We start from the raw sequence: 134,269 nt of genomic DNA, 5'->3' as shown, positions 1-134,269 counted from the left end.
TTCTCAGAAATAATAAATCATCTTTAGATAATTCTGTTTTTGTAAATGGTGAAATTTCTAAATTATTAGGTAAGAAGTGTATTTCAGAAGTACACGAAATACCGTATGTAGTAAATCCGCTAACGGTAGCATATAACAGATCAGCAAAACCTAGATTGGTTCTAGATTGCAGACATATCAACGAGTGCATACATCAGTTTAAATTTAAGTTTGAAGATGGGTCAGTTGCCAAGCAACTATTTAATAAAGGAAATTATCTGTTTCGCTTTGATTTAAAAAGTGCTTATCATCACATAGAGATATTGCCAGATCACAGAAAGTATTTAGGTTTTAGTTGGCAATTTGAAGGGACAACCAGATATTATGTATTTAATGTTCTTCCTTTTGGAATTGCTAGCGCTGGTCATATATTTACCAAACTTACAAAAGAAGTTGTTAAGTACTGGAGGAGTCAAGGTTTTAGAATCCTAATGTACTTAGATGATGGTTTGGGCGGAGACAGTAATTTCGATTGTGCACACCGTGTTAGCACTTTTGTAAGAGAAAGTTTGACAGAGTTTGGTTTTTTAATAGCAGAAGAGAAATGTATTATGGTTGCCTGTACAGAATATTACTTGGATAGGGTTATTTTGGGAAATGCAATTTGGAAAATTGAGTATTACCGAGGAGAGAGTCGAAAGACTTCTTTCTGTTATTGACAAAACATTGATAAGTGTAGGTAAAGGCAAGCTTTTGTATAATGCTAGATTTGTGGCTGGTATTGTTGGACAGATAATATCAATGATGTCTGTAATGGGAAACGTTTGTAGACTTAGAACTCGAGAATTGTACAATTGTCTTATAATGAAAGCAAGTTGGAACTCGCTTGTAGTATTGAATTCTGTAGCTATTGAAGAGCTATATTTTTGGTTTGAGAACTTAAGAAAGTTCAATAGAAAGGGTTTTAATCTGCATGAGTCAGATTTTTGTGATTTTGTGGCGTATACTGACGCATCAGATGTCGGCTTTGGGGGATATGTAGTCCCAGCTGATACAGAGTCTGTCTGTGACTATGATTGTATTATGAAAATGACTGATTGTGGTCTAGAAGTTCCTTATAACAGTTTGATAACTGTGACTAGTAACTGGTCGGTATCTGAAAGTGTTAAAAGCTCTACATGGAGAGAGCTTGAAGCAGTAAGTAGAGTAGTTAAAAGTTCTGTTACAATGCTGAAAAATCATACAGTTCAACTGAATACTGATAATAAAAACGTTACAAGCATAATTAAGAACGGTAGTAGAAAGTTAGATCTTCAAGAGATTGCTTGCGATTTAAATGAATTGTGCACAGAAAACAATATAAGTATTAAGACACAATGGGTTCCTCGGGAACAAAACACAATAGCTGATACTTTAAGTAGATATTCAGATTGTGATGATTGGGGAATTCATTTTGATGTGTTTGACATGCTTGATGAGCTTTGGGGAAAGCATTCTATAGATAGATTTGCTACTGATTATAACAGTAAATGTTTTAGGTTTAATTCAAAATGTTGGTGCAAAGGTACTGAAGCTATTGACGCTTTCACGCAAAATTGGCAAGGAGAAAATAACTGGTTGGCGCCACCGCCAAATTTGATAGCCAAGGTCATTAGAAAAGTATGCAACGATAGCGCGGACAGTACTCTTGTTGTTCCATTTTGGAAATCAGCTCCATTCTGGGCATTATTACACAATTCGAATTGCACTTTTGTTGAGAGTAAAATGCGGCTTACAAATAAAAACTTAATTGTAAGAGGTAGAGGTAATAATGGTATTTTTGGAGTAAATCCTTTGAATTTTGCAATGATTGCTTTTAAAATCAGATTTTGATTGTAGTATTTCTTTTGCACAGGAATAAAGCAAGAACAGTTTGTGCGTGACGCCGTGGAACATAGTGGAATTGATGAAACTCACCCTTTGTACAGTTCGGTTGCCAGTTTATCAACACGTTTATTGGGATCCAGAAGTGACAGTACTGTGAAAAAATATTACTATGGTTTTTTAAAGTGGGAAAAATTTGTTAGTAAACATTGTTTAATTTCTATGCCTGCCTCGCCTATACATATTGCTTTATATTTGTCTAATTTGTTAGATTCCGGATCAACGTACAGTACGGTATCATCTGCTGTTTATTCAATTAAATGGGCACATGAAATGTGTGGTCAAATTGACCCTACAAATAACTCTTTTGTTGAAAGTTTAGTTGAATCAGCTAAAAGAACTGCTAAACCTGTTGTTAATAAGAAATACCCAGTCACTACTGATATCTTAATTCGGTTATGTTCTATGTTTCATTTTTCTACAGATTTACTGGTAGTTAGGGATCTTTTGATGACTTTGCTAGGTTTCAGTGGTTTTTTACGTTTTAATGAGTTAAGCCAGCTTAGATGTAACGATTTTTTTCGTAAAAGAAGAGCATTTAGTTATTAAGATTAGGCGAAGTAAGACTGATCAGTACAGATCAGGTGATGAAATTTTAATTTGTAAAGGTCATACTTTGGCTTGTCCTTATGCTATGTTTTTTAGATATGTAAGTTTAGCTGAATTAGTTTTGGATAGTGATATGTTTTTATTTCGACCTTTGTACAGAAGTAAGAAAAAATGTGCATTAATTAGTATTAACAAACCTATTAGTTACACTACTGCTAGGGAGTGTGTTATTAAGAGATTAAGACTAGTTGCACCTGAATTGAATCTTGGGTTGCATTCTCTTAGGTCTGGTGGTGCCACTATGGCGGCAAATTCAGGTGTCAATGAAAGGTGCTGGAAGCGCCATGGTAGGTGGAAAAGTGATTCAAGCAAAGACGGCTACGTAGCCGACTCTGTAGAAAGTAGGTTAGCCGTATCTAAAACTTTAGGCTTGTAGTATATTTATTTTCTTATTTTTCTATCTTTGTTGCTCTATGCAGTACTCGAGCTAGTCAACAACATAAGTTTGTGTTGTGTTTTTCTTTATATAGTTAAGATGTATTAAGTGGAAAGAAGACTAAAAAATTCCCGAGGCACATAAGTATAACGGGAATTGATTGTCTTCTTGCGCATGTGTAATACATGTACGTGTAGGCGTAGGAATTTTTGGCGCCAAAAAAAATTAGGTTGTAAAGTGACTGTTTTATATAGTTAATTCTAGCCTGTACTTCGTACTGTGAACATCGTATTTTTAAGGGTTTTTTAAGGAAAAAAGATTTGCATAATTTTGTATTTGATAAATATATTGATATTTATGTAGGTTGATTGGCTATACAAACGTAATCGTATTTAGACTTTTGTACAAAAACTTTTCATAGCCCTTGAGTCCTAATGACTCGCTTTCTTTTCTATTTCGATATTTACAAACAAAATTATGTTTTTCTTTTTCTCATTTGATAAGTGAGGTCCAACACTTAGAGTTTCGTTGGCATGGACAAAAGGACACAGGTTTCCTAAAAGGGTTTTTCCTGGGCGGCCACGAAACATTCATTTATTCAGTTATTCTAATACAAAAGGTCAACATTGATGAGTATATATTTTTGTTTAACAATGATGTTATTGTTTTCACATTGTATAGTGTATAATATGTTTATATTGATCATTTGTCTTATTAAATCGGCAGCTCACAATATGCAGTACTCGAGCTAGTCAACAACATAAGTTTGTGTTGTGTTTTTCTTTATATAGTTAAGATGTATTAAGTGGAAAGAAGACATAATAAATCGTTTAAATATTGTTATTTATCCCGTTTTAAAGCAAAAAATGGTTCGACCGGTTGATTTTATATTTCCTGTAAATGTACTTATTAAAATCTAAAATGATTTAAAACGTATCACAAGCCCAGTAGTTTGCATTCTTGTGTTGACATAAATTTATTGGGTGAATTCACCAACCCAGTAGTCAGCACTTCTGTGTTGATTTGAGTTATCATTGATATGTTCCTTATTTAAAATGAACTGTAAACAAAACTTTAATTTTTTTTTAATAAGGTTTTGCTACCTCAGGAATAAATAACCTTTGCTGTATTCGGCAAAATATTAAGGAATTTCTGGTCCTCAAAGCTCTTTACCGTTGTACTCTATTTGGACTTTTAAACATTTTTTGATTCGCGTGTCACTTATGAGTCTTTTTTAGACGAAACGCGCGTCTGGCGTAAATATAAAATTTTGATCCTGGTATCTATGATGAGTTTATGGGCAATCACTGGATCGATGCCACCGCTGGTGTAGATTTAGTTCCCGGAGGGTATCACCAGCCCAGTAGTCAGCACTTCTGTGTTGATTTGAGTTATATTTTGCTGCCTCAGGAATAGATAACCTTAGCTGTATTTGTCAATTTTTTTAGGAATTTCTGGTCCTGAACGCTCTTCAACTTTGTACCTGTTTGGCCCTTTAAACATTTTTTTATACAAGCGTCACTGATGAGACTGTTTTAGACGAAACGCGCGTCTGGGGTAAATATAAAATTTTGATCCTGGTATTTATGATGGAGTTTATTTACTTCACAGATTTAGCAACCGCCAGCAATAGTATGGCTAAGCCGTGCTTAATACAACCTTCCGAGAGTTTGATTCGAATCGAATTATCCTCAACTTCATATTGATTAGATTCCAGTGCCACTGGTGAATATTGCTTAGACAATATCAGCTGGTATTTTGTAAGACTTCGGAAGGTTCCAAGACCTTGTTGATAAATATTCCGTATCAACTTCACAAATAATACACGATGGTCTTGATGTATAGATTCTGCGTACTGATAATGTTTATCATCTTAACAACGTGTTATATTGTTGCATCATTTGTCTTTGTTCTATTATTAATATAACTTTTACTGTTGGTTGCTTAAAGTGATATCCATTTAACGTGGTTCGGTACTTAAACATCCCGTCAATGTGTTTGTATTTTTGTGTTTCTTTGGTTCATATTACGTGACTCTGTACTTTAAAAGATCCCATCGGTATGACATTGTTCTATTATATGCCATTATGATATATTTCTATTACATAAGAAAGTACGTTAAACCACCAACGTCAAAATTATTCAATTGCGTAGTGGAATGAAATATGTGTGGATTCTTATAAATTCTATATAACTTTTGGACTATTTTAAATCTTGGTCTATTTCTGAAATTACTTCTTACATACTTTTGAATTTTTAACCTTGTCTGCTAACACTGCTCACGTGAAATTTTAAAATTGTTTGCATAAACATTGAACGACAAAAATATATGACGTATATAATTTTTTGACGCCAGACACGCGTGTAGATATGTTTTTGTGTTTTTTAAATTGTTTCTTTTAAAATTGTAACATCATGATGACTGATGTACCCATAATTTAACTATTATTCATTAGGTCTTTTTAGTTCACGCATCATTGTAAATATAACATAATTTGATGAGACACTCAACAAAGGGAGGGGTTTCGAGCTTTAAAATCAGTTTTAAAAGCGCTAAACCAGATATTTCTTGTCTATCTGATGAGTTTAGCCTTTTTTAACTGATTTTTATAGTTCGCTCTTATGTTGTACTGTTATACCACTGTCCAAGATTAGGGGGAGGGTTGGGATCCCGCTAACATGTTTAACCCCGCCACATTATTTATGTAAGTGCCTGTCCCAAGTCAGGAGCCTGTAATTCAGTGGTTGTCGTTTGTTTATGTGTTACATATTTGTTTTCGTTCATTTTTTACATAAATTCGGCCGTTAGTTTTCTCGTTTGAATTGTTTTACATTGTCTAATCGGGGCCTTTTATAGCTGACTATGTGGTGTGGGCTTTGTTCATTGTTGAAGGCCGTACAGTGACCTATAGTTGTTAATGTTTGTGTCATTTTGGTCTTTTGATGATAGTTTTCTCATTGGCAACCCATACCACATCTTCCTTTCTATATTAATCCATTATTTGAAAATGTCTGTGTTACGTCAGGAATATGACAGTTCTTGTCCATTCGTTTTTGATGTGTTTTGTCATTTGATTTTGCTATGTGATTATGGACTTTCAAATTGGATTTTCCTCTAATTTCAGTATTTTTGTGATTTTACTTTGTTTTTACATATACCATGTATACAGCTAGAAAGGTTGCCATGACTTCTGCAGACACAGACAGGTTCTTTCTTCGAAAAGATTTCAGCTATTCTTCATCAGAAAATTTAGGGTAATGACCAAGAGATGCCCTGGTTGGATGGCGATGGAAGAAATGTAGAAATTTGATTAAAAGATACCGTTTATAATTAGTAACATAGTGTCGTAAGATTTTTAATTTCAATGTCTTGTGTATATTTCGGAGTTTAGTATGACGTCCATTATCACTGAACTAGTAAACATTTTCTTTTACGGGCCATCTAAAGCACGACTCCGGGTGCGGGAGTTACTCGCTGCATTCAAGACCGATTGGTAGCCTTCGTCTGTTATGTAAATTAGTAAAACATTTTTTCATTTAATTCAAACAAGCACTTTTAATATTTTCGCAAGTCATAATTTTAATGATTTTGTTTAGTGTTCAAAATCTCACGGTTTTATCTACCAGAGTGCTATTAATAATTTCCCCGCAAAACAGATCGATTCGCTATCGTGTCTACATTGTCGATATCGACATATGTTTATGTGATAGATGTATAAAGCAAACGTCGATATCGTTCGACAATGTTAATATCGACATCTCGAGTATATTTTGGTGTCTCATGGATGTTTAGATCAATCATCGAAATCGAGTCGACATTGCCGATATGGACATCTGGGCACATCTTGGACATGATTTCAAAGTTCAGGCAACTGTAGACAAGAACTCAAAGACAAAACATTCAGTGTCAAACACTACCTAAACTTGTATTTTGACTGCAATGATTTGTATATTTGACATAATTCTCAAATTGAAATGTTTCTTCGATTGTATTTCTAATATTTTAAATTTTGATTAAATGTTAAAGATTATCTACTTTTAATTCAATTTTTGGTGGATTTCGTTGACATTTAATTTCGTGGTTTTGTAAACAAAGTAAACTCTGGAATTATCGACCTATCGTTTGTTAACTTAACTGACTTCCGAATAGACAATCACGCATTTTATGAAGTGTTTTTTTCCATTTCTCTACTTCTCGACAAAAAGAAAATGTCCCGAGTCGGGGCAGTCTGCACCTAAAATTAAGAAGAATTGACAGCTTTATAGGACGGAATATTCGATTGAATACCCTTGCCTGTTCAAGTCATCAAGGGAAAGCTACGTGAACAGAAATTATTGCAAACAAGATGTCAGTGTGTTGCACGGGGGTCGTGACGACTGTAAGCGGCATTTTGAGTAAAAACATGACAGCAATGCAAAGTTACAAAGTGAACATTCTAAACTTTCATAATTGTTTTAAAAGAAACAATGCCCAATGGAACTTCAAGTGACAAATGCTGAAACCTTGTTTAAATTTTTTTTTTTACAAATCATGTTATTGCACATCCCTTTGTAACCATTCGTTAATAAATATTTTGGTGAATAGGTATAGGAAGATGTGGTATGAGTGCCAATGAGACAATCTTCCATCCAAATAATAATTTATAAAAGTAAACCCGAACGTTTTTCAATGATTACTGAAAAGTTTTCAAAATTATTGAAAATTTGATAGATTGTTACTGATTTTGTCATCTATGTGTTTTTAATAAAAATGGATTCCGTTTGACTGTCCCTCTGGTATCTTATGTCCATTTCTTTAATTTCTTCTCAGTCTTTGGCGGGGTTCCATCTTTTGTTTTTTATGTTGTGTTTTGTGTCCTATATTTTGTCTGTTTAATTTTTTTAGTCATGGGATTGTCAGATAATTTTCTACTTATGTGTTTGAATGTCCTTCGGGTCTTTCTTTTGTACTTTGTCAAGAATGTGTAGAATATTTAATAGTATAAACGATATGTACTATCTGTCAAGAATGTGTAGAATGTTTAATAGTATAAACGATATGTACTATCAACTTTAAGACTATTTGTGAGCGTCTTTGTTAGATTTATATTGATGTTGAATTTTAAACTGTATGCCAACACAGTTTTTCAAGCTGGATCCCAAATATTGCATATTGAACTATTGCATCTGTTTGAGCTCTTGGTTTTGCCATTTGATAAAGGACCTTCCGATTTTAATTTTCATTTGAGTTTGAAAATTCACCCAATTGTGTCAATTTAATAGAAGGATGAACAACCGTCATACAATTGGAAGGTTGAAGTTAACTAAAAATCCAGGTCTTACCACTTTAACAGTCCATGTTTTATTTTAATTTAAATGTCTGTACCAAGAACGGACTTGACAAAAATACAAAATTTAATCCTGGTATCTAGGATGAGTTTATTGACAGTTTTTCACTCGTTTGGTTGATTAATAGTTATCAAAAGTACCAGGATTATAATTTTATACGGCAGTTACATGTAGTTAGTGATTGTTTCAGTAAATACATGTAATCATAGCTTATCTTTTGTAATTTTCAGAGCTATTTAATAAATTGATATTTGTTGTTTTAAAATATTATATATATTCCAGGAAAACAAATAAGAAAGAACAGAGGAAGGGATTGTAGGACTCACTTAAGGGTGAATTATTCAAAGGCCATTCAAAATTGCTTGCTTTTTATTTACAGTTTGTGTACTGAAACTGAAAAATGGTAGTTTTATATGACTATAAACATTCGTTGGAAACCGTTTACAACATGTTGATAAATCCTTGCAACGACAATGTACAATTCACAAATAATCTCAAACCAAGCATGCAAAATAATTGTCACCAATTTAAAATATCTATAGAATGATTGCCGTTTTAAACAATGCAAGTAAAGACAGTGTTTATAGAACAAATATTATCTTAATCAAACATACAAATTGTCACTCATAACATTTAACATAGAACGGAAGCCTATTAACACAATGAATGCAAAAACTTCACGAATCCCTGCCAATCTCCAAACTGTAATTACGCTCAATAAAACTAAGATATTTTTTTTTATCCCAGGCATATATGAACCTAGCCATATTTGGTTCAACTTTTTGGATTTTTGTGTCCTCAATGCTCATCTGTACTTGATCGGTTTTCTAACTATTTTGATCTGAGCGTCACTGATGAGTCTTATGTAGACGAAACGCGCGTCTGTCGTATTAACTTAAAAGCCTGGTACCTTTGATAACGAAATATCCCTAACTGTATTTGAATCTTAGAAAGCCAATGAAGTCGTTAGTAACTTATCGTATAAATTGCGATGTAGATGCTATCCGATTTTACAGTGAGTTTGTTACTGCTGAAAAATGAGATGTTAAATCTCCTGCTATATCCAGCAATTTTCCAAACAGACAATCCCTTAACAAATGACAAATTTGAATGCTCAAATATAAAAATATATCAAACGAATGGATAAAAACTGTCACAACCCTCACTTGGTAAGACATTTGGTAATGTAGATAATGGTGGATTGAACCTGTTTTTATAGCTAAATAAACCTCTCGTGTGACACTCGAATAAAACAAATTATATTCCGAACGATGTGTGAACAAAACAAAAACACACAATAGGTAAAGATATCAGAAATGTTAGTAAAGCAATTATACAATTAAAACACTAGCACAAGTAGAACAAAATAATACTATAATTCAATGACGGGATGTATAAGTACAGAACAACGTCATAATTATGTAACAGCAACTAAAAAAGGCATATAGACAAAGCACAAAAGCGAAAATGTGAGACGAGATTCAACCATTAATCACAATAACGGGATGTACAAGTACAGATCTAGGCACGTCACATGTAACAAAGAAGTATTAAGACAAAATACATTTGGAAAAATGTATTGTATCATTAAACACAAAAAAATCAAACTACAATTACGGGATGTGCAAGTACAGAGCCACGTCCATTTAATATCACCAAACATTTTTAAAGCAGTCAAAGTGATATTTACAAAGACAATTAATAGAATACTATAATACGTTATTCGGATGATAAACAACGCCAGTACACAGGAGTTAGCTATACATCATGACAATCGTGTATTATTTGTGAAGTTGATATCGAAAATCTTCCAACAAGGTCGTGCTATCTTTATATAAACTTATTTAGAATCGTTCTTTGACACATCCCAGGTTCTTCAACTTTCTTCTCAGACACTGGTGGCGTTTTATAAAGTCAAAGTAGAAGGTAGAAGCTCCAAGCTCCTGAATAAGTTGGGAAATATATATCCCATGTGCAGGTGAAGTTTGTAAAATGAAAACTATGCAACCGTACGACCCCATTATGACAGAAATAGGACGTTTAATCGGACGCCTCCTCCAAATAATTTTTTGGGTGTTTTCATTTGAAATAGCAAGTCATATGTTACAACATAAATCATTCAGGAGGGCGACACGAAGGCTCCTAGATAATTTTCAATCATTTTAGTTTCTTTGTGTATAAATAGCGGTTAACACCATCTGCCATAGAATCAGAGTTTTAAAAACTGTGTTTAAGCATTGCCACTTTTTCTCAATGTTATGGCGGCTATAGATAGAACTTAAACACCCGTCCAGAGCCTTTCGGAAGCGGAAGAGTCAAACTAGTAGAAACGGCAACTTTACAATTAATGTTCAGACAGTTTGTCGCTCATATGTTTAGGTATTTTAATTGATTTTATATAGAACAAACTATCAAATGTTGAGGTAAACTAAATAGTTATATATATATAGATAATAATTTATATGTAGGGCACTGACTATTGGACACTTTTAAAAGCAGATTTAACATAAACATGTGAACACCTAATTAACAACATATCACATACTTAGTAATTAATCGAAATAAAATTTAAAGCTCGTTTATTTAAACAGAATCCTTGGAATTATTAAATCAGTCATATTAATTCGAATATATATCTTTGGTTCTGACTGACAATTTGACACCTTTTAACGCTGTCTTTTTTTATAGTTAAAATCTAATCACATCCAATCACTTTAAGATATGGTTATTATTTTACAAAATCCCCGGAGATTTATCAATTACTTCAAGAAAAAAAGTAGCCGCACCGTACTTAATTTGCCTTACTTATTCTGTAAAATGTTCACCAGAGCCTGTATTCGTGTTTTATTATATTCCAAATCGGAAGATCGATGCTATGTCATTTGTGATATTGTCTAATCCTAGTCAGGAATCTGTAGTTCAGTGGTTGTCATTGTTATATTTTTAATTGTTACTGGTTTTACTCTCAGATGGAATCGCTGAGTATCGTACTTTGTGAGAATTAGAATAAGTAATAGTATCCTTATGATTGAAAAGGGCAGACACAGAAAGATTGATTGAGAAACAGAATATGCCCTCTATGTAAATTTGAAGTTGAGGATGAATTACACTTCACCATAAAATGTACCAAACTCAATGAGTTGAGAATTAAATTTTTTCAGAATATTTCAGATATTTTACCATCTTTCAATATTCTTTCAGACATAGAAAAATTTCACCTCATATTTCGAAGTAATGATTATGATGTCAGTAAATGTTGCATAAAAGGTATTAGTGAGATGTACAAGTTCAGACGTTCACTAACTTAAGCCTTTTTACGTTATTTAGTATATAAATTGTATAACTATGATGTAAAACTGTACCTCCTCAGTCAAATAGATAGATAAGAAAGAAAATATATATTACTATTTTATGTACATATAATTGATTGTAATGATTACTGTTTGTTTGTTCTTTGTGTATGTGTTGATGACAATCCAGATTTTGGATTTTTATATCAATAAAATCTTATATCTTGTATCGTTTCACAAACATTACCTTAGCCGTATTTGGTACAACGTTTTGTATTTTTTTGTCCTCAATCTCATTGATCTTCACCTTTGTACTTGTTTGGCTTCAAAACTATTTTGATCTGAGCGTCACTGATGAGTTTTTTTATTTAGACGAAACGCGCGTCTGTTGTATTGAATTATAAACTTAATATATTTGATACCTATTGAACAAGAAAGCGGGAGGTGATTTCAAATCTTCATTTTCTGCGGTAAAATAAAGCAGACCCTCGTCCCTTTGTCAAACTAAAATATTGTATAACGTCTATTATAATTCAATTTTAGTACTTCTGCAATTTTCTGTGGGAACTGGTGAAACATATCTTCTACGAAAAACTAAGTATAATTTTCTGTTTGTGGTAGCAATAGGTTTCTAAAGGAGCTACCATTTGATTGTCATGGGGGGGGGGGCTAGTATGAAAAATTATGTCCTGCCTTTTTTTTTAGTTGTAATCTCTGTCCTGCCTTTTTAGTTTTCAGTCTTTTCGGTCCTGCCTTTTTTTTCTTAGCTTATCCTGCCTTTTTTTTTTAAACTCAAGATCCTGTCCTGCCTTTTTTTCAAATTTCATCCTAGCCCCCCATAAAAATCAAATGGTAGCTCCCTAATAATAAAGTTGCTTTATATCTAATAATAAATAAATAAATAACACTTATACTGGACTGTCCATCTGGTTCCGTCCTTCTTTATACCAATTTCAGATTCACAAATTTTGTTAAAGGTGCCCGGGAGGAACACATTAGAAATGTAAGACCACAATAGGGAAGCTGAAATCATATCTTTTGTCATAAAGTTTTGTTTTCAACCCTTATTGTCAATTTCTAGATGTAAGTCAAAATTTGAGGCAGACTTAAACAAATGAAACTGCGAGCTACTGCTCACTGATGATACCCCCGCCGCAAGTGGATAATATTAATAGTGTAAAAATATGCAAGTGTTCGGTAAACAGGAAGTTGTCGAGTGATGAATCTGAAAACGCATCACACCGTATAGCTGCCTTATTTAAATCCTGACACCAAATTTCAGAAATCCTTGTATTGTAGTTCCTGAGAAAAATGTGACGAAAATTTTCAACTTGGCTATCATGTGTAAAATCATACAAGTGTTCGGTAAACAGGAAGTTGTCAAGTGATCAATCTGAAAACGCATCACACGGTATAGCTGACTTAGATAAACCCTGAAACCAAATTTCAGATATCCCTGTATTGTAGTTCCTGAGAAAAATGTGACGAAAGTTTCATGGGACGGACTGACTGACTGACGGACGGACTGATGGACGGATGGACAGACAGAGGTAAAACAGTATACCCCCCCCTTTTTGAAAGCGGGGGTATAATAAACTGATCATAGATATCAGGATTAAATTTTGTATTTACGCCAGACGCGCGTTTCGTCTACAAAAGACTTATCAGTGACGCTCTAATCCAAAAAAGTTAAAAGACCAAAAAAAAGTACGAACTGTATCGGTAGTATCCTTTACCTCCAATTCGATGGCATAGATTCGTTTAAAATAGTCACCAAATTTTGTAATAATTAGTGAGAAAAGATCGTCTATATACCGGAACGTAAAACTAAAGGATATTGCTAACTTCTTATATTTCTTTCTAAGAAGTTCCTGTATGAAACCAGCCTCACAATCATAGAGAAAAAAAGCCGGCAAGTAGAGGGGCACAATTGGTTCTCGTAAAAATTCCGAACAGTCGGTTAAAAACCGCTTCCTCCAAGCGTAACACATATGTTGTCAATCAAGAAATCAAGAATATTGATGTCAGTTTAAGAGATTTTTTTGTTTGAACCAGAGTGATTCTTTACAAAGTAGATTTGTCATTCCCCAAGACAAGAATCTTGTATCTTTAATTGACAATAAAATATATTTGATTTGATTTGATTTGTATCTACGTTCGCCGTTCTTTTCAATGAAACAAAGTAATACCAACTCTTTCAATTTGTCTTTTAGTTTAGAATTGTGTAAAGTGTAGAAAAGTCAAAAGTCAAATGTTTTAATACTTATGCAAGATGAGAGAGTCTTAGATTGTATGTATTCTAAAAGATCTCTGGATTTTTTAAGTATCCACATCTGATTCACGCCACCTGAAGAATATGATATTTCGCATTAAATTTGGAGCACGGCTTTGATTGGTGATAAAATAGATTTTAATAGTTTAGAAAGAAGTTTCTTGGAACACTTTGAAGAAACAGAAATATACCGTTGTTTATTAGGACACTTATGTAGTTTAGGTATCCATTACAGTAATAGAAGACCCAGTTCTTCCTCTTTCGTTGATATTCCAAAGGAACAGACCTATGATTATCTTAACTGTTTGCTCCATTGAAAAACCTTTCCAAACCACAAGAGCAAAGATTTAGTACTTCTCACTGTAAAACAAGAAAGATCGTGGAAAAACCTCAAACAGAGATTAAGGTATAACATGGTTACAAGTATGCAATAATAATGCCTACATTTAACTCTTTTAATTTTGAGGTTTAATTAAAATTGGGCTCATTATTGTGATTTTATTTCACATCATGAACAACTCGCAGTAAAACATAACTACTGTATTAAGATGGAATAGTTCATATTCGATATATATTTAAAAAAAGAGGCATACAAAGTGTTTAAACTGGAGAAGATTTGTTTAAAAAAAAATAATGCAATTAGAAAGTATTTCATATTTTCAATTATTAAAGATTTGGTAAGTACATTGCAGCACTTAGATTGAATGTGTGATTTACATCTTTTATGTGTCTATATTATATAAAACAAGAGTAGCACTTTCCTGTGAACATGAAAGAAGTAGTGATATAATTCAAACCAGATAATTTGGCAGGGGAGAAAATATGACATCGAACAGCCTTTTCAAACACGTGATACTAATCATATCAATCATCAACAAAACATTGCAGCAGAGGCACTTAGAAATCAATTAATTCAGAATTTGTAATCATTTGAAAACATCAGAAATATCTAAGGCGCTTCTGTATTATTTGAGAACCGCTATTCCCTATTGATAAATTTTCAGTTAATTGTTTATTTGCATAACGGGTATAGAAACAAGGGTTGTCCTGCGGCAATCCCTTGAGATAATGTTGGTCTACTTTATATGATATAATAAATCGTTTAAATATTGTTATTTATCCCGTTTTAAAGCAAAAAATGGTTCGACCGGTTGATTTTATATTTCCTGTAAATGTACTTAATCTAAAATGATTTAAAACGTATCACAAGCCCAGCAGTTTGCATTCTCGTGTTGACATAAATTTATTGGGTGAATTCACCAGCCCAGTAGTCAGCACTTCTGCGTTGATTTGAGTTATCATTGATATGTTCCTTATTTAAAATGAATTGTAAACAAAACTTTAATTTTTTTTGAATAAGGTTTTGCTACCTCAGGAATAAATAACCTTTGCTGTTTTCGGCAAAATATTAAGGAATTTCTGGTCCTCAAAGCTCTTTACCGTTGTACTCTATTTGGACTTTTAAACATTTTTTGATTCGCGTGTCACTGATGAGTCTTTTTAGACGAAACGCGCGTCTGGCGTAAATATAAAATTTTGATCCTGGTATCTATGATGAGTTTATGGGCAATCACTGGGTCGATGTCACCGCTGGTGTAGATTTAGTTCCCGGAGGGTATCACCAGCCCAGTAGTCAGCACTTCTTTGTTGATTTGAGTTATATTTTGCTGCCTCAGGAATAGATAACCTTAGCTGTATTTGTCAATTTTTTTAGGAATTTCTGGTCCTGAACGCTCTTCAACTTTGTACCTGTTTGGCCCTTTAAACATTTTTTATACAATCGTCACTGATGAGACTGTTTTAGACGAAACGCGCGTCTGGGGTAAATATAAAATTTTGATCCTGGTATTTATGATGGAGTTTATTTACTACACAGATTTAGCAACCGCCAGCAATAGTATGGCTAAGCCGTGCTTAATACAACCTTCCGACAGTTTGTTTCGAATCGAATTATCCTCAACTTCATATTGATTAGATTCCAGTGCCACTGGTGAATATTGCTTAGACAATATCAGCTGGTATTTTGTAAGACTTCGGAAGGTTCCAAGACCTTGTTGATAAATATTCCGTATGAACTTCACAAATAATACACGATGGTCTTGATGTATAGATTCTGCGTACTGATAATGTTTATCATCTTAACAACGTGTTATATTGTTGCATCATTTGTCTTTTTTCTATTATTAATATAACTTTTACTGTTGGTTGCTTAAAGTGATATCCATTTAACGTGGTTCGGTACTTAAACATCCCGTCAATGTGTTTGTATTATCTTTCATTTTTTATTGGTGTGTTTTGTATATGCGACTTTTTGTGTTTCTTTGGTTCATATTACGTGACTCTGTACTTTAAAAGATCCCATCGGTATGACATTGTTCTATTATATGCCATTATGATATATTTCTATTACATAAGAAATTACGTTAAACCACAAACGTCAAAATTATTCAATTGCGTAGTGGAATGAAATATATGTGGATTCTTATAAATTCTATATAACTTTTGGACTATTTTAAATCTTGGTCTATTTCTGAAATTAATTCTTACATACTTTTGAATTTTTAACCTTGTCTGCTAACACTGCTCACGTGAAATTTTAAAATTGTTTGCATAAACATTGAACGACAAAAATATATGACGTATATAATTTTTTGACGCCAGACACGCGAATCAATGAATCTGATTGTAGATATGTTTTTGTGTTTTGTAAAATTGTTTCTTTTAAAATTGTAACATCATGATGACTGATGTACCCATAATTTAACTATTATTCATTAGGTCTTTTTAGTTCACGCATCATTGTAAATATAACATAATTTGATGAGACTGTCAACAAAGGGAGGGGTTTCGAGCTTTAAAATCAGGTTTAAAAGCGCTAAAACAGATATTTTTTGTCTATCTGATGCGTTTAGCCTTTTTTAACTGATTTTTATAGTTCGCTCTTATGTTGCACTGTTATACCACTGTCCAAGATTAGGGGGAGGGTTGGGATCCCGCTAACATGTTTAACCCCGCCACATTATTTATGTATGTGCCTGTCCCAAGTCAGGAGCCTGTAATTCAGTGGTTGTCGTTTGTTTATGTGTAACATATTTGTTTTCGTTCATTTTTTACATAAATTCGGCCGTTAGTTTTCTCGTTTGAATTGTTTTACATTGTCTTATCGGGGCCTTTTATAGCTGACTATGTGGTGTGGGCTTTGTTCATTGTTGAAGGACGTACGGTGACCTATAGTTGTTAATGTTTGTGTCATTTTAGTCTTTTGATGATAGTTTTCTCATTGGCAACCATACCACATCTTCCTTTTTATATTAATCCATTATTTGAAAATGTCTGTATTACGTCAGGAATATGACAGTTCTTGTCCATTCGTTTTTGATGTGTTTTGTCATTTGATTTTGCTATGTGATTATGGACTTTCAAATTGGATTTTCCTCTAATTTCAGTATTTTTGTGATTTTACTTTGTTGTTTACATATACCATGTATACAGCTAGAAAGGTTGCCATGACTTCTGCAGACACAGACAGGTTCTTTCTTCGAAAAGATTTCAGCTATTCTTCATCAGAAAATTTAGGGTAATGACCAAGAGATGCCCTGGTTGGATGGCGATGGGAGAAATGTAGAAATTTGATTAAAAGATACCGTTTATAATAAGTAACATAGTGTCGTAAGATTTTTAATTTCAATGTCTTGTGTATATTTCGGAGTTTAGTATGACGTCCATTATCACTGAACTAGTAAACATTTTCTTTTACGGGCCATCTAAAGCACGACTCCGGGTGCGGGAGTTACTCGCTGCATTCAAGACCGATTGGTAGCCTTCGTCTGTTATGTAAATTAGTAAAACATTTTTTTCATTTAATCCAAACAAACACTTTTAATATTTTCGCAAGTCATAATGAACACTAGAGTGCAATTAATAATTTCCCCGCAAAACAGATCGATTCGCTATCGTGTCTACATTGTCGATATCGACATATGTTTATGTGATAGATGTATAAAGCAAACGTCGATATCGTTCGACAATGTTAATATCGACATCTCGAGTATATTTTGGTGTCTCATGGATGTTTAGATCAATCATCGAAATCGAGTCGACATTGCCGATATGGACATCTGGGTACATCTTGGACATGATTTCAAAGTTCAGGCAACTGTAGACAAGTACTTAAAGACAAAACATTCAGTGTCAAACACTAGATAAACTTGTATTTTGACTGCAATGGTTTGTATATTTGACATAATTCTCAAATTGAAATGTTTCTTCGATTGTATTTCTAATATTTTAAATTTTGATTAAATGTTAAAGATTATCTACTTTTAATTCAATTTTTGGTGGATTTCGTTGACATTTAATTTCGTGGTTTTGTAAACAAAGTAAACTCTGGAATTATCGACCTATCGTTTGGTAACTTAACTGACTTCCGAATAGACAATCACGCATTCTATGAAGTGTTTTTTTCCATTTCTCTACTTCTCCTCGACAAAAAGAAAATGTCCCGAGTCGGGGCAGTCTGCACGTAAAATAAAGAAGAATTGACAGCTTTATAGGACGGAATATTCGATTGAATACCCTTGCCTGTTCAAGTCATGAAGGGAAAGCTACGTGAACAGAAATTATTGCAAACAAGATGTCAGTGTGTTGCACGGGGGTCGTGACGACTGTAAGCGGCATTTTGAGTAAAAACATGACAGCAATGCAAAGTTACAAAGTGGACATTCTAAGCTTTCATAATTGTTTTAAAAGAAACAATGCCCAATGGAACTTCAAGTGACAAATGCTGAAACCTTGTTTACAATTTTTTTTTAACAAATCATGTTATTGCACATCCCTCTGTAACCATTCGTTAGTAAATATTTTGGTGAATAGGTATAGGAAGATGTGGTATGAGTGCCAATGAGACAATCTTCCATCCAAATAATAATTTATAAAAGTAAACCCGAACGTTTTTCAATGATTACTGAAAAGTTTTCAAAATTATTGAAAATTTGATAGATTGTTACTGATTGGGTCATCTATGTGTTTATAAAAATGAATTCCGTTTGACTGTCCCTCTGGTATCTTATGTCCATTTTTTAAATATCTTCTCAGTCTTTGGCGGTGTTCCATCTTTTGTTTTTTATGTTGTGTTTTGTGTCCTATATTTTGTCTCTTTGTTTATCTTTTTTCGTCATGGGATTGTCAGATAATTTTCTACTTATGTGTTTGAATGTCCTTCGGGTCTTTCTTTTGTACTTTGTCAAGAATGTGTAGAATATTTAATAGTATAAACGATATGTACTATCAACTTTAAGACTATTTGTGAGCGTCTTTGTTAGATTTATATTGATGTTGTATTTTAAACTGTATGCCAACACAGTTTTGCAAGCTGGATCCCAAATATTGCATATTGAACTATTGCATCTGTTTGAGCTCTTGGTTTTGCCATTTGATAAAGGACCTTCCGATTTTAATTTTCATTTGAGTTTGAAAATTCACCCAATTGTGTCAATTAAATAGAAGGATGAACAACCGTCATACAATTGGGAGGTTGAAGTTAACTAAAAATCCAGGTCTTACCACTTTAACAGACCATGTTTTATTTTGATTTAAAAGCCTGTACCAAGAACGGACTTGACAAAAATACAAAATGTTATCCTGGTATCTATGATGAGTTTATTGACAGTTGGTTTTTACTCGTTTGGTTGATTAATAACCTTTAATTATGCAATTTTTTTTAAATTTTTTTTTAAACAATTTTAAATCTACTTTGGAGTTTGATATTTTTGTACTTATGTCCATTTTTCGTTGTTGAATCATGTCATTCACCGAAAAAGCATCCACTTTCGACTAGCCTTTTGTTCGTTAATGTCATTGCATTATGGGTCAGTCATTTGAGAATTGTAGAACTGGTGTACATAAATAAATAAACTTCGAAAACCATCGCAACCAAACTGTGTGGTGTCACTGGATTGCCTGTTGCAAAGCAACATTTCTATCCCAATATAATATACCCTTTTTCTCCAATGAACTTTCAAATTTGCCTGTTCTGCATCCCGGAATGCTTCCATTACGGTGCCTACCTATTGCATTTATTGCTCTTTTCTTCATCTAGAACATTCAGGAAATATTAGCTATTGGATGTTTTAAAAGCAAGCCTTAATGGCATGGATATAGCAGCAATATAATTATATGCATTATCTGAATTTTTGAGAAGAAAATTCAATCTGGAAATTGATATTGAGACGTCAGTCTAATGCGCATATCGAACAGACTGATAATGATGCACTTTGTAAAGGGGAAACTATGGAATAACGCTAAATAAAATATGGAAAAGAACTTTGGTTTTCAGAATACAATGAGAAATGTCGAGTTCCGAAAATGTCAATAGTTTCTAAACGTTTAAGTAGAAATAGGTCTAAGTGGTAGTTGAATTTGTGCCGATTTATTTGAAACAATTCGGAAGACAAAATATTCATTCTTAAGGGGCAACAACTTTCAAAACTTAAACTTTACTTCTATTTCTTTCAATAAATGTTGGTTACTATTATGATTGATTGAGTTATTGTTGTTTGCTTCACGTCCAGTGGCAAGTATTTCATGCATGTTCAGGACCAGAACAAATTAACAATATTAGGTAGGTCTTATAATGGAGGCCATCCGGGATGATGGAAGTATCCATATTGTGCAGTAAATGTTTCAAACATGCTCATAAAAATGTTGGGGATTGCTGGTTGAAGCTGTACTTTATCGGTTTCAACCAGCAATCCCCAACATTTTTATGAGCATGTTTGAAACATTTCATGGCTTTTCTTAATAAGATTTAATCGTTCAGCATTAAATCAATTTAATAAATTGAGAGTATCGTCTGCTAAACTAGAGTTAACTTTTCTTTAATTTTGACGGACTTAAGCGTCTTTTGTTCACCTACATTTTTCATAAGCGGTTTTCCCGCTTTTATTTGGTATAAAATTGCATGCTTTTCGTGATTTGTTCATTGCGTGATTTGAACTCTGAAGGAACACAAAAAGGACAGGCGATTCGGACATAAGATAAGTACATTATGTTTTATTGATGTTAGATTAGTTACTGCAATTGTATTTTCTGGATTATTTTATTTCTGTAATTTGTAAAAGAAATTATTTGAGTTTTAATTAAAGTTATTTCTTGCAAACAGTTCGATTCATTAATTCAATTTTTCTCTCACTTGCATAGCATATATCACGGAACAAACTATAACTAATAATTATAGTTATGTTACACTGTGCACACGTATATTTCATTGACTAGCATTAAAAATTAAATGCTTTACTACAGTTGATATATTTTGTTTTAAAAGTATTAGCGATACACTTTGAACAGGTAATTACAATGTATGTTGTGTATGCCGTGTTATATTTAACATGACCGGAAACGTTTAATTATATTAAACGTTACATGATTAATACATGTGTGTTTAATTTGCGGAAACATAGTTTAATTAAGTTAAGCTTGGTAATAGAAGCTATCAAACGTTTTCAAAACGATATTTATTTTGTTAAGAAACCTGTTTTGAGTTATGTTTTTAATCAACTTCCATTGTTTTGATGCATAAAAATGTACCAAAAGTTTAGTTAAGATTACGCAGTGTAAACATTTTGGTATTTCAATTTATTTCAATTTATCTTATGTTAAATTCATACATGTTTAAATGTGATATGGACTTTAAAGCTTGATGTATGTATCTAATCTGTATTTATGATTATAATAGTTATAACAATGCCAAGAGGTAGAGAAAGACGTCGCCGACAGGACCAGGTTAGAGGTCCGGAGCTTCGGGTTAGGAGGGCTTCCAGGGAAGTACAACAGCCACAACCAGTTGTGAGAAATGTGGGAAGGCGTCCACCAGCTGATGTAGAACAAGAAGCACATATAGAAAGAAGACAGCGGGTTGATGAACCCGAAGTAGTTGCCATGCGACCTGTTGACATTCGAGTGAATGAGCCACAATTAGCTGAATTAGGTGAGGTAAATGAAGTTTATTTGAACCTCTAATGTTACCTGGCTTTAATGAAGTTGACATATTTATAAGCCAAAAACTGAAGGACAAAATTTGAAGTTTTGAATACATTGATTTGTCTCTTATGCACCGTAAGAATTTTAACAGCCAAACAAATACCGAAAATACAATTGGCATCAATGAGGGTATGCTAGTTATACAAAACAGAGTTAAAAAAAAAAAAACCATACTGTAAGTTCTGTTGAAGATTGGACTGATTCATGTATTGCCTATGCCCAGGACCTTGTCGAAAGGTATCCTGGAAAGGCAAGTGAACTTTTTTCGTATATGTCCATCATAAGGGGTGCAGCAGCTGATCATTCTTTTGAAAAATGCTATTCTTATGACCAACAATTCCGTTTAAGGGTATCAAGGGACCATACAAAGAAATGGTCATCCATAGATGGTTTTTTGTGGTTACGTATTTTAACAGCCAATACTTCAAAACAACAACACGCTGATGTTAGTAATAAATGCTACGATTTTAATTTCAAAGGTTTTTGCAATAAACGCAATTGCCAATAAAGACATGCATGTCTAAAATGTGGTTTAGATCACTCTTCCTTAAGATGTCGTCGATTTATGGACAATGAAATTGATACTGATCCATCTAGGTATAATAGGAATGACATTGCACCTTTCCTAAACAACTCTGGTAATAGACAAAACCCAAAAGGAAGTTTTAACAAAAGATAATTTACATATAATGTAAATGAACTCTTTTCTAATGCTGATTTACATTTGTATGCTGACAGTGCAGGTGGTTTTTTCTTGGGTTGTGCAGTTTATTCAAATGAGTCATGATCATTTTCAAAATAGCCATATAATTGGGACAAAGTTATTAGTTGACATTACTTATATAAAAATAATACCTATGCTTTAGTCATTTTTTTTATGCATTTAAATGAATTTCATTGTGTTAATTTGGCTATTGTTGCAAATTGAAATATAAAAATTATAAGCTTCAAACAGCATGTGCTGCATTTTTACGTGCGAATGAACTTGCCACTCCATCACATGATGAACATAGGCGAGATATATATATTGATCATGTAAAGTCAGCTTTTTATTAATATAGTTTTTTCTAAACTGTAAAAAAGGGAGATCCATTACTCTAAAAGTTTGTTGATAAAAATAAACAAATGAGATGTGTCCTCTACATTTACGTAGTTTGATAACTTTTTTGCAAATACGACCTGGAAATAATGGTCCACTTTTATACCTATTGATGAGAAATCCTTTATAAGAGTTCAGTTTCAAATTGGTTTTAACATAGGAACCCGGTCAAGTTAATGTTGAGTTGTACACGTTGCTTATATTTGTACTGTCGTATAGTATAGTTGTAAACTACCTTGAAATGTTGTATAGTATGGTTGATATATTACGTTGAACTGTTGTATAGTATGGTTGATATACTACGTTGAACTGTTCTATAGTATTGTTGATTATACTACGTTGAACTGTTGTATAGTATGGTTGATATACTACGTTGAACTGTTCTATAGTATGGTTTCATACTACGTTGAAATGTTGTATAGTATGGTTGATATATTACGTTGAACTGTTGTACAGTATGATTGATATTCTACGTTCAACTGTTTTATAGTATGGTTGATTACTACGTTGAACTGTTGTAAGTATGGTTGATTTACTAAGTTCAATTGAAATGGTTGAGTTGAAAACCTATGTAACTTCAGAATTTGTTTAAGTGTTGAATTTTTTGTCATGGATTGATAAATTTTGTTTGGCGATGCTCACAAACGAAGTTTGCTAGCATTTGGCTGAATTTATCACAGTTGACGTCTGGTAGCCCAGTCGCCATTTGGAGAAAACATATGATGGTTGCCCTTCAATGTTTTTATCTTGGACATTAATGAGAAATTGTCGATGAATGCAAATTCGTTGGCCGGTTGATACATAGTTGAACTGTCCTAATAAATCCATGACAAAAAATTGCCAAAAAATTCAAACTTACTATTTGTTGTTTTTTATATTATGATCATATATTAGTTTGTCCTACAATTTGTTCACATTTGTACAACGAAGGTAATCTGGAGTCGTTGGAAATATTACAAGGGATTTCAACGAATTTGTGTTATCTTTTATCTGGTATATCGTATTCCTAAATTGACTTCTGTTGGTTTCTTTCGAATATTTAATAAGGAGGGTATAATTCTTAGTATTTTTGATATGCTCATTTTTGCAATTTATATAATATGTTCATTTATAGCGTAAGACCTCTCAACAGTAGGAACATTAATAAAAGTGATATCAAACCTTTTTGTACTGATATAACAAAAATATTTCACATTGCGTAATTGAATACATTTAAGCCTTGTCGTTTTAATTTCTCTGGATAAACAAACTGATTGATGCATCAAATTAAAATATTGTTTGGATCATTATACATTTGGTATTTGCAGGGGATAATATGATTTAAAGATAGGATTTTAATAAAGCAAAAATGTTTCTTTTATTATAAACAGAAAATCTCTTATAATGATATTTTAAACAATAAAAAAAAATTAAAAACTAAATATTATTTTTTTTGTTACAGAGGAATATGAAAAAAGAACCTCAAAATTAATAAACTTTCAAAATTGGATTCTTCATCTAAGCTTTGTCTTAATGTGGAAATAAAAACTAATTGTCAGTCCGAGAAATACTTGAAAAGCAAATGTACACATTGAGGCAGTTACTCTCAAAATTTAGACTTAGTGCTCATTACCTTGATATTGCATTAGGAAGAAACAGAGACATTTCAAGAGCACAAAGACCATGTCCTAGATGACAAATTTCGTTTCTTTTTGTATTGGGACATTAAACTAGCCGGCATTGCTGTCATTTGATTATTTTTTTTTGTTTGTTTATCTCAAAGACTACCATTATTTCAACATTTTGATGTATTGGAAATACTACAACACATTCTAAACCAAACTCCTGATCTTGCTTGTCAATTTAAAGTCTTCAGAAAAACAGTTTTTATATAAACTAAGTAGGCCATAGCAATTGTCAGCCAACATTCACTTATACAAGTTTTTTACAGAAATTGCATTTTTACATAAAATATAACCGGAAGTGAAATATAAATAAACAAAAGACACAGCTTCCTCTGCCGCATATTTTAGACTTAAACCTAAAATTTGACATAAATTATTACACGTCTCAGTACCAGAATGTATGACAAACGAAACGTTTAATTTTGATATCATTTTCCCCCACCGTTTAAGCAATATACCAGCCTCACCTGCATATGGGATATACATTTGCCACCTTATTCAATATCCAAGAGCTTGCAGCTCCTACTTAGTCTTTGCAAAACGTCACTAGTGTCTGACTTTAAAGTTGAAACACCAGGGATGTGACAAAGAACGTATCGTCCTTTTTTTTTTAAATGAAAATAATACTTGTAATAATTTCATGCCTTCGAAGCGCTTTTCTGGATTTACCTTCATCAGGAACGCTCAAAGCCAAATAATTGAAATCCGAGGATGTATAAGTAGCGAAATCGTTGAAAAGTTATATTACAAAAATACCAAACATAAATAACAAAATAAAGTTCTTTTCGGAAGGTTCCAAGATGTTGCTGATAAATCTTCCGTATCAATTTTACAATTAATACATGATGGTCTTGAGTATAGATACTGGATACTGGCGTTGCTTATCGACTTAATAACTTGTTATATTATTCTCTTGTTTGTCTTTATGAATATTACTTCTACTGTTTAGTCTGTTTTAGTGATATCAATTAGACGTGACTCCTTATTTATTTATCCCGTTATTATGTTTATTTGTTGTAGTATATTTTTTTGTATTCTTGTCTTTCGTGTTTGCTAATATGCTTCGTCTACATACTTTTGTTGTTTCTTTGGTACAAATGACGTGGCTCTGTGTTACATTTTAATGTCGTAGTTCTCTTTTATTTGATGCGTTTCCCTCAATTTTCGTTTGTAACCATGATTTGTTTTTTTTCTCAATTGATTTATGAATTTCGATCAGCGGTATACTACTATTGCCTTTATTTATGTGTTTTAGCTTTTTGCTTTTGTCATTGTTTGAGGACTGTCCGTTTTCAATTTTCCTCGGAGTTAAGTATTTTTGTGAATTTACTATTTTTCCTTCATATCAATTCAATCCAATTCTGATATTTATTTTCATATAAACTCTAAACTTCTATATGTTTGTGATCATTTATATGAATGCAAACATTTGATAGAGCAATGCGTTTCTCCAAATGATGCAAATCAATACACGCATAAATTTGAAACAGTAACTGCAGTCTGATCGAATTTTAAAGACACAATAGAATTAGATACCGGGGATAATTATCGGTGCAAATGACGGTCCGTATGGATAACCTTCATTACTCCTATGACAAATTAATATTCGGTTACAAATCGAATCCTTTCTCGACAAAACCGATAATACGGGATCAGATATGTGACCAGTTCATTACTCGTAAAGAATTGTACAATTGGTTAAATAGCAAACAAAACATCGTCATAAAAGAGATAAGAAAATACGTGTACCAAGTCAAGAATATGACAGTCATCCATTCGTTAGATGGGTTTGAGCTTTTGATTTTTTACAATACGATTCGAAAGGTTATTTTGGAATTTACTCGGAGTTCAGTAAATTTGGAATCATATTTTATACCAAATAAAAAACAGAAATGTCGTCCCGTTTGACATTTCTTTTGTACGATATTTGGGTTACTTTTAATCGGTCTGTCAATGGTAAGTTCAGCACTCGCATTCAAAATGATTATCGCAACCTAACATGTCTGAAGTAAGCAGTATCTTGTCAAAGACACGACAAATATAGACACTATTATATCGCAAGATGTCTAATATCATCATTTAGCGTGTCTATCAAGTTCATCCAACAGGACTAATGCTTAAACGTGAATTGAATGTTAAATTTCCTTCGGGACGCTTATACATCACCTTCTTAAAATTAAGTGTAATATAATATTGTATAAAAGTGCAAATTGAATTCCGTAGAATTAACGAACTTCGTTCTACCTCAGATGGAACCATATCTGATCGTCTCGTTTGCTTCAACGTATCAAATTCCTATTAAAATTGATTGAACTGCATATTGCTTTCCAGTATCAGAATAAATTAAACTGTCTGTTAAACTAAATTGCCAAATATCGTTCATACGGAACTTTATATTAAATATTGTAATCATGTATCAGGTTGAGGGGCCTACATTTGAATTGATCCAGTGTATTATTGAACTAGTTTTTTCTCTTGCCCGATATTCATAAGACTGTAACCTAGATTGCAATTCGAGCACAGCGAGCAATAGCTATACTTGTTCAATTCAACACAAATTGACCTTTTGTACACAAACGGGAGTTTTCATCTCGGTAGCAACCTTTATTGAATTTTCAAAACAAGGTTTAATTTTTAATATATCAGTTCCATCCAATTTTACTGCCTGGCTTTTGGGATCAAAGTCCTTAACGTGGCTGGTACTCATATTAAGTAAGTAAGTTTTAACATCAATATCGTCTTAGTTATTCATGTTCGATAGAACCTTCAGTTTTGCTTTATAGTTTTGGGTTTTTTTTTAGTATCACTTATTAACGAAATAATACAATATATGATGTCTAATTCAGTTCTAGTATTAAAAATATGTCCGGTGAACCAGCAAACCAACCAAAATGGCCGCAATGGCTAAAAAAAAAACATAGGGGGTAAAATGTATATTTTTGCTTATAAACTGAACCAAATCATTTAGACCAAAACAAGAGGTTTCATTGTTTATCAAGTCAATATCTATCTACCCTGAAATTTTCAGATAAATTTGAAAACTGGTTGCATGTTGGTAGTTAAAATTTCATCGACTTTCATCCTTGGTGCCCTTTATTACAGGACCTACTTTTAATGATATATTTTGTTTATTTGTTTCAGTCTGAGCATGCATGAAATATATGCCACTGGATGTTAAGCAGCAATCATTCAATCAATACTTAAGATTATATTGCAAAAGTCTACACTATTCAAAACTATAATGCAATTTTTTGTAATCGTATCTTTCTCACTCCAGAGTACTCTCAAACAGACAATTAAAACAACTTAAATGGATTACTAGTGATCCTTTTCACATTTAAATTTAAATTCTATTAAATAACCATCTATCTGCTTGTGTTAATGTCATATCATTTAGTTTGGTCTTTGGTGTCGAATAACCATTCAATTGCACTATTGCATGTTTACACCAAAGAATTCCTATCTATTCTAACCATTCATGTTTACAAACTGTAAAACATCTATTTCAGAAATAAAATCCAAATTAATGTGATTATCTGATACTGACGTGACTTTAATTTCATCGTTTCAACTTCATACACTTGACAGTTTGTTCCTCCTGCATGTTATTTTCTTTCAAACAATTCTGCGGATGCTTGTATTCTCTTGAACTCCTCGAACTAATATTAATTGATTCCGATTTAATTTAGGAAAAAACAGGGTATAATGCATTTGCTATTGAACGTGTTTACTAATCGGTTAAACGGAAGTATTTAAGAAAAAAAATCAACTGGGTTTTTTAATATTATATTGTTCATGGAACTTTTAAAATCTGCCTTTTTTCTAACTGTTTCACAATAATGAAATTCTGCCTACAAATTTTAATTGCCTGTTAAAAGTTATCATACATATTTGAATACACGATTTTATCAATCAGATGATTAAAATAGTCAAATACCTAGATGGAATAACACGACAGTTATACAAGTAGAAACAGGGAACTACATTGATTATATCTCCCTGGTATCACTACTTTGAATAACGTCAACATCATGTGTATTATGTTATGTAAAGCCCGGCAGTGAATGTGGTAAAAAATTTCTGAAACGTTGTCGTGTATGATTCCATTGAATATCTGTCCATGGCATACTTTCGAAATTACCAAGGACAATTATTTATTTTCGGCTTATAATTTGGCTTGTAATCCTGAGAATACTAATTTAAACAACAATCAATCACTAACTAAAACATTAAAAGATAAACAATCAAGATATGATCATATTCTTCTCTATCAACTCTAAATAATAAAAATCATGTGCAAAACTCTTGTTAATTGATTTTTTTCTCCTAGGTAAACCATCACCAATCCTGTTTTCCTTATTAAAAGATGTCTAATTAATATATGAAATATGAATAAAATTATAATAGAGAAGTGACAAATTATCTAGATAACTACTCTTCTTTTTATCATTTGCAGTAATAACCATTGCTATACTTCTACAAGAAAACAGAAATGTGTAGGTAATTGTTTCGATGATGAACTTAATGTAAAAGGATGGTATATGCGTAAGCATGCTATATTATTAGTTACATGGTGTGTTGGTGACCTTATACGAAATATATGGTTACAGTAAATCTTGAATCCCTATATGGAATGTACTGACTCCATATGTATCGTATTAGGTCACTAGTATACCGTGTAAATGAATTTATCAAAGATACCAGGATTAAAGTATTGATGACAGACGCGAATTTATCATACCGAGTAGCTTAATATGTGATATTTAGACTATCGGCCTATCAAAGTGATTAACACTTCAATATTTGAAAATAATAACATCGTTTTAGCTTTCAATTTGTTTTATGAATGTATTTTATAGTTCATTATCAGCTTCTTCCTATGTTGAAACCTTTCATTTTTGTTCTGAAAGGGTAGTAACTCCTTACTAACCCCATATGATTGCTAACCCTATATGGTAACAAACCATATATATTTTAGGACACCCTACATCATATATGTATAGTCACAATTTACCAATCGTATCCACATAAATATATAGGAGGTCAGATAAATAAAATAACATAGAACGCTGGGCTAAAAAAAAATACTTCTAGGGAGGCTAGGTAGGGGAACAAAAGTACTTTTCATTTGTGTATTAAGCAATTTAATTGCATTTTCCTGCAATTAACCGTGCTCAGGTGGTTGCAACGTTTTTTAGTAATAGTATACAATTACATAACATATAGTTGATAGCTAAGATCATGTAAACATTTGCTGTAAAGCCAATTCTATATAACCTTTAAAGTAGTGCAATTATTGCAAGCAAAATGTTGCATAATCTGAACAAGCAATTGAAGCTTGGATGAATGTCAGCTGTTTCTTGGTTCTAAGATACATTCATTCTCAATTGTTTATATAACCAATGAAAAATTTGAAGATTGAGTTAGTGTTTTTCCTTCTAAAAGATATTATGCTGTAGTCATGTATATTGTTTCTCGTAAAGCATCAATAATTCAACTTTTAACACATACATGTTCGGTTCTATTAAGGGTTTCATTTCATTTCCTAATCTCAGCTGTACATTTATCATTATAAAAGTGTTATTGCTATTTTCTATGATGCATTTTGAACGTTTTAAATCACAGTGTCAGTTCTACTGGTGTCTATGATAATAGAACTGAGAAATTTATATCCGTTGATCTCACTAAATTACTATAAGGGATAAAAACAATCTATAATTATTTGTAACACAGAAAGTCTTTCATTATTAAACCAGAGAAATTTTTGCAGTTACGTGGTGGAAACCATAACTCCTGTATATTGTTTTAGAAGTGATAAATCTTGTGTTACGAATAATTGCATTGGATTATTGTAATAAGGTTTCATCGTATTGATAGGTGAAATAAATATATTTATAGTTGAAGGATTTCTCTGCTTCTTTTAGAAAAGAATCACAACAATACCGGTGTTAATCCGATCAGTTATTGTAAATTTGGTGAATGAAATTTTATATTGTAAGGGTAAAATGCATATTATGCAAAAGAACCAGAATACGAATTGTAAGTGCTGTTAGATGTTATATTAAAAGATCTGCATTAACAAAACAGGTCTAAAGACAAAACAAATCTACAATAATTCATCTAGAACACCGCCTCCTATAATTGTGGTGACCATACTAGATGAGAGAAAAATATATTACATCCACAAAGTTTGGTTCAGCTGTGAAAATTTAAAAAAAAAGGTGTCCATTGTTTTTAATTCTTTATTAGTTTCATGCGAACTCTTAGAGATGTTACGAAAAAGTCTGGGGAAAAATTACGTCCCTTTAACAAAAGTCCGGGAAAAGGTGACTTCCCTTGTAGTTTAGCAGTAAGCTTCCGGGCACGTAAATTTGAAAACATAAAAAAAATTAAAATCATTTTATTATATGCTTGAGATGGACTAAAAATGTTACGAACATTACCAATTTGATAAATATAAACGATGTTTGCGATCTGACGGCCTGGAAGGCACGTTTTCCAGAGAAATCGTTGGGGAATCCAGGTAGGTCAATTACGTTATTTATAGATAGCAGAAAAATGGCGTCGAGTTAGTTGCCTTTTTGTTTCTTAGTATAGATAGTAAAATTTGGTATTTTCACTAAATCGTTTAAATCAATCGAAACTAGGTGAGACATGCACAGAAGTGATAGATATGCATTATAAATATAGAAAATTGAATATGTTCCTAGGTTATTAGCTTTCTAAGGCTCTAAAATATGTTATATAGGAATTCAAAACTGTTACTACTGAAGTATACAAGGCTATTGGTTTAAGTAATGAATCAAAGAGATTTTTATTTGCGACTTTAACTGGTTTAGAAGTACTTAGTTGTCAGCTCTATGATTGGGCTATTGTCTTTTTGACATTCTCCATTTACATTATCAATTTTATTAAACAGTTATATGACATTTTCCCCCAAGGCAGCAACTATTTGATTGTCTGGGGGTGGGGTGTTTCACTCTCAGCTGCCACTATCTGTAATGCTAAAATTGAAAGAAAAAAATATTTTGCGACATGTCGCCAAAAAAATAGCCAAAGGCGAAAAAAAAAGTTTGTCGGGGGGAAAAAATCCATAGCCACCCCCCCTAGAAATTCAAATGCTGGCTGCCCTAAGAAATACAGAACAGCAACAATAAATATGTCGCATGTGTAATCAATAGAATAATAGCCGCTTTACAAATGGTATTTTCTTTCGTCGATACAAGTAAATAATCTGTCTTTTTTCCTTCTTCGTATGTGACATTTTTGGGTGTTTTTTTTTTTGTTCAGCATGTTTCTTAATCTTGTCTTGAAGGACATTTTATTCTATTATTGTTTTACAATTGAATGAACCAGCAGATTGGGAAAATAGTCTTAAAGGGTACTGCACTCGTTATTAGAGATTTCTATTTGACCATATCAATCTCAAAGTTGACTAGGGTTTAGTAATATGGTTATATGGGTCCTAAGACAGGTCGCACAATAAAACCCTTTTCAATACACCTAATCGCTATTTATTCCATTCCGGATAATTTCTAAAATTACACAACTTTTTCATCCAGTTGAAACTATCTGGGACCCTGTTTAAACAATTCACCATGCACGATACTTTTTAATGAGACATCTTTAATAAAATCAACGGTACCAATTTTGTTGCACCAGATGCGCATTTCGACAATACATGTCTCTTCAGTGATGCTCGTGGCCAAAATATTTGAAATCCAAAGCATATATAAAAGATGAAGAGCTATAATTAATAAGGTCCAAAAAGTTTAAACTACCGTAAATATTTCAAACAAAATATTTTTTACTTCAATTTTAATTTCGAAAAAAGTGGATCATACTCTATTAAAGTTTCTTGATGATTGCTTTCTAAAGTTTTTTCTCCCTCAGGTCTCCACTGAAAACCCTTTATTTTCGGCCGCTGCCTAAATCTGGACCAACAGGAGGTTGTATAAATGACTTTTTTTCCCGGATTGGACTAAATAGCGAAAAGGTGTATGGGAACGTCTACTGTGGGGTGTTAAAGTCGGCGGTCACATCATGTGATAATTACGACGTCGACTAAAAGTAAATTAACAGAAATAAAGGTACTAGAAAATAGGGGGAGGGTTGAGATCTCACAAACATGTTTAACCCCGCCGCATTTTTGCGCCTGTCCCAAGTCAGGAGCCTCTGGTCTTTGTTGGTCTTGTATTATTTTAATTTTAGTTTCTTGTGTACAATTTGGAAATTAGTATGGCGTTCATTATCACTGAACTAGTATATATTTGTTTAGGGGCCAGCTGAAGGACGCTTCCGGGTGCGGGAATTTCTCGCTACATTGAAGACCTGTTGGTGACCTTCTGCTGTTGTTTTTTTATTTGGTCGGGTTGTTGTCTCTTTGACACATTCCCCATTTCCATTCTCAATTTTACATCAGTACTTATTGTGATATATTAATCACTATTAAACAAATTAACATGTCACAAAGGAAAACTAAAAATACATAGCCAAAGCACATAAGCATAAACTAAAGAAAAAAACACGGAAATTTACCATTGCACAATTACGCAAATTCAGGATGAATAAGTACCGAGCCACGTGAAAGTAATAAAATAAGACTAAAAGTTAAAGTTAGATCATGTAAAACAAATATATATATATATATATCACTAAGTTGCATACATTTGTACTTATTACTTTTTCACTCTTGTGTGCAAGATTACATGACAGGAGTGTGACACATTTAAGCTGTCCTCTCAACTCTTTCGTTCTTCCTCAAAGCGCTTTCAGTAATTGATGTCGGGTTAGATTCTGCCAGAAATTTTTTAAGATGAGTATATCCCATCCCTGCATGATTATTCCTTCAACAAAATGTGAGGTTTTATCAAAAAAAGGGAGAAATAAATTAAGTATATTATGGAAACTACACATTTCAAGACAGCTACGTTTCAACTAAAGGGACTGAAAGTTTTTATATTGCAATTTTCATACAATGAAAATGCTTCAGCTAGAAAATTGCTATATGGGCAGTAAAAGTCGCAAAATTTTGAAATGATGGCGCAAATTGGTTACTGTTTTTTTTAGTCAACTTAAGTGTATTTACATTGTACTAAAATAAAAAATTAATTTCTTAATTTTGCTAAAATACGTTTTCTCAGAATGTGTAAAATTTGACAACGTCAATGCAATCATGTGGAAACTAAAACTCCTCAAATTAAAGTTTTCTACTTGCAATTCACCATCCCTGAACGTTTCGTCAAGTTTGGTCTCGCCTATGATACACATGCACTTGATTTTATCAATAAAAAGATCCACTATCAAAGCTTATTTACGAGAAGGTACCAAACTACTTTTTTCACCACCTCTCCGATTGAAACCCTTATTTCTCTGTCATTTCATTTTCAAATTTCTTGTTATATACACTATTCGATTCATGAAAAGTTTTTCTTTCGGGTAAAATGCATTGTATTTACCCTCAGCGTATCTAAAGTCTAAACAGTCACAAATGATTAAAGCAAAATCTAGAGAGTGGGATGACCTTTTACTTTTGAATGACCCAATGAACTATGAATCGACCAATCACAAGCGGTATTGAATTTTACTGCATTAAACCGGTTGTTGTATTTTGATAATAATAGATTACTAGTATGTGCTTACTTACTTACTTACTGCCCGGTATGCCATCGGCATGTAGGGCAGCAACAAAGGTTCTCCATTTCTGTCTGTCTTTGGCCATCTTTTCTACTGTTCCCCATGTTTTGTTCATGGTCTTCAGTTCTCCTTCTACAGTACGCCTCCATGTGTTTTTTGGTCTTCCTCGCTTACGCCTTCCTTCTGGGGTTCAATGTAATGCTGTTCTAGTGATGGAATTACTATCTCTTCTGATGACATGTCCAATCCATTTCCAACGCCTTCTCACTAATATTGTACCCATGCTATCTTGCTGACACTGGTTTAGAAGATCTTCATTAGATATTTTGTTTGGCCAGAAAATGCGCAGGATTCTTCTTAAGCTTTTGGTTTGGAAAACCGACAGTTTGTTTAGATCGACCTCTGTCATCCTCCAGCATTCTGATCCATATAGCAGAGTAGATAGTACACAACTCTGGTACAGTTTTAGTTTGGTCTTCTTACTATACTGGGATGATTTCCATACATTGTTAAGTGATCTAAATATATTCCTTGCTTTGTTCAATCTATTCATTATGTCATTTCCTGCACCTCCATCGTTTCTTATTGTACTTCCTAGGTATGTAAAAGTTTCTGTGATGGGGAGATCTTTTCCATCTACTAGGATAGGAGTTGGGTTATTGATGTTAAGCGTCATGACTTCAGTTTTGGTTTGGCTGATTTTTAGTCCAACTTGACTAGCAAAAGTGTTAAGGCGGTTTGTCTTCTCTTGTAAATGGTGGTGGGTATGAGATAAAAGAGCAAGATCATCAGCAAAATCAAGATCTTTTAATGTTGCTGAAAGGTTCCATCTTATTCCTCTTGGAGCATCTTCCGTTGTTTTTCTCATTACCCAGTCAATGACGAAATTGAAAAGAAGGGAAGACATCACACAGCCTTGTCTAACTCCTGTTTTTACCTCAAACCAGATGTTGCTTTGCCCTACACTGCAAGTGAAATTGTTGTAGAAACTTTTAATGAGCTCAATTATTTCTTTTGGAATTCCATATGATCTGAGTATTCCCCACAAGGTCTTTCTGTTGATACTGTCAAAAGCCTTCTTAAAATCCACAAAGTTGATGTAAAGCTGCCTTTGCCATTCTGTACATTGTTCAATGATGTTGCGTAAAGCAAAGATTTGATCTATGCATCCTCTACCTTTACGGAATCCTGCTTGTTCCTCTCTTAGCTGTTTGTCAACTGCATCTATTATTCTTTGGATAATAATTTTGGCCATGATCTTACTTGGGATTGACAATAGAGTTATACCTCGCCAGTTGTTGCAATCACTTAGAGCTCCTTTCTTGGCTAACTTTATTATTATGCCTTTTGTCCAATCGTCAGGTATAATTTTTCCTTTCCATATTGAAGTAAATAGAGATTGAAGAATTTCAGCTGCAAGTTCTGGGTCGACTTTGAAAAGTTCTGCATTTAGATTGTCCTGCCCTGGTGATTTCCCATTTTTTAATGCTTTTATTGCTGTTATTATTTCCTGTCTTTCTGGTAAGTTGGTATTTATTTCCAAATCTTGAAGTGCCTCAATTATAATTGCTTCTTCATCTGGAGCTGGTCTGTTGAGTACTTCTTGAAAGTGTTCTGCCCATCTGGCCTTTTTGCTCGTCTTCGGTTGTCAATAGCCTTCCATTTTTGTCTTTTATATGGACATCATTATTGCTTCGAAATTTACCACAGATTTCTCTTGTTATCTTGTAAATTTTTCCCTGTTCACCCTTTTCAGCTGCTTCTTCTGCTTGTTTAGCAAGGTCTTCTGTAAGCTCTTTGGTCTGCTCTAGCCATTCGCTTAACATTCTTGTCTAAAACTCTATAGGCTGCTTTGTGTCTTTCTTGTAGCCTTTCTGATTTTGTGTCCAGTATTTTTTTATTCATATGGCGTCTTTCTTCTATAACCTTCCAAGTACCTGGTGTTATCCATTTCTTCATCGTTTTGCCCTGCTTAAAACCAAGACAGTCCTGGCTAGTTGTTTCATATATTGTTCTTATTTGATCCCATTTTGTGTTGACTTCTGTTGTTTCTGATGGAACCATGTCAGGATTATCTGTCAAAGCTTGAAACTTATTCTTCAATTGAAGGATGAATGCATTCTTTACTTTATGATCTTGTAGTTTTTCAATATCATAACGTGTAGGAACAAGTGTTTTGCGTCCTGTACTTCTCAATTTCATTTTAATATTTGCAGTAACAAGGTGATGGTCACTGCCAACATCTGCTCCCCTCTTAACTTTGACATCTAGTAATGAACGTCTCCAAGTACCATTTATGATAAGGTGGTCGATCTGGTTCTTATCCCTTCCATTTGGAGAACACCATGTTAACTTATGAATATCTTGATGTGGAAAAAGTGTTCCTCCTACAACCAGGTTGTACGCTGCACACAATTCTACTAATCTTTCTCCATTATCATTTATAGTACCACATCCATGTTCACCTATTATTCTGTCCATATCAGTGTTGTTGTTTCCCACTTTGGCATTCAAATCACCCATCACCACTAGAAGATCATGACGTGGTACTAATCTCACTTCTGCTTGAAGTTGCTCGTAAAAGGTGTCTTTTGCAGCTTCATCACTGTCATTTGTTGGTGCATAGCATTGTATAAGGGTCATGTTGGTGTGTACTCCTTTCAATTTTGCTGTTATCAATCTACTATTAACAGGTTTCCATTCAATAAGTACCTTCTCAGTGCCTTTCTTGAGGATGATGGCTACTCCTTCAAAATGATGGTTGTCTTCTCTGCCTGAGTAAAGAACTGTTTCACCTGTGTCAGTTTTCATTTTACCAGAACCTGTCCATCTGCATTCACTAACTCCCAAAATGTGCAAGTTATACCGCATCATTTCTGATGTGACCTGTGCGAGTTTTCCAGTTTCATACATAGTACGTACATTCCAGAATCCTATTCTGGTTTTTGCTTTAGCGCTGAGCACTTCATTCCTGCCAGTAGCTTCCTTGCGGCTTTCACCACTGGCAATCATACTATTTACTTGAAGGCCTATTCGTAAAGCGGTTGTGTTTGATTCCTTTGTTGCTGTTTCCGTAACTTTAATCTTTTTATAGGATAGGGTTGTTGGCCCTATGCCAAACCCCCTGCTTGGAGGGCCAGGGATTTTTCGTCGAGGTTTCCTTCCTTTAGATAAATTGCCTACCAAGGCTGACGAACCATTATCTGCCCGTTTTTATTTTGGAGTTTCTTTCTCCTAGATAAATTACCTTCCTGGGTTAACGATTTTCATCTAACCGGCTATTTACCCATAGTTGGGGCAAGGTTAATGAGAGTAAGGGCGTGTCCACACGTCGGTGGGCCTACACTCTGCATCTTTAGGGCCCTTGCTGCTCCAAGATCCTCTACAGTAAAGCCTGAGATGCTAGACCCCAGTTACCATGTGCTGTCGCGGGGAGGCACTGTAGAAGTCTTGACAGTGTACTGGCAGGAGAGGCTTACTCACTCGGCTCTCTCTTCGCTTACATATGTAGGCTAGCCAGCGGAAGCTGCTTTTTATAAAAAAAAAACAGCCACACTAGACGCGTACTACTGCCCTGTGGAACAACCACCAGCAACTAGTATATGCAATAGGGGTGTAATTTGAAGTTGCAGAAGGCCATATAAGAACTCGTCAACTTATTTAACTCTCTTTAACTTTTGTCATATATGATAATTAAATATATTCAAAGGTTTGTGTTTTCTTATTATTTCAGAATAAAATGACTTTTCTATGGTTAAGTATTATAATCGCATGAAATCAGAACTGTTGACCGAAAAACTTTCTCATTGTAATTGATGATCTGATTTCTACTTTATTATTGACATTATTCATTCTTTTCAATTAGGTGTGAAATCAGATTTATTCATTTTTTTAATTGAATTTGAAAGGAAAGAATAGAAGAAACAGGCGATTTATGCTATTTTCATATAAATTAAATATTCTTGGAAATGAAAAAAACAGGAACTAATTGCTTTATTCGTAATTGAATTAATTAGTGTTTATAATTATTTAAAACAGTGCTGGAATATTGCTTTTTTTCACAGGTTCACTTTTAACTATGGTACCATTGTTCAGGGGAGCGCCTGTGATGACGAAAATCAGATGGATCAAATCAACCGTATTGCATAGAAAAATATTGACAAAAAACACAAAAATCAAGTTGAATGGTATCCTTAAATTAATCAACAAGAAATACACATGTTTTATTTTTAGTTCAATCAGTCCTGATAGGAGTTCATTTGACCCACCATATCCGTGCATTCGTCAATTGTAACATGAAAAAATTATGTTGGAAGACTGTAGAGTTGTCACTTTATCAAACGAGATTGATTATCAATCTAAAGCTAAAGCCATATAATGAACAGTATTAATAAGAAAGTCTCAAGTAACTATGTATATAATACTATTTAGAGACTGTCTTCTACATTGCTAATCAAATAATCCCCAACTTATTAGATTACACGTCTTACTTTACCACAGGTTCTTCTTCTAACATATATATTCTGAAATATCTTTGCACTTTTATTTTTGATGAAATCTGTCTTGTATACGAGCATACTGTGGAGAGTATTAGGTATCGACGGCACATTTAGTTCAAAGAAACAAATATAAATTCAGGGGTCTTGCGCTATTTTTCATTTACGTACGGTATATCCTTTCTCTCTATGACATTAGTTAAACAAACACTGCTCATCTTAAGGTTGTAAACTGAAATACTTAATATATAAGGACTTTTAGTGGTTGTTGCATGTTTTATGTAACAAGTAACATTGTGATATGCTACTGCTACTGCTTTGTTTTGTTTTGTTTTTCATTTTACTCGTGTTTTTGTATTAAATTTGCAGTACATATGTATGTGGAAAAACAGAGGGACGAAAGATACTAGAGGGACAGTCAAACTCATAAATCGAAATTAAACTGACAACGCCATGGCTAAAAATGAAATAGACAAACAATAGTACACATGACACAACATAGAAAACTAAAGAATAATTAACACGAACCCCCACCAAACCCTAGGGGTGCTCCGGAAGGGTATGCAGATCCTGCTCTACATGTGGCACCCGTCGTGTTGCTTATGTGATAACAAATCCGCTAAATAGTCTTATTTGGTAGGTTACATTCATGAAAGGGAAGGGGATTGTAGTTACGATGTCAAGAACATATCCGATATCTTTTGCGAAACGGAAATTCCATAACGGTCAACCAACTCGTGATGGCGTCCGTAAATTTACGAAAGGATTATTTCAACTTCACAATTTGGAACTCTTTGTTTAATAGCTTCCTTGTTAGCAGCAACCCTCTATCAAGAAAATTCATGATATGAAATGCAAGCACGGGAATATGGTATCAGTTGGGAGATATATTCCCCGAATGCAGGTGCTGCTGGAATGTTGCTACTTAGAATGGAAAGTTTACAATTGGAAAGCTGAAATCATCTCATACAACATGCATGCGAGTATTCTTAAATGATATTTTATAAGCCTTAACACAGGCCACCCAGCCCATGATCTGTAAACATTTCAGTCGAGGAAATTATCAAAAATGGTACAATTTAAAGAGAAAAACACATAACCATCTTGAGCTTAGTTGGAACATAACTGTCTTGATATGTGTACAGTTTCCATAAGAGATAAACTTTATTTCTCACTTTTGATAAAATCTCATATTTTGTTGAAGGAATGATCATGCAGGTATGGGATAAACTCATCTTAGTTAGTTTAAACAATTTTATTATTCAAAAATATCAATTGGATTAGAAACAAGTTTTTCAACTTAGTTTCGTCTTCTCGTCTTACTGAAATACTTTAAGGAAGAAAGAAAAAGATTTAATGGAAGCTAAAATGAATGTGTGACACTCCTGTCAAGTAAGTTTGCACTCAGAGTGAAAATGTCATTAAACACAAATGATAATGCAAGTTTAGATGTATGCAACTAAGTGGAATATATTGATAACATTGAACTGTTCAGTCTATTTTTAAGACTATCCCTTTGACGTGGCACAGTACTTTGTACACCCTGTTATTGTGCAATAGTAAATTTCTTATGCTAATGTGCTTTTGCTATGTCTCTAGTTTTCTTTGTTGACATGTTTTTTTAGTGTTTAACAACACAATATTGACTGCTGTACCCTTATTTCTGATAATTTACTCTTTGTCAACGTCGTAATTCTCACATGACGTGACTGTCGATTTTAACACCCCATTCAAGTAGACGTCCCTATTGACAAGTGATTAATTTGGGACCTGTCCTAAGACCAAAGTATCCATATTTAGACTTTTCTGCACTGATCTATTATTCATCTGTATTTACCTTTTGTCATCCGATTTGTTGTGATTAAAAGGATGAGAACTATTACAGGTGCATGCATTAACTAGATTAATCCTATTATATATGCTCGTGTGCTCAATTGTACCAACGTCATAAACATCATCAGTATATTGTAATGGATCTTATGATTTGTCATTCAGGGAATAAGTTGCTAATGACATATTTTAGTCCTAAAATATATTCACAGGACCTATTAAAAGATTGATATATTGTATTGACATTTTATCGTTGACCTTTTAAACATATATTCGTATTTAATGTCGTTTACTTGCGGTCTCATTATAGTATGCCAAACATTTACTGTAATTCACAACAAGAGTATACAAATTAAGGCGACAGTAGTTTACCCATGTTCAAATCTCGTAAATCGATTGCTAGAAAAATCATGGCAACAAACAAAAATGAAGGGAATCGCATGAACATCATGAGTAGTGTTATCGGTTGCATTATCAGGATAAGGCTCTATCTCTGCAAAGCACTTTTTTTTAGGAATTCGAGATTTAATTATGCGTGATGCAGAAACCGATACATTTTGTTAACGGAAATGGATCAGACCCCACATTACCACTTTTTAAAACGACCTATTGACATTGAAGGATCTCAGACATATAAATACTTATAAATGTTCTTCTCCTGGCTTGTAATTAACTCTCTCTCTCTCTCTCTCTTGATTTTTACATATTGTAAATATTTATTGTTGGTATTTGTTATCTCTGTACAATGTAATGCATTGGCTTTATGGGAATAAAGATAATGCAGCAAAAAGATATTGTTATTTAGTTGATATACTGACATGTCGTATTGGTCAATCTATTCGGAATGAGCTCATTTAACTTGAGTAGTGTCGAAGCCTTTGTGAAATAACCGAAATCATAAAGGCTTTCAGATTAAAACAATACAGAAATGACTTTCAAATGGAAATGTGATTTCAATCATATACAACTAAAGGGGCGTAAGTCATTATTGATATCTTGTTTATAGTTAAGTTTCAGGACAGTAAATATTCAAGATTGAATGAAGAAACATGTTAATCAATTGATCCTATTATATTTGATTTAAAAAGGCAGTTTGGATATTCAGAAGTTTTAAGACTGTTTTATAAAATAACCAGGACTCATAATAAACGCTCAGTATCGCCCAAAATACAGAATTTTTCCACTGCATATTAAGTATTCATAGGAACAACCATCTTATTAAATGGTTCAAGTTCCCTTATGGAAATATAAGCCCTCTGGCACATAGTTGTGGCAGCAGTATGGATATGCTGCGGCTTTGTTGCTGCAAACTGTTGCGGCTTCGATGCAGCGATAGCATATTTCGTATGCAAATTAGTTTTCTGGCACCATAATTGCGGCTATATTCTGGCACCGTTGCGGCAATATTCTGGCATCATGTTGCGGCACTGATGCGGCTATAGCGTATTTCGTATGCAAATTAGTTTTCTGGCGTTATGATTGTAGCGCTGTTGCGGCGCTAATACGGCTATATTCTTGCATCTTTTTAGTGACAAAACATGCGAATAGGCCGTGCTTTGTATAAAATGTATTGTGCCGGCAAAAACAAGTTGTCAATGCATATATATGACATGCATTCATGCATTATAAATTTGTATGCACAGGCACATAAATTAATGTCAGCGGTATCTGCATAAAAAATAATGAAAATTTTTAATGTGCCCTGAGTTTAGCAAATAATATTGTGTTATTTACCAACCTACAAGTATGCAATTAAACTGCTGCAAAAAAACCCAACACAAACTTCACCGATACATGCATGTATATAGTGAAGTCAGATGAGGCCATGTTATTGAAATACACAATGCAAGATTGATCTTTTCTATACATGCAATTACTTGATACGAGTTTTACTTACAACAATTATTAAGTCTTCAAATCTTACAAAAAACCCAGCTAGAACACCAAATTCTTCAATACAATTATAATCACAAGCAACATGGTGGATTTCTAACACACTAGTACAGGGAATGGCTAAAAACGCTGGAAATGACATCATCAAATTTTCTGGCTATATTGTGGTGCTAATTAATTTCAGTTTGAAAGGAATTAGTGTTGCAATGATGCCAGAACAATGCCGCTAGCAGCATCATCCGGCACTACTCCGGCAACAATCCTCTGGCAACCTGATTAGGTTGCAGCTTTAAAGCCGCAACGCTGCGGCAATGCTGCAGCAACATTTTAAATTTCATAAGGGTTATGACTTTGTTTGCATTTTGATTGTGAAAATTAAAATTAGAAAAATACTGAGCTCAGAGGAAAATCTAATCGGAAAGTCCATAATCACATGGCAAAATCAAATGACAAAACGCATCAAAAACGAATAAAAAAGAACTGTCATAATCCTGGTTTTATAACGCTAAACCTCTCACTTTGTTGACAGTCTCATCAAAATTCCATTATATTTACAATGATACGTGAACTAAATAGACATAATAAATAAAATAGTCAAAATATGGGTACAGCAGTCATCATCTTGTAACAATTTTTAAAAAGAACAATTTAACAGAACACAAAAACATTTATCTACAAACACATACATTGATTCGCGTGTTCGACGTCAGAAAATTTTGTCATTCAATGTTTATACATTATAAACTGGCAACTGCAATGGTTTTAAACATCGAAATAGTAGAGCACACTACAAATGTATTCCTTTGGGATACCATGCAGCATAGTATGTTGGAAGGGAACAAATAATGTATTAAAAGCAACACTGAGGAACAAGTGAATAATATAATGCGGGTTCGTATTAACATCATATATATTTGTCAAATTTTATCAAACTTATTGTCGGTATTCCTATGGAGAGAAAATAATTGTGCGCCTCTCCTTGCCGACCTCTTCTTATTTACGTATGATTTTCGTCAGACATTTGTCCAAAAAGAAATGCCAAAAAAGCCAGATCATGAAATTTATCCATTGCCAATTCAAATTTTGTTTAACTGTTGTCTATTTTTGGCTATATTCATATAACATGGCTCGGTACTACTGCATCTGTCAATGTGTTATTTTGCGTGCGATGGTATTTATTATTTTTTTATTCTTGACTTTCGTTTCTTTGTTTTATATCTGGGCGTCACTGGTGAGTCTTGTGTGGACAAGGCGCGTTTTGGCGTATTGAATTGTAAACCTGATGCTTTTTGTTATCTATTAATCATGTTTTTCTTTGTCTAATATGTTCTCCTATTTATTTGTATTGTAGTCCTGTAATATTATGTTGTCATTTCAATGTTATATTTAACTTTGCCATTCAAGTGCGAGGTTTGGCATGCCACAAAACCAGGTTCAACCCACCACTTTTATTCCCCTTAAAAAGTGTCCTGTACCAAGTCAGGAAGATGGCCATTGTTATATTATTGTTCGTTTCTGTGTGTGTTGTATTTTAACGTTGAGTCGTTTGTGTTTTCTCTTATGTTTGAGATATTGAGATAAGACGTGGCACGGTACTTGTCTATCCCAAATTCATGTATTTGGTTTTCATGTTATATTTGTTATTCTCGTGGTGTTATGTCTGATGCTTGGTCCGTTTCTGTGTGTGTTGCGTTTCGGTGTTGTGTTTCCTCTTATATTTAATGCGTTTCCCTCGGTTTTAGTTTGTTACCCCGATTTTGTTATTTGTCCATGGATTAATGAGTTTTGAACCGCGGTATACTACTGTTGCCTTTATTTGACAAAATTAATTGTTTTATAGTGACTTGAGATTATAACATAAAGTTCACTGCTGTATATTTGTTATTTTACAAATTGTGTCTATATGAAAAAAAGATATAGTATGATTTTCAATTAATTAACTTTTCACTAGAGACAAAATGACACAGAAATGAACAGCTATAGGTCACCGTACGGCTTTCTACAATGTGCCAACAATTCAAACGAAATAAACTAACGACCTTTTAGTTTACTTCACACATTGTTGTCAGTATAATGCGACTGTCATACAAATGAGGTTTATCTAGTTTTAAAACCAGGTTTAATCCATCAGTTTCTACATACGAAAATACCTGTACCAAGTCAGAAATATGACAGTTGTTATCCATCGGAATTTTATCTGCGTTTCAGATTGTTAACTTTATCTTTTTTTGTCTTGTATGGTGTAATTTCATTTCAAATGCAGTTTGCCTCAAATCGCGATTTTGTATATTCTTCCTGTCTTTTAATCTTCTCCTGCTGAAGTTCCTCTCATTTTTAGCTCACCTGGCCCGAAGGGCCAAGTGAGCTTATGCCATCACTTGGCGTCCGTCGTCGTCCGTCGTCTGTCGTCGTCCGTCGTCGTCATAAACTATTTCAAGAATTTTCTCCTCTGAAACTATTGGGCCAAATACTTCCAAACTTTAACTGAAGGTTCCTTAGTGTATCTAGTTTATAAATTGTATCCGAACTTTTGATCTATTAACAAACATGGTCGCCATTGCTAAAAATAGAACATAGGGGTCAAATGCAGTTTTTGGCTTATAACTCAAAAACCAAAGCATTTAGAGCAAATCTGACATGAAGTAATATTGTTTATCAGGTCAAGATCTATCTGCCCTGAAATTTTCAGATGAATCAGACAACCTGTTGTTGGGTTTCTGCCCCTGAATTGATAATTTTAGGGAAATTTTGCTGTTTTTGTTTATTATCTTGAATATTATTATAGATAGATATAAACTGTAAACAGCAATAATGTTCAGCAAAGTAAGATCTATAAATAAGTCAATTTGACCAAAATTGTCAATTTGACCAAAATTGTCAATTGACCCCTTAAGGAGTTATTGCCCTTTAAAGACTTTTTTTTCACAATTTGTTCATCATGTTGACTTACTTTAAAAAAAATCTTCTCCTTTGAAACTGCTGTATCAATTTCAGCCAAACTTAGGCTAAATGAGTTTCAGAGTATCTAGTATAAATTTTATATTTTATTTCCTTGTATGTCAAGAAACATAGCTCCTATTGCTAAAATAGAACATAGGAGAATTTTTTATTTTTTTTTGGCTTTTGAAGAAAATAGGACGATCCAAAGAACATTTAAATAAATTGAAAAGCCAAAATAATCATTGATGAGAGATTTAACCATAAGAATTAAGGTGAGCGATTCAGGCTCTTGAGAGCCTCTTGTTGCAATCTCCTTTCTTTGTTGTAATTTAAACTGTATCAAAATCTGTTGTGGCCTCATACATTAGCATTATACGTTCAAATTCTGGTTTATCCAGTAACTTTGTTATTCAAAAAAGCTTCGGCAGATAACGTACATGTACTTAAATTTGATTTACATCAAGTCAATGGTCTAATTGGCCAAATACACTTTCATCAATACAGCTAATTTTTAAGAGTAAATTTAAACTTATCTACAACAGAAGGGTCCATTCCCACAAGTTTACCACCTGGTAAATTATCTTTTGTTAATAGTGTGTTACTAAGTTTCCCATGGGAAAGAAACAACACTTGTAAATATGTTTTGGCAATGCCATCATCAGACGATTCCAATTAACATGTGGAAATATGTTCCTCTACGATAAAAGTAGCTTGACTAAACGGTAGTAATTGACCTTTCATAAAATTGTCAGTATTATCTAATTCATGGATAAAAAAACTTTGTAAGTTGAAGATATTTGGTGTTCATGCCTATTATGCTCATAGATTTGTCCTCCAGAATATGCCATAATGGACATGTAAATCATGTGCAAATTAAACATAGAGCCTTAACATCGTTGGTAAATTCTGGTGTTTTTAAATCAGATAAGATAGTTTTAAAAGGCGGTTTGACGCTTCTTATTGATTTTTGTAAAGTTTTCTTTTCAGATTATAGTTTAACATTGCTTCTATGGTTAGAACATCTCTTCCGGAATATTTCCCACTTGCTTATTCTCTTCATTTAAAATCCATTTTAAATTGCCATGCACTTTTACGAATACTATAACATCTGAATTTGATATATTCTCTTCTAAGGCAGCCATAATTTAATTGAACTTGACTTAACTATTTTAAGCATATTTTTATCCAAATATTGTCTATCCTTTGAATTTCAAGTTTTAGCTTTTCTATTTCTGATTTTAGCTCGTCATTTTCTCATGTTAATAGTTACTTTAGTTTCTGTGCTTGCATCTGCTGAGTTCAAATTCAAAGTTGGCACGTCAACAAACATTTAAGAGCTTAAAATCGGCCAAGATATTAAAATTTGAAATTATCTTTTCTTGGATATTTTAGAGTTAGTTGAGTTCAATGCATTATCATATTGATTCACACATCCTTTTCAATATAATAGTGTCTGTCCCTTCCGGGCACCCGAGATCACCCTAGTTTTTGGTGGGTTTCGTGTTGGTTAAGTCTCTATAGTTTGTCTTGTGAATAATTATTTGTCTATTTTACTTTTTTAGTCAAGGCGTTGTAAGTTTGTTTTCGATCTATGTGTTTGAATGTCCCTCTCTTTCGCCCCACTTTCATACAATTGCGAGGTTAAGTTAGCTATAAAACCAGGTTTGATCCACCATTTAGTATATAAGAAAATGCATGTACCGAGTTCATACATTTTATTGAGTCCTTCAGGCTCTATAGTTTTTATCCAAAGTCAAAGACTTCTTCAGTTTTTCTGTAATAAAATTAACGGTACCAATTTTCTTGCACCAGATGCGCATTTCGACAATACATGTCTCTTCAGTGATGCTGTAAATGTCTGTTCCAAATACTCTTTTTATGGCGGCAACTTTTAGTCTTTTCAAAGAATGATTATGTTGAATGAAGTGGTTGGTTGTCTGTTTTCTTTGTTCAAGTTTTTGAAAAGTTCAATAGTGAATCACCTGTTTTTCGCAATTTGAACAGTTAATTGCATTTACTACGTATACGTTTTTACAGCTAATTTGTCCCTGAAGGAAATATTCTTTCCCTCTGTTCCAAAATACCTTTTAAATTTTTTTACGTTTTTCCCTCGCCGTTATTCGAACTCATGCTACAATGATATCTTTCATATCAGACTTTCACACTTTTTAATGGAACATTGTGGTCTTCAAAAACATATTTGAATCCGTTGCAATCTCCTGAGGCAGCCAGTTTAAGATGAATATACCCTGCTTACTGCCTTGGTCTTCAAAATATTAGCGGAGGAATCTAGATATTGGTGGTTAAAAAGGCAGAAAAAGATATCATATTCGATGTGGCGTACCTATTTCATTGCATACAAATTATGCAAGGATTGAGCATCCACAATAGACTTTTGAGCCAAATATGTTTCTCCTAAAATATGCTTCACAAGAGTTTGATGTTTAAAATTAGGAATATCTGTATTCGAAATATATTTTTTGGCAACCTTCAAGGTTTTAATGAATACATTTGCAATAGAGGAAGATGTTGCAAAATGCTTACATTCTTTTAAATTATCAATAATGATTGGAATGTTAAAGTTGCAAAAGTTATTTTCAATAAGAATTGGGTGGTTAAATTCTTTTAAAAAAGAAATGAAATCGACAAGTGCTTTATCTAATGTAACCAGTTGAACCTTTTTACATCTGAAGTACATTGTGTTTATGGAATGGCTATATGTTATCCCAGTTACCTTACTTGCTTCCAAGATTTATTTCTACTCGGGGAATAACATATCTCTGGAACTTTTTAACGTTGGTCAGTGCTGCTATCTGAATGATGTCACTCTTTTTACCTAATCCGGTGGTTTCATGATCAAAGAACACATCAATTTCAGTTCCATCCAGTCAGAGGTGGTGGAATTTCTTTAGTTTTCTATGTTGTGTCATGTGTACTATTGTTTGTCCTTTTCATTTTTAGCCATGACGTTGTCAGTTTATTTTCGTTTTATGAGTTTGACTGTCCCTCTGGTATCTTTTGTCCCTCTTTCAGACAATCCAATTTCAAATTTGGGTCTGCAGCTTGTAAGAAGACCCTTGATACAGTGTAATTTCCATGTTTATCTTTATATCTTCTGTTAAAGTAGTGTTTTAGGCTTGAGTCATTAGGTCCAATCTGGTGTTTGTTCTTAAAGTTCTTTCTCCATCCATAACATTTCCTTTGATGAAATACTGTTTCAAATAAAATAACATCAAGCCTAAGAGGTAAGATATACCCAAAAATAAATATTTCTATGCTATGATGTATATCGTGTTCTCTTAATATTAGCGTGCAATGGTAGTAGCGATAACCAATTTATATAAGCAGGCGTTCAGAATGTCGATAGCTTATTACAATATTTACAACACCTCGCATTGTGAATTCTTATTTAAAAGAGTTTACCATTAATGTCTCGAAGAATTCCACTTTCGTTTCCTCTGTTAGGGTAGCCGTATTCTGTAGTATTGTATTTTGTTTCATTTTTTATTTTCAATTCTCACAGTATCCTCTAATTATGGCTGTTCTGTGTATTTTCATTCTGAAGAGGTGAATAATATCTTCATTAGAAAAAAATCAAAGTGCTACTGTATCAATAGTCCATGTAGGTATAGTACATCTTTCGATGTATAGTTTTTTTTACATATCCTTTTTTCTCAATGTATGTTTACAAATGTGACAGTTGTACGTACCATTGTATTATATATATATTTTATATCAATGTTCAGTTAGTCCCCAAAGTGACTTGGGAATATAAATATAGTCATTTTAATCTTCAGACCAGCAGTATAGTCCTCGTCAGAGTGGTTCTTCCATTTCAGATGCGAGGGATGTGCAAGTACGCTGACACGTCTGATCTGTACAATACTGGAAACGAGAAAACGGCATGAAATCTTTCTACAGTTTTTTAATGCATTGCAGTGTTTGGTAATCAATTCCAATCAATAATAGTTAGTGGGAAAAAATGAAAGTTTATTAATGTTAGAATTGGCTGATAAAAGTTTTAGTTGTATAATGTTTGAAGTTCTCTACAGTCTAGTTTTAAATTCGATGTGATGGCTACCAGGTCGTATACTATTTTGTACAGTTATACCAGACGCTGTTCTCGTCTTTCTACAAGCGGTAAACTTCTTTCTTCAAGGGCATTCTTTCATGGATGCGAAGTTAGATGTAGTTGTATGCTCTCTATACGGTTAAAGTCTTTCTGTAGATATATGTCACATACAGTGCCTGCGTAATACAAGACAACGAACAAAGAGATGTAGACAGTTTCCTATAAAGTCTTTGTTGAAGTGTTTTAAATTTTCCTCCTAATAAATTATAGTGTAGAAAGGTCCGTAATCTAATGGCAAAATCATTAGCTCACTAACAGCAAGCGAATAGATGACAACTGTCATTTTCCTGGTTGGTATATACAGGCATTTTTTTTTATTTAGAAAGTGGTGGATTGAATCTGGTTTAAATACTAGCTTAACCTCTCACTGATATAAATGTTGTCTAAATCAATGCATGTGTGAACTCCAAAATAGGTAAATAAAGGCAACAGTAGTTTCCCGCTGTTCGAAGTTCATAAATAGATTGAGAGAGAAAACTAATTCGGGTTACAAATTAAAACCGAGTGAAACGCATCAAATATAAGAGGAGAACTACGACACAACATTAAAATGTAACACACACCGAAACAAACTATAATATAACAATGGCCATTTTCCTGACTTGGTTGAACCTGGTGTTGTGGCATGCCAACCTCCCGCTTTTATGGCAATGTTAAAATGACAACATTACATGACAGGACTACAATACAAATAAATGGGAGAACATATAGGAAAGAGAAACAAACGAATAATAGCTACCAAAAGGTACCAGGTTTAAACATTAATACGCCAGGCGTGCGTTTCGACCACGAGACTAACCAGTGGCGCTCAGATTAAAAAAGTTAAAAAGCCAAAACAAGTACAAAGTTGAAGGCCACTGAGGACCAAAAGTTCCAAAAAGTAGTGACCAATCCGGTTAGGGTTTTCTGTCTGGGATAAGAACATTCTTATTGTTCAGGATAACTCATACTTTTGCGAACAGTCATTTTTATAAAATGACCATATAGTAGATATACATGATATCCGAAGTGGTAAAATGGTAAAAAAAAAAAAAAAAAAGAATAAGGGTAATGCATCCAACATAGTATTATAATCTAATCACTATAAGACCAAACAAAGAAGTTTACAAAGAAAAACAAAACGGCAAACAAAGTACATTAGTGAAAGACAAGATTACAAAAAGAAATACCATAGTACAATGACGTGATGTATAAGTACCGAGCCACGTCAAATGGTTGTTACCAAAAATATACTAAATCGTAAAGATAATATTTAACAAAGACAAGTGTAAAAAACTACCAGAACGTTTTTAAGGAGATAAACAACATCAGCACCTAGAATATATACTTCTAGTTCATCTTGTTTTATTTGTGAAGTTGATTATCTTCTTTTTTATAGGAATATATTTTAAAACGTTCTTAATTTCTTCCCATGAGCTTTTTTGAGAGAGAAAAAAATGACGAGACGTTCTGTGACATACCCCTGGTTCATCAATTTCGGCTCAGACACTGGTTTAAAAGTTTAGATTATTCACATGTGTGTGTAATATTATATTATTCTTCGATAACATGTACAAGTTTACAGCTGTCTCTAAAAGCGGGAACAAGAAGTAGGTGCTAAAAGCAGGTAAATAGTTATCAAAGGTGCCAGGATTATAATTTAGTACGCCAGACGCGCGTAAAGCATTAAAATATTTTGATATTGAATAATTCAAACAGCTAAAACTTCACGGTGTTGACAAGAATTATCATTGATATGGCCATAATTATTAATTAACTCTTTGCAATACTTTGATTTTCTTCCAAATACTAAGGGTTTTCTACAGAAAGGATAAATTACCATTCGTTAGGTGTGATTTGTCTTTTGATTTTGCCATTTAATTTGGGACTTTACGTTTTGAATTTTCCTCGGAGTTCAGTATTGTGTGAATTTTTTTTTTTATCCAACGTACCATTCAAAAATCTATGAAAATCGCATAGACTCCAATTACAGCGCGAACGGTTACCTGGACAGGGTAAGCGTCTATAGATACAGACGTATGCCAAGTTAAGCAAATCGGTGTTGACATTAAATTACAAATTTTGTGATTTATAAATTTGCTGTTACTAAATTTTGGAAATTGTTTTAAATTATGGAATATTTCTCCCTCGTGCATAGCTTTGATTCCTTGTCCGGTTTAGGCTTTTTTTTTTGTCTAGTTTTTATTTCTCATTTCTTTTTTCTTTTTCTTTTTTATTAATATCAAAATGAAGATGTGGTTTGATATTTTAATGTCGAGCATCACTAATTAGAGACATTTTGTCCGAATGCGCATCTTGTTCAGTAAAATATGTACCATTAGTGTAAAAAGTAAAATCACAAAATTACTGAACTCCGAGGAAAATTCAAAACGAAGAGTCCCTAATCAAATAGCAAAATCAAATGACAAAACACATCAAACGAATGGACAATAACTGCCATATTCCTGACTTGGTACACTCAGGCATCATTTTCAAATCTAAAAATTGGTGGATTGAACCTGGTTTTATAGCGCTAAACCTCTCACTTTACGACAGTCTCATCAATTTAGTTTACTGTTGTTAAACAGTCTATTGTATCATCATGCTGCATTGCTTCCATTGAAAGCATGTCACCTCTATATTGTCTGTCATTCTGTATTCTTCAATTGCGTATATAAGATATCTCCTTTAGTGGCCTGAATATAATATGTTTTCTGATTTTTTGGGTGATATGTATGCATCATTTTGCTTTTGTTCTTTTATTTTGGGTAATGCTTGTGTCTGTTTTCCGGGTTTTAGAACATATCAACAGTACGCAATAGACATTAACATCACAATCAACTTGCTGAATAAAAGTAGATTTTGATGTAATGTATGATGAAATGTATTTTAATTACTGTATAAATAATATTACCATTTGGGTTACTTTAACTTCGAACTTTTAAATTTCTTTTTACGTCAGGTACATTCGCATTGCGCGAAACTTTTACTCTCTCGTTTTTATCTTTATCTATCCTTTTTGGCTGTTCAAAGAGTAAAGTTCTAAATACATACAAAATTTCTTAAAAATTCGACACACCCCCAAATTACATATTATACTTCGCCTCAATCCAAACATGTATCTATTATAGATTTCACTTTCAAGTTGGTTTTCATGTACATGTATTTGTATTTAATAAAAGCTATCTGTGGGAATATACTGTTCCCTAAAGATGTCGTTTTTTACAAGTGTACATGTCCGATATTATTGTTTTTGTATTAATTATCAAATAAAACATATTATAGTTCTCCAATCAAATCATTTATGAGTATTAAAGGTAAGCGATAAACTACGTAATACAATGCCTTTAGGCCCAACATGACGAGTTTAGTGATTGATAGTATTTGACAGTTGTCTTATGGATCCCTGTTCATCTCGGCTATAGGCTACGACCATCATTCTTACTTCTTAAGAAAAATACAAAGCTACTCAACACATAATTATTTTATTTTATTGTTTATTTTCTGTTTCCTTTTATCAAATATGATATGGATGTTCTGTTGAATCAAAAGTGAAGATACATATACATACTCGTAAAAGGACATAACAGTTAAAACGTTCCGCTTTGATTCACACCTGGATAAAGCACGTGTTTACAGGTGAAAACTGTATACCTATGGTCATTTATAAACTTCTAAAGATTAAGAATAGTTTGTGATTATTGACAAATGATAATGAGAGAATAAGAATCATAAAAGGATCCGTTTAATGAATATATATCGACATTATGGATTACTCATCAAATTTGTTTAGAGTACAACTAGTTATTGTGATTGTATTGACAGTTATTTTACATAATACAAATGCTAAAAATTCTTCACAAGGTAAGACATTATGTCCTATTAAGTTGCGGTTTTATATTTGCATCATGCATGTTGAGGTGCTGGAGAAACTTTCTCTTTCCTGTATATCTCAAACGTCGTTCCTCAAATTGTCTTTATTGTATATGTAAACTTTGGTAATTCGGTTGAGGGGGTTATAGAAGTGGAGACAATAATATCAGAGGCTGATTAGGGGCGCCCCTCCTTGAGCTGCTTATAAAGTAATACATAGACTCTACTTGTTCCCCCACAAATATAAATTAGCTTTTCCCCATTTTGTGAAAATCCTGGATTCGCATCTGCATATGTTGGGTTTTTTTTACACAAAAGAGACATTAGGAATACTTCCATGGGAGGGCTACACTATGTTAATTACCAAAAGGTATTTATAGATGTAATGGAAACTTGATTCAAAGACGAAGAATATCCAATATGCTATATAAATATTCGTTTTTTCGTTGAATGTAGGTAAATACATATGTTCAGTGCACTCTTACACTGTTAAGGTTAGACAATTTAAACGGTAAAAAAATTAACAAAGTTATTTTAAAAAACACATTTGAATATCTTAAGCTTGTTTCATGCATTTAGTAGCAACTGTTTTAAATTTATGTGGAGCTGTTTAATGAAACGCATTAGATAACTGGATTTCGCATTAATAATTCTATGTTATTACTACTTCCGCTATCAGTTCTATGAATACGATTACTTTATCGTATGTTGCAAGTTAAGTTTACTGTCACACACAAAATCAACTTTAACGTTAATAGATATAGGAAGATGTGGTGTGAGTGCCAATGAGACAACTCTCCATCCAAATAACAATTTAAAAATTAAACCATTATAGGTTAAAGTACGGCCTTCAACACGGAGCCTTGGCTCACACCGAACAACAAGCTATAAAGGGCCCCAAAATTACTAGTGTAAAACCATTCAAACGGGAAAACCAACGGTCTAATCTATATAAACAAAACGAGAAACGAGAAACACGTATATATTACATAAACAAACGACAACTACTGTACATCAATACCCTTTTTGAAAATGTTGGCAAGGTTTCCCAAAACCTACTCCAGTCTGCATCTCTCTTTACAGTAAATATCTTTAGTGAACAAACAGAGTATGTTCTTAAAACTAAACGATTTAGTAATAGTTGTTTTCATAATACGAGTTTTGGACAAGCAAATTATTTTAGCGAGATGGATTCAATAAACACGTTTTCAGACAAATATATTCATAATGGTAATATACATTTATATATTATGATGGATTCCTTATAGTACTGACAGCTATTATTTTATAACATGTAAGCATTTGCCCTGTCGAAATATTGAATGTTACTTGCAAATTTTGAGAAAACATTGCAGACTGTTATTTATAACAAAGTTACATAATCCGAACCTTTAGAAGTCTAAACACCCGCTTTCCCAAATAATAATAATAATAAGTATGTATGAAAGCCAGGGATAAGTTTCAAATTTTTAGAGACTAATGCGATGCTGTTATTTAAGTTATCTCTTTGTGTTTTGTTTACCAAACCGTCGAATGGTCGAAAAACATTCAAAGTACGAAGCAAAACTTAAAAATGTTTAAAAGTTGTTTAAGGACACATTTCAACGGTTAATAGATGAATCTTTGCTTTAGGTGTTTCTCGGTTCATAAACTATAGAATTTTATAACTTGCTTCTTAAAAGATTTCCAATTGACGAATGTGTGGTCATTTTAAAATCAATTACGCACACAATGAAAAATGCAGAAACTTGCAGAAAAACCAATTGTTTTCATTTGATGGAAGAGGGTCAGATACATTTTAAATTTGGTACCTCCTTTCAACTTAAGAATATCTTTTGAAGTTTGTTAGAATTCAATTTCTTAGTCAATTCTTACAACAACTAGCGCATTACAAATTACGCTTTTACAACAATAAGTTCGTTACACTTGATTTTCCTTTATTATGTATTTGCACACATTCTAACCAAAGCAATACAAAGGAGTTATGTTATTAGATCTTTATATGATTGATGATTATTGATATCTATTGTTTCATATACGATTAATTGGTCTATTGTGGATAGATACATGACTCAAATATGTTGCACTCAACTTGTGGAATATATTAAAATAATTCCAGAGGATAACCCAAGCTGCAGGTTAAACACCTCAAGTTGAACTCCAATAGTTTGATCTTGAACAAGAAAGAAACTTCATATTCATGTAGCATATCCATATCCCAGATAAATGGCATATAAGCGAATGAGTTGGGGAAACAGTATTTGAAAGAAAATATTGCATTGTTCCAAAAACATTTTTTTTTAACTCATTCACACCTAAAACGCGTCAGTGTCGTGCGTTCTAAAGCAGTTTCAAATATTTGATTTCTCTTCTTTCTGTTCGCAAAATCTTTTACACCATTGGCTTTTATTGTATTTCTAGTATGTTTTATCACAAAATATCACAATAACCAGTGTTGATGATCGACTGTCGTTTGTTAATCGTTCATTTGCAAGTATTACACGTATGTTCGGGACAAGACAATCAAAAATAAATATCATAGGCAAGTAAGGTCGACCTAGAATTTGGGACTACCACTAGGAAATTAGGAAACGTTAGATAGAGCCAGCAAATGTGCCTTTCGGTACCTGGTTGTTCAACGTGCTCATAGCCCGCACATCCGAACAGACGCCCATTTTTGACAAGGATTTTAATGTCGGTTGGTATAATACCAAGGATTTTAATGTCGGTTGGTATAATACCAAGGTTTAACATTTCTATACATTAGTACTCTTGGTTTGACATTTATGAAATCGTTAAGAAATTATGTTCCTCTAGTTTAGTAAGCGAAGGACTTGATTGATATTGGTTTGGTTTGCAGAGTGGTCATAATGTAATATGTTGATTCAATTTATGATTTTTCAACAGCGTAAGACGACTAACACTATATGCCTACATTTATTGTTCACAGTTTGTACCTCTAGGACCCTCTAGTAATACTGTCAAAATTGTTCTTTGCCTTTGAACTGGTATTTAACTATTTTTTTTCCGTCTATTGCTAGTTGGAGACCATATTTCTCATTGTAGAAGCAAAGACTAAGTTTTGAGTATTAGTATTGTTAACCAATTAAACATTCTACATCCCAAACTCAAAGTCAGACTGATATACCCACGGAGGAGGTTCATAAAAGTAGAAGGTCGTGTCAGGTCAATACTTTAGATATATCAATAAGAAATAAAAATGATAATGTTCCTAAAACTCTTATATCGTTACTAGAATCATGTACGTTTTGTGTGTGTGAAGTATGGCGAGGGTGCGATTGTCCTCTTTATTTTGTAACTACTGTGCAATGAGTTTGGGACCAACAGGATTATCCGTCTAGAATTTGGCCTCGGGTTCAAATGTTCTTGGATGGTGGTTTTTTTTTTAAATCAGTTAACGACATTTAACTTTTAGGTTAAATCCTGTAGCTATGACTCTGGATGTATAAACAAGAAGAATGCATGTCATAAAATTTATTGTTTATCTTGTAATGTTGTGCATCCTGTATCAACTTGTGTTTAACGACGTTGATATTACAAAGCCTGTTTTTAGTATGTTTGACAGTGTGCCATTATACATAAAACATTTTTGGTAAACAAATACAGTTATTTTGTATTAAACATACAGCATCATTTATTTTACTGATTCATTTAAACTTAATTCATTTGTCATTTTAAAAACATTCTTATGTTTTCAAGGTGTTTAAAACTTTTATAAATTATTTCCTGAATTATGTATTATTTACGTTGAACCTAAAAAAAATATCACTGCGTTACCATAAAAATAAAATATAGACATACATAGAGACATGCTTTACCTTTGCAAATATATTCATTTTAAAAAGTTTATTTTACATTTTATAAAATAATGACCCATTTTAAGATTTAGGACCTGTTAAGTATTTTACTTTCTTGTATGAACTACTTTGTTATAGGCATTCTTTATATTCTTCAACTGTTGGACGAGGACACGCTTGTTAACGTCTGTTAAATCTGGTTTAAGCAATATAACTGATTGTAAAACATGTACTTTACCTTTACATATAAATTGTATGCCATTATACAACATTTGTTAAGTTGGCCAGTATTACTGTTAAATATGGCATGATATTTTCTTATCCTTATGGCAATATTTATGACGTCCTTGACACGTTTTGCCAGTAGATCTGTTGATTGTAATAATCTTATATAAGGACAGAGAGGACAGTTGAATAACGTCAGTGAACATGTCATACACAAGAAAACAGTTTTCTCTGTTACACCTGTTCTGTATACACAAATCTACTGGTGTTAGTAAAATTGTGTCCATTGATATTATTTTTGTAGACTGTAACTGTTGCATGGAGCTTTGTTTGTCATCTCGCCGTTTCTAGGGGGTCATGGCGTTGTCAGTTAGTCTTTGGTATTTTCCACCATTTTCCACCCCTCGTGCATTGCTATTAGATCTTTCCCTCGGTTAAGCATCCATATTAATAACATAATCAGGTGGGGTTATTTTTGTTTTATAGTCACATTATAGTCGCATTAAAGTCACATTTTATTTATTTATTTTTTTAAATGTTCAAAAAAAATTCAATAGTTCGCCCTTCTTGTAGTTGGTGACAGACAGACTATAGGAACTTTTCTTTCTTTTTATGTTGATAGATTATATATTTCATCAATTTCTTTTTTCTTTTTTTCACTATATATCAACCAAAGAGAGATTGAGTCTAAGAATCACTTGTTCTCAATCATTAATGACACCAAATTCTAGGTGTTCGTGACACTTTAACACAATTTTCTACTTATGTGTTGTAAGACGTGTTATTAACTTAGGATGATATTAGTAAAAGCCAAACTGTATTGTTGCCGATAATTCCCCTCTGCCGTTAGATTTTCTTAGTTTTGCGAAGACAGGATTAATTATGTTAGATATTGAGATAAATATAAATAAATAGAAGTACCAAAGTAGTCAACAAAACCCAGAAACACTTTAAATACAGACATCGCCATTGGCAAAATGAAAATAAGATGAAAAAACAAACTAATATTTAAGAGAGAACAAACGATTAAATAAAACTGGTCATAAACTCAATTAATCCTTAGGGTTGAACAGTTCTTTTTCCTCTGGCGATGGCGACACATGTCATTGCATTTAACTGATAATCTTATTCTGTAATTAAACAATCGGGAGGTAGAGGAAGGGATTGTGGCAACGAAAGGTCTAACATATCCGTAATAATCTTGCAATAACCCCTAGCCTGGGAATATCGTATCATCTGGGGGCACTATACCAATAAACATGTTCAGGTGTTGGAACAATATTTTTTTTCTACACAGGAGTGGAAAGCTTACAACGGGGATTGTTCAAATCATTTTTTAATAAGGGTTTCAATTGATTACTTAATATAAGTCGAGATGTAAACATAACTGTATCTTCTCCTCCGATATTTTAATTGGATAGATGCAATCACAACAATCACTAGACTGTCATCTATATAACAGAACATAACTTCGTTAAATGTTCTAGAAGCTCCTGTATAAATTCTGCCTCATAAGAACAAGACGACAAGCAGGACGTTTTATTTCAAATATGACCTTGACATTAATGTTATGCATACATGTGGAAAAAATAAGATTGGGTGCTGTCAATCACTGTAACACCGTTGTTTTAACTGTACAAAATTAGAATATATATAGCACTTACTTTTTATGAATAATTTGTCTATTTACAACTTTTATATTTGTGATAATGGTGTTGGGTGTTTGAAGTAATCAGTGATAGCGAGCTTAATTTGTCATATTATATGGCTGACTATCTTTATAAATCAAAGTGACTGACTGTTGTTCATAGTTTTGAGTAATGTTGTCTTTTCGTATACTTTAGTATGGTATACTATTTTATTAAACTGATTAACCCTGAAAAGGAAGAATAATTAAATGATATGTCGATTTTTTCTTTATGTTAAAACAGACATGTCGTTTCAGCATAGTTCGCATATTTACTGGTGATTGACTATAATGGTTTATAATATAAATTACAATACTGAATAAGAATTGATACTTCCAAAAGATGTATTCGTTTACTACTTTAAATAAATCGAAATCATAATTAGGCATTCACATCAGCTTTCAACTTTATTGAAACATCGGATTGGAATTTCGAAACGCTTATTAATGTAGACGGAATTTGAATTACTTGTACTCATTATTATTTTTGTATTATTTTTTTAAACAAATTTGTTTAACGAAGAACGGGTGCGGGAGTTTCTCGCTACATTGAAGACCCATCGGTGGCCTTCGGCTGTTGTCTGCTCTAAGGTCGGGTTGTTGTCGCTTTGACACATTTCGCATTTCCTTTCTCAATTTTATTGTGTCTTTTTTTTTAAGAACTATGATCTTCATTTGCTTATATATAAAATTCTTACAACTGTTGCTCTTTTTATCTGAAGGGACCTTTAAAAATTAGCCATATACCGTCACAAATCCAAAGCCCTGACACTGAACTCAAACTGCTATTGCTATGCTTATCTGAGTTTATTCGTAAAGTTAAATCTAGTCAAACATTACCACTCTCCAGTAAAAGAAGGTCGACAGAAATATAGAATGGTCATAGTAAGCGAGCAGTTCATCAACATTCGTAAATTTAAAAGGCCATGATAACAAAATTGGTTCTAGTTTGGAATTAATGACTTGTAAATTATTTTCTATTATTGGACAGATGTCAAAAATGTCCATATAAACTATACGATCATATGCTCATGGTTATGAAACACCTTAAACAGTACTCGAAGTACAAAACTTGTTTTCTAACTACTTGCACTTAGTTAGTAAAGTTTATAATCAAAGGAAAGAGAAACTGGACGCACATGTACAAATTAGTATGAATACGTTAATAATAGTTATCAAAATTACCAGGATTATAATTTTATAAAAGATTGCGATAAACGATTTTTAATGGAATCAATATGTTGCTTTTTTTTTTACATACATACGGAAATCTTTAAATCATTTTAAATTAACAATTGTAATGTAATGTTAATATTGGTTAAGGATTTATTAATTGGATGCGTCAGTTTATGTATTTGTAGTGCTGCGAACTTTCCAATTAAGACAAGACCTGAACTTCGAAAACTGTTTCTTTCAATAGACAAGAAGTGTGTTATTAGTATTAGTTAACATTTTTTATTAAGCCCACTGCTAATCAATGACATTACATTCTTATTAATTAAAAGTTTTATTGTAACATATCAAAACTATGTGCTATTTCCGTATCCCAAATTTACATTACAACCATCCCGGTGGTCTCGTGTGTATGCCTCGAGTGCGGGGGATCATAAGTTCGAACCATGACCGGGTTAACCTAAATACTTTAAAATTGGAATGTGCTGCTACTCCACTAAGTAAGCGGCATTAAGGAGTACGAGTAAAGACAACTCGGAGTCGTGTAGAATACTGTCTCGGGTTAGGGTGACAAGTATTCTTGTGAGCTGTCACCTTGCTCACACTAGCATGTTAAAATATCCGACTCAGCATGTCAGTACAAAGCAGGGTTAATATTCACATTACTTTAACATGTTACCAGCCTGACTATACGTGTAATTTGCCGCTGGACGCGTTATATAATCATCCATCACCATCATCTTTACATTAATCATTACGTCATACGTGCCCTCATGTTTGATGCATAGATTGCAGCAACAACATAAACTGCAGTTAATACTTGTGTCGTAACTCCCGTTTTGTTGGAAAACTTTCACATTTTTTCATTCATTTTGTTTTACCATTACGATACTAAAAAAATAGATTTAAAGCATACATAATAGTAAACAGGTCCTTTAATGGTCTTTCAATAACAACACATACATTTGTACAACCCTAATCTTCAATTTTGAATCTTACTAGTGGTATACAATGTTGCCACGAATAGCCGAAAATGCCCGATGAAGAACCGCAGTAAATTGACTTTTTTATGATATTATTTTAGTTTGATGTATGTCAATGATGATTTTAAGTTTTGTTGTATAGGAAATGGTACAGAGTATTCAAAACGCATGCAGTTATAGCGTGTTTAACTTTTTATTCATTTACTGTTCAACCATAAGGTTTCATGGTTTTGGCATTCTAACATATTTTTTCTTCTCTCTTTCAACCCTGCCATTTGACTATATATCGCAATAGTATATGCTTGGACCTAATCATTGTATAATACAAATATTCAAAATGTATTAATTTAAATGTAGTTTTAAATAACTAATACCTTAATCTTTCATTGGTTTTTTTTCGATGAAAATGTCAATAATATAAACCGATTGGTAGAAAAATTAAATATGTGGTTGAATGCGTTGTTTGGTGGGGATTTTACTGTCACCCAGAAAACACAAGTGATTATCATGAGTAATAATTTGTCTATATCTATGCAATCAGTCACTGTTATGACGGGGGAAACATGTTATCCTTTTAGGAAAAGAAATAATAATGAATCAAATCTGGTAAACAGCTGATAGCTATTCTTGTATGTACATGATATACCGCAACTGTTGTAAATGTTATTGATTGTTTCAAAGGAAAACACCGCAGTTGTTGTAGGAATGTATGTCTTGTTTTTTATGTAATATAATTTTTTTTAATTTTACTGTTATGTTTTACATCTTTTGCAGAGTATATATGGTTTTACTATGCACTGTATGTTCTCGCTTAATTGGTTATTATTATTTTTTTGAAACACCCTTACGTGGGATTTTCTGTATATATACCTACACTCCATTTGACTTTTCTATTGTCATATATCTTAAAGAAACCGAATCATTCAATTTATGATTTATTTTGTCAACGAAATACATATTGAGAGCTATTAAGGGAATCTGACCAATGTCCCCTGAATTTATCTGAAACAATTTTTCCAGCAATTGATTCTAACATCATTTCTTAAAAAAAATTTAGTAAAAAGAATGTCATTCGTCGATCAATTTAACCAAACAAATGAACGACAATGAATATGGTTAGATGTTTATTTTATTTTTATTTATTTTTTGAATGCATGATATTATGATTCTATACGATTGGACATTGCACTAAAGAGGTAAAATAATCCGGATGCTTCGAAAATCCTAATCGTTAGGTCCTGTAAAAGTGGTTGGTACTGACTGTCACGCATGGAAATACTAGAACATGAATTACGTACATTGGGATTGTGTCACTCATATTGAAAGAAAAAAAACCAGTCTGGTCAAATAAATAATTCTTCCGTAATTTATCGTCATTTATATGACTCAGTTGTGAATGATTGAGCTTTATTTTCATTGCTTATTACCAAAATTTTATATTTTATAACGATTCCGCATTGTTTAGATGCTTATTCATAAACAATCAATTGAAACTGGATTACACAGTTCCTAGTATAGACAAATGTCTTAGAATGGAAGCTAATCACTTTGATTTGTCAGTTATAGAAACTCAGTAGGGGGTAATATTGTTTGTATACAGACTTTCCGGTCAATAATGCTATGACATTGCAACTAATTAAGGTAGAATACACAAAACCATAATATTATGTCAAATATGTAAATTAACTAAAAAATTAGATATAAGCGACCGAGATCTTCCTTTTTTCTGTTTTGAAAATTGCATGTACTAAATCGATTGCGATTGAGTTTTCTTTATAAATATATTCAATATAAAGTTGAACCAACGCGAACTTAAATTATAGCAGGTTTGTCGTCCATCGTTGTTCTTTCGATATTGTATTCTACTTAAAAACATTAGTCTCTAAAACTCCTTTCAAATATTGAAACCGAAAAGACTGAAATTCGGAGTGTATAGTATTTGAAAGGTTGTATACATGCCTCCAATTCTTCAACGACACAAAGCTAATTTCACATTACTCTTACGTGAGAAAATACTCGTTTGTCATAAATATTTCAGTATAGATTAAGACCATTTTTTTTTTGGGGGGGGAGGGTTTATATTAGAGGAGCCCCCGATATTTGTATAATTTAGTTGCTGTTTCGATTTCTTGTAACCCACACCTCCTTTTATTTATACTTGTTTAGATTGAATCCTCAATTTAATGTAACAAGTCATCAGTAATATGTTTCACTTTTCTAACTTCATATACGCATTTGTTTTTCTCTGCTAGATATATGACAGGTCATCCGATTGAATATTACCACTGGTACGAAATAATAAGATGTAGACAAAACAATCACACATGTGATGAAAAGGCAAAGTTCAGTGAAACCACAAGTTACAATCGTGGTTATCAGAACATTGGCTTTGTGCTTTACAGCCGATTTTACCAAAACAGGAGGTTATATCGAACGTTTTGTTTTCTGTGGTAAAAGCAGTGGGTGCCGCATTAAAGTTAAAAGATAATGTATTTCATGGCTGATACATATCTCAGAATTTATGATACGTATATGTATAGCTACAAGCCATACAGGTCACCAGAATCACTTTAGCTGAACGGTTACATTAGACAAACGATGAGCAGTTTATGTGTATTTTTCTGCATACTTTGCAAAATACTTTTATTTAACAATGTGGGGACTCATTATGTACCCACTGTTGTAGTTGTTAAATTTATACAAACTGGAGTTCCAAAAATAGTATCTGACTACTTATATTTACCACTTTTATGGTTGTGTTGTCCCTATAATCGTCATATTTACTGTCAAAATGATGTGACAAATATAGGAGTTAGTTGAAAGGTCATTTGTACGTTTCAGATAAACTTAATTTATCAAACTGTTTAATTGTGATCGCCAATAAGTTGTGAAGCTGACGGTTTTATTGGTTGGTATGTTTGACTCTTAGATTTTAGTTCCTGTAGTTATTACGTAACACACACAATTATATAGGGTTTCGAGAGCATTTTTTCAGTTCAATTTGTTAAAACTGTATGTTTCACACCATTTGATTTCATGTATTGGTCAATTTCAAAATTTCTTTTTCTTCTCGAAACAGATGTGATGAGTACTTGTGTATTTATTTATATATTACTTTTAACACTATTATCTTTTGATTCTTTGTGAAATTTGTTACCAAAAGTTCCAGTTCTTAAAGTTTAGTCCCGTCATTATAAACTATAGATGAATTATTTGTAAAGATCTAAGAAGTACAGTTCTAATAATAACAGAGTAACATCAAAATGAAAAACAAATGTTGTTGTCAGTTTTGGATTTTCAATCTTATAACACATGAAATTTGACACGGCATCTACTTAAACATCGAAAATGCGATTGAAAGTTACATCTGCAATGGTTAATCTTTACAGTATTTTATATATTTTGAATATAAGATTGGCATATTGAAGCAATTCATCGTGTTGATTGATCAAAATAGAACAAATGAACTCTTACTTCCTATATTGAAACTAGACAATTACGGTAATGGTCTTCCCTGACTTTCTAATTCCAAACTTAGAAAAACAAGACGGGCAAAGAACTGTATCGGTTCAATAAATTAATACCGCTACAATTAGTTCGATCGCATTTAAATTGTCAATGCGAAGGTGTGATGCACTTTTGAATTGAACTGAAAATGAATTTAGGTTTTTTTAGTTCGTGGTTAAAACCACTTTGTCTTTTATCTTCAGTTTATTAGATCTTAATTTTCTTCTAAAATTTAGGCATCGCAATGACCATTGTCGATGTTTACGAAGGAATAGTTTATTTAATACTAAATGCGAATTATTTCATATTTGAGTTGACTGGTAAGTACCTAGTCCTGCTCTTTGGTCGAGTTGTCTCTTTGACACATTCCCCATTTACATTCTCAATGTTATACATTCACAACAAGGTTGTAGATTATGTACTTTCCAAAATCTTCCAAAAAAACGTGTAACCTATCGACTTGTCAACCTTTTTGTAAGGATGCAGCATTTCCTTGACTTAAAATTACGTGCTTATGGTTCAGATTGAATGATTATCTTTACTAATTGCAAAGCCATACCAAAGCACAACAACACGTAACCAGACACTCTTGGAATCTTCTACAGCACTGGCAGATCTAGAAATTTTCATAAGTGGGGGTCCACTGACTGCATAAGAGGGGGCCCGCTCCAGTCAAGCTTCAGTGATTCTCTATATAAGCAATCAAATGTTTTCCTTAAAAAAAAAGGTGACCGGGCCCCTGCCCCCTAAATCCGCTTATGTACAGCATGTCAATCTGGTGGTACTCAGAACTGAATGAGTACTCAACAAAAACGTGCATATTCAACTAATCCTACTTCGAATGATAATTGTGTGGCTGTTGACTGTATGCACCTGTTTCGGCAACATAAGCAAATAATGCCAGCTCCACCAGTCAACGATACCTAGATACAGTACTTTTCATCTGTACAAAAAAGATATGTTGGATGAAAAAACTACACTAGCTGTAATTGTCAATTTGATAATTGGTCTCAACTGTATTCAACAAAACATGTACGTGCATATAACATATATATGTGAAAACGCCTTGATTATATTGTGATGTTGGACCAGTTATAATGCTTCGAAACTTGCTATGCCCGGACCTATTTGCTCGTCCTTACTCCTGCATAGTGCATACTATGTGACTTTTAAGTTTTTTTGTCGATTTGTTGCTGTCTCCCATTCACTCGTTATATATCTTACAAATGGATACCATTTAGGCGAAACTTTACCGGCCTATAGTACACTTATTTAGTCTATCAAATGTTATGCAACCTCTTATCGCCAGCACAACCAGTTTTGAACACCAAGGCGTTCAAGGCGATACTTACTTATGTGGCCAATGTCATTAAACACTCCCATTATCCATGTTCAATTAATTACATTAACGATGTTCTGAATACTTAGTGAAACTTTCAACGTTAAGTTAAAGATTACATTCATCAAATGAATTATCTTAATTTCGGGGGTGAAAACATGCTTGTAGTTGCTTACATTGCCTTCATTTGGATTCTCTAGGATATGTAGTTGTCGCATTAGCAATCATACCACATCTTGTTTTATACTAGTTAGAAACTTAATTACTATCAATATGGTCCTCGAAACAACATAAACAAATGAATTAATAATTCATAAATCATAATGGCATAATTAGATCATTAATAAATATACATCACATTTATACAGGCACATGTAATAATACAAGTTACATGTAAACAGTATGTACATTGATATTTAATCAAAGCACATATCTTTTAATACAGAAATAGAACTTGGGGTTTTTATTGAACGTTGTACAGTATTCCATCTTTGATTTTCATAATAAAAGAACGGTTGTTTCGTTGAATTTTTTTTCTGCTTTAGAATATATATGTAACAAGTTATTAAACTCTTTGAAAATATATATATACAATGTACGAAACTATTTTTGTTTGAAGTACAGTAACTATTTTAAGTATCAATATCATGGATAATCACCAACTAAATTTCTTGATTACAATGTTATGGCAAGGTGATCAAATCAAGCATTGAATATTACTTAGTCACTATACTTTTTTTTATAAAAATATGTAAAAATAGTTATGAACAATGTTTTTAATGAATGTTTTAAGATACGATATAGACTCCTTGATATCTAATCATTATTCAATCAATTTATAACAACTTATGATATTGACCCTGCTCGTGAGTCAAATACAGCGGAAATTGACACTCAACCGCCTTGTGTATCTTTTTTTCAAAATACTGAGGTTACCAAAACTTAAGTTAAGTATATAAGAGCAAATAAATTTTAGTTAGCCTGATTTAACATTTGTCTAAAGAGCTAAGTGAGCCCTTTATGTCACTTGGCGTCCGTCGGTGTCTGTTAATTTTTACAAAAATATTCCCCTCTTATATATTTAAATTACAGGGCCAAAATTTTTAGCATGCTGTGTTCTACCTCTTTTGAATTTACGTTTAAAACTGTGAGAAGACTTTTTACGGGAGTAATTGTCCTTAAATAACCAATTTTAACCATATTTTTAAATGTTGGTCAATTATCTCGAAAAATATCAAAGAAAGACAGAAACTTCAAATATCAAAAATGACCAGCAAGGCCAGATCTACTAATGATTCAACATAACCCAAATCATCAACGACTCCTTATTAAAATGTGTGCCCTTTAATGAAGATTTTCCTATTATCCGAAGCGCGCTTGCATTTTATCCGTTTATAGCAAATTCATTCTTGTACTGCTTTTGTGTGTTCCCGTTGAGTGTATGAACGTGTGCAATAATTGCTGCTGTATGGTTTTTGGTATATATCATCAATGGCTCGTGTTCCTTGTATGCAATTACACATAGTTAGACTTTTAATGTAACAAGTTCGTCAATAACATGTATTACACTGTGCATGACTTTACATAATATATATATATTTACTTATTTCTATGATTATTAATGAACATTGCTTACATTTTCATTTATCTCTGAAAATATGTTACATTAAGGTTTATAAGTATCTTTTAAAGAGACAATTGCCTCTTGTTGCTTACTTTAATTATTGCAGTTTTTACTAAATTAAAATCTTTGGAAATTTTAGTTTTGACCTTTAATATATAAACATTACTAGACAATTTATTCATTCCATTGACGGAAACATTATACTTTGAACTCCTACCTCATAAACAAATTAGTTTTTCTTTTATAACTAATATGACATATGATAATGATAGTGAAATTGCATTTTCTATGAATATTGTATTTTATGGCAAAAAGATTTATTAAAGATTGCATTTGTACGCGAGTCGGTGTATTGTTTTGTAATACTAACACAAAGGCAATAAAATTAAAATTCAACTTGCATTCCGTTGACATTTTATTTAATGTATAAGTTAGTAATCAACATAATTGAACATGATCGATGGCTGCATTATCTTTATTATTTATAGCCGGGGAACATATATCATTCAAATATATATCCATGTTTTTCGGTACACATATCCCCATTCAAATTACATTGTGTATAGATATACGCCCTGTATATTCACAAATTATTGTAACTTTCTTGAATATGAATTTGTGCAACCTTCACCTTCGCGTATATCTAAATGTAGCTCGTTCAGATAATTCTGTCATTAGAATTATTTGTAACGAAATCTAGATCGTTCAGATCACAACGTTTCTTCAAAGTATCTCTTTTGCGATAACCTAGATTACAAAGGAATTATGTTATAATAATAAAATTGAGAATGGAAATGGGGAAATTGTGTCAATGAGACAACAACCCGACCATAGAAAAACACAACAGCAGAAGCTAGGTCACAAACCGAGTCACCAACAGGTCTTCAATGTAGCGAGAAATTCCCGCAGCCGGAGGTGTTCTTCACCTAGCCCCTAAACAAATATATACTAGTTCAGTGATAATGAACGCCATACTAATTTAATGTATTCATGAAAATCCTCCAAAAAAGTATTAACACGTATTTATAACATATTCACAATAAAATTGAGAACGGAAATGGGGAATATATATGTTTAAAGAGACAACAACGTGACCAAAGAGCAGATAAAAGCCAAAGACCACCAATGGGTTTCCAAGCTGCCCACATAATAAAGAATAGTACTTGTTCAGTAAAAATGGACGTCTAACTAAACTCCAAAACAAACACATGTGTATTTTTCTATTTTAGCATTTTATGTACGGTTAAAAGATGGAAAAACGACGAGTTCAGGGAGAGTAGAAATTTCCAAAGATAAAGCTAATTGGGGAACAATCTGTGATGACTTCTGGGATAATGATGCTGCTACAGTTGTATGTCGACAGCTTGGATTTACATGGGGTGTAAGTATACATGGTATCATATATGTAATACCCAACTATTACATCTATGATGGTATATAGTGTATCCCAAATGTTCCATTATACTCTTTATCAACAGCTACCATCGAATATCGACAGCTTGGATTTACATTTAGTGCAACCACCACGAACATCTAAAAGAAGACTTTTAATGCTTAGAAACGGTTAAATGAAAATACACAAAAACATAAACAAAATTATTAAGCATTCTTTTATTTATGTTATACTATATCCGTTGATATGCAAGTCCTGGAAAACAAGCTTTATTTGTTCGTTGACATTAGGCTTTGAACTCGCTTTCAGTAACTGTGAGTTCCCTTACATAGTAAGATAAAGATATTTTATTTCCTAATCATAGGGCTCATAACAAGCCTTTAATCACACAAAGTAAAAATAAAAAGCCTTTCTCTCCCACTTGATACACTCACACATACAACTATCATTCTGATTAACTTACATAGATAATCCTAGATACTTGGTGTATTTTGTGTTCTTGTTATAAAGTAGATCTCTTAGCACAGATCTGTTAATCAATTAAGCCCATTTAACTGATATTTACACTTTATTCTTACGATGTGGGGTTACACCACTTTCTCAATCTATGGGGAGGGTATATACATCATAACTGATGTTTACACTGTATTCTTACGATGTGGGGTTACACCACTTTCTCAATCTATGGGGAGGGTATATACATCATAACTGATGTTTACACTTTATTCTTACGATGTGGGGTTACACCACTTTCTCAATCTATGGGGAGGGTATATACATCATATAACTGATGTTTACACTGTATTCTTACGATGTGGGGTTACACCACTTTCTCAATCTATGGGGAGGGTATATACATCATAACTGATGTTTACACTGTATTCTTACGATGTGGGGTTACACCACTTTCTCAATCTATGGGGAGGGTATATACATCATAACTGATGTTTACACTGTATTCTTACGATGTGGGGTTACACCACTTTCTCAATCTATGGGGAGGGTATATACATCATAACTGATGTTTACACTGTATTCTTACGATGTGGGGTTACACCACTTTCTCAATCTATGGGGAGGGTATATACATCATAACTGATGTTTACACTGTATTCTTACGATGTGGGGTTACACCACTTTCTCAATCTATGGGGAGGGTATATACATCATAACTGATGTTTACACTGTATTCTTACGATGTGGGGTTACGCCACTTTCTCAATCTATGGGGAGGGTATATACATCATATAACTGATGTTTACACTGTATTCTTACGATGTGGGGTTACACCACTTTCTCAATCTATGGGGAGGGTATATACATCATAACTGATGTTTACACTGTATTCTTACGATGTGGGGTTACGCCACTTTCTCAATCTATGGGGAGGGTATATACATCATATAACTGATGTTTACACTGTATTCTTACGATGTGGGGTTACACCACTTTCTCAATCTATGGGGAGGGTATATACATCATAACTGATGTTTACACTGTATTCTTACGATGTGGGGTTACACCACTTTCTCAATCTATGGGGAGGGTATATACATCATAACTGATGTTTACACTGTATTCTTACGATGTGGGGTTACGCCACTTTCTCAATCTATGGGGAGGGTATATACATCATAACTGATGTTTACACTGTATTCTTACGATGTGGGGTTACACCACTTTCTCAATCTATGGGGAGGGTATATACATCATAACTGATGTTTACACTGTATTCTTACGATGTGGGGTTACACCACTTTCTCAACCTATGGGGAGGGTATATACATCATAACTGATGTTTACACTGTATTCTTACGATGTGGGGTTACATCACTTTCTCACTCTATGGGGAGGGTATATACATCATTCACAAACAAATGTGGGGTTACACCACTTTCTCAATCTATGGGGAGGGTATATACATCATAACTGATGTTTACACTGTATTCTTACGATGTGGGGTTACACCACTTTCTCAATCTATGGGGAGGGTATATACATCATAACTGAAGTTTACACTTTATTCGTACGATATGGGGTTACACCACTTTCTCAATCCATGGGGAGGGTATATACATCATTCACAAACAAATGTGGGGTTACACCACTTTCTCAATCTATGGGGAGGGTATATACATCATAACTGATGTTTACACTGTATTCTTACGATGTGGGGTTACACCACTTTCTCAATCTATGGGGAGGGTATATACATCATTCACAAACAAATGTGGGGTTACACCACTTTCTCAATCTATGGGGAGGGTATATACATCATAACTGATGTTTACACTGTATTCTTACGATGTGGGGTTACACCACTTTCTCAATCTATGGGGAGGGTATATACATCAATCTATGGGGAGGGTATATACATCATAACTGAAGTTTACACTTTATTCGTACGATGTGGGGTTACACCACTTTCTCAATCTATGGGGAGGGTATATACATCATAACTGATGTTTACACTGTATTCTTACGATGTAGGGTTACACCACTTTCTCAATCTATGGGGAGGGTATATACATCATAACTGATGTTTACACTGTATTCTTACGATGTGGGGTTACACCACTTTCTCAATCTATGGGGAGGGTATATACATCATAACTGATGTTTACACTGTATTCTTACGATGTAGGGTTACACCACTTTCTCAATCTATGGGGAGGGTATATACATCACAACTGATGTTTACAATGTATTCTTACGATGTAAGGTTACACCACTTTCTCAATCTATGGGGAGGGTATATACATCATAACTGATGTTTACACTGTATTCTTACGATGTGGGGTTTACACCACTTTCTCAATCTATGGGGGGGTATATACATCATAACTGATGTTTACACTGTATTCTTACGATGCGGGGTTACACCACTTTCTCAATCTATGGGGAGGGTATATACATCATAACTGATGTTTACACTGTATTCTTACGATGTGGGGTTACGCCACTTTCTCAATCTATGGGGAGGGTATATACATCATAACTGATGTTTACACTGTATTCTTACGATGTGGGGTTACACCACTTTCTCAATCTATGGGGAGGGTATATACATCATAACTGATGTTTACACTGTATTCTTACGATGTGGGGTTACACCACTTTCTCAACCTATGGGGAGGGTATATACATCATAACTGATGTTTACACTGTATTCTTACGATGTGGGGTTACATCACTTTCTCACTCTATGGGGAGGGTATATACATCATTCACAAACAAATGTGGGGTTACACCACTTTCTCAATCTATGGGGAGGGTATAAACATCATAACTGATGTTTACACTGTATTCTTACGATGTGGGGTTACACCACTTTCTCAATCTATGGGGAGGGTATATACATCACAACTGATGTTTACACTGTATTCTTACGATGTAGGGTTACACCACTTTCTCAATCTATGGGGAGGGTATATACATCATAACTGATGTTTACACTGTATTCTTACGATGTGGGGTTTACACCACTTTCTCAATCTATGGGGAGGGTATATACATCATAACTGATGTTTACACTGTATTCTTACGATGTGGGGTTACACCACTTTCTCAATCTATGGGGAGGGTATATACATCATAACTGATGTTTACACTGTATTCTTACGATGTGGGGTTACGCCACTTTCTCAATCTATGGGGAGGGTATATACATCATATAACTGATGTTTACACTGTATTCTTACGATGTGGGGTTACACCACTTTCTCAATCTATTGGGAGGGTATATACATCATAACTGATGTTTACACTGTATTCTTACGATGTGGGGTTACACCACTTTCTCAATCTATGGGGAGGGTATATACATCATAACTGATGTTTACACTGTATTCTTACGATGTGGGGTTACGCCACTTTCTCAATCTATGGGGAGGGTATATACATCATAACTGATGTTTACACTGTATTCTTACGATGTGGGGTTACGCCACTTTCTCAATCTATGGGGAGGGTATATGCATCATAACTGATGTTTACACTGTATTCTTACGATGTGGGGTTACACCACTTTCTCAATCTATGGGGAGGGTATATACATCATAACTGATGTTTACACTGTATTCTTACGATGTGGGGTTACGCCACTTTCTCAATCTATGGGGAGGGTATATACATCATATAACTGATGTTTACACTGTATTCTTACGATGTGGGGTTACACCACTTTCTCAATCTATTGGGAGGGTATATACATCATAACTGATGTTTACACTGTATTCTTACGATGTGGGGTTACACCACTTTCTCAATCTATTGGGAGGGTATATACATCATAACTGATGTTTACACTGTATTCTTACGATGTGGGGTTACACCACTTTCTCAATCTATGGGGAGGGTATATACATCATAACTGATGTTTACACTGTATTCTTACGATGTGGGGTTACGCCACTTTCTCAATCTATGGGGAGGGTATATACATCATAACTGATGTTTACACTGTATTCTTACGATGTGGGGTTACGCCACTTTCTCAATCTATGGGGAGGGTATATGCATCATAACTGATGTTTACACTGTATTCTTACGATGTGGGGTTACACCACTTTCTCAACCTATGGGGAGGGTATATACATCATTCACAAACAAATGTGGGGTTACACCACTTTCTCAATCTATGGGGAGGGTATATACATCATAACTGATGTTTACACTGTATTCTTACGATGTGGGGTTACACCACTTTCTCAATCTATGGGGAGGGTATATACATCATAACTGAAGTTTACACTTTATTCGTACGATGTGGGGTTACACCACTTTCTCAATCTATGGGGAGGGTATATACATCATAACTGAAGTTTACACTTTATTCGTACGATGTAGGGTTACACCACTTTCCCACTCTATGGGGAGGGTATATACATCATTCACTCTATGGGGAGGGTATATACATCATTCACAAACATGTTAAACCCTGTCATCTTCATTATGTACCTGTCATAAGAAAGGAGTCTTTAGGTCACCGGTTGTTGTTAGTTGCTGTCTGTCGTAATTGTTTAATTCGTAAATTATTATTGAAGAATAAATCAAGCCTTGAACTCGTGTTCGTGGTTCAATGGTCTATGTGAAGTGTTTGGGGTTTAGTCCGTTGGGGTATAGGTTGGTGTATGAACTATTGCAAGGTGTACTTGTATGGCTGTGAATATTCATCTATAGAGTGTTCATGACAAGGTCTTATTCTCTGATAACCGTGAAAAAGCATTGAAGATCCAACAGAACATTTATAGCACATGTATTAAAATTTTGTTTAATCTATGACTAATTTCAAGTTTAAAGTAGTTATTACAAGTATTGTACGTTGCGGAATCTTTTTCGACGGGTACTAAGTATTGGTGTATTTTGGAAACTGAAAACCGATGCTTGAACCTTTTAGAATTACTAGAACACACCCGTGATATCGCGGGTCCGTGACTGAATTAAAGTGTAGAACTATGCGCAAGCCTTATTTTAGTATTAGTTTTGTCGTCTGATAAAGTCATGCCATTTATTAGATACACAGTTTTCTCTGCTTTCAAATCTTTCTGTTGGAACCCGTCGAACTGGAACTTATCAATTATTGGTAATATTAATTATTTGGAAAACAAAAGGTCCTGGAATGGAGTATTTTTTAATCAACAGCATTGTCCTATATAAGTTATAAATAAAGTTGAATTCTTTGATTTGCTGTTTTACGTCATGCCCGCTAACAAATTGAAACCCGTACCTATGCGCCTTATTTTCAGTACAGATTTTTAGTATTCGTATTGTTATCTTAGAAAGTCTTACTGATTAAAACACTACAATAGGTAACAATTTGACAATTCAGTAGTGTCAACGTTACCCTGTGATTATGACCCGTGTATATAGCATATTAATCCTGAATACACCGTTTGGTGGTGCGCCTGTCAGATGCGGAACGTACAGATAAGGTAATAGGTAACAGGTAAATATACTATTGGTATCGGTATCGGAATCGACCCGGAACTTCTTAATTATTGGCAATACAAATTACGTGGAAAACAAAAGGGCCTGGAGTGGTGTAATTTTTAATCTATACCTTTGTACTATATTAGTTATATATAAAGTTGAATTCTTTGATTCGTCGTTTTTACGTGATGACAGCTGACAAATTGGACCTCGTAATTTTAGTATTATAGATATATTTGTTTGTGATATTTTCAGATAGGGCATTCATTAGCCCATTTTGGTCAAGGCAAAGGTCAGATCTATTTAGATGAAGTTATTTGTAAAGGACATGAGACATCGCTGGACGAATGTCTGACCAATCCTTGGGGAGTACACAACTGCAACCACCAGGAAGATGCTGGCGTCTCCTGTTTCAACGTTACTTGTAGGTATTCATTTAGTTAATAAAATGTTCGAATATTGTTGTAAAATCAACAGTCTGTTCTACAGTATTTTCAAGCCTTTCGGGATTTGAAACGAAGAGTATATCTTATCATTGGCGTTAATTTGATGTTGGTTTGTGTTTAGGTCAAAATTCAGAATCGCTTGGTTGTCTTTTATAGTCAAATCACACGGCGGCTTCCTTTGTGGTCCGCGGTCTTTTTCCGACGTAGTCGGTATAGTTTCGGTTTGTGCCCTTTGAACTTAAAGACGCTTCACTATGGCAACAGAATACGCTCGAAAATCCTTTCTGTGATTGGACAAAAAGCTGTCACGGTGGGTGATTTGGTTGTGTTTGAAAAAACGTATCGAAAATTATATCGTGATGGAAAGCAAGTGAAAAACTATAAATATTTGAACTAGATCTTACAAAGATTTATATTTTTATTAAAATAATTGTTTCTCCAATACCTCTTTGCATCCATGACAGCTGTTTATTCGGGACAAATATATAATTTTTAATGTAAACTTTGTTGTACCTTTGGGAACGCACCTACGCATGTAAGATTTCCGCGGGGTTTTGGGTGAATGTAAACAGAAAGATACTACTTATACTACCAATAGTTTCTAGCTTTGTTAACCATGAATTAAGTTTAATGTAAACAGTAGTAAATGTATATTTGTTTCTTTTTATTTGCACTGGATTTTTTGACAAATAAACTTTTAGGTATCATCACAATATTCTTATATATTATTGCCTTAATATAACCAGACTTAATAATTTCTTGTAGTTACATGCAGATGGAGATTTTAAAGAGGTCCTACATCATTTAGTCATTGTGCTTCTGAAGGTTATCGAAATGATAGTTTTAAACATAATACTCAAATTTAAATACGTCGGATCAGAGACATATATACACAGGTGTATATATGTCTCTGGTCGGATATATCTTTTTTAAAGATCGTTCTTGTTTTTGGTATTTGCATATGGTGACAGCTTGCATGCACACCTGTTACAAGGTCTAGAACGCTGTCTTTTGGTTGTTTGTTGGGTTTTTTTGCGACTTTCGCTTGATATGTCTTTTGCTGATACATATATTTGTATATTCATTTGATTTATATTATTCATAAGGATTGTCTCTCATATCGTCTCCCAGTACTCTCCTAATCCATAAATACTAAAACTTTAAACATTTCAAATTATAAAAAAAACCACTATAAAGTTAATGATTACAAATATTGATCGACGTCACGCTAAAATCATATTTTCTTGCTTTTCGATATGTTTTTGTTGTCGATTGGAAATGGGACTTTTTCAAGTTAAACTTGATTTGCTACAATTCCGGAATAAAACGGATACCGTTTCCCTATTTTATTTGTTTTGTTTACTTCCGGTAAAAAACAAATCTCAGGGCGGAAAATTTAAAGCTATTTTTAAGATTGAATTTGCACATAACTGATTAATTGGCATGTTGTTCCTCGGAAAAGAAAATTGTAGGACAAATTGTTCTTTAAAATTGACAAACATGAAGAAAAGTGAGAAGTCACGTATAAAAATTGAATTGTAAGTGTGAAAATTCACAAAACTGTATTCACTTTATTTTTATGTTACGCCTATGATAAATCTATGCACAAGAGACTGAATGACATAAATGTTAGAACATAAAGGTCACTGTACATTTTTCAACAATGAGCATGACATTACCCCTAGAGTATAGGCTATAGCCATGATAGTAAGATTTAAATAGTCCGAGATTACTCTGACGTCCGACGAGGTTATCAATGATTAACATTTAGAAGCAACCACGTTTTTTTACCCCCTTTACAGGAGATTGGTAATTAGCATTTAGTTCCGACCACGATAGCAATCGGAAGCTCTCGGACATTTAGTTAACTTGCATCGTAAATGAACGAGGTGTTACATTTTGGTCATTTGCACTGTTTTCTCGTGGTCACGTGATAAACTTTGAAAGTGAAAGTCAAAATGTTTAAATCGACGGGTCTCTGTGAAAACTGTTAAAATATAGAAAAATAAAGGTTGGCAGGTAGGTGAAACTTACATAAATGAAGAGATAAATGAGAAAAAGAAGAGATTGATGCCCGATTTATATATAATTCCAAGGCCCTCAGTCGGCTCCAGAAGCAACAAATTAGCGCATCTATTTTGGGTGGGCAAATATCCACTTTTTGATATGGGACAAGCTCTGATCTCACGGCCCCAGCTTGTCTGGCCAAACAGCCTTTGGACGTCAGAGTAATCTCGGACTAGATTTAAAGGACTACCAAATGCACTTACATGTATATATGTGAATGGACCTTTTTTCTTAACTATATATGTATACAAATATTTTTTAAATTTCGTTAAGTGTTCCTACTATCCTTCTTTCAATACAGAGTCATACTCTTCAGTTCTTGAGTGTATAATGACTCTTGCTCTTATAAGCATGAGGCCTTTCCTTGGCTGCCTCCATGATCAAAACCAGCAGTACACTATTCCAGATAACAGTTGTCAATGGTTGTGTGTGTGTGATGCCCCTTATTTTTATCTTTCACTTTTCTCTCTTTGTAACTATTAATGTTAATTTTGTTAGTCTGCTTACTCAGTTACTGATGCCTGACGTAGACATTTAGGTATGACCATGATGACTACTGATGCAATGCCTGATTTATGAAAATGAATAACAGATGAAATTACTCCTGAGCATGCTATAAAATAGAAATAGACAGATAAATACATTTTTATTAAAAGTCTTGTCTGTAAAACCATACATGTAGATCAATTCTCTTAAATAGGGACATATGGTTGAGAGGTTTCATCCATCCCCTTTTAAAAATATCTTGATCCATCCCTGGTTGTACAAATGAAATTAACATAAAATCACTTATTGGTCTCCTTGGCAACAACTCTGCTTAGTGTCAGGAATCAGTGTATCTGGAGACAATATAAAATTGTTATTATTCAAATTGCCAGTAAATAAGTGTACATTTTTTTACATTGTCTTATCAGGGCCTTTTAAAGCTGACTACGTAGTATGGGCTTTGCTCATTGTTGAAGGCTGTACCGTGACCTACAATGTATAGTTGTTAATGTCTGTGTCAGTTTGGTCTTTTGTGGATAGTTGTCTCATTGGCAATCATACTACATCTTCTTTTTTATATTGGTAGGAATCTAAACTGTTTAAACTTAGTACACATGTTACTTATGATATGATCTTTCTAATTTTAATGCCAAATCAGAGATTTTCTCCAATTTTCACAGTCCACTGAACATAAAAAATGATAGTGCAAATGGGGGTCTGTGTACTGGGGACAGATTTTTGTTATACATGTATTTAAAACATGTACAATGTATTATTATTTTCTTTTTTTCTATTATTTTACTGATAGCACAGTTGCGCTATGCCAAAAATCAACCAAATGTTGGGCTGGTGGAAGTTAGTGGACCAAAGGGTTGGTCAGAGGTGTGTCATCACAGATGGAACGATATTGATGCAGGCGTCGTTTGTCGAGAACTGGGTTATGTCTCTGGTAAAGCAATAACAAATGCAACCAGAGGATCTATTGGAATGTCTCTGGGATTTTCTGATGCCTTCTACAAATTTAATTGCTCAGGAAAAGAGAGTAGGTTGTTGAATTGCTCTTTCTCCGACTATTATTGGCAGAGCTGTGTTGAAGGAAGTTTAGCTGGAGCTGTGTGCTATGAAACATCATTAAGTAATATTGACATGAGTAAGTTGTCTCCAAAAATAAGCATAATGGTTAAATGGTTTAAAGATATATGTAAATAATCAAAATAAGATTGACATACATGTAAAGCTATTACTCAGTCCTTTTAATTATGAACACTTTCAAAGGTGAAACCTTCTCCATGTTCTCTGTCCTGATAACAAGTTCAATTTTCATGGCAGACTTCCATATCAACTGAAAACATTTCATTTTCATCACAAAGATCTGAATAGTAAAATTGTTAAGATTATTCATCACCTTTTTGGAGATAATTGTAGACGTATGAATTTACAGAAGTCATTAATGTATTTTTCAAGTGCTATCAATTAACAAATAAGTTAAAAAAAACTGTTTCTATTTATATAGCATGTATAGATTACTTAACTTATTATATAGTCTTTTTATGTTTTGCTTTGTGGTTTGTATGAAAATATACATAATACACACTGTATTTCAGATTTTGATGTAAGAATTGTAGATGGTGGGGATGCATGGGGTCGTGTTGAAGTAAAACACCTTGGCGTGTGGGGTCATGCCTGCTCTTATGAATGGTCCAATGTTGAAGCCTCAGTAGTTTGTCGGAGTAAAGGATTCATTGGTGGAGTAGTATTTGGTACCAAACATCAACCAGATAAAGTTGCCTGGGTCAGTGGTTTGAAGTGCACAGGAAAGGAAACATCTCTTTTCGACTGTAAAAGTTCTTCTTGGTTTCATCCTGTTTTCTGGTGTCCTGCTGTCTCTGTGCTGTGTTATAAAAAGGAAGGTTTGTACCTATTATTGCTTTAGCTTATGATCTTGTAGGAATATCTTGATGATCAACATTATATGATAGATTTTGTTTGTATGTTGAATTGAACTAAATAAAAGACACAAGGAAATTGATGAATATACCATATAAAACACAGCCAACATGACCAAAGGGACCAATCAAGATTACAATTTTAGCTGAAATTATAATTAACTGAAGTAAAAAGCCTATTGAAAAAGAAACAGTTGTTAATAATACACTTCACAAAAAAGTTAGACGACCAACAAAATGTTTTACAAAATTGGAGTTATTGAAACAGTTCCTGTCTCACTAGTAATTAATACTGTCATGTGATGATGTGACTAATGTTAAACTAGTTGATAAACCTTGTACATCATTTGTACTTACCCGGTACATCCTAGTTTGTGGTCTATTATGGTCTTAAACTGCCAATGGCAACAGGTTTACATGTGCATACAAGCTAGAACATTGAATGGTGTAGGATTACATTGAGTGCATGTCACATAAGTTCAATATTAAATCAGGAATCGAATAGTATCATTGAGTATGAATATACATAAAAGTATTTTTAAAAGTATTTGCCTGAAACCAGTAAAATAATTTGATTTTATCTTTTTAAAATGAGGCTACTGACATCCATTTATGTTATGTTATCAATACAAACATGACAAAGTGTATGTGTCTGTTGCCTTGTTACCCTTCACCCTCTGTCTGTTTGTCCCATTTAAGTTCCACAATTTAACATAAATTTGTCCCATCCATATATGTCATGAAACTAATACACAACATGCACAATGCTGTAGCCACAACAGCCAGACAGAGTTTGAATTCAAATTGTGAGTCATTTACTGTTCTATAGTAATGACCTTGTTAACTTGGAAAATTGCAAAGCTAAAGTGGGGCATTCATGTCGTTAGAAACAGTGTTTTTTTGTATTAATTTTTAACGGAAAGAGGGCAACCTATTGTTAACAAATAACAACAAGTTAACTCTTTTCTGTGCTGCAAACATTGCTACATGGAAATTTAGTCTTTGTTTAGTGTGAGATTTAAGCATTATTTCTGATTCCTTTGGACAGTGAACCAGAATTTAAGACTAGTTATTCATGTTTTATTAATGATTTTATCCTGGCTATCCGTCTTCAATAATGGGTAACAAACGACTTAGTTTAAACATATTTTATTGTACAAAACAAATGGATTAGACACAAGTTTTTCAACTTAGTTCCATCTTCTCCAACAAAAGACTTAAAGAATGGTTCATCACTTACAAAAATGTACAATGTATAATGACAAAAATTATTAAACACTGCTTGCCCAGGTGCTTTGGTGAACATATTTTTAATTTTGGTCCTAAGACCATTTGGAAATTTAATCATTTTTAATCATCTAAAAGATTTTTTTTTTGTATTGGCTCTAAGAACATAAAAATGTAAATTAATTGAAGATACATGGAACTACGGTTTAATTGATTTTATACAAAATTCATGTACATGTATGTTCTTGATGTACATGTATATGCATGATATGTGATAGGTTTTATTACTGCAATCATGGTAATAACTGCTAATACATATAATTTTTATTATACTTTCACACGATTAATAATTGCTGTATTGTTTTTTTATGGAGACCCTCAGATGAACCTTGAACTAAGAAATCCTGAAATGATAACTATGACATGTATTATCTTATGGACGTTACCCTTTTATTACATATAATTACATGTACATGTATATGTGCTAGTAACCTGTAATAATTAAGATATCATATTGATCATGTTGATTTATGTTATGTGATCATATTTCATAATCTATAATGGTTCTATACTCCCTCAGGCTTGGTGAACGAATACACAAATGACAGTCATATACATGTAGAAAAATTGCACAGTTTGTAGATTTTTAATAGCGAATTACACATATATAAAATTGAGAATTGGAAATGGGGACTATGTCAAAGAGACAACAACCCAAACAGCAGAAAACAGCTTAAGGTCACCAATAGCTCTTCAACACAACAAGGAAATGTCATAAACTGAGACCCTCAAAGTTACTTAGAATATATTTACAAATGTTTCATAGATTATTGCATACATGTACATATCTTTTAAAAACTAGTGGCATCAAGTTATACACAAATTTACTATACCTGTTGTGGTAAAAAACAAATTTCTACAAAAAAAAATGTTTTTATTTTATTTTTACATGTACCTTAAGTCATGAAAGTAAACATGGTACAGTGGCGGATGCAGGTATTTTCGAAAGGGGGGGTGCTAGCCCAGGGCAAAGGGGGGTGCAGGGGGGTGCAAACATATGTCCCGATTCAAATGCATTGATCGGCCAAAATAAAGGGGGGGTGCGGACCCCCGGAACCCCCCCTCTGGATCCGCCACTGTGGTAAAGTTAAGTTTATCATCAAAGATTCTAATCTCAATATGTATTTCGTGAAGAAGACAAAGCAAGCATATACATGATATAGGAATGATTGAAAGTAGTTTAGTGCACATGCAGCAAAGCAAAATGAATCGAACTGATAAATAAATTTAAGCAAAAGGACCCATAATTGATTGATAGTTAATATATGTATAGTATTATTGGAATGTGAAAATTGTATGTACTAGCGCCTACTTTTAATGAAAGACATAGTTTTTTTAAAGAGTGGGTCATATACATGTACAATGTATTATAGATTACACATCTCTATTGATGAATATGTTTAAATAATTCATTATGTTATTTCAGCCCCTAGAATGAGTATTGTAGGAGGTGGCCAGACAGGACGTGTAGAGATAACTTACGATGGACAGAAAGGGTCAGTCTGTAATAAATACTGGTCTAAGACCAATTCTAAAGTTCTGTGTAAAGAGAAGGGCTTTGCTGACGGAGAAACAACAAACTTAGGGAACGGTGGAACAGGAAATATCTTCCTCAGTGGTGTTATATGTACTGGATTAGAGAAATCCATCCTGATGTGTAACAATTCAGGATGGGGTGTGGCTGACAATGATTGTTCTAATCATAAAAGAGATGTAGAAGTATTGTGTTATACAGATGGTATGTTTTTAGATGTAAGGAGATGTGGTATGAGTGGCAATGAAACAACTCTCCATCCAAGTTACAATGTGTAAAAGTTAACCATTGTAGGTCAAAGTGTGGTCTTCAACAGAGAGCCTTGGCTCACACCAAACAGCAAATTATTAAGGGTCTATAAAAATGACTGGTGTAAAATCGTATGAATGGGAAAACCAACGGTTTAATCTACATGTATATATAAAAAAACAAGAAACACTTACATGTATGAACCACATCAACAAACAACAGCCACTCAACATTATGTTGTTCATTACGGAATTGACCATATAACTTGTAAAGTAAAAATGCTATACCTCTTTTGACCCTTCAATTGAAATAAATGAATGCCATCTGCTGCTGGTTGATGTGCAATGTTCATTTTCTTTTTTCTTATTTTCTTTTTCTCTGATGACCTATTGTAAATTCCAAAATTATTGCAATATTTTTATTAATGCTAATAATGGGATTTGATGTGTATCGCCATAACAACAACTTGCAATCTAATATCAAACACATTTATTTGCATGAAAATTTTCCTGAAAAAGCAATAATTATTCTGACATTTTTTGTTCAGTCTTCATAAATTGCAATAATAAATGCACGCAATAGTTTCCATATTTACAGAGTTGATTTCCAAGACTCTCATGTCAACCATTTTTTGTTTTATATTAAGAAACAATTCAGATTCTGCAGATTGATTTGATTTTTTTTGATTTTTTTTAAAATTGTCCATGCATTAAAACACAATATAACGTTAAAATGATTAGTATAGTTGTTACTCTGCCTTTACTACTTTCAGTCAGATTATTACAGTCCATAAGACCTGACAATGGTGTAGTAAATATCTTTGTCACCTCTGAACAAAGCTGGTTTGACATCTGTCTGAGTGGATTTGGATTGTTTGAGTCACGGCTTGTTTGTAAGGAGCTAGGTTATAATAACGGAACAGTGTTGCCACAGGGAAGTTTTGGAAAATACAACAAGTATCCTTTAACACAGATAAGCTGTAAAGGAACAGAAGATTCTATATTTAAATGTCAATTCCAAACAAAAAAAGTTTGCAGTAACAAATATTTTGGATATGCAGCTGTCAGTTGTTTCAATGGAAGTTCTGATACAGGTAAGCAATATAAAGAATGTTGATGAAATCTTTATATTTTAGGATGTATCGATATAAAAAAGAAGATGTGGTATGATTGCCAATGAGACAACTATCCACAAAAGATCAAAATGACACAAACATTAACAATTATAGGTCACCATACGGCCTTCAACAATGAGCAAAGCCCATACCGCATATAGTCAGCTATAAAAGGCCCCGATAAGACAATGTAAAACAATTCAAGCAAGAAAACTAACGGCCTTATTTATGTAGAAAAATGAACGAAAAACAAATATGTGACATATAAACAAACGACAACCACTGAATTATAGGCTCCTGACTTTGGACAGGCACATACATGAATAATGTGGCGGGGTTAAAAATGTTAGCGGGTTTCCAACCCTTCCCCTAACCTGGGACAGTGGTATAACAGTACAACATAAGAAGGAACTATAAAAATCAGTTGAAAAAGGCTTAACTCAGCAGATAGACAAAAATAAAAGTGGACGTGGCCGGGTACTTATACATCCCGACACAAAAAGACAATGAACAGATCAACATTATTTGTGTATTTAAGAAAAGACAACATTTAATTAATTATTCATCAAGATTACCTCCAAAGAATGACAGTGGCTTATAAAACCAATATAAACATAAATGTAAATAAAGCGCCAAGCACATGAAATCTTATAATGAACATTTTTCAACTTATGTTTGATTTCATACCGTGGATTTGAATAAATTTGACAGATCTGAACAGGCGATAAAGAAATGTTATTTTAGAATTAAAAAAAAATATATATGTACGTTTAACTTATTATATTTATATTTTTAGTGGTAAAGGTCAACATAGGAGGATCGGAATCAGAAGGTGGTGTACACAGTTTTGGTGTTGTTTCTGTCAGAGCCTTCAACACATGGGGTCAAGTGTGTTCTTCCTTCTGGGACGACAAAGCAGCTAATGTTCTGTGTAAGACAAAGAAGTTTGCAGGAGGGGTGGCTACTGTCTATCACAAGCCTTCATCTGTTCCTGTACTGGTGTCGGAGTACCATTGCTTTGGGAATGAAAGTGATTTCTCCCAATGTAAAGGAGATACTGGTGTATGTTATAGTTCATCAGTGGCAGGGGCCATTTGTTATAATAGTTTTGGTAAGAATGATTAATTTTATGGTTAATTTAATATCAATTGCCAGATCACTATTTTACTACAAAATATCAAAGAACAATAAATGATGAGTTTTTTTTAGGAATCCTATATATATATATGATATATGGATTGATAATTCAATAACTTAGCTTTTATCACAGAACATGTAAAATACTAAAGAAATGTTTAAATGGGTTCAAAAGAAAATTAATTGGCAGATATTTTTAAGAAATACATTTATTTTGAAAGAAATCTATCTGCAAGAAGAAGTGTGAGATATAACAATATTTTTAGTGATCATCAAATCCTCAGATTTGTCCTAATGATACTTGATACAGAAAGAAAAACAGAGTATGGAAAAAACCTTGTTAACATATTGTGAAAACAAGAATTGTACTTTAAAATCAGTTATAGGAATTTCATGTTGGTTTGTTTTTCTAGATTTCTGGTAGAGAAATTACAAAATGAAAAAGTCATGTTAGCCAGTTTACCATTGTTTACATGGTATAAGTATTATGTCAGTACATGTATTTATCATTTTTCAATTTCAGCACCTCATACATTGTTGAGAGACGGAGGTGATAACTACGGTAGAGTTATTATCCGTATAGACGAGGAAATAGGATCTGTTTGTGACAATAAATGGGGTCAACAAGAGGCTACAGTAGTTTGTAGGAGTATGGGATATAATTCTGGAGAACCTATGGCGTAAGTGTTCATTCTGTCAGACTTTTTGTTTTTTCTTATATTGTAATTTATGTTTTATCTTGCAACATGTAAAAGGAGACAAAAACTCTAATTGAAAGAGTCAACAAGTGAATAAAATGAATTCCCATCTGGTATCTTTTTGTTGTCCCTGACCCCAATTTCATGTTTCAGTGACTTCCAATTCTTAAACCTATAGATTCTGTCTTATCACATGTTTTTGTTTTCCAATTATTTTAGTGATAAGCATGATAGAATTACTATACACATATTTGTTACATATAAGAAGATTGTAAAATGTTGTAGACACTTAGCACATATATATATCATCATTTAATATTTAAAGTTTAAGGATAATCTAACTTTGATGTTATTTTCTTGACCTTTTTGTCATGAAGACAAGTAATAAATTGTATAGCAATGATAGTTCATCTTCTCACTGTTGGAATCACCATGACCAAAAACTACAAGACACTGGAATTACTTTAAGAAATTTATATTTAGAACTAAGGATGTTAGGGAAAAGTGAAATAATTTAGAAGATTTTTTTTTAATAATAACTGGATTATAATGTCATTTTTTGTCAAATCTAATATGTAGATAATTATTGTAGTAACATAATAATATTATTGTCAACTTAACGTTTTAGGGTAAAGCCTGGTAATGAGCCTGCTTTCCTGTCTAACATTTGGTGTACTGGAACTGAAACCTCACTATTGGGATGTTCTAGTTATGGCTATAGAGTTCTCAATATACCAGATTGTAAAGATCATGTTGGGGTCTATTGCTGGAAAAATGGTAATATACATTTGATTTTCTTTTTTATTAAGGGAAAAGTGAATGCTGTTAGGATATAAAAGTTACATTGTACTATGAAAATACGTAAAATCTCCTCAATTATAAGATAGATGATAACAGTAACCAAGATTGACATGTTTCTCAATTATAAGTAATACCAGGTACAAAATGTAGTTCTTTTTTTTATATTTCAAAACTTGAAAAATAGTGCTGACAAAAATTGGATAGGAACAATGTAGAAAATCCATATTCTTCATTAGCCATTTGGTATTACAATTTAAGATTTTGCTTTTGCCTTGCCTTTCTGAATCATTCTATTCAAGATAAACCACAGAAATATAAATGTCAGCTAAGAGGAATGTTTATTTTACACATGAAACCCTTTATACTGTATAACCTTTTTCTGTAGAAAGTCTGTTTGGATTTACCTGCATCATTTCTCACATACGGCACATCCAAAATTATGAATAGCGTAGTTGCTTTTACAGTTTTAGTTTCAAAATATTTTGTATATCTGCCTTATTAATTTAGTTAACTAGTGAAAGTGTGTCTTTTGCACTTTCTTCATTTTTCGTGTTATTTTAATTAAAATGTAATAAAATGAATAGCTGATGAATATGGAAGAATTCAAATATGAAAAAAATTCAACAAGTGACCTAAAATCATATTAATTCAAATAATTTCTGTGATAACATTTTAGTGATTTGTAATATAGGGTTATTGCATGAATATTGGGGAATATTGTCCCGAGTAGAATCTTATATTGCACGAGCTTGCGAGTGCAATATATGTTCTACGAGGGACAATATTCCCCAATATTCATGCAATAACCCTTTTATTGTATAGCAATATAATATTTAAAGTAAAAATTAGTTTAAGCTAGATTTTGACGTTGATGACGTCATGAATTTTTGAAGATTTATTGCACTAGTGCAATATTGGAATTTATTGCACGCTAACTTTTGGTTGCTTGCTGTGGGAAATATTACTGTATATTGCTATACAATAATATTTCTTATTTCAAAACAATATAAATAAAAAGATGTCGTATGAGTGCCAATCAGACAACTCCCAAAGTCCCAATCCAAGTCACAATGTATAAAAATTAACAATTATATGTCAAAGTACAGCTATCAATTTTTTTAATTTTTTGTTATTTATTTAGTAAAACTGTTAGAGGGTAAGAAAGGAGCAGGTTACATAACGGGAAGAGTAGAAGTTCTAAATCAAAACAAATGGTACAGTATCTGTGCCACCAACTTTACCCAGGCTAGTGCTGATGTGGTCTGTCGAGATATAGGCTTTGATAAAGCTAGGATTCTGGGACCTGGATCATTTGGATTCCTCAAATCCTTTGGTACTATTTATAATATGGACTGTAAAGGATCTGAGTTGACCTTAGATGAATGTAAGATGACGGTGACAACTAAATGTAACTCTGTTACTGTTAACTATGCTAGTCTACTGTGTATAAAGAATAGTGGCTTTGAACCTGGTAAGTATTTTATTAATTAGAGAATGGAATTGGGAAATGTGTCAAAGAGACAACAACCTCACCAAAGAGTTAAAAAAACACACAGCCAAAGGTCACCAATGGGTCTTCAACACAGCGGGTAATCCAGAACCTTTGATAGGCTTCAGCTTGCCCCTAAATAAAAAATGTGTACTAGCTCAGTGAAAATGGACGTCATACTAAACTCCTAAACATATACACGAACTAACATTGAAAAAACATACAATTCTAGTCGAAAAACATACAATTGTATTGGATAAAACTTGTAATTGTATTCTTACAGTACACAAATAAATTCACTTTTGTTTTAAATACTCCTTCAGGGAACAGTAAATGATATTTACAATTAAAATATTAAACTATGTATTTATGAATCAAATGTATGGTCTTCTTTAATGAAATGTTTGGTCTTCTTGTACATGCCTCCTTTAATGAAATATTGTTCATTATTTTTTTCATAAATCACTTTCATGGCAGTTGAAGTTTGAATAATGCAATAAATCCACAATAAAAGTTCAGAATTTATAATATTTGAATTGCATTTTGCTAAATGGAAAAAGTACTATCAGTGTTTTTATTTAGTGCTATGATATACTATAACATTATACTCAAACATTATTTCAATAATTTCTATTTCAGAGAAGAAGTTTTATATATCAGATGGTTACCATGGTTCTGTTTTGGCGGAGCAGTATGGTATGAATGGTACAATCTGTACTGAAGGCTGGGATGACAAGGATGCCAATGCTTTCTGTCACATGGTTGGTTATAAAGGGGGTGTGGTCTTTGGCCCTCAAGAAGTGTATTCTAGGTCAATGCCAGTTTGGTATACAAATTTCAATTGTACCGGAACAGAGTCTTCTCCAGCAGAATGTGATGCTAGTCCACATGTATCACTAGACTGTGTAAGGTCCATTAAGAATGCTGGTGTACTGTGTTACAATTCTACAGGTAAGAACTGTGCAAGATTCTACAGGTGTACATTTCCAAAATGTAATAATATATTTTTGGATTTAAGATTGAAATGAAATAATTTATTTAAACAAATTAAAAGAATCAGATATAAAAAAAAGTCTTTAAGGTGGTACCTAACACTTTAACTAAAATTAATTTGGCTCGTTTATTTTTCTTTAAATTTTGACAAAGTATTTACTTTGACCCTTGGACAAAAATATAAAAATTTCAAAAAATTTGAAACAACCGTTTTATCTGAAAAATTACACTGGTTATATAACAGTTTGACAAACACTTATTTTGATCATTGAGAAGCCTGATATTCCCTTATGAACACAACCTAATTAAAACGTTCTGCTGATTTTACAGAGTTATCTCCCTGTAGTGTTACGTACCACCTAAAATTATCACAATTCATTTTAAACACAACCAGTAAGTTGTAAGTGATGATTTGAAGCAAATACATTTAGAGCAGAAAACCATATACTTTTTTTTTAGATTTATTATATTCAAGCTTTGCATTTTATGAAACTTAAAAATGCACATGATAGATATGAAATATTGAAAAAAATGTTTTGCAAATGAAGGCCAAAACAAATTTTGGCTTTCTTAAGCATACACTGTCGATTAATTTATTTTTGTGTTTACCAATGTTCATGAATTGAGGAATACTTGCATTTTTGTTGATATTTCATTTTCTTTGTTTTACCAATCTCTGCATACAAAGCCTAAAGAAAATGTTTTCTTCTTTGAACATTTGAATTCATGGATAACCTGTTCCCATGAATCCACAACAATTTGTGTTCAATAAATAATAATGAATCTGTAGTAAGAGACTTGTAAATATTAGAGAATTTCAGAAAGTGTTAATGTTCAATACATTGATTTCAGGTGTAGAAATTAAGCTTGTTGATGGAAAGAAACACTATGGTAGAGTAGAGATTAGTTATGATGGAGTTTCTGGTACAGTATGTGATTACGACTGGAGCAAGTATGATGCCAGGGTTCTCTGTCAACAGCTGGGGTACCCTGATGGTACTGCCTACAAAGGTTCTTATCATGGATCAGGCTCTGGAAATGTATACCTATCTGGAATGTTCTGTGACAGTACTGAGTCTAGTTTACTGGAATGTCCTAGTCGTGGATGGGGTAATGTCCAGTCCTATTGTACTCAGCATATGACTGATGCAGGAGTCACATGTTCTAGAAGAGGTATAGTGGAATTCAAAGATTGACTTGTTTTTTTCAGCAATGCTTAAATTAGAGCTACCATATTTTAAATACTATATTGAATTTATTATGTTATTTTTGTATTATGTAAAAAGAAGATTTGGTATGATTGCCAAAGAGACAACTCTCCACAAGAGAACAAATGATACAGAAACTTTCAACTATAAGTCATTGTACAACCTTCAACAATGTTTATTAACTTGACCATGTTGACAATAAATTGGAAATGTATTAAGAGTCTGTATGACTTGTGTTTTCAAAGTTTTAAGTACACTTTAAATATTACTTGAGATGTATAATTATGTCATGTATGTAAGTTTATTAAGACCTACAATTATAAATTTTTAAATTGTAGAATAGTATGCACTATTCTGCTTCACTATAGAAGATAAAATCTCAACAATATATTAATAAATGTTATTTGTTTCTGTTTTCCTTTAGTGAATACCAGTCCAGGAGATGATTATGGTGCTCTCCAGATTTGGTCGAACAAGGTCTACACAATGGTCTGTTCTGATAACTTTGATGACAATGATGCCAAGGTAGCCTGTCGAGATATGGGATATGCTTATGGGAAAAGTCTATGTTGCTCAGCATTTGGGTCACATGATTATCAAATATCAATAACGGGTCTACAGTGTCTTGGTAATGAACCTACTCTGAATGACTGTAAAGCTATAGATGGACTTCAGAGATGTGCTAGTAAAAAATATGCCTCAGTTGTCTGTACTGACAAGGAACCATCACATAAAGGTAGGTACCAGTCACTGATTCACTGCTTTATATAAGAAGGAACAAAAGACGGGCGAAAGATACCATATGGAAATTCAAACTCATAAATTGAAAAATAAACTGACAATGCCATGGCTAAAAAAGAAAAAGACAAACAACAGTATACAAAACACAACATAGAAAAAGAAAAACTAATCAACACAGACCCCATCAAAAACTGGGGTTGATCTCAGGTACTTGCTCCAGAAGGGGAAACAGATCCTGCCCCACATGTCACAATCTGATTGATTGGTCATAAAAAGGTCAGCTTAATCATTTCTTGGAGAATTCCCCAAAACTCTCACACTTAGTGAGATTGTGTTTCATTATCTATAATTGACCACATTATATGGCAATTCAGAATTGAAAATTTTGTTTTATGTGTGGAACTTTTTTTCCAATTTTGGACAATTGTAGCATAACCATTTTCATCTATTATCATTATATAATAATACTTCTCTTCTAGGATTATAAATATACATAGCTTCCATATTTAGTTGTTGACTCTGTGGCGGAGTGGTCTAAGTAGTTACTACTGTGATCACTAACCATTCAACACTGAGGTTGTCAGTTGGAACCCCCACTCAGCTTTCTGATGGAAGGTCGATGATTTTCTACGGACACTCATACTACCTCTTCCACTCATAAAATCTGGCCGCCACATCTAAATGCCATAATCCTTATAAGATATAAACCTTTCAATTTACCTTAGCTCCAAATTAAATGTTTTTGACAATTTTCTCAACACTCACTTTAAATTTACATAGAATCTAGGATATAACTCCAATTTTTTTTTAACAACTGACTAATAATAATCAGAGTGATGATAACATTACTTAAACACAGAAAGAGGAAGAAATAAGTATACCATAGCTATTTTTCTCTAGTCTACTCTATAGTTTGACACATACCGTATAATAAGCTAGGGATATTTCCCTACAATGTAGAAATCCTTTTTCATTTGTTATTGTGATATGACATATCTTTCAGGGTTTGAGCTCCGATTTGAGAATGGAACTTTTGGCAAGCTATGGGTAGACTACTATAACCATGAGGGTTTGGTTTGTACAAATGGCTACGACAGTAATGATGCTATGGTTGCATGTAGACAGAAAGGCTTTCTGGGAGGATTTGGTTACAAATATCGCCATGATGTACTACCACATGTACCTCGATCACGGACTGATGATATCAGATGGTTAAACAACCTGAATTGTACTGGAGCTGAGAGTAACTTAGACAAGTGTGGAACATTAGCCTGGGGTCAGATAGATAATTGTTCTATCAGTAGTTCTGCTGCTGCATTCTGTTATAAAACTAAAGGTATTGTACAAAATATGTAAAAACTACTTTATCTTATTCAACTATAATTGATATAAAACCTATCAGTTTTTTTAACATCTTCTAATCCATTAGATTTTTTTCCTTCTGTGAATATTCTTGTAATTTTATAATGTTTGAAGATATATATTTTAAGAAATTGAAAATAGATTTTGATGCTACTGTATTAGCATAGCTTTATGCTTTAAATTTCCACAAATACCCTTTCTTAATATTTTTGTCTGCAGACACCTTGCCATTTTTATTCTACAGCTGTATTCTAATCCTGCTTATAAATCAAGTATATTGTTTAGACATATAGTTCATGACATATATGTATTTACAGAGACTGCTGGCTTTGAGTTGAGAATAACTGGTGGAAAGTCCAAATCTGAAGGTCTTGTAGAGGTCAAAATCAATGGCACATGGGGAAGTATATGTGGATGGTATATGACAAACAAGGTTGCCACAGTGATATGTCGTCAGAGAGGATTTATGTATGGTGTGTATGTTGTCAACCATTCCTATGGCAACACCACTGGTCCCGTGTGGATCAGTAGAGCCTACTGTCACGGTAATGAGAGCAGTATACTGGACTGTGAGTTAGTAGGTCTTGCTGAGAAACCAGACACAGCATGTGCAGCACACGAGAAAGATATTGGGGTTAAATGTTATGCAAGTGGTAAGTTAATAAGGATGTTAAAATAAAATGTGTATGTCAAAGATGTACATTATAAAAATAAAATATGTTCAAATGTCAAAGATGTACATTATAAAAATAAAATGTGTACAAATGTCAAAGATGTACATTATAAAAATAAAATGTGTACAAATGTCAAAGATGTACATTATAAAAATAAAATGTGTACAAATGTCAAGGATGAACATTATAGAAATAAGGAGATGTGGTTTGATTGCAAATGAGCAACTCCACCAGAGGCATTTATAGCTACTTAACAATAAAAACTATTGATTTCATAAATGCTTAGAATGATATTGATTGGCAATTAAAATGATATCAAATTAACACTGTGTCTTTTTATAGCTTTGTTTTTTTATGTTTTCCCTTTTTTAAGACTGAAGGATCAAGTTTTGAATCTTGTTGCCGCCTATAGTCATAATATAACATTACAGTTATTAATGTAATTTATAGGAGATTTTTTTTTATTGAATAGTATAAATATTCATAGTTGAAATTATCAAATTTATTTTAACCTTTTCAGTCAGATTGTCTGGACTTGGACTGGCCAACTATGGACAACTTCAGGTATTTAAGAAAGATTCCTGGTATTCTGTTTGTGATGAAAACTTCAATGATACTGATGCTAAGGTGGCATGCCAGTCAATGGGATATACAGATGGCAGGGCCCAGTGTTGTTCTGCTCAGGGAACATGGCTGACTTCTCGTCCAATAGGAATTACTAATGTCCAGTGTACTGGCAGAGAGAAGTTCAATGATTGTCCACATGAAGAGGATTCATGTCCATCAAAACATTATGTGTCTGTGGCTTGTACAGATTCTGATGCTACTAAATATTGTAAGTACAAAGTTTAAGTTAACATGCAAATAAAATGAGATATTTTTACTCTGGTTTCCTGAGATTGAAAGGATATGTTATCATCAGTGTTTGCAAGCTAAGAAATAAACATGTCCAACTCCACTGTAAGTTGCTTGAAAAAGTGATGGACAAAACACCAGTAAAAAAAAAGAAATTAACATTACAGAGGAAGAAAAAAATAATGAACAGAACATATAAATAAAAAATATAATTATCATAATTCTAACATTGAAAAAGAGGAAACATTACTTCCATTACCTCATTCTTCTAGGTGGTGAAGTTTTTAATCATTTTATTTTTGTTTTCCAGCTGTCCATGTTACCAGGCCCAGTGGATTATTCTTTGGTAATGTAGAGGTGCAGCGATATGGAATCTGGGGATCAATCTGTGATGTAGGATGGGATAATGATGATGCACAAGTAGTCTGTCGGGAATTAGGTTTTGCTGGTGGTAATGCCACCAGGGGAACAGTCCTCAGACATGTGCCTACATTATTTGGGCATGTTAATTGTACTGGTACAGAGAAGACATTGCATGGGTGTCCCATGGCAACCTTCAGAGAGGACCATCAATGTAATGAAAGATCTTCTAGGGCTGCTATTGTTTGCTCAAAGAAAGCAGGTACTGTTCATATCATCATAAACCTATCATTTATATGGAAAACTTGCTGAACTCAGCTGTTAACATGAATTCGACGTGTTTATTATTGTCACTTTTGTAATGGCTTATCTTTGCCAAAAAAATCAAAATAAGAAGATGCCAGTGATGGATAAATGATATAATTAATTAATGAACCATTCTGCATAATAATTCCTAAATACTTTAAAAATCACTCATTGGAACAGAAGATGTTGCCTAACTGTTGTCTAATTATATAATTTATTGTTGTTTACAGAGGGTGTGCAGTTTAGAATTGGTGAGGAATATGAAGGAAGTGGCAGAGCAGAGATTTACTTAAATGGTAGATGGGGTACTGTTTGTAATGTTTACTGGGATGATGTTGATGCTGAGGTCTTCTGTCGACAGTTAGGTCCCTTTGTAGGAGGAGTTCAGACTAACCCTACAACAGTAGGCACTAATGATCAGGATATTTGGATGACAAGGGTGGAGTGTATGGGGAATGAGACAAACTTCCTACAGTGTGAAGCTTCATGGTATCCTGCTCAGACACAAAGATGTACACATGGCAATGATGCTGGAGTTGTCTGTTTCAAATCAGGTGAATAAAAGGGTAGTCAATAATTTTATGTATATGAAAAATTAATAATCTAGTTCATCTCTTTGGTTGTTGTCTCTTTGACACATTCGCCATTCCTACTCTCCATTTTACTTAAAAATTATATATTAACTCTGTTTACTGTAAATGCAAAAATACCCCTTTTCCAAGGTTAATTCAAAAGGTCAGAAGTCAATACAACCTGACAATATTAACTGCTCAACCATAACTACCAAGTCTGAATAGAATGAAACGAAAACTATTTTTAACTCTACTTTTTTGGTAAAATTTTAATTATCATGGGTATCAGATAAGAAGTAAAAAAAATATTAAGTAAGAAAAAATGCCATTGTACTGCTCTTTTTGTATATGGTTAGATAAAAAGTACTTTCAATCAGTTTAATGTATATAATAAAGGTTGTATGTTTGTTTGTAGTGCGTTTAATGAGAGGGAACTATAGAAGTAATGGTATGGTTGAAGTATATCACAAGAACAAAGGCTGGAGTACAGTTTGTGCCAGTGGATTTGGGGAAACAGAAGCAGGTAAAGGATTGTTACAAAGTTTTTTTCAGTAATTATATACTGGTAGGTTCAGATTGTATGGCTGGTTTTTCACATTTTTCACCTTTTGCATAGAGTGTCAGATTAAATTCTATTTGTTTTCAGAAAATTGCAGAGAAAGGCATGGCAATCCTACATTCCATCATCAATTACATCAACATTAATCGTCAGTCTGTGATTGTGAAGATTAATAACTTAGTTAAACCTTCATTGAATATAATAAATATTTTTAAGATCAAGAAATAGTTTTTGTTAGTCAACACTCGACAACAGATCACTATGTCACTTACAAAAACAAAAATTCTTTATAAGAAAAAAAGCAATCCATACAAAGTATATGTTAATGTAAAGTAGAATGTATTACTTTAAATTAAGCATTATTGGTTGGATACTTATTGTGTGGGTTGGGGTTACCCACAAATATAAGTGTTCCATTTAATATAAAGCTTTTATGCAGGTTTTTTTGTTAAAAAATCGAAAAAAAACAAATCATTTATCCAAAAAATTGTCTCAATACAATGTGTCTGACTCAATTGAGATGTGAATACATTAAACAGGAAATATCAAGTATCTGTCATCAAATCTAAATTCTCCAAATAACCACAAAATGAAGATTAGACATATAAGACAACCACAGACTAGAATCCTAACATATTTAAAATATGTTGTGAGGTTAAAGTTTTTTTTAATATAAAAAAAAATATTTTGACAACCAGGTTCTAGACAAATGAATATGTGATGGAGTTAAAAAAGTTTTTTTTTTCTTATGAAAAATATATGTTTAAACTGATATATTTATATATTACAGATGTCGCCTGTGGGATTCTTGGCTATGAACATGGACTACCGCTATGCTGCTCACCTTTTGGTTTTAGTTTCATCACTCCATTGTTTGGGAAGTTACAGTGTAAAGGAAATGAGAAACATCTAACAGATTGTCCCAGTACTGGTATAGTCTGTAACAGTCCACAGAATTATGCCTCACTTGCATGTTATAATGGAACCCGTACACAAAGTAAGTTTTCTTTATACTGTCCCATTACTGGTATAGTCTGTAACAGTCCACAGAATTATGCCTCACTTGCATGTTATAATGGGACCCGTACACAAAGAAAGTTTTCTTTATACTGTCCAAGTACTGGTACAGTCTGTAACAGTCCACAGAATTATGCCTCACTTGCATGTTATAATGGGACCCGTACACAAAGAAAGTTTTCTTTATACTGTCCAAGTACTGGTACAGTCTGTAACAGTCCACAGAAATATGCCTCACTTGCATGTTATAATGGGACCCATACACAAAGAAAGTTTTCTTTATACTGTCCAAGTACTGGTACAGTCTGTAACAGTCCACAGAATTATGCCTCACTTGCATGTTATAATGGGACCCATACACAAAGAAAGTTTTCTTTATACTGTCCAAGTACTGGTACAGTCTGTAACAGTCCACAGAATTATGCCTCACTTGCATGTTATAATGGGACCCATACACAAAGAAAGTTTTCTTTATACTGTCCAAGTACTGGTACAGTCTGTAACAGTCCACAGAAATATGCCTCACTTGCATGTTATAATGGGACCTGTACACAAAGTAAGTTTTCTTTATACTGTTCCAGTACTGGTATAGTCTGTAACAGTCCACAGAATTATGCCTCACTTGCGTGTTATAATTGGACTTATACATAAAATAAGTTTCCTCATTATTGTCCTTGTATTGGCAATTTTTTTAAGTCTACCAGTTGTTACAAGATTTTTATCCCAATTAAACATTTTTAACACTGCAAAAACACTGATATATTTCATACACTAAATGATACCACACTAGATTGCTTAAAATGGTAAATGCTACATGCAATCAAAAAGTTGAAGAATTAACAACTAGATGGCTGCTGCCTGCCAGTGATAAACATGAGGAAATTAAGACTGGCAATAGAAAAAGAGGGCATACACAATATGGTCAGGAATTTACCTTACATAGGCTAAACTGGCATTTGTTCAAGTTTACCTGTTCAGTCTTTTTAGGATACGTAAATCACACCAAGAAAACGAAACACAATTAATGATTGATTGAGATCCAATATATTTCAATTTAAAACTTTTGAATTAAAAAAAAAATCTAAATATGTACGAGATTCAAAGCCATAAAACTAATATTGTTTTACCTTACTTTGTCCAACTTCTAATTGACAAATTTTCAGGGGAATTAGTTACAAATATTTTGGTGTATTTGTTGTTTACAAGCTTAAGATTGACAATATCATAATGAAATGTTTATATACTTTTAGATTATACACTAAGACTAGCTGGAGGATCAAGTTATACTGGTCAAGTCAACATCACTTACCTTGGAATAGAGGGGCGTATCTGTATTGACGGGTGGAATGACAAGGCTGCCAGAGTTGTCTGTCATGAACTCGGCTATCCTGATGGCATGTCATACTTCCATTACAAAAGTGATATGGATGCAGTAGGTCCCTATTGGACAACTAATGTCACATGTCATGGTAACGAGTCTAGTATCAACCAGTGTAGCCATGTTGGATTTGGGAATGTAAAAGAATGCAAAGGGAAGCATTATGCTGGGGTGCTATGCTTTGACAGAGAAGGTAATTAACAAGTATTAAAATATTTGCATTTGTTTTAATTAATTTTTTTTTCTTATTGTTAAATTACATTAACGGTACCAATTTTTCTGCACCAGATGAGCATTTCAACAGTAAATGTCTCTTCAGTGATGCTGGAGGCCAAATTATTTGAAAATCCAACACTTATAAAAAAAGATGACGAGCTATAAACCATAAAAGACAAAAAATTATAGCCAAAGCCGAGATATTTGCATTTTATGGCTTACAATCTTTCTTAATTCTTACCAAAACCAGTTTAAACTTTTTGAATACAATGTTGATATTCATAAATTAAATTATGATATTTCTAGGTGTATACTACCGTTTAGCTGGAGGAAATGATAGATCTGGTCGTGTAGAGGTATCTGTCCATGGAGAATGGGGAACAATCTGTGATCACTACTGGGACCAGTACGATGCTGACGTATTCTGTAGACAGCTAGGGTTTAACACAGGAGATTCCTACTATGGTGACAATCTACCTCCTGGTTCAGGGACACAGTGGGATGGTAAAATACACTGTTCTGGGAAGGAAGAAAGTCTTGACATCTGTCCCCATGAAGGATGGGTTGTTGGAAACTCTAGATTCTGTCTGGGTCATAAAGATGATGCTGCTGTTATGTGTTATACTAATGGTATGATTTTATGACAATTGTAACATCTGAATAAAGTATGATTTTATTACAATTGTAACATCTGAATAAAGTATGATTTTATGACAATTGTAACATCTGAATAAAGTTATTCCTTACAGTTAGAAAATAATTATTACCTTGCATAAATAACTTTACAAAAAGAAAAGTAAATTCTATTTACATTGAAATTTTTGTAGGAAATCAAATGGATATATTTCTTCACAATACCTGAGCAACATTTACTAAAAAGAATTATCTGAGTTATCTTTCCTTTTCAGTTAAGCTATACAAAGGATACACCCCAGGTAGTAGCAATGGAGCTGTATTATACTACCACAACAGGACTTGGTTACGTGTGTGTGACACAGGCTTCACGGACATGTCGGCTAGAGTGGTGTGTGAGGAGTTAGGTTATACTGATGGACAGGCCATTTGTTGTTCAGCATTTGGTAAAACCAGTGAACCTGTATTGACCAATTACACACTCAGATGTACTGGTAGGGAGAAATCTGTTACAGAATGTTTACGGGAAGAGCAATGTGAATCTGAGCAGTATGCTTCAGTGATGTGTTTTAATGAGACAAAGATACCTGATAAAGGTAAGCACTTTACACTAATTTATTTTTCACATCTGTGTAGATTTACTTGTTTCAGTTTGACATGAGAGTGATAATTTGTTACTCACAATTATTAGTAAGTTTGCAATCAAATTTATATATATATTGTTGGAAGTTAAAATAAGCATGTGATTGTATCTTTTTTGTACATATATATGAATGAATTGGTAAATTTAGAAATTACAGTCTGCAATTATTATTGCATTTGATAAGCATGATGGCTTTGCTCATTGTCGAAGGCCGTACAGTGACCTATAATTTTTAATGTTTGTGTCATTTTGGTCTTTTGTGGATAGTTGTCTCATTGGCAATCATACCACATCTTCTTTTTTCTATAAATAAAAATGTGAATATCAAAATATCAATTTGTAGATAAAGCTACATACAGATATAAGTATTTGATATCAGAATGCAAGTTTTTATTATTGCGATACTGAATAAAAACCTTGCAATTACTTTCAAATTTTCAGTATTATAAACTGTGATAAATGTGGAAATTAATGCAGTTGTTATGCAATATTCTACATATTACAAAATATTAGAAAGGATGTAACATAAACTAGTGCACTGTAATCTTTGATCATAGTTTGATAGTAACTCCACACAATGCAAAAGGGTCTTTTATACCCTTTATTATCTATTTAAGACATAGCAGCAATAAAAATATGCAAGTAATCATTGAGGTACATCAATAATACATTGTGCTGCAAATATTAACTGGCAAGGTTTTTTTGATACTTTCCATCAGAAAACTGTTAAAAGCAAATGTTATTGGTTGAAATATTTCTTTCTTTCAGAAAAATATACCCTGAAGTTACAAGATAGAAACAAAGGTCAGGTAATTGTGACACATCTAGGTGCCACTGGTAGGATATGTGGTAAAAACTGGGATGATGTTGATGCTGGTGTGTTCTGTAGAGAACAGGGATACAGACATGGTATAGCCTACAAACATGATGAACAGTCTACCTCAGAGAGTTCTAGGGGTCCCTATTGGCTGAGTGACTTTAACTGTACAGGAGAAGAGAAGGCACTACTTGACTGTCCTCATCAATCTAGGATGTCATTAGGAAACTGTACTGATACACATATTGCTTCAGTGTTGTGCTTTAAGGATGAAGGTATATTTTTGTTTACAGATAGTCTGAATATCTTTTATACTTGTTTTGTTTTTATTGTGAATATTTAGTACATGTAGTACATTTAATTTGAGGTTGGTTTCGTCATTGGATGTCGTGATATAACATGAAATATAGAGGAATAATACACTGAATATAGATGTTCAAAGAATTTTAAGTACAACTACATTTCTTTGTACTGTACAGCTCTATGAAACACAAACAGGCCTTGAATGTAGAAACACTTTTATTTAGTGCTTTTAAATATTCCATTTGTTATCTTATATAGTCGATTAGTATATGCATTTTGTTTTTTAGGAATTCTTATCTCTAACTAGAAAAAATGTGATGGCAATGAAAAATAGCACTTTTGGTAATTAGGTATTTAATTTTACTTAGATTAATGAATGACAATGATATACAGTGGGACAGTAATACAAAGCTAACTGAGGTGTTTCTAAAGATACTCATTTTGATTTAAATTGTATTTGGTTTCAGCCAAGTGACATTAGGTGAAAAAGCTTATTATGACTCCCAATAACATTTTAATATTGTTTATTTGACAGGAATAAAGTATTATATGAGTGATGGTGGCTCTCATTATGGCAGAGTCGAGATATCAGTTGGTGGCATCAATGGCACAATCTGTGATGCTGGATGGGACAATAAAGATGCTTCTGTATTTTGTCGTCAGTTTGGATTCACTGAGGGTGTGGCATTGCCTAGTGCCACTTATGGACAGGGTCGTGGACCTATATGGCTAAGCCATCTTCAATGTAATGGAAATGAGAAAAATCTTCACCAATGTCCACATCGAGGCTTTAATGATCAGTTCTCTGAGAGTAACTGGATACTGTCCATCATATGTGATTCTCATCGAGATGATGCTTCTGTATTTTGTTATAAAAATGGTAAGTCATATACTTCAAGTGTTCTTACAAATATTTAAACTGCTTTTAGAATAAATCCACATTTAAAGAATCAAACATATTGAAACACTTTATTTCAGAGCACATTTAAAAAAATACATATTTTGAGTGAAAAGTGCATTTGCTGAAACATACTTTATCTCTTGCATGATTAAAACAAAACACTTTAATTTGCTATGTAGAAAAGTGCACAAAATCTTCTTCTATTAACTCAATGTAGTCGTCATATTAAACAGAAGCTGAAAAAAAATTAATAATAATTTTAAACACAATTATCTCCTGTATAATTGATACAAAAAAAAACTTTCGTCCTTTTTTATTTTTGATGCTTCTTTCAGTTCGTCTTAATGAAGGACATGATGCCAGGATGGGAGGAGTAGAATACCATCGTGATGGGGAGTGGTATAGTATTTGTGATGAAGGATTTGATGACCAAGCTGCTAGGGTAACATGTAGAAGTCTGGGAAATAACTTTACTGATGGTCTGGCCATTAAAGGCTCAGCGTTTGGCAAGATTAAAGGACAGACTTTAATCTCTGATCTGAGATGTAATGGAAGAGAATCTGACCTGTCTGAATGTAAAATGAAGTTTAATACCACTACCTGCACTGCATATGCTTCTGTATACTGTAGTAATACAACTATAGAAAAGAAAGGTAAATTGAAGATTGATTGTATTACTTTTTATATATTATAATTATTTAATTTTTGATGTAACGCATTTCCTGATTGGCTGATGTCATTTTGTTTATCAGGTCAAAGACAAAATTTTGTCATGTGACAGTGACGTCATCAACGTTTTTTCATGATTTACTCTAGTTTAAAATTATAAGAAATGTCTAATGTTTTTCTACCTATTTGAAATAACATAAAAAATGTGGTGCACACTATCAATCTCTGAGCTATAAATAACCGTGTTATTCAGTGTGCACCACATTTTTGATTTTATTTCTTCATAGACAGAAACAATATTACAGTCATTCCTTAAATAATGATATTTATGCAGTGATTTAGGAGTAAAATATTATAAAAAAGAAGGTCTGTTGAAGACTGTTTAACCCATATCTTAATCTAATATATCAAAAAATTTGAACTTAAATGAAAATCATGTTTGAAAATGGACTAGACTTGTGAATTAATTCAAAAATGATGCCTTATAGCGGTCCTCCTTTTTAAAGGAAAACTTATATTGTCATTTATGATAAATAAGGATGGTAAGAAATCAATTAAATAGATTTTATTAGAAGTATGATTCCCCATAAAACCAGTCATTTATCAAGAAACTTAAGTTATCAACTTTTCATACAATGCTTGCTAACGATGCAACTATCAAATAGATTCCAAATGAACTTGATTCAAGCAACAGTTTGTTGAGTTTGTTCTAATTCTATGTATATTTGTAGGATTTGCACCTAGAATTGCCTCAGATAGTTTAGCCAGTACAGTTCATGGTATCCTAGAGGTCAGAGTTAATGGTGTATGGGGACGTGTCTGTATGCAGGACTGGGACGATCGTGACGCCAATGTCACATGTAAAGAACTAGGTTATGCTGGAGGTGTGGCTTACTTGCATATTATGAAGAATAGAAAGCCAATATTAATGAGAGGTGTGAAATGTACAGGCCTGGAGAGTTCTCTAGCTGATTGTGTTCAGTCACAGAAGGCTGACCTAGATTCTTGTAGCTTTAATTCAAATGATGCTGGTGTATTGTGTTACAATTCCACAGGTGAGTTGTCTTCATGTTTCAAATCGTAAAAGTTCAACAGTTCTATGAACCTTTTTCTAGTTTATTTAATAATTAGCAGAACATGACTTTATTGACTTATGAGAAAGAAAAATCTGTTCAGCTGGATATTCTGTAAACCAACCTATTGTTGCAGACAATGAATTAACCAATCTTTAGTGAGTAAAAAATGTGTGTACCGATTAATAAATTGTTGCCACTATGTTAAACTTTGATCTCCCCTTGTATGAATATGTCAGTTAACATGATATGAAAATTACAACAAAAATGCTATGTTATGACTGGAAATACGTAAATAAGAGAAAATAATATCAGCAAAAATAAGTTAATTATTTCATGTTTTGAAAGAGGATTTAAAAAATATATTGAAGAAATAATTCATGAATGTTATTTTTATTAGGTATACAGTACAGATTACAGGGAAGTAAGAACCCCTCCGTGGGCAGAGTAGAAATCAGTTACGATGGATCGTGGGGGTCAGTCTGTTCATGGTCATGGAAGACTGCTGATGCCAAGGTCATGTGTAAACAACTTAATTACACAGATGGTATAGTCAACTACAATGTCAACAAATCTCTCAAATCATTACCTCGGTGGATTACAGGATTTTTCTGTCAGGGTTCAGAGGACACTATGATGACGTGTCTGAATACAGGATTTAATTCTTCATTCTTAGACGATCTTTGTATGAGGAGAACAGATGAACCAGGGGCTTACACAGAATGTTTTAATGAGACTGTTGGTAGGTTTTACATAGATGTCAAGTATTCACACAACTGAATTGAGAAGTTTCCATATTAACATATTTTTATTTATATTTTTATTTTGATTGGAAATGTTTTGTCTTGTTTCATTTCAAATTGAAATATTTTTTTTGCTCAGTTTTAAATGTTTGACAATTTTCTGTTGTACTTCAAATTATTTGTAGGTCTAATTATTTGCTCTTAAAAACCTTTACAAATTAGTATTTCCTTTAGGCTTGCTTGTAAGTGTACCCTCTATTCAGGAAATCCATGAAAATGCTAACAATGAATAATCAGACATCACCAGTATTTCAAAGACAGAAGTTAAATTAATTCATATGGAAAAAAAAAAGATAAAATATGATTGCAAATGAGACGACTAACTATCCCTTAGTTACCAACTTACAGATGCAATTTTTTCATAAGAATTTTTTTCTATATATTTCAGAGCCAACACAGATCCGTTTGATGAATGGTAAAGACAAATACTCAGGGCGGGTGGAAGTGTATGTGAAGGGACCAAATAAATGGGGTACAGTATGTGATGATTTCTGGAATGACCAGGCTGCCAGTGTAGTGTGTCGACAACTCAACTTTACTGGTGGGACTGTGGTCCGAGGAGGGAAATTTGGAACTGGATCTGGTCCCATTTGGTTTGACAATGTGAAGTGTAAAGGGACAGAAGAATCCCTATATAAGTGTGGACACAGAGGGATAGGTACACATAACTGTAACCACACTGAGGATGTTGGAGTTATATGTATGGGTATGTATATATAAAAATTAACATTTGCAATCAACATGTTAACTTTTCCCAAATTCAGTAAAATCTTGAAGCTTAATGTTTAAGCAAAAAGTAAAAATATGCAAGCATAAAATAATGATTTCTGGGGGAAATTTAATTTCAAGCAATCAACTTAACAAAAATAAAAACAGTATTACAGTTAAACAGTAGCTGAATAAGATTCTGAATTTTCGTCAATAATTATATTTACATTTTTGAGGCAAGTATTTACCCAGTCTTCCCAAAACACACATACACACAAAAATAACACAATGGAATGTTCTAAGACTTAAGCAAATCTGTCAGTTCATCCACACTATCTGTAATAGGTATTAGGTATGCTCCATTGCAGGTGCATGGTAAACAATGGTTCAATTTCTATTGATTATATATTACAAATGTTTGACTTAAATATATATTTACATATTATGTTAATTCTAATTGTAATTTACTCTCTCTCTTTATATATATAGAAGTTTTGTTTTTTAAGTTTCAAGTTGTAAGAAAGCTTGTAAGCAAAATTTAATGAATAAATGCATGAATATTCCTTAATCAATGTGTTGGGTTATTTTGCATTCATACATGTATTACATAAAATATATAAAAATTTCCACACAAATTATTCTGGGCAGTGTTTGCAATTAGTTGCAATCTGTTCTTTCTCTAAAATGAAATGCCATGATATTTACCAAAATTTATAAAGTAACTGTAATAAGTGACAAATATAAGTTCTAGAGGAGGAAGTTGTGAAGGATCTTTCTTATAGCTAAATTTGTTGGGCAATGGATAAACACCATCATTTGTAATCAGATACCTTAGTTCGTTAATGAATTGCAGTAACAACTTTCAAATACAAAAATGAAATAAAATCATTGTGTTTAAATGAAGGGGAAAAATCTACATACCTTTATTGATAGTAAAATATGAAATATTTGCACATGAAATATAAAGATATTCAACGTAAATATATTTTTATATATTTTTATTTCAGCTCCACCAATACCAACAATAGTGGTTACAAGTACAGCTGCTCCAACAACATCAACAACAGCTACAACTAAAACAACAGTTCAATCTACAACAACAAAAACAACTACACAAAGTTCAACAACTAGGACAACAAGTACTCAGAAACCAACACCATCCCCAACGACAACAAGAACAACAACTACTACAACTCAACCATCTTCTACATCAACAAGAGCCACAACTACAAAACCAACAACTACCAGGACAACTAGCACATCAACAACAACTAAAACAACTGTTATTATTCCAGATACAACAACACATTCTAATGTGACTGTCATTCCAAGTAAACAACAAAAATCTGAAAATAATCTTGGTGTAGTGATAGCAGTGCCGATCGTCATACTTGTGATCATTTTGATAGCAATACTTGTTGTCTTTATTGTAAGGATTAGAAGACTCAAACGAGGTGTTCCACATGAACGATTCCATGATGATATTATAGAAAACAACCAAGACAGTCTTGGTATGAATAATCAACTGTATGATCTAAGCCTACAGCCAACAGGCAATGGTTATGCAGAAGGTTCTCGTCCATCTCAAGAGGGAGATAAATTAAAATTATCCAAAAATGGAAATGCATATTATGCTAAAAATGACAGTTTTAGTAATGATGCATCTTCGAACTCATTTGCTAATCCTTTATATGGTAATGCTAGTATGGAAACAAATGTAGAACAAAAAGAAATAGATTTACTTAATGACAGTTCTACGGCTTAACAGTGCTGTGTTATATAAATAATGTCAAATAAGTGCTTGATATTGGTGCAGTTCTTTTACCCAAGGGTTGAAGGGGATAGTACTGGCGAAGGCATCGTAAAATACAAATGTACTGTCAGGTTTTGTGGCATGCTTTAAAGATGGTAAATAGAACATATGAATATCAAGGAAAGTATGTAGGGTTATATATACCATCGAACATTGTAAGTTGCAACTTCATTAAAAATGATTCATGGCGTTCAAGTATTTTTTCTTATGTATTCAAACTGTAAAACTGTTTAAACTAATTTCTCTTTTATAAAAAGTGGACACTGTGTCAGTGGTGCTATAAAAGTTTCCCTAATTGTTGAATTTTTTATAATAATGTTTGATATGTATAAGAACATAAAATACATTGAGTCGTTAAAAATCATTACAAGCTCACATGACATGTTTAACAGGCAGATTTTTACATTATGCATTTATTGGAGTTATTTTTTGGCAATGTTTCAGATTGAAAACATATCCCTCCTCAAAGGCTTAACTAATATAGTATTTTTATATCACACTGTATAATCGTGATAATGGTTAAATCTTATAATCGTGATAATGGTTAAATCTTATAATCGTGATAATGGTTAAATCTTATAATCGTGATAATGGTTAAATCTTATAATCGTGATAATGGTTAAATCTTATAATCGTGATAATGGTTAAATCTTATAATCGTGATAATGGTTAAATCGTATAATCGTGAACATGGTTAAATCTTATAATCGTGGTAATAGTTAAATTTTATAATCGTGATAATGGTTAAATCTGATAATCATGATAATGGTTAAATCTTATAATCGTGATAATGGTTATATCATTGTTTTCTGTGTGTTTGTTGTAGCTTCAGAATAAAACAACAAAATGTTTCAAATCACTAAAATATAAAATAAAAATAAGTGCAATTCTTTTGGATAGTACCATTTGCACGTAAAGTATCCAAATTAGAATATTTGAATTCCTTTCTATTTAAATGATTCTTTTCGCCTTTTTACCAAGATTTCCATTTTTTTTCAGTTCTTGAAATTTTTCATCATTATTGACTGTCTTTAGCTTTGTTACATGTTCAAGAATTTATAATTTTTTTTAAGTTTGTACGCAATATCACCCCAAGTTTAAAAGCCTAACACAATACACTATATGTATGACTTACAAGTGCTAAAATAACCTTTATTTATTTTTATTTTATCTGATAGATGCATTTCTTTAAATCCATCGGCAGATCCTTGGGGGCCCGGGCTACCCCTTTAGTGGGAAAAATTTGGTTGATTATATAGGGAATCACTGAAGCATGACTGGAGCGGGCCCCCTTATGATCCTGGATCCGCCTCTGAAATCTTTAATTTAATGCTTCTCAAATTCTTCATGTTCTTGTCATATATCATTGTAAGAATGTATGAAATATGATAAATAATCACATTGTTATATCCTAATGTTATTGATCTTCAAGCATGGCCAAAACAAGTTATCTATGTGATGATTATTTTGCTTTGCCAAAAATATATTTTTTCACAATGTCTGATTGTCATCATCTTTTTTAAACCATGTTTGATCATATATTATTTATATTTGAATGTTATTATTTCTAATTTGTGTAATAGGGTTCGATATTCTTTTTGGTGAAATTATTATTATAATTATCGATCACCAAGGAATAGTTTTTTACATTAAATGTTATAAGTTGAATAATATTACGTATTGATTTTAGTGTTGTCAATTGTAAGATAGACTGAATGAAAAGGTAGGAGTATGATTAGTGTAAAAACTTAATATGTTTGAAGCAGTACATTGAATTAAATAAAGGTCACCATAATTTTTAGTGAAAGAAGAAAACATATTTTAATTCATAGAGAAACAAAGAAAACTAAGATGAATTATTCAAAAAGAGGTTTTCTTAGCGTGTAGAGAGCATAATGTCAGATTAAGATATAATAAAGAGTAAACATGCTTTAAAAGGACACAATAAATAAAGTTTATTGTGTGCAAGAAACATTTTGTTTAATGGTAAATGAAAGTGTGTTTCTCAATACACAATAAGTGTCATTAGCAAGCCTATCACACAAGTTCCAAGATAAGTTTTGAAACTCTTTCCCTATGTGTTACTCTTTTATAAAACATTTAGTTGGTTCTTTGTTTTGTGTTTTCTTTAAAGTTAACAAGCATGAAAGTCATGATAGTAGGTTCATTACTTTTTGGAAATTAGTTTGACATAGGCGGATCCAGGTGGCCCTGGGGGAATTTGGTTGATTAACGGTATATAGGGAATCACTGAAGCAGGACTGGAGCCCCCTTAGGTCAGTCATCAGCCCCCCCCCCCCCCCCCCCTTTTTACAAAAAGTTCTGGATCCACCACTACTTGACTCCTCACATTTATTTTTAATTTAATAAACAGGAATCTGAATTAACAATCCACTATGAATAATTGCCTCTTCCAAAAAAACAGATGTAATTTGTCATAAATATTAAAGTCTTTAGAAGCAGAGCATTACTTGTGACTATGTACCCAAAAGAATTATACTGCATAATGACCACCAATAATCCTATCTTAAAATTTGAGAACAATGGTCTTCTGTTAGTAGATACCACAGGCATATTAAGGTTGTTTGATGATTTAGTTGTGTACTGTGTCGTAATGTTGATGTGTATTTTTTAAACAGAAGTACATCTTAGCTATGGTTGTTTGACGATTTAATTGTGTACTGTGTCGTAATGTTGATGTGTATTTTTTAAACAGAAGTACATCTTAGCTATGGTTGTTTGACGATTTAATTGTGTACTGTGTCGTAATGTTGATGTGTTTTTTTAACAGAATTACATCTTAGCTATGGTTGTTTGACGATTTAATTGTGTACTGTGTCGTAATGTTGATGTGTTTTTTTAACAGAATTACATCTTAGCTATGGTTGTTTGATGATTTAGTTGTGTACTGTGTTGTAATGTTGATGTGTTTTTTTTAAACAGAAGTACATCTTAGCTATGGTTGTTTGACGATTTAGTTGTGTACTGTGTTGTAATGTTGGTGTATTTTTTAAACCATTAGTACATGATAAGTATGGTTGTTTGACGATTTAGTTCTGTACTGTTTTGTAATGTTGGTGTATTTTTTAAACCATTAGTACATGATAAGTATGGTTGTTTGACGATTTAGTTCTGTACTGTTTTGTAATGTTGGTGTATTTTTTAAACCATTAGTACATGATAAGTATGGTAGTATGGTATGTATCCCATTAATGAATGACATATTCAGTGATTTGTTGATATTTTTATGAAATCATTATATCATATTGTAGTCATGTGATAACCATTAAATCTGTCTCATTATACACAGAGTTTTATTTTTTGAATTGTATGGCCTTAGCAGATCTAGAAATACAACAATTTAAAATAGACAAATAAAATAAAAATTGTATTTAAGGTGGTACCTGACACTTTGACTAAAATTTATTTGGCTCATTTAATTCCCATGAAATTTTGACAAAATAATTACTGAGGGGGGATAGGACCTTTATCGGGACTCCAGGATCAGGTGTTTTTAAGCTCGGGATTTCGCGATTTACCCTTTCAGGATCTGGGAATTCTTTTTTACAGATTTCGGGACCTCAGGATTTCTTATTTTTGAGGCCGGGATTTCAGGATTTTGTGTTTTTAAGCCCAGGATTTCAGGATAAAAACCCCTCCTATCCCCCCTCTTTACTTTGACGCTTTGATTAGAAAAAAATATAAAAATTTCAAAAAACTTGAACCAATCACTTTCTCTGAAAAAATTGGTTGGATATATAGCAGTTTGACAAACACTAATTTTGATCATCGATAAGCTTAATATTTTCTTAACAACACAACATGATTAAAATGTTAAGCCGATTTTACAGAGTTATCTCCCTGTATTGTTAGGTACCACCTTAATACAGTCAGAGATGCTATATGATTGCAATTGAGATCTTTATCCAACAAAAGACAAAGGACAATGTTATTAAAAATTAAATGTCTACAAAGAATCAAATTTATACTTAATATGCTTAGTATGTAATAAAGATGTGGTATGATTGCCAATGAGACAACTCTCTACAAGAGACCAAATTAGACAGAAATTAACAACTAAAGGTCACTTTGGCCTTCAACAATGAACAAAACCCATACTACATAGTGGGCTATAAAAGGCCTCGAATTGAAAATGTAAAACTATACAAACAAGAAAACTTAATCCCTAATTTATGTACAAAAAATGAACAAACACAAAAATGTAACACACCATCACACGTCCACAACAACCCATGAAGTACAGCTTTCTGACTTAGGACAGTCACAAACATACGAACAAACAGAATGTTCAGTTACTATAAAGATAAGAACTTGTGTATTGAAAATTGAAACAAGAGAGCCACCAGGAGGACATCATTCCCTTGACCTATTCCGCCCACAATTTATTTTATTCTATGACATGAAATTAAATAAACCTATCTAAATCACCATATTACAATTTAATTTACATGTCTTGTTTGTCTATTTTAATCATTCAGTGATAGGCATTCCTAGTAGGTTATTTTCATGGTTTATTATAGATCTACTATACACAATAAATGCTGATACTGAAGATTTCTTTTGGAATTTAAACTAATTTAGATATACTCCTCATTATGACTGCTTAAAGGGGCACTAGCTACTAGATGTATAAAAAAAAATAATATCTTTTTTTGGGCTCAATTAATAATGAAATGCAAATAGTGAAATAATAATAAGATTTTAGCATCCAGTATGGTTAAATTTTGTCAAAAAAAGCTAAAAAAAAAAGCATTAATTATTAATTGTCAGTGAATAATTCGACATACTTGAATCCATATTCATGTGAACTTCTATTCAACCCCTTGGCTTGAGATGGATAACTCAGGAATTGTATGTGTCAAGTTATTTAAAGGAAAAGAATGTCAACATTAAAATTGAAACAAAGATAAATCATTTGATTGGCTGATTTGATCCACAAAAATTATTTCTTATATAGGTAAAAACGATCATGAACATGTATTTTCCTTCTATAATATGAAATTAAATAGACATAGAATAACCCAACAGCACGAGTTTGATGCACTTCAACAACAACAAAAAAATCATATCATTAAAAACATGCATGATGCAGGGGATATTGATTTGAAAATAAATATATCTGGTTGCTAAAATAACCATATAGAGATGGCAAAATTACTATGTTTTCTTTTTTTATCTCACCTGGCCCAAAGGGCCAAGTGAACTTTTCTAATAACTTGGAGTCCACCGTCCATCATCTATACTTTACTTTTACAAAAATCTTCTCCTCTGAAACTATTGGGCCAAATTCAATCAAACTTGGTCACGTTCATCATTGGGGTATTTAGCTTAAATATTTGTCCAATGACCTGGCCTTCCAACATCGCCCACATGGCTAAAAATAAAACATAGGTTTAAAATGAAGTAATTGGCTAATATCTCTGAAACTGAATCATTTAGAGCAAATCGGACAATGGATTAAAATGATCATCAGGTAAAGATCTTTCTGCCCTGATATATTTAGACAAATCAGACAAACCTATTGTTGGGTGGCTGCCCCTAGATGGGTCATTTGAAGGGAATTTTGGTTGTTATCTTGAATATTAATATAGATCGTCGAGATATACTGTGAACAGCACGTACAGCAAAGTAAGATCTAAACTACAAAAATCTTCTCTAAAACTCTTGAGACAAATTTAACAAAACTTGACCACAATCATCATTATGGTATTTAGATTAAAAATGTGTTCGATGACACATCTTGCCAATCCTCATGGTCCACACAGCATAAATAGAACATATGGATTATATAAATGACGTTTTTGGTTTATATCTTTGAAAATCATGCATTTAGCTATAGAGCAAATCTGACAGGGTCAAAATGTTCATCCGGTTTAGATTTACCTGTCCTGAAATTTTCAGACGAATCAGACAAACCCGTTGTTGGGTTGCTACTACAAATAAGTCAAGAAGTCTAAAGATAAATTGTAAAAAACTTGCTAACTAATTTAAATATTAATGGGATTGGTCAAGGATTTTCGTTTAGAGTCCAAGGTACAGCAAATGTGCTATGTCACAGAGTTTAGTCAATTTGGCGTGTAATATTGGCTCGTTGAAATACAATAATAGCTCGAAATAGAAAAATAATGCTTTTTTTGCTTTATTTTCTGAAATATAACTGAATGAATTCTTTGAAAATAGATGCATATTTATAAAGAAAGAACGTAAAATTAGCGAAAATAATGTTAAATATGTCTCAAAATCATTAATACATAGTATTTTTCTTTATTATTGATACCAAAAAATGAATGCTCAGATTTATTTGTGTAAAGTGACTTTCGATCGCTTATTAAAACTGAAAGTCACACACATATACAGTTGACATTTTTTCTATGTTGTTTCAATTTTTATTCACATGATATGATAGCACGTTTTATACATTTTGGTTTCTTTTACTTTAAATGATTATTTTTATTTATTTAAGGGTTTAAAAGTCATATAATGATTACAACAATTATTTGAATGAAAGGTTTAAATGAAAACCCTTGAACAAACAATATAATGGTTAATTTAATACAGGTTGAAAACTAACGTGTGAAATTAATCTTAATGGTTAGGTAAAATGAACCGTTCAAGCTTTTTTCTTCTTCAAAGAATGATTTGAGAAGTATATATTATCACTGCTACATGCAAAATCATATCTTTAGCGGGACAATTTTAAAAATATCTCTATCCAAATTATTTCACGTAATAATACATTTAAAATATAAAAGAAATGTAGATGTCCCGTTTTCTTCATCTTTGTACTTTATTTGGCCTTTTTAACTTTTTTGAATTCGAGCGTTACTGATGAGTCTTTTGTAGACGAAACGCGCGTCTGGCGTATACTAAATTTAGTCCTGGTATCTATGATGAGTTTATTTCCAACTAAATGCATATTTTTCAACAGTATTTTTTTACCTGTTATAAGAAATTTTAGCAGAAGGTTTTACAACCATATTTCTATTTTCTGTATACGGCTGATTATGTTTTTAGTAATGCAAACATTACACCAGTTGTAATCGCAGACATTACTACAGTCATCGTCACATCGAACCAACTGAGAAGTGCAGACTATATATTTTGACCCTCAATATCTTTTCCAAAGAGAGTCAAAATGTATTAACTACTATTACTATAAAATCATATAAAAAGAGCAAAAAAACATTTAATGAGTATTCAAATCAGTAACAGAAAATTTATTATAAAAAAATAACACAAAAAGGAGGGTCTTTTCCGCAAGCAATTGTGATCCCAGTGACCATTATTTAACTGCAAATGGGTCTCTCGTTTTACTTCCAGGTTCTTTGTGAACTCTTTTGTAGATAGATTAAACTGACATGTTTAATGACATGTATTGCAATGTTCAAGTTTTAATTATTTGAAATATAAAATAAAAAAGCAAGCTCTAAAGCATCACATCATTCGAAATACGTGTATTATTTATAGTAAAATTATATACATCTATATAGAATGTGCAAAACGTATGCTTACGATTGTTTTACCACAATTGGTAACGAGGCTTGTTAAGGCATACTGACGCTAGGGTTAAATGGACAATCTCTCCCGGACTAGACTACACATGTATTAATACACAAACAAAATATTGAAATTTCCCAGTGGCAAAAGGCAATTAATGTTTTGAGAACATTAAAACTTTAAAGAATAGAAATGAAGCGCTATTAACGGTTTTGAAATTTAACTTTCTTCTCATATTATTCGCCTTTCAATGGCTATTATGTTTTTATTACTACTTAGAATTTTACATACGTGAGACATTTAAGATATGACTGTAAGAGTAACGTATACTGTTCTGTGCTAATATCATTTAGAATATAATATATATAAGAGATCGAAATAATACATTTAGCTGGACACAGATTAAGTCATGGAATCATTTCGTTTAGGTGAACCTGGCACCATAAACAATACAGAAACACTTAACCAACTGCCAGGAAACTACAAGGAAGAAACGCTTGGACGCAGAGAAAATGTTTATTATGATACAGGAAAAACAACTCCGAATTCAACAGATGACAACAGTTATGACAAAAGTTCAGAACTATTACCGACATCCGGAGAACAGACATCAGGCAACTTAAAATCAATCTCTTCACAGGCTGCTAGACAATTTTCGGCTGATGTGAAACCGCCATATTCATACATTGCCTTAGTTACGATGGCAATTGAAAGTGCGCCAACTGGAATGATGTCGTTAAACGAAATTTATCAGTTTATAATGAATCGATTTCCATATTATCAAAAAGACCAACAAAGATGGCAGAACTCAGTAAGACATAACCTATCTCTAAACGATTGTTTTATTAAAGTGCCACGTGCTGCAGGACGCCCAGGAAAGGGAAGTTATTGGGCAATACATCCAGATTGTAAAGATATGTTTGGCAATGGTAGTTTCCTCAGAAGATCATCACGTTTCAAAAAGAATAAAAAAGCAGACGATTTCAGCAAAAACCCGTTTGGTCACCTGTATGGATCTCATTCTGCACTTCCGGTTCCACCGCCATTACACTCTCATCAATTTCCGTTTGCTGCTGATACTAATGCATTTAAATGGACGCCGTTTTCAGGATATACCCCTCAAACTCAAAGTGAACATTCACTGAATTCTGCATTTGGGACAAGTTTTGGACAGCATGTTGCTGCACCGTTCAGCCATCAAATGGCACCAAGTAACACAGACTCGTATTATTCTCCAACCTATCAAACTCTTTCTTCGTCGCCGTATAGTGGATCATCGCATCATTTTGGACATCAGAGACTCTAAACAATTTCAATGTACAGTTGCCGTTTTAAAGAAAATATTATCTATGACAGGTGGGTGTATTAGCAAGTGATTTTGTGCAATACAAATTTCTGAAAGACGATTTGCATTCAAATCAAAGAAACATTTTTTTTTCATTTATTACATGCAATTATACTCACCTTGACAAATTGTTATAATGCCATTAGCAAAATAAAAATGTAATAAGTTGTATACGAAAAACTTATTTATAATGTGATATATTTTGTTGTACTTATATTCTAAGGAGGTTCAGAAAGAGTCAAGTTGCGAAATATAGTATATAATTATAGATTATCGTTGATTATCTCAACGAGATTGATTTTCTCGCTTGAGCTGGTACAGCGAAAGTGAGAAAAGCAATCGAGTTGAGATGACCAATGATAATCTGTTTATCGCTATTTTACCTATTACGACGTTGTCAATTTCAATGTCAATTTCGTTCGCAACGCCACGTGGCCTCCTTAGTTTCTAGCGATAATTTTTCCATCTCAAGCGAGAAGCATGATATGGAAATTATCACAAAAAAAGATTAAAGGAAAAATGCACAAAATAGCGATAATTATAGATTATCGTTGATTATCTCAACGAGATTGATTTTCTCGCTTGAGCTGGTACAGCAAAAGTGAGAAAAGCAATCGAGTTGAGATGACCAATGATAATCTGTTTATCGCTATTTTACCTATGACGATGTTGTCAATTTCAATGTCAATTTCGTTAGCAACGCCACGTGGTCTCCTCAGTTTCTAGCGATATTTTTTCCATCTCGAGCTAGAAGCATGATATGAAAATTATCACAAAAAAAGATGAAAGGAAAAATGCGATAACATCACATACAATCACTTCTGTTTCAGCAGTCTTATTCCGGCAATCTGCTTCACTAAGCATCATATAGATAAATATTAAACTTACAGGTGTTTTAAGAGTGTTGTTGGAAAGTTAAAAACTATATAACTAAAAAATATACTTTATAATTACAAGCAGATGCTGTGTATACTTCAATGAGTCAACAACCCAACAACATAAATAAAAAAATGATCTGTTATATTTGTAAGTTTTCTATACTGCAGAGCGTGTACCAAGCTAAGAGTGTAAACCAGTGTTTGAACCAGTCATTTTTATCATATTTATAATATTTTATTTTAAAGCTGTTAGTTGTTCCGGTCCAATTTTTCTATTCCTGTCTTTTTCTGATTGTTAAAGACGTAAGATGGTATTGGTGTACAAGTACATTTTGAATTTGAATTTTGGAAAAAGAGTAAATGTTGAAATACACCAGAGTTGTCCTTCTTTATCCAGATGACTCCCGTAAATTCAACTCTTTAAGGCCTTCAATCACTCTAAGTAAAAATCCACTTGGTAAAATCATCTAATGTAGTAATGTTGTACCACTGTCCCAGGTTAGGGGGAGGGTTGGGATCCCGCTAACATGTTTAACCCCGCCACATTATTTATGTATGTGCCTGTCCCAAGTCAGGAGCCTGTAATTCAGTGGTTGTCGTTTGTTTATGTGTTACATATTTGTTTTTCGTTCATTTTTTTTACCTTAATAAGGCCGTTAGTTTTCTCGTTTGAATTGTTTAACATTGTCTTATCAGGGCCTTTTATAGCTGACTATGCGGTATGGGCTTTGCTCATTGTTGAAGGCCGTATGTTAACCTATAGTTGTTTTAAAATGTTTGTGTCATTTTGGTCTTTTGTAGATAGTTGTACCATTGGCAATCATACCACATCTTCTTTTTTTATAAATTACTATAGAAGAAAAACACTTTTAAAGACAAAAAAACTATACTCTTTGGTGAATGGAGCTTCTCATACATTAACTGTGCATGTCTTTACTGTTCTTTATTATCGTGTTTAGTTTCAAGGCGTTGTGTTCGAATATACTTTTAATAAGGCAACATCTTTGTTAGTGTTATCCAATTGTTTTCTGTTGTAGATACTAGGCAATTCATATCACATCAGATTTCAATTCGTGAAATAAGGATAATTTTAGGCAGTTAAGCTGCCTTATGCGAGCACCCTGGTTTTGTGTGCTACCCAATAAATGCTGAAATACGTGCCATTGATATCATCTAGCTGTCTACTATATAATTTATAACTTATTGGACAGTTTTTTCATACTTTTAATTCTGGATTACAAAAAATATGACCAGAAAAACCTTAAATGATCGTCGATTTTCCCAAAAGTTTTGAAGTTGCACATAGAAAGTAGAGCACATTAGGAATCCTTATGTAGTTTATTATCTCCTGAGCTTTTGGCTAAGCTGTCAAAGAACAAATGTATGAAATATTTAATCGCCGAAAATCTCTAAAGACAAGTAGTTTAGATTTCCCAAATTGCAAAAGTCGTAGGAATATTGTTTGTCGTCAATACCAGAGACATATATACACAAATATATGTCTCTGTCAATACGTAGTCAACTACGTATATATACGTCAGTATAAGTTCAACTGATCACGCTAATGGCGGCAATTTTGAATTAGAAGACGAAATTTCTTTTCAATTTGGACGCAGGGGTTCAAATAAGCGGTGGTCCGATGTCTGCAACCTTCCACTTTTGCAGTCAGACTTTCTACTTGCCCAAGTTACTAGCTACGCCCGACATGCCCGACGGACCTTGAAAGAAAAACAATAACTTTGCGAACATTTCCCCAAAGTTTCCTAATAAACGATCTCAAACTTATTTTTATCATTACTATTCATGACAGCGATGTTCAATTTGTTCAACCGCTAGCTTTATACAGAAAATCGCCGATAAATAATGTGTAAATCCGAGCAAAATCGTATCTCACTATCTGTCAAAAACAACATTGAAAATAAAATGGCTGCCGCGAGCCGCGAGAAGACAATACAATATCGGTTCCGATTCCGGAAACGGATAAGGGTAATCCCAGGTTTTGGCTTTTAAGTAAAAAAAATTCCAGACAGGTGACAAAATACATTTATGCATGGCAAATAAATATAAACACTAGAATTGAAAACCGACAGAAAGAAAAATCAGAAATTATTTTGTACACCAATTTTAATGTCAAAATCCAATACAATGTGACAGTTGGGAACAGTTTATCTAACAATATATATGTTCCTGGTAACAGTATAAATTTTCTTTATCAGTGATAAATGTTGGTAATGCATGTTAAATGCTTTTCAAGTTAAACATATTTCTGCAATTTCAAGGGGTATTTTTTTCTTCTCAATTTTGATAGGTCATTTTAAATAGCTGGAAGTTTCTTATATAAAATAAAAAAAAGATGTGGTATCGGATTGCCAATGAGACAACTATCCACAAGAGACCAAAATGACCAAAACTTGGTAATGATCAAGATCCCCCACCCTAAACCAGATATATTCACGTATGGGACAATATAACAAATCATATGAAATATAGGTAGAGGTCGTGGGAGAATTTATAACGGTCGAGATCCACAATCTTAAACAATATATATATATATATTTATGTATGGGAAAATATTACAAATCTATGGTCACTGTACACCCTCCTGTTTGAGAACTTGGAAAAAATCCAGATCATCACCCCTTGACCATATATACTCATGTATAAGACTATATAACAAATCAAATGAAATATAGGGGAAGTTCCTGTGGTCACCCTGCCCCTCATGTTTAAGAACTTTGAAACAGATGGGATCCCCAACTCTAAATTAAATGAAATATAGGGGGAGTCCCTGCAGTCACCCTACCCCTCCTGATTGAGAAATTGGAAACGGTCGAGCTCCCACCTTTAAATTAAACCATATATATTCATGTATAAGAACTTATCAAATGAAATATAGGGAGAGTCCTTAGGGTCATCCTACCCACTCCGGTTTGATAACTTAGAAACAGATGAGATTCCCACCCCTCAACCATATATATTCATGTATTGGACAATATAACAAATCAAATGAAATATAGGGGAAGTCACTGGGGCCCCCACCCCCTCCTGTTTGACAACTTGATAACGGTCGAGATCCCCACCCATAAACCATATATATTCATGTATGGGACAATATAAAAAAAATCATATGAAAAATAGGGGTAGTCCCTAGGTTCACCCCACACCCTCTTGTGTGTGTTTTGACAACTTGTTAAAGATTGAGATACCAACGCCTAAACCATTTTCTTTCATGTTTGTCATTTCAAAAAAGATTGAATGACATACAAGGTCAATCTCATATGCATATCACTTTGCTAGACTCTAACACCTGTCATTTTATTCCAAACTTAGACATTATGGACATTGGGGTGAAGGTGGAAGTCTTTTACATTTAATATGGACAGGTCAGTCAGACCTCACCGTTGATCCCTGTAGTAGTAAACATTTGTCTGATTTGTGTCTCATAACTTTTGTACTGTACAACACAAACTTAGTTTTCTTTCCAGGGAAGCAAGTCCATTCATACTTTTACAAGCTCGTACTAAAGACAACTTGAACTACTAACAGTCAACTAATACGAACAGTTACGATCAACTAGAAGAACTGCAATCATTGCAAATTTGTACCACTGCTGACTCATGAAACACGCATGACCATTCGTGGTCATGTGCGTTGCTATTGAAAACTTTGATAAAATATGAATTATTTGCCTAAGGCAGCAACCATTTGATTATCGGGGGGGGGGGGGGGGGGGGGGGTCTGTTTTTTTTTGAAAATGTTTGTTTTACCCTCAGCTGCCACTATATGTAATGTTAAAATTGTTTTCGGTTGGTCGCTAAAAAAAATAGATTGTTCTTCGCCGAAGGCGAAACAAAAAGTTTGAACAGAAGAAAAAACCATAGCCCCCACCAGAAAATCAAATGGTTTTTGCCTTAATGATTAATTCATTAAATGAACATAAATGTACAATTATATATGAATGTTTAATGTTTGCTCTTTTAAATCTTTTAAAAAAAGTTGAAGCAACATTCAATTTGCCACATGTTTTCATAATTATGTTTGTCTTGGTTTTTGGTTAACTGCCTACAGTGCCTACAGCGCTTTGATTATACTTGTGATGATTCATTTCAATAAGGGCTGCCTTAAGCATCTCTAAATATTCATCTTCATATATATGTCCTACCTTTTAATGCGCAAAATTTATCTGAAAAAGAAACGCCTTGAAAAAATTCATAGTAGAAGTTTCTGTTTGAATGGTTGTCCTTTAAGTCCATTCTTCGCACATGTAAGTATAGGGGTTCAGTCTTCCATAGACTTATTGGTATACATACACAACTGATATCTTTAATAGTTTAAAAAATAAAATAAAAATTGAAAGATTGAAAATCGCATATTTATCTTTTTTTCTGTAGTGTTCGAGTTACTGGGGTATGAATCGTTCTCAATATAAAGAAACACAAACATATTAGACCGTTGGTTTTCCCGTTTGAATGGTTTTACACTAGTAATTTTGGGGCCCTTTATAGCTTGTTGTTCGGTGTGAGCCAATGCTCCATGTTGAAGGCCGTACTTTAACCTATAATGGTTTACTTTTTAAATTGTTATTTGGATGGAGAGTTGTCTCATTGGCACTCACACCACATCTTCCTATATCTATATGATATAATTCCATCCGGATTTTACGTTTATAATATAAATTCTACCGTATTTAGTGAATCCTTGATAACATTTCTGAAGGACTATCTTTCAGACATAGCATACTTAAAAGCAACAATTAGTTCGTGAAGTAATAAACCAACAACATAATTGTGTTACATCAACTGTTTTCCCCAATGGCAACGCGATAATTTAGCAGTTAATAAAACTCCAGCGAAACTAATATCTTGGTCTACTTATTACAATTTCCATGTCCTGGAAAGGAAGCACATGTCATGAATTTGATACATGCAGTTCAAGGGAGACGTGTTATTAAATTACAGATCCAATCAATGAACATAGTACGGTACAGGTAGTTAGGTAGATCCTTATTATGATTCGGAAACTAGCTTGGCGGAATAGAAAGCATCATGCAAAAAAATATCCATATTGAAATGTTTCTTGTGAATACAAATAAAAGGAGATGAAGTGCATAAGTCAATATGATAGCAGACCAGCGAAACGATACAATACAAGACATATAGCTACCATCAAACGGTCATCAATTTTATATGCATACATGTGTTATTTCATTTTATATTAAAAGCACTACATTTATTCGACTCTGTAGTAGTTGTAAATAAACGGTAACTCCAGTGACACATTTGGTTACTGTACATGACGTCTCGTTGACGTTAATACATGCATGGAAATCCGTATTTTGTGCAATATGTTTCATCATTTAAGAAAAAAAACAAATCATTATCACCAACCAATCTAACGTTGCGGTATAAACCATTGAATGATTATTGCAGCACTATATATAAGCATGAACAGATCGTTGATCAGCAGAAAACGTACCACCAAAGCCATTATCATGTGACCGCTATATTTGGCAAAAAATTAAGGCAAAAGTAGTACACCGCCGCTGTTCGTAACATCTACCTTCTTCCTTGAACTGTCAAGACAAACACGTAAAAAAAACGCAAGGAAAATTAAAATTAGAAAGTTCCTAACTAATAGCATAATCAAAAGCTCACACATCAAATGAATGGAAAACAACTATTTTATTATTTTTGATTTTAGTTTCTTGCGTATATTTCGGAGTTTAGTATGATGTCCATCACAACTGAACTACTACTCATTTTTGTTTAGGGGCCAGCTGAAACACACCTCCGGGTGCGGGTGTTTCTCGCTGCATTGAAGACCCATTGGTGGCCTTCGGCTGTCGTCTGCTCTTTGGTTCGGTTATTGTCTCTTTTACACATTCCCAATTTCAATTCTTAATTTTATTTAACTGTTCTTTAGTATAGGCATTTCCTTCTAATGTAAAAAATGGTGGCTTAAATCTGGTTTTATAGGTAGCATAATCTCTCGTCGCATACTTTTCCATCATTATATTGACAACAATGTGTGAACAAACAAACAGACAACTAGCGAGTTTTATTTTGTTTGTTTTTTTGGTTTTTTTTGCACATTATTTTGGTTATAACATGCATGACTTTCTTGGCGAAAAACAAATTGCTTTTATGATTGACTGAAAAATCTAGTTAAACATTTTACAGTCAATATAAGACAGGAACTTCACATAGTAATGATAGTGCAGTCCTATTGCCAACTTTTAACTGGCAGTTCATATTGAGCAATTTAAGAAAACAAAATGAAAAAAATCCAGACGAAATTTGATTTTTGAATCGGAATTCACTTTTGCCTATAGTTACCATCAACAAATTGACACACCAAAAATTATATGTAAACTCAATTCTCAATTAAGTTTGATTCAATTTATTCACCATTTGTTCTGGTGTATTTCATATCAAGAAAATCGCCCAACTTTGATCCGATTGAAATAATTTCATCTTGAATTATAAAGCTTTACGAGAGGACACAGTATTACTTGTAGATGTTTTTCTCTATTGACTTTTGTTTTTAATAATTGAAAAAATTATCCATTTCTGGTTATATTAAAAATCTTTGTATAATTTCTTTTTAACTTATTTATTTCTTGACAAGATTCCAGACGTTTTGAATCTAGACATGCTGTAAAGACGTCTAGTTGTTGTGGAATGCATATTTGCCTAATTGTTTTGTGTCTGTTGGGTTGCAAGATTCGAAGCAATGAATTTTGTAACCATCGACATGCTTTTGTAAAATTTTAAATACAAACATGTATAATGGAGCGTATGTCCTTCAAGGCGGGTCACCCGGGATGAAGGCTAAAATTTGAATTTGAGCAGTTTGCTTTGCAACAGACCAGTTACATACTCCTTAGTTGCTGCAATAGTTCACTAGCGTACATAAAGCATGGTACCCACCTTACATGGGGCATCGAATTTGGGATCCGATCCATTCTTTAAGACAAACGGACACACAGCTCAACCAAGCCTTTACTTATGATGATATAAACAAGAAGATGTGGTATGATTGCCAATGAGACAGCTATCCACAGGAGACCAAAATGACACAGACATTAACAACAATAGGTCACCGTACGGCCTTCAACAATGAGCAAAGCCCATACCGCATAGTCAGCTATAACAGGCCCCGATAAGACAATGTAAAACAATTCAAACGAGAAAACTAACGGCCTATGTAAAAACAATGAACGAAAAACAAATATGTAACACATAAACAAACGACAACCACTGCATTTACAGGCTCCTGACTTGGGACAGGCACATACATAAATAATGTGGCTGGGTTAAACATGTTAGCGGGATCCCAACCCTTCCCCTAACCTGGGACAGTAGTATAACAGTACAACATAAGAACGAACTATAAAAATCAGTTGAAAAAGGCTTAACTCATCAGATGGACAAAAATACAAGTGGACGTGGCCGAGTACTTATACATCCCGACACATAAAGACACAATGAAGAGATCTGAGAGTACTCGCAGTTATCTGACAGCTAGTTCAAAGCCACTAACAACTTTACTTATGATGAGTTTATTTATCAGGAACGCTCAACGCTAAACATTTGAAAACTAGGGATTGATATAATTAGTAGAATGAAACTTTGCATGAAGGCGTTGCAATGAGTTTCTTAACGAGTTCGAATTCCTTAACGGTCAAAATAAGCAAAATGTTATTAATAATGCCAGTACTGAAACAATGGACAGTTTTAAAGCAATGCAAGAGTTCAAATGGTTTGTTTTAATAAATAAACTCTTCCCAAAGAAATTGTGTCAGCTAAGTATTTTTTTTTTTATCTAGTTCATATCTTTTCTCTTTTTTGCTTCATTTTGCTCGTGGTGTTTTTTTTAAAAGCTTTGATATTTTCTGTTTCAAGTGACTGCATTTAATAGCAAAATGACAAAAAGTTATAGAGAGAAGGCAATACCTTAAGTTGGATAACACCAATTTGTGGAAATCAACGGTTAATAATCAGTTCATGATTCCACAGTTGATGTGTGCAGCATCGTAAAGCTGTAAATATTTCTATGCCACAAAATAAGGGCACTAGTTGATATATGAAAACGGCAAGGGAAGGTTTTTCTAGTCTGATAGGTACTGTGTCTGAAGAGTTAACAAATCCAATAAACTATTTGTATAAAATATTTGGCTGACTTTAGATAACGGAAAATGTTTATTTGTGTGATTGATGTGACCTACTTCGCTGAAAATCCATTAATTTAGTTGTATTTAATTTGAATCTAAAACTTTAGTTTGCGGACATTACACAAATATTTAAAATAAAAACGTTACGTAAAAAAGCGAACGAAATAAACTAAATGTATTCGACATTGAGCAAATACTATAATGCATGGTAGACCTTACAAGTCACATATATATAACACAATGTGTAACATGTCCAAAGAGAAAACTAACCATGGCAAGAAATTGCCTCCGTTGAAGTTCTGCAAACACCCCAATGGCCATAGAGCAAATTACATGGATGATTAATATTGACCATTTGGTATATGGCTGTGTTCTAAGCGACACGTACATGAAGGTCATAAATTAATTTGTTGAATGAAATTAAATCTTTTAATACTAATAAGTGACGTAGGAGGTCGACTGGAATTTTTAGCGAGGATTTCTTGGCATGTAACAGATGGAAAACTCAGGATTAGAATTCATAGAACAAAAAGGGGCAGTGGCAAATATTTCATGTATGTTTTGAAGACAGAGAGAATTACCCCGTTACTCTTTGCCAAAAAAAAACCTTCTTTTTTCTTATTGTGCCTTTGGACTTTATCTTTTGAATAGTAGTTTCACTTTCAATATTCGGTATTTATTCTAGTGTAAGCTCCACGTGGTAAAAATCACGTGATGCAGGAATATAGTATCTTGGCTATTTCTTTCTTTTCGGGCGTATACTCCAAGCAAACAACATGCATGTGTATAACGACACTGTAGATTTTCGTATTAAATAAAGAAAGTTGCCAGTCCAGTACATGAGCAGATTGGTTAGAAAGCAAGGTTTTAATGGTTTCAATTTTAATTAGATTGGAAAGCTTAATTCGAGGGTTGAAAATAGAGAGCACAAAAAAGGGGGAAGCGGGGGGGTTCCACAGGAAATATTCTTATCTTATGAACTCTACATTTAAAAGGTTTATTATTATTTTTATTTAATTAAAAGAGAAAAAAGAAAGTAAAATAAATTTTGAATGGTCTTTCTACCTTTCTCACATGTCAAGAAATTGCCTCCGTTGAAATTCTGCAAACACCCCATAGAGCATATTACATGGATGATTAATATTGACCATTTGGTATATGGCTGTGTTCTAAGCGACACGTACATGAAGTTCATATATTAATTTGTTGAATGAAATCAAATCTTTTAATACTAATAAGTGACGTAGGAGGTCGACCGGAATTTTAGCGAGGATTTCTTGGAATGGTCCCGATTTATACAACAGCAATGAACTAAATCAAAAGAAATAGCAGATATCTACCAACGACAACCATTGGATTACGTGTTCCTGGCTTCGGACAACGCTCTGCCTCCTTTAACCAGGGAGATTTTAAAACAACACAACATTAGAATGAACTAAAAACAGCTTGAAAGGTTCCAACTCGCCAGAGTAGACTAGTACTTTGCACAAAAACAAACAAGGAAAAAAAGAACAACAACACAAAAACACCACCAATTTAAAAGTATCCCTCTATCATGAATGCCTTTAAAGATAATCTTCGCTAAATATTATAACGCATTTAGATCTAGCTATTTGTCGGAGAGTAGTGTAATTACTAGTGTTTAAATGATTTATGACCGCATCTGATGCTGATCTTCATTTGAATCCTTGATTTATTAAATTGTTTCGGCACAATACCACACAAGAAACTACTAACAAAAAAAATGAAGGAATATGAAATTTAAAGGTATAATACTAGAAAGACATCGTTAAATATGTTCTTGACACAAATAAAATTGAGAATGGAAATGGGAATGTGTCAAAGAGACAACAACCCGACCATATAAAAAAATAACAGCAGAAGGTCACCAACAGGTCTTCAATGCAGCGAGAAATTCCCGCACCCGGAGGCGTCCTTCAGTTGCCCCCTAAACAAATATATACTAGTTCAGTGATAATGAACGCCATACTAATTTCCAAATTGTACACAAGAAACTAAAATTAAATAAATACAAGACTAACAAAGGCTAGAGGCTCCTGACTTGGGACAGGCGCAAAAATGCGGCGGGTTAAACATGTTTATGAAATCTCCCCCTCCCCCTATACCTCTAGCCAAGTTAGAAAAATTAACGCATAACAATACGCACATTCAAAATTCAATTCAAGAGAAGTCCGAGTCTGATCTCCGAAGATGTAACCAAAGAAAATAAACAAAATGACAATAATACATAAATAACAACAGACTAGCAGTTAACTGACATGCCAGCTCCAGACTTCAGTTAAACTGATTGAAAGATTATGATTTCATCATATGATTATCAGGCACAATCCTTCCCGTAAGGGGTTTAGTATCATACCATCATAACATATATGAGAAGAACATAACTCGTGTCATGCCAACAACTGGTTTTTAAATAAATGTGTTTAGTTCCGATGCAAAGACCCTATAAGTGAATCAATATTAACGCCAAAAGATGCAATCTTTAATGACAACAGTATCGTAACTATAATCCCTTCTTGATAAGTCTATTTAAAGGTTTTGTTAGTTTATGAGGTGAATACTGACATTTTTCTGCTTTATAAAGAATATTTCCATGAAAAATTGGATGTGAAATACCTGAACGCATAAGAAGTCTGCATGTTGAGCTATATTTACGAATGATGTCCTTATACCGATGATAAAATTTAGTTAAAGTTTTGACCAGTTTGTGATATCGAAAACCCTAGTGTAATAATTTTTCAGTAATACATAAATTTCTCTCGTTAAAATCTAAAACATTGTTACATACACGAGCGAATCGTACACGTTGAGATATATAAACACCATAAGATGGTGACAAGGGAACGTCACCATCTAAAAATGGATAATTAACAATAGGAAATGAAAAATCATCTCTTTTATCATAAATTTTAGTATTAAGCTTTCCGTTAGTGATATGGATATCAAAATCGAGGAAAGATCAGTTTACATGAAGGTTGTAGTAGAGGACGAACACTTTGAAGATATAACTGTTCAATCTTTGTTCAATAAGGAACAGTTCTATGACTCTACTATTCACATTTCAGATAATTGAATTCTACAAGAAGATCTAAAAACTAACTACGAAGAATGAACAAGAACTTATATAAGGAATGCGGTTCAATGCCAAAAAAAGATCGTTACATTCTGAGTATGAGCTATAAATTTTACAGCCGAGATTAACACTTTCTGTAATTAGTTTAGAATAACCCATGATGATACTTAGCTCAATATATGCCACAATAATTAATGCAGACCTCTGATATATCCAACGTAAAGATTGACTTACTCGACTTCATACGACAATATATAAAGAGGTCTCCTTTAATTAGTGCGACACAGGGGCCACAACTGCACTGTAACATATATCAGGAAACTTGAAAGGTTGGAACGGCAAGTAGTTTGTTTCATCACAGACGACGTTCAACCAAAGGAGGATGAATTCATCTCAAACATGCTTTTGATGGTGGAACTTGAAGGAATCAGGCAATGACTTCAAAATCTTATCTTTCGTATAAAGTTGTTGTAGGGTTCGTCAAAACTACTGTTCCAGATGACTATCAAGATCGAAAGAACTATAACAACGTAACATGTAGTTTAACATCCCAACGAGCAAGGCACACCAATAGTCCAATTTATTTATCGTCTTTATCGTTGGAATCACTTTAAACACTGTCGTCTGTGTTTTGAGTGTTGAGAAATACCAATCTGTTATTACAAACTGCAAGTAAATCATCGAATGTGTTTAAGGGAGCTGGCTTCTCAGTGTCAAAGTAATTAACTTTTCTAAAAACTAGCTTATATTGATAGGGGATTAATAAACGAATCAAAAGAGCCAAAAAAATATATAGGTCACCGTGCTTGTTTTCGAAATATTAGCCATTGAAATTTTGGCGGGAAAATGTTCTCTCTTGACTTTTCATAGCTTTATCATTGACAAGTTTAAGTACTCAAAAACTATTAAAAAGTAATTAACATTTTATAAGACTTTAACATACTGCTTATCATTATACATGTAAAAGAATTATAAAAAGAAAAATGGGGGTCACCGGGCAAATTTTGTTAAGGCATTCAAATGGATAAAACCAGAGGATTCCGAAAATCTGACCAAAATTCCAAAACATGACAAGCAAGCTTCCTTAAGTCGTTATTGGTGCTTGTAAAAGAGAGGCAACAGATTTAAAATGACAAGTCGAAACAAACTGACAATACAAGGACAAAAACGAGAAACGACGAAAAAACACTAACAACAGTACACAAAACACAAGATAGCAAAACTAAAGACCGACCGAGCAACACGAACACCACAAAACATATAAATGAGGGTGATCTTATGTACTCAATGGTGCCCATATCTTGGTCAACATGTGACACCTCTAGTGTTGCTCATGCAAGTACAAACTCAGTGAAAAATCTAATAACATATCATACCGATACAACTTGTACACCTTTGTTTACGTCATAAAACCGCATATTTATCCTGATGTATAGTGAATAAATTAAAACTTTGAAGTAATAGGGTAAGTACCGTATTCGTTGTTTCCCCTGTAAAACAGTGCAATCGATTTACGGATATTCCAAGGGATTGTCAGGTGTCAGAGTTCGTTACTAAAGCGTTATGGAATTATAACAAGTGTACTTAGATTTCATCAACCAAACAATTAAAACTTAAGTGCAGGGAAATGTATCGTAAAAAATAACAAAATAAACCTTCATAAGATTTTAAAATTTAAATGATTTTCAACATTGTGTTTCATTGCAGGTGTTCTTTAAACTACGATTTTAAGCACATTTACAAAATTGTTTTAAGGAAGTATCAAAGTTTAAGACATGAAACATTCGTGTTAAATTATGCAAGCTGGAAGTACATTGATATTAAATTCAGATTAGTTATTTATCTTTAAGTGCAAAGTTAGCATCAAAACATTTTTTTTTAACAAATTACCAATTACAACTGCAACTTTACAAACTTGTGAGTTCGATATAATTTGTTTTGTGTTTATAATGCTAAATATTTTATCTAATAAAGGGTTGATGTAATCTTGATGATTATTTCACTATCTTGCAGAATGCAACTTAAGTTCAAATAAAAAAAGGTAATTTAGCAATACAATATTCATGGCTTTCCAAGAAATTATTGTATTCATATAAAAGTTGATTATTTTCTCACCTTATAATTCTATAATTGACAAACATTGTCATGTAATTCTGAAACGCATTTAACTTATTTGTAAAAATCATATCACATTCCTGACAAAATGGCGTGCTTCCAAAGAAGTACTGTAATTAATGGTTCCTTCGATTATTACATTTGAACAATTTTATTAACTGCTGTGTTATTGCTCTGCTGGAAGCAAAAATGCTTCCTGACAATTGACATTCAAAATGATATTTATTGTCGTTACAACAGGCTTTGCTACAGTATATTATGTACAAATGGAACTTGTGAAGATAATCAAAGTGCATTTCACCTCAAAGTAAAATTAATAAAAAAAAACATCCACAAAGGCGAAAGATTCTAAGGGACATTCGAATTAATAAGTCGAAAATAAACTGACAACGCGATGACAAAAAACTTATGACCACATAAAACTAAAGTATATCAAACACAACATTAAAGAAACTACTGAATGAGTAGCACGAACCACATCATTTTGTATGGCCTTATTCTATATTGAATATTAAGTATATTATTATTTTAAAATTGTAACACAGTGATGACTGCTGTACCCATATTTTGACTATTTTATTTATCATGTCTGTTTTGTTCAAGCATCGTTGTAAATATGACCTAATTTGATGAGACTGTCGTACAAGTGAGGGGTTTAGCGCTATAAAATCAGGTTCAATCCACCATTTTCTACATCTGAAAATGCTTGTACCAGGTCAGGAATATGACCGTTGTTGTCCATTCGTTTGATGTGTTTTGTCATTTGATTTTGCCATGTGATTAGGGACTTTTCGATTGAATTTTCCTCCGAGTTCAGTATTTTGTGATTTAACTTTATGCTATCGCAAATCATGTTTTCATTGTTTTTCATGTCACTTTGATAAATTCTATAACACGTTTATTATACATATAGCTGAAGCATTTAATCAATCAGCCGTTGTTAAAAAGTTTTTAATTTGTTTGAAAAAATATGGATGCTAGCTTTGTAATATAATACATAAAATATTTAAAATACTTGTTTTAAAACGTTTTCTTCAAAAATATTAACAAACTAAAATGACGATTGATTCTCTCGATTGTCTTTGTATTATGGCCTCGAGTCTACTGATGTAGATACTTGCAGTCTGATGTTGACTGTCATTTCGAAATAAGATAGGCAGTAAGCGAATACTCGAAGTTGAACTTGGTTTTCACAAACTTCATTTGCATGTTTTTGATAAGAAAACCGTTGGAACTTTTACAAATCGTCTAAGACGTCCAAGACTGTGCTTCATTTGAGATATTATCACCGTCTCATTCTAAAATTCAGGTTTGAAGCTGTAAATATTATTTGTGAAACTTCTTCAGCTGTTGACCTGTTTGTATTATTGATTTTGATTTAAGATAAAGGAGAACGTTTTCTCGAAAGTGGCACATCGGACGTCGTTATACAAATAATAGTTTTTCCTAGTGCAGACAATAGATACCATGTACTATTGTAGTACTTGTAACTCTTTCAAATGGCTTATGACAAATCTAAAATATATTCAACCATTCCTCATGCCTCTGTTGAGCTTAGTCACAACATTTAAAATTGAGAATGGAAATGGGGAACCTGTCAAAAAGACAACAACGCTACCATGTAAACGACAACAGAAGGTCACCAATAGGTCTTCAATGCAGCGAGACATTCTCGCACCGGGAGGCGTCCTTCAGCTGGTCCCTAAATAAATACATATACTAGTTCAGTGATATTGAACGCCATACAACACTCAAAATTATAAACAAGAAACTAAAGTTAAAAATAATACAAGACTAACAAAAGCCAAAGGCTCCTGACTTGGGACAGGCGCAAAAATGCGGAGGGGTTAAACATGTTTATGAAATCTCAACCCCCCCCCCCTTATACCTCTAGCCAATGTAGAAAAATAAACGCATAACAATACGCACATTACAATTCAGTTCGAGTCTGATGTCAGAAGATTTCACAAAAGAAACTAAACAACATGACAATAATACATAAATAACTCCAGATTTCAATTACACTGATTGAAAGATTATGTCTTCATCGTATAATATCAGACACAATCATCATCATCACGTGAGGGGACTAGTCTCATACCTTCATAACATATATGAGAAGAGCATAACCCGTGTCATTCCAACAACTGGTTTATAAATTAGTGTGTTTAGTTCCGATGCAAAGACCCTATAAGTGAATCAATATTAAAGCCAAAATATGCAATCTTTTCTATGACAGGACAGCAGTATCTTAACAGTATCCCTTCTTAATAAGTATATTTTAAGATTTTGTTAGCTTCTGAGGTGAATACTGACATTTTTGTGCTTTATAAAGAATATTACCATAAAAGATTGGATGTGAAATACCTAACGTATAAGAAGTTTGCATGTAGAGTTATATTAACGAATGATGTCCTTGTACCGATGATAAAATTTAGTAAATGTTTTGACTAGTTTGTGATATCGAATTGTATACATTGAATATGAGTTTGATTTTTGTATCGACATTAGGGTATCGGTGAAAACCGTGCGAGTGTCTTGAAACAATATTCCCTTTTTTTGAATTTCCAATGGAACAATTATTGTTCCAACATATATTATTGCATGCTAATTAATAACAAAGTTTTAAGGGGAACTTCTGCCAAACTTAACCCATATGCATTGACATGTTTACACTGTAGAGTTCTTTATTTTTTAGTTGCTGTGTCCTTGACTCTTTCTAACGATCTTATCAGAACAAATATTATATGATATTCAGGTATGTTTACCTGATGTGCTTTGTGTGCTGAACTGTCTAAGGCGATTGTACAATATATTATAATCCTAGGTAAAACAGATGTCTCTATGAGATTGTATATAATTTCACACACAATCTGCTAACGCACTCGGAAAGTCTGTTTATCATGAGTACAGTTCATTGTATTGTTTTTTAGGTCTGACTTGGGAGTTGTCTTTCAAATGTAGGTAAATCATAACAACGCCATACATATTTATTACTTAAATATTTGAATACTAGTAATCTAACTGATAATACCGTGTTCATGGAAGATGTTATGTAATGTCTTCAAAATGTCTTTACCATTTTCATTCATTTAGTTGTGTTGAATGATGTTTGTGCAATGCTAAGTAAAAAACACAGTCATATTGAGGACGAGAACACATTAATTAATCCTGAATTAATAAGGTTCTGCCAAAATTGGTCGACAGAAAGAAAACATAGTTGTTTTGGCCGTCTGTGAAATATGATATGCTGATACCTCGAATAATCAACTGATACGCTGTTCATTCACATTAATTACTTAATATTTCCGTCGAATGTTGAAAAGAAAAGTCACAAAAATACTAGACTCCGATGAAAATTCAAAACGGAAGGTTCCTTATCAAATACTAGTAACAAAATCAAAACCTCAAACACATCAAATGACCAGAAAACTACTGTAATATTCATAACTTGGTACCTGCATTTTCTTATGTAGAAAATGGTGGATTAATCCTTGTTTTATAGGTAGCTAAACCTCTCACTTGTATGCCAGACGTATAGCATTTCTTTATATCGACAACGTTGTGTGAACAAAACAAACAGAAATAATAGGTAAACATCAAAAATAGGGCACATCAATCAACGTTGCGTTATTATCTTAATCACTATAAAACAAACGGATCTATAAACAAACATTTAAAATCACACAATTCACATTTCACTTTCAAACGATTGAAATCTGGACACTAACTCGGTCAGTCAGAGCAGTCAGATAATGCATTCAGATGCGCGTTCAAAAACTACGATAAGCTCACTGACCTACAATTGTATGAAATCTGTGGTTGTGAGTACTTATTATGACACATTGCTTTTTTCCTGCAGACTGTGCATTTACTTTGGAGCTATTTAGTTTAGTCTGCATGACAATGATATAAAATCTTCAAAGCTTCATGTTTTATCACTAAAATATAATCAAACTTATAACTGTTGATATATATATACGTTGTGTATCACTTTCAGTCGTTAGTTCCAATTCACCATGTTCATATTATTCAATATATTTAAATGAAAGAAAGCACTCTTTCGATTAAGTGAATGTCCATTTTGTCTTTTGAAGTTATTTAACTTCATTTTTTAAAACGTTCTACGATAAAAAAAATTGTCATTTGTTAATTCGGAAATAATTTGACTAATACCCATTGTCCCCTTTTAAACTCGCCGTTTGGTCATTCCCTGATCTGGTGTTTCGGAGTTACGGGACTTTGATCGTTA

The 134,269-nt window shown here is 33.1% G+C and overlaps 2 protein-coding genes across 3 annotated transcripts; both read left to right on the top strand.

Moving 5' to 3' along the window:
• Nucleotides 1-52,870: 52,870 nt before the first annotated feature.
• LOC134714735 (deleted in malignant brain tumors 1 protein-like) lies at nt 52,871-110,199 on the top strand. 2 transcript variants are annotated; one of them, XM_063576240.1, is made up of 31 exons: nt 52,871-53,347; nt 68,942-69,093; nt 75,292-75,460; nt 78,844-79,185; nt 79,640-79,945; nt 82,695-83,006; nt 83,824-84,144; nt 84,962-85,276; nt 85,826-85,982; nt 86,629-86,777; nt 87,943-88,272; nt 88,930-89,241; nt 90,136-90,456; nt 90,916-91,227; nt 92,236-92,568; nt 92,912-93,247; nt 93,789-94,103; nt 94,434-94,745; nt 95,020-95,343; nt 95,777-95,884; nt 96,711-96,917; nt 98,188-98,508; nt 98,838-99,161; nt 99,440-99,760; nt 100,576-100,899; nt 101,463-101,807; nt 102,164-102,481; nt 103,229-103,552; nt 103,971-104,312; nt 104,762-105,079; nt 106,089-110,199. In XM_063576240.1, the coding sequence occupies exons 1-31, from the start codon at nt 53,251-53,253 to the stop codon at nt 106,844-106,846; spliced, it is 9,225 nt and encodes a 3,074-aa protein (XP_063432310.1). In that variant the 5' UTR covers nt 52,871-53,250; the 3' UTR covers nt 106,847-110,199. The 2 variants fall into 2 exon arrangements, with proteins under 2 accessions (XP_063432310.1, XP_063432311.1); XM_063576241.1 differs by lacking the exons at nt 52,871-53,347; nt 68,942-69,093; nt 75,292-75,460 and adding an exon at nt 76,863-77,020.
• Nucleotides 110,200-114,606: 4,407 nt separating this feature from the next.
• On the top strand, nt 114,607-115,921 carry LOC134714733 (forkhead box protein D1-like). The gene has a single exon (XM_063576239.1). It carries the CDS (start codon nt 114,822-114,824, stop codon nt 115,716-115,718), a length of 897 nt encoding a protein of 298 aa, XP_063432309.1. The 5' UTR covers nt 114,607-114,821; the 3' UTR covers nt 115,719-115,921.
• Nucleotides 115,922-134,269: the final 18,348 nt, after the last annotated feature.

The sequence above is a fragment of the Mytilus trossulus genome, chromosome 4, assembly GCF_036588685.1.
Source record: "Mytilus trossulus isolate FHL-02 chromosome 4, PNRI_Mtr1.1.1.hap1, whole genome shotgun sequence".
NCBI classification, from domain to species: Eukaryota; Metazoa; Mollusca; class Bivalvia; order Mytilida; family Mytilidae; genus Mytilus; species Mytilus trossulus.
This window is presented reverse-complemented; position numbering and strand designations above follow the sequence as displayed.

What these genes read in the sequence shown, in the direction of transcription:
- LOC134714733 (XM_063576239.1), top strand. Translation starts at nt 114,822, where the DNA reads ATGGAATCATTTCGTTTAGGTGAACCTGGCACCATAAACAATACAGAA.
- LOC134714735 (XM_063576240.1), top strand. Translation starts at nt 53,251, where the DNA reads ATGGATTACTCATCAAATTTGTTTAGAGTACAACTAGTTATTGTGATT. An exon ending in AGTATTGTGTTATACAGATG is followed by an intron (nt 83,007 to 83,823) that starts GTATGTTTTTAG and finishes TACTACTTTCAG; the next exon opens with TCAGATTATTACAGTCCATA. An exon ending in GTTGTGCTTTAAGGATGAAG is followed by an intron (nt 100,900 to 101,462) that starts GTATATTTTTGT and finishes TTTATTTGACAG; the next exon opens with GAATAAAGTATTATATGAGT.